The sequence below is a fragment of the Ranitomeya imitator genome, chromosome 4, assembly GCF_032444005.1.
Source record: "Ranitomeya imitator isolate aRanImi1 chromosome 4, aRanImi1.pri, whole genome shotgun sequence".
Taxonomy (NCBI): Eukaryota; Metazoa; Chordata; class Amphibia; order Anura; family Dendrobatidae; genus Ranitomeya; species Ranitomeya imitator.
Genome location: NC_091285.1, coordinates 570,560,290 through 570,682,185, shown reverse-complemented (window position 1 = coordinate 570,682,185; position 121,896 = coordinate 570,560,290). Strand labels below are relative to the sequence as shown.

The 121,896-nt window shown below is 44.0% G+C and overlaps 1 protein-coding gene across 1 annotated transcript; it reads right to left on the bottom strand.

The window, feature by feature from the left end:
* Nucleotides 1–8,068: 8,068 nt before the first annotated feature.
* On the bottom strand, nt 8,069–65,096 carry ALDH1A3 (aldehyde dehydrogenase 1 family member A3). The gene is made up of 13 exons (XM_069766320.1): nt 64,728–65,096; nt 59,413–59,517; nt 45,235–45,375; nt 44,426–44,555; nt 29,744–29,805; nt 29,514–29,642; nt 29,244–29,357; nt 26,808–26,910; nt 24,677–24,861; nt 19,885–20,049; nt 16,774–16,931; nt 13,731–13,805; nt 8,069–11,589 (listed from the first exon to the last, which is right to left on the bottom strand). Exons 1-13 carry the CDS (start codon nt 64,821–64,823, stop codon nt 11,517–11,519), a joined length of 1,536 nt encoding a protein of 511 aa, XP_069622421.1. The 5' UTR covers nt 64,824–65,096; the 3' UTR covers nt 8,069–11,516.
* Nucleotides 65,097–121,896: the final 56,800 nt, after the last annotated feature.

The window sequence follows — 121,896 nt, the reverse complement described above, 5'->3', positions numbered from 1 at the left end:
AAATGGTTTTGTAAATTTCGTTGTAAAAATGAGAAATCGCTGGTCAAATTTTAACCCTTATAACTTCCTAGCAAAAAAAAATTTTGTTTCCAAAATTGTGCTGATGTAAAGTATACATGTGGGAAATGTTATTTATTAACTATTTTGTGTCACATAACTCTCTGGTTTAACAGAATAAAAATTCAAATTGTGAAAATTTTCGCCAAATTTCCGTTTTTATCACAAATAAACGCATAATTTATTGACCTAAATTTACCACTAACATGAAGCCCAATATGTCACGAAAAAACAATCTCAGAATCAGCTGTGAGAGACAGAATCTAAATATAAATGCATTTCAAGGTCCTGGGGTGGCCCAGCCAGTCTCTAGACCTGAACCCAATAGAAAATCTTTGGAGGGAGCTGAAACTCAATGTTACCAAGCAACAACCCCAAAACTCTGAAAGATCTGGAGATCTGTATGGAGGAGTGGGTCAAAATCCCTGCTGCAGTGTGAGCAAACTTGGTCAAGATCTACGAGAAACATTTGATTAAGTTCTGCTTTTCTATTGTGTCAAATACTTATTTCATGCAATAAAATGTTATTTAATTATTTAAAAGTCATACAATGTGATTTTGTGGATTTTAATTTTAGATTCTGTCTTTCACAGCTGAAGTGTACCTACTATAAAATTTACAGGCCTCTCCATTCTTTATAGGTGGGAAAACTTGCAAAATCGGCAGTGTATCAAATACTTCTTTTCCCTCTGTGTATATCTATTCTATCTATTCAATTCTGACTTGTCACGCTATGATTTTACTGTACTCAGCTGATGAAATGTCGGGTTTTCTACAAGATGGTTATGATACGTGTGCTGTGAAATTTTTTTCTTGCACCCATTGACTTGCATTGGTGAGTCTTGTCCGATGTACGAGGACAATCATGGCATGCTGCGTTTTTTTTATCAGTCCGATCTGAGCTGAGCAAAAAAATTGCAGATGAGCAGGGAAACAGAATATTAGTCAGTGAAGTCCGATTTCTTTATCAGATTGTATTCATCCGTTTTTCTCGCAAATGAGTATGAGCCCTGTCAGTTTATTATTATTTATTATTATAGCGCCATTTATTCCATGGCGCTTTACATGTGAGGAGGGGTATACATAATAAAAAACAAGTACAATAATCTTAAACAATACAGGTCACAACTGGTACAGGTGGAGAGAGGACCCTGCCCGCGAGGGCTCACAATCTACAGGGGATGGGTGAGGATACAGTAGGCGAGGGTAGAGCTGGTCGTGCAGCGGTTTGGTCGATCGGTAGTTACTGCAGGTTGTAGGCTTGTCGAAAGAGGTGGGTCTTCAGGTTCTTTTTTGAAGGTTTCGATGGTAGGCGAGAGTCTGATGTGTTGTGGTAGAGAGTTCCAGAGTAGGGGTGATGCTCGAGAGAAATCTTGTATGCGATTGTGGGAAGAGGAGATAAGAGGGGAGTAGAGAAGGAGATCTTGTGAGGATCGGAGGTTGCGTGCAGGAAAGTACCGGGAGACGAGGTCACAGATGTATGTAGGAGACAGGTTGTGGATGGCTTTGTATGTCATGGTTAGGCTTTTGTACTGGAGTCTCTGGGTAATGGAGAGCCAATGAAGGGATTCACAGAATGAAGAGGCCGGGGAATAGCGGGGGGACAGGTGGATTAGTCGGGTAGCCGAGTTTAGAATAGATTGGAGGGGTGCGAGTGTGTTAGAGGGGAGGCCATAGAGCAGGAGGTTACAGTAGTCGAGGCGGGAGATGATGAGGGCATGGACTAGGGTTTTGGCAGATTCTTGGTTTAGGATTGTACGGATCCGTAAAATATTTTTGAGTTGAAGATGTTACCGCTGTGACCGCAGACGCGGCCGAGCCGACATAACGACATGGGGCGAGCGTCCCTAGTGGAAACGGAATATGGACCCCTGGACCACATAGAGTTACCTGGACCTACCCAGACTAGGGAAGGGCAGTAAGCAGGGTCTGTGGCAGCTGAGCATGCAGACAAGATGGCAATATGCAGAACTAGATTACACCGCACAACTTCAGGTATGAAGAAACAAAGTATACTCAAATGAAAACACTACATAACAAAACATAATGTTAGGATCCCAATTCCATACATCAGAGTAGGATACGTGTCTCAGGATAACAGACGAAGGCAGGAGGATATCAAGGGTTGATGAAGTCCAGGGTTATCTGGCACGGGAATGCTAGGATGGCCTCTCTCTCAGGCCTCAGGCGCAGAACAGGCTCAGCAAGAGAACATCAGACATCGACCTCAGACGGACTTCTGACAATGGCAAGGGTCATCACGGGTTGATGCAGTTCAGGGTCATCTGGCACGGGCTTACTAGGACGGCCTCTCTCTCAGGCCTCAGGTGCAGCATAGGCTCAGCAGGAGAACATCAGACACTGACCTTGTACAGACGTCAGACAATGGCAGGGGTCATCATGGGTTGATGCAGTCCAGGGTCATCTGGCAGCGGCCTCTCTCAGACATCAGTCATCTGCCCCCAGATTAGGCGGAAAAATAAAACACAAACGGATCTGGATATGCAGCCTCCAGGATAGGCGGATCTGGGTACTCTACCCCCAGAACAGGCGGAAGACAGGTATCAGCTCTCCCAGAACATACTGCAGACAGAACGGGAGTTGGATACCTAACTCACAAGGCAAGACACAGAAACACAATGCAATGCTCTGGCAACGCCCAACAGGAAAGAGGTAGTTTATATAGAGGCTGCCCCTCAGCGATAGACAGAGGAAAGCAACATAGGTGCACACTCAAACCCTGATAAAAGCAGGGTAGGTGTGGCCGCGCGCACCCTAAGCAAACAGAAACCATTACAGCACAGATAGCACAGTAACTGTGGCTTATAATAATAATAATAATTTTTATTTATATAGCGCCAACATATTCCGCAGCGCTTTACAAATTATAGAGGGGACTTGTACATACAATAGACATTACAGCATAACAGAAATACAGTTCAAAACAGATACCAAGAGGAGTGAGGGCCCTGCTCACAAGCTTACAAACTATGAGGAAAAGGGGAGACACAAGAGGTGGATGGTAACAATTGCTATAGTTATTCGGACCAGCCATAGTGTAAGGCTCGGGTGTTCATGTAAAGCTGCATGAACCAGTTAACTGCCTAAGTACGCAGCAGTACAGTCACAGAGGGATATTAACTGCATAAAGTGTATGAGAACATAGTGCGAGGAATCTGTTTTTTTTTTTGTTTTGTTTTTTGTTTTGTTTTTTAAATAGGCCACACAGGGATCGTTAGGTTAATGCATTGAGGCGGTAGGCCAGTCTGAACAAATGAGTTTTTAGGGCACGCTTAAAACTGTGGGGATTGGGGATTAATCGTATTAACCTAGGTAGTGCATTCCAAAGAATCGGCGCAGCACGTGTAAAGTCTTGGAGACGGGAGTGGGAGGTTCTGATTATTGAGGATGCTAACCTGAGGTCATCAGCGGAGCGGAGGGCACGGGTAGGGTGGTAGACTGAGACCAGAGAGGAGATGTAGGGTGGTGCTGAGCCATGGAGCGCTTTGTGGATGAGGGTAGTAGTTTTGTACTGGATTCTGGAGTGGATGGGTAACCAGTGTAATGACTGGCACAAGGTAGAGGCATTGGTGTAACGGTTGGTGAGGAATATGATCCTGGCAGCAGCATTCAGGACAGATTGGAGCGGGGAAAGTTTGGTAAGAGGGAGGCCGATTAGTAGAGAGTTACAATAGTCCAGACGAGAATGAATAAGTGAAATAGTAAGAGTTTTTGCAGAGTCGAAAGCAAGAAAAGGGCGAATTTTAGAAATGTTTTTGAGATGCAGGTAAGAAGAGCGAGCCAGTGATCGGATGTGTGGGGTGAATGAAAGGTCAGAATCAAGGATGACCCCAAGGCAGCGGGCATGTTGCTTTGGAGTAATGGTGGAACCGCACACGGAGATGGCAATGTCAGGCAAAGGTAGGTTAGTAGAGGGAGAGAACACGAGGAGTTCAGTTTTTGACAGGTTTAGTTTCAGATAGAGGGAGGACATGATGTTAGAGACAGCGGTAAGACAATCACTGGTGTTTTCTAATAAGGCAGGCGTGAGATCAGGAGAAGAAGTGTATAATTGGGTGTCGTCAGCATAGAGATGGTACTGGAAACCAAATCTACTGATTGTTTGTCCAATAGGGGCAGTGTACAAAGAGAAAAGGAGGGGGCCTAGGACTGATCCTTGAGGAACCCCAACAGTAAGGGGAAGGTGAGAGGAGGAGGAACCAGCAAAACATACAGTGAAGGATCGGTCAGAGAGATAGGAGGAGAACCAGGAGAGAACGGTGTCCTTGAGGCCGATGGAGCGGAGCATAGTGAGGAGGAGCTGATGATCCACAGTGTCGAATGCTGCAGAGAGATCCAAGAGAATTAGCATGGAGTAGTGACCATTAGATTTAGCTGTTAGTAGGTCATTAGAGACTTTAGTGAGGGCAGTTTCAGTAGAGTGTAAAGAGCGGAAGCCAGATTGAAGAGGGTCGAGAAGAGAGTTATCTGAGAGATAGCGGGTAAGACGGGAGTGGACCAGGCGTTCGAGGAGTTTAGAGATGAAGGGAAGATTAGAGACAGGTCTATAATTAGCGGCACAATTTTGATCGAGGGATGGTTTTTTAAGTAATGGATGTATGATGGCATGCTTAAATGAGGAGGGAAAAATACCGGAAGTGAGGGAAAGGTTGAATATTTTTGTTAGGTGAGAGGTGACAGCCGGGGAAAGGGACTGGAGGAGATGTGACGGAATGGGGTCACTGGTGCAAGTGGTCGGGCGAGAAGATGCAAGGAGCCTGCTTACTTCTTCTTCTATAACTGCTTCAAAGTCAGAGTGAACTAGATGCAGTGGGGGAGGGAGGACAGTGCATGGTATGAAGAGATTGGGAGATGATTTCCTGTCGAATGTGGTCAATTTTTTCTTTGAAATAATTGGCCAGATCGTCAGCACGGAGATCCGTGGTTGGGGCCTGCGCTCTTGGGTTGAGTAGGGACTGGAACGTGTCAAAGAGACGTTTAGGGTTATTGGACAGGGAGGTGATGAGGGTGTTGAAGTAGGTTTGTTTGGAGAGGTGAAGGGCAGAATTGTAGGTCTTTAGCATGAACTTATAATGGATGAAATCTTATGGCACCTGGCAGTGACTGCTAGCCTGAACACCCGTGGAAAGTCGTGCGCCAGCTGCAGAGGACATTGCAAGCTGCGGATAGCTTCCACAGCGGCAGCCAGGGACCGCACATGTGGGTGGTTATGCAGCAGGGCAAAGACATCACAGCACATGTACAGTTACGCAGCAGTACAAGGAACTGAGCCGCATCCATACAGGTAACAGACTACAGTATCCCTGCAAGTTAGGGGGAGAGGAGCAAAGGTTAAAGTAGAGACATGCAAAAGTAACGCTGAAGAAACAAGGTATAAACCCAGCGGCGTTACAGAACGCGGCAGGTAGTGGAAAGGGCTTGGATATGTAGTTTGAAAGAGAGATCACTGTCAAGGATTACCCCGAGGCATCGAGCTTGTGGGACTGGGGAGAGTGGGCAGCCGTTTACTGTAATGGATAGGTTTGTTGGGGGGGTCGCGTGAGATGGGGGAAAGACGATGAATTCTGTTTTGTCCATGTTAAGTTTTAGAAATCTAGCAGAGAAGAAGGATGAAATAGCAGACAGACATTGAGGGATTCTGGTTAGTAGGGTGGTGATATCTGGTCCAGAGATGTAGATCTGCGTGTCGTCAGCATAGAGATGATACTGAAAACCGTGAGATTCTATGAGCTGTCCCAGGCCAAAGGTGTAAATGGAGAAGAGCAGGGGCCCTAGAACTGAACCTTGCGGGACTCCGACAGATAGGGGGCAAGGTGAGGAGGTGGTGTGTGAGTGGGAGACGTTGAATGTCCGGTCTGTTAGGTATGACGAGATCCAGGATAGGGCCAAGTCCGTGATGCCAAGGGATGAGAGGGTCTGTAGTAATAGGGAATGGTCCACTGTGTCAAAGGCAGAGGACAGGTCCAGGAGGAGGAGGACAGAGTAGTGTCGCTTGTGCTTTGTGGCAGAGTCCACTCTTCCTCAATGTACTCCAGGTCTATCAAAATACCCCAGTGCTTTTTGAGGCTAATGTGCATGGGGCTTCAAATATTAATTCCTCAGTGCTGACACATCAGATTACCACAAAACGGAAATCAATATGATTTAAAAACATATTACAAAAAAGGTTTTCAGCCAAAAATTCATGCATTTAAATAAAACAAAAATGCTTAAGATGGACTCGAGCAATACAGATTTTTACACTGGAAAAATGCAACTCCTTTCACCGACAGAAAGCAAAGAGTTTAAAAATAGTATGAAATTGCAAAACAAAGCCTACTAGTAAAGGTACCGTCACACTAAGCGACGCTGCAGCAATACCGACAACGATCCGGATCACTGCAGCGTTGCTGTTTGGTCGCTGGAGAGCTATCACACAGACAGCTCTCCAGCGACCAACGATGCTGGAAACCAGGGTAAACATCGGGTTACTAAGCGCAGGGCCGCACTTAGTAACCCGATGTTTACCCTGGTTACCATCGTTAAAGTAAAAAAAACAACCACTACATACTTACCTACCGCTGTCTATCCCCGGCGCTCTGCTTTCCTCTGCACTGTCAGCGCCGGGCAGCCGGAAAGCAGAGCGGTGACGTCACCGCTCTGCTTTCCGGCCGCTGTGCTCACAGCCAGTGCAGGAGGAGTGCAGAGAAGCACAGCGCCGGAGGACAGACAGCAGTAGGTAAGTATGTAGTGGTTGTTTTTTTACTTTAACGATGGTAACCAGGGTAAACATCGGGTTACTAAGCGCGGCCCTGCGCTTAGTAACCCGATGTTTACCCTGGTTACCAGCGAAGACATCGCTGAATCGGCGTCACACACGCCGATTCAGCGATGTCAGCGGGAGATCCAGCGACGAAACAAAGTTCTGGACTTTCTTCCCCGACCAGCGATATCACAGCAGGGGCCTGATCGCTGCTGCCTGTCACACTGGACGATATCGCTAGCCAGGACGCTGCAACGTCACGGATCGCTAGCGATATCGTCTAGTGTGACGGTACCTTTAGACCCATAACATTACTTTATGATAATTATTTATTAGGCCTTTTTTTACATTATACTAACCACTCCTGCTGGGATTTCTTCTAATAAACGGATGGCATCTGAGCCTTGTCTGACTTTTCACGGACCCATATAATTGCATTGCCAAATTTGATCTGAGACTTGGATCAAAATCAGGTGTGGTTAAATGATTTTGTGCAGATCTCTCGATCTGCAGAAATGCTCGAACATGTTAACAGCTCCATAGACTATAATAGGTAGAAGTTCTATCCGTGAAAAACTATGAACAGAACTTGTATGAGAAAAACATTTTTTTATTTAGGCCTTATTCAAATATTATATTTGGTAGGTACATTTTATGAATGAACCAGATGTATGCAACTCTATGCTTACATAAGTTTGCATATCTGTGCCACTGAGTTGAGAAATATATTATTTATATCATATCTACTTACCTGTTGTGCCCGACGCCAACTTCTATCGGGGATTCAACGGCTTCATTGACATGACATCAACAGTGCAGCAGCTTCTTTTCCTCTCTGCTCTGTTAATGGAACTTGACTGGCAACGTCATGCTGATTGACAGCAGACTCCCCACTGCCAAACTGCGGGGAGCTGGCTGTAAATCAGCATGACATCAAGTCGCCAGTCACACCCCATCGACAGAGCAACCAAGAAGAAGAATAGCTGCTCTGCTGATTTGGAGCAGCTGATTTGCTGACTGGAGTGGTTGGTGACCGCTCTGCACCATCGCCCAGTTGAACATGCAGGCAGTTGCCTTTGTTAGCAATTATCTGCCTGTTAGTTTTTAGGCCCATAGGAAAAAAAAAGTCCTGGACAACCCCTTTAAGTACACCCACCAAACATAATTTAAACTACATAGTACCCAAATGCGTTATCTTTACTTTGATCCCTGATTCCGGCGATGCTATAGAGAAAACATGATGCTGAATTGTTGAAACATTATATAGTATTTATTTTGCACTATGAAAATACAAAAACATAGATGATTAATTGTATTCTATTCCATAAATATATCATCTTTATATTATACTGGTTCATTGAAAAAAATGCAGAATACAGACTATCTTATCACAATATAAAATATTCTGTACTCAGGATTAACATATTGACGACATTTGTGGATATTTTGTAATATTGCTGGTGGTGTTTATATGTCTGCTGGCGACATGGTCCAGGTGTCGGGTATATCTTCTCTGGTTATAATGAAAAACCAAAAACAAAACCTTTATTCTTACTTTCTCTTTTAGATCTGCTCTCAATAGTCTCTCAAAAAGCAGAACAGTGACCGTGATGTAGCCAGAACTCATGGATGATTCAGCATGCTGATAACAGCGTAATTTGTATGAAGAAATAGTCACACTTCCAGCACGCTGCGTTTTGGAATAACTAGCCGCAAAAATGTACCAAAAGAGAAGATGGCACTACTAAGAAAAACAGCAATGCTTATAGTGTGTTTGATAAGTTCCCATTGATATGCAACTAATATGCCCCATTTTCCTAAAAATGTTGTGTGTAGTCCATGTCCCAACTCCGCTTTTTTCTGCAATTGTCTGTCCCAAAATGCTCAACAGCAATTTGTTCTGATTATTGTGCATCTGCTCCAGTTTTTTCTCTCTATTTTTTTATGTTTTTTGTTACATATTTGATTGGTTCTTTATGCTTTTTTTAGTGCAGTAAAATACAATTGTGTTTTTTAAATGTTTTTTATCTAGCTCCTCATAAAAATCTATAGAGAAAAAAAGCACCAAAAAACACTCAATTCAGTCATGTTCCGACGTCGCATTCTTGCTTCATTTTCCAGCTTTTGTTTTTTTCAAAAAACTCTGCATTTTAGGGAACTAGATTCTTCAAGTTTCATGCAAAGTGGCTTATTTTTTCCTTGTAGATTTGAAACTGTTTCAATTCTGCAGCAGGTTATTTTTTTGCAGCATTTTTCACTCATTCAATAGAATTAAAAAAATGCATGCAAAATAGAAAAAAAGGCAGCATTTCCACAATGGGGGAACATGTACTACGTGTTTCTAAAAAATACATTGGATCCCAGATGATTGTAATGGGATATGTTTCCCCGAATGTACACCTCAAAGTTGCATACGGTACTTTTAGCGCTGAAGAAAAGGAATGCAATTTTTAAACATGAGAGAACATTTGTGTAAAATTTTGAGTGATCGAGCAATCACCCATTACAGTCACTGTACAGTAGTATGTAGGTTTTTTACTTTTCATGCCCCTACTATATATACATTATAAAATAGGATGGGTAAAACAGGAGCTCTAAGGTGGACACTCTGTAAAATCTCTCCCCTGTAACCTTACAGAATCTATATATGATTTGCTTTTTATATTCAGGTTACAATGTGTTCCTTCTGGTCAATTTTTTATTGAGTTAGTAATAAGGATTTATCATTCACAAAACTTGTATATTGACTTATCGGTCCCTTTAATTAGACATTGGATGGAGTCTTCTTTATAGATATTCTTACCTTTGTTGAAAGTTATCATTGAGATTAGAGTCAGATCGATATAAATTATAATATTCATTGTAAATAGTCAGATGAATAAACAAGCGCATAAAACAAAGGGAAGCCAGAATCCTAAAATGACCGTACCGCCTCTGGGTACCTACAGTACCTATACGCTCTTGGCTGGACCACTATCACCCAAAGTGGCACAGGTCCATACATGCAATGGGTACTGGCCATGAGTGGCTGCTTTGGAACCTGTTTGCTATTCATTTGTATGGCTAAGTCATCAATATTAGAGCAGTGGAAACCCCCGTTATGCCATACACAAGCTAATTATGAAACTAAACACATGACATTAAGCAATGCATGCACAGTATCTCTATTAAGACTCATATTCTCTTAAAAATCCTCCTTAAACTGGCCAATTCCGTGTGGTGGAAGAGAATGAAGTTACCTTAAAGAGGTCCTGTCACCAGGTCAAAAGTGATCAGTTTGTGCGCTAATATTATACCTACTGTTCTGAGTGATTCACTTTTTTAAAATCCTCCATACAATCCAACGTTATGAGCCTTTTTCAGTGATGAGCGAATATACTCGTTACTCGAGATTTCCCGAGCACGCTCGGGGGTCCTCTGAGTATTTTTTAGTTCTCGGAGTTTTAGTTTTTCTTGCCGCAGCTGAATAATTTACATCTGTTAGCCAGCATAAGTACATGTGGGGGTTGCCTGGTTCAGCTGCGGCGCTAAAAACGAAAACTCCGAGCCCTAAAAAATACTCGGGAATTTGAAAAAGAAGGGGCGCACCAATATCACACCACAAATAACCATAGAGGGGTGCAATACCTAGTCTATATATAGAGACATGTCAAACAAAAAATACTCGGAGGACACCCGAGCGTGCTTGAGAAATCTCGCGTAACGAGTATGATCGCTCATCACTAGCCTTTTTATTTAGTGCTATTTTTATGGTTTTTACTAAGGGGGCGTGGCTCCCATGATCTTATGGGGTGTGTCCTTGGGCTAATTTGCATAATTACCATATGAGCCACACCTCCTTGTAAAAACCTTAAAAAAGAGAAGCTGTCAGCAATTTCACTCTTAAGCTAATGCCATTACAGTACAGTCTGTAGAAATATTTATTTAAGTGTGCCCATGTTTAGATGAGCAGTCACCGCCACACTTGGCTATAATTAAATTATGAGCACTCTGATGATAGCATGATCTTGAAGAGCTTTGGGCGTTCTTTTTTATATTCTCAAGTAAAGTCCAAAACGGTAGTTTCAATAATTACTTTTATCTAAAAGGTCATAAAACTATGGTTAATGCTGGGCTGATGCATTTTGGGATTACCAATCAAGATCATCCCAAAAAAAGAGGTCATGACCATCAATGGAGAAGTGGTTATCCTTACGTGAACTAAATGAGAGTTTTGGAAACGTCTTAGTGGGGGACTATGTAAGAGAAATATCACATCCAAACTCCTTTTCTAGATAATCTTTGCAAAATAGAGCAAAATCTACATTTCCAATATTTTATCTATCGTAAATCAGTAGGAAGTCATGGCAGAGATCAGTAAGTAACAGGTAAGCTTCAGGATGAAGTTACGTGATCCCTACTCCCTGTTTTCCTCAGCTGCGCCCATTTATGATGACCCGCTCAGATGGCATATGCCATGACCACATATTTTCATCCATGTAATATAGGTGAAACACGGAATATAAGACACCGTTGTACCCTCTACTGAATCACAGGTATAAAATCCCTCCATTGTCCGGGGTGAAATTGGTGCAGAAGACATTTCTGGAATGTATCATGATAAGAAAGTGATTCTCTTATTAACAAGTTTTTATAGATTTGTGTCTTGCTTGAGCAAGATGATGTACTCCCTCCACGTCATTCTTCTCTGTTCTCTTCACAGTGTCTTCGGGGATAATTTGATGGTCACAGTCTTAACTTCTGTGTATTCTGCCAGGGCATATTCACCACTACAAGGAAAACCGTTGTTAGATAGAATATTGTGCAGCTTGACTATTAATGACTACTTGGGCATTCACAACTATGAACAAGTAAATCAATGAGCACCGACAACGTCTCTTTCCAAAATTTGCTGACCTTCAATTCAGTTATACTTGTCACTACACAACTGCATATATTATCTCATTGATGTATAGATCGCAGCTCCTTGGTCCTGACGCAAAATACGTACCAGGATCACCTCAGCCATCAGGGACCACGTATGTTACCACAGACTGTTTTATTTCAAAGCTGGTTATCAAGAAAAGAGGGGTCCCCACACTGTTTTCTTTTTAATTATTTAAATAAATAATTTTTTCAAAAATGACATAGGGTCACTTCATTTTTGACAACCAGCCAAGCTGAAACAGACAGCATGGGGCTGGTATTCTCAGACTGGTAAAGGGCCATGGATATTGGGCCCCACCAGCCAATTCTGGTGCTGTACCCAGCTCTTCCCACTTGCCCTGTAGCGATGGCATATTTGTTAGGTTGATGTCACCTTTGTATTGTCTGGTGACATCAAGCCCACGGCTTAGTAATAGAGAGGCGTCTACAATACACCTATTCATTACTAATCCTATAGTCAGCTCTCCCTGTTATTAGCGGAAGCAGGTTTAGGCTGATGGGAGCAGTAATCCCATCAGCCGACAACAGTGACTGTAGGTAAACTTTTTACCTCCGATCACACCTGCGGGCTCACAATGTCATTTGAAAGCATAGGAATCTCGGCTGTCTGACCGGCAATAATGATTTTACCGCCGATCAGAAGCAATGTTTGCTGCGCTGTCATGCACATGACAATGCGACAAACACCTGGTATTCATTGGGCCAAAACCGAACAGTAACACGGACTTCTGGTGAAGTCCGTGTTCGATGTCTAGCCCGAACAGTAGGTGTTCGGGTACAGACACTGAACTTTACTATTCCTGTTCGACCATCACTAATACAGACACATGCATATACATAAATACTGTACATACAGGGTCCTCTCTCCTCCTGTACCAGTTGTGACTTGTATTGTTCAAGATTATTGTACCTGTTTTTATTATGTATACCCCTCTTCACATGTAAAGCACCATGGAATAAATGGCGCTATAATAATAAATAATAATAATAATACTACATACAAGTAAATACATACAGACACAAGCATGCACATATATATATATATATATATATATATATGTGCATGCTTGTGTCTATGTATTTACTTGTATGTATTATTATTATATGTATATATATTATGCACACACAATAGAATACTTACCAGTCCCCTCTTCTTCAGTTCTTCTAAAAGCCCCCACATTACAAGACCTTTGGCAACATCATGGACACGTGACTGATCACATGATTATGATGTCACTATAGGTCCTAAAATCCCCCTGAGTACAAGACCTGTGGTGACATCGCAATCACATGACTGCTATATCATTGAAGGTCCTTAAGCTGTCTTAGCATGTCGGATTGACATTATCAATCTAATTTTTGCTGTAGATGCCCTGGGAAGTGGGGGCCCTAGGCAAATGTCTAGTTTGCCTACCCCTAATGCCGGCCCTGAATACACAGAACTGACTTACACTGTATGCTACTAATCTCAGTTTGTTTTCCATTTAGTGGACTTCTCTGCTTGAATCCCTTAAAAGCATAAAAGTTCAAAATGAACGTGGGATGTCATATAAGTGTTAAAATATTCTGGATGAAATGAAAGTATAAATATAGAAACTGTCCCTTTCCAAGATTTATCACTATGTTGGATATCTTTTAAAAGGAACCTGACATCTGATATATGCTGCCCAATCCTCAAGCAGCATGTGTCAATATTTAAATCTAATTTGCTGTGGCATTCCAGAGAAAAACATAGTTTAATAGCTACCAAGGTCCGAGCCGCACGGGAGACTAGTCGGACAGATGGGTCCCCGGCAGCTTCTCCACTCCCGCTGCCAAGGAGTGATTGGTATCTCCTTTTTTCTTGCAAGCAGGGGTAGACCTATCACTCCCAGAGAGTGAAGATGGGAGAAGCCGCCGTGGACCCTCCTATCAGACCAGTCTCCCGTGCGGCTTGGACCCTAGCAAATCATTATTCTCTCATAGACTCAACAGCTTAACTTACAGTTCTCTGCCATTGCCTGACATCTTAAAGCCTCCAAATGGAGTCTGTGCATGGAGGGCATTGTAACAATTAATCCTGCAACGCAAGATAAAAGTTAGGTTAGGAGGCATGTAGGAGCCTGGGAAAGGTCTTTATGTTTTCATAGCTGTAGTATATAACTTTGATACTTTTGTTGGCTAAAACGGATCATTTAAACCAAATCGACCACTATCCAGGTATAAAAAGATTAAACCCCAGTAGGTAATACAGAAAATAAAGTTTGACTTATGGCTGGTTTCACATTTGCGTTTTTTGCCGCTGCGTTTTAGCGCAAAAAAACGCATGCGGTTTTTTCCTATACTTAACATTAAAAACGCATGCGTTTTTTTGCATGCGTTTTGCCGCGTTTTGCCGCCACATGTGTCGTTTCTATGCATGCGTTGTGTTGCAGAAATGCAACATGTAGTAATTTCTAGCGGCGTTTTTGTCTATGTAAACGCATGCGTTTTTAAGCACATGCGTTTGCATGCGTTTTTAAACGCATGCGTTTTAATAGAAAAACACAAGAATACACACTGATAAGCCAACCCCCAACCCTAACCCTAAGGGATCCTAACCCTAACCCTTGGGGTTAGGGTTAGGATCCCTTAGGGTTAGGGTTAGGGTTAGGATCCCTTAGGGTTAGGGTCAGGGTTAGGATCCCTTATGGTTAGGGTTAGGGTTAGGATCCCTTAGGGTTAGGGTTAGGATCCCTTAGGGTTAGGGTTAGGATCCCTTAGGGTTAGGGTTAGGATCCCTAGGGTTACTAGGGATCCTAAGGGTTAGGGTTAGGATCCCTTAGGGTTAGAGTTAGGATCCCTAGGGTTACTAGGGATCCTAAGGGTTAGGGTTAGGATCCCTAGGGTTACTAGGGATCCTAACCCTAACCCTAGCTATTTCTGTTTATAGTGGGTTTTCTTGTTGATTTTGATGACTGCCGCGTTTGTATTAAAATATGCAAAAACGCATGCGTCTAAAAAATGCAGCGTTTTTTTCACCAAATGCGTTTGCGTTTAAAACGCTGCGTTTTTAAACGCAAATGTGAAACCAGCCTCACTTGTCTACAATCTACTAATTTACCCTTAAATGCTTTGTCTCATCAGGAATAAAGAAAACAGAGCAATCAATAACTAGAAACTGTGATATCAGTAAGAGTATGTTCCCACGGTCAGTAAATGCTGCGGGTTGGGCGTTGTGTACATCCGCAGCATCCAACCCGCAGCGGCCAGATGTTACAGCATAGTGGATTGGATTTGAAGAAATCCCATCTCCACTATGCGTGCAGCGGCACCCGCGGCTTCCCTGCGAAGACTGACATGCGGCGCGTCTTTCCAGACCGCAGCATGCCAATCTATCTTGCGGAGTTTCTCAGTCTCCGCAAGATAAATGTCCCCGTACAATGTATTGGGCACGGTGATTCCGCACAGTTCAATGAACACATGCGGAATCACCTGCGTTCAAAAGCCGGCAGCGCTTTGGATGGAGCAGACATGTACTGTGTCCAAAGCGCTGCTGGTTCCCCGACCATGGGAACATACCCTTACAGCAGCCAAAATGTAGTATTCATTACAAGTGACCAATTAAAAAAATAGGCTTTTATCTAATACATAAACTGGCCATGTTCATTAGGGTATGTTCACACAATGTTATTTTCCGGTAGAAAACTAAGCATTTTGATAATGTTTTTTGTTGGTGTTATCTGTAAAGGTTTTCTTTTTTAATCATTCCTAGGGTTTGCTCATACTACTGTATAAAAAAAAAAATCTCATCCAGGAGATCATCTGTATACAATCCATTTTGTTTTTACTCCGCAACTATTAATCTTTTACAGAACAATTTACAGTTTCCAATGCTACAAATTTGTAAAATCTCATAAAAATCGGATGTTATACTGATGGTCTGTATGGAATGCAATTTTTTTTTCCTCGCACTATTCCGGTTTTTCTGATGCCGAATACAGCTGAGAAAAACTGCAGATCTGCACTCACCTGTCTCATTGAATAACATTGGTCCGAGTGCAATCTGATTTATAATACTGATAATACTACAATATGATTTATACGCAAGTATAAGCGAACCCTTAGACCGGTATCACACATATGTGAAATACGGCCGAGTTTCACAGGTGAAAACCCAACTCTGGCGCCGGCACTCCAGAGTGGAGCACAGCAATGCATGGAGCTGCACGCTCTGCTCCGGAGTGCCGGCGCCAGAGCTTTGTTTTCACCTGCGAGACTCGGCCATATCTCGCGTATGTGTGATCCCAGCCTAACAGTGATTTTTGGGATGATTTTTGGCCATTTTTTATGTAAAAAGTAATGAAGAAAACACTGGCTCATTTTGCGGTGAAAATGCTTACAAAATGCTCAAAAAGACACCCAGGCATCTTCTGGGCATCTTTGTAGCCTTCCCATTGAATTCTGTTATAAAGTATGGAGCGGCTTCACAGTGGAAAATGCCTGAAGAATGGTTAAGACACTCCTTTTAACCACTTGGCATCTTTGGAAACCAGAAGAGGTTAAACAGTGCTGAAAAATGTGGACATATAAACAGAAAGTTGCGTTTACATGGAAATATTTAGAACGAGTATTTCATGCAGACGTTTTTTGAGCGATTTTTCTGGTGTTCTCCAAACCGGATCCTCTCCAAAAACATTGAAAAAAAAATGTTGTGTGGACTTTAGAATGAAAACCAATCTTTGATATTGTCTCTCCGCTATGACTATAGTAAGAGCAGAACTTAAAAGATCATTTTACATGGATCACAAGACAAAGGGCTCATGCAGACATCCGTGCAATACAGTCCAAGCACAGACTGCAATGCACAGATCGGCCGCGGGTCTCCTGACCGGAGCCTCATAGAATTATATGAAGGTGTCAGGAGTCCCGCGGCCAGTCCGTGCTCGGATCATGTTGAGCAAATGTCTGGATGAGCCCTAATTATGGGTTGACACATTATAGTAAAGATCATTAAACCAAAATAGGGAACATTATATATCTAATGTGTGAAATATCCCAAAACACACCATACTGTTCCAGACTGCAGCGCCGAGGCAACGCCGAGTGCTTTGTCCAGGCTTTCTGTGAACACAGCGGCCGTCAGTCCATATTCTGTATTATTTGCTCTTTTTATCACTTCCTCGATGTTTTTGAACTTCAGGATGGACTGAACAGGTCCAAAAATCTGCAGTAATCATAGACATCAATGATTAGATGAGTTTACCTCACACTGTACCAGGGAGCAGAATTGGATTAATACTGGTCTTGATCTGCTAATCATTTCATTTAATTGCGCAACTGCTTGATTTATTAGTATCTAGAGAAATTATCTATGTCGCTTACCCCATGTGCAGGGCATTGCAGTAGCTTAGGTATCCATGGTTACAGCCACTCACATGGTGACAGGTGTTAGTTGTTAGTAACCATGGATATCTAAGCTACTGCAATGCCCTGCACATGGAGTAAACGGCATAGTGAATCAGAAGAACTATACTACATGTCTAATTGGAGATATTTGCTAAATTTATCATTACACCTACTACATATTGGGGTATGATATTGGAGATTGGGATACCCTTTTAACATGATACTTGGGTTCTATGTCCACATGCGTCTAATATCTGTCCCCATATCTGGCATCTTTAAATGAAGGGCAGAACTCATTTCAGTCTACAAGTATTGCAATGTATTATGCATTGTGAAAACCCAAAGTTGGATAGAAAAAAATGTTAAATATTTTGTATTAAATTTTGAACAAAAAAATGAAAACTGTATATAGCTGCTTTTTTTCCTCATTAAAGGGAATCTGTAACCTACTTTTTCGTATATAAGCTTCGGCCACCGCCATCAGGGGTTTATCTACAGCATTCTGTAATGCTGTAGATAAGCCCCGATGTTACCTGAAAGATAAGAAAAACAAGTTAGATTTTACTCATCTGGGGGGGGGGCCGGTCCGGTCCGATGGGAGATGCGGTCCGAGTCCGGCGCTTCCCATCTTCATGCGATGACGTCCTCTTCCTTGCTTCCTGCCGCGGCTCCTGCGCAGGTGTACTGATTTGCCCTGTTGAGGGCAGCGTAAAGTACTGCAGTGCGCAGGTGCTGGGCCTCTCTGACCTTTCCCGGCGCCTGCGCACTGCAGTACTTTGCTCTGCCCTCAACAGGGCAGACAAAGTACACCTGCGCAGGAGCCGCGACAGGAAGACAAGAAGAGGACGTTATCCTATGAAGATAGGAGGCGCTGGACCCAGGCCGTGATGCCCATCAGACCGGACCGCACCGGGACCACCCCTGGGTGAGTATAATCTAACTTGTTTTTCTTATCTTTCAAGTTACATTGGGGGCTTATCTACAGCATTCCAGAATGCTTATATACAAAAAAGTAGGTGACAGATTCCCTTTAACAATCTTTCTTCATAGTTAACAATAAATAATTAAAAAGGCTACACACATTTGGTATCAACCACTGCAAAAAAGCAAGCCAATAAAACGAATTAAATTTGGAAATTTGGCATGGGGGTCTGCAAAATAAAGATAACATGTCACATATTTTGCACAGTTAGTGCATCCGCAACTGATTATATACTGAGGCTCATAAAAAGCTGATGCAGCGCCCCAGGGTCCTGGTCGTTGCAGTAATGCCATTTTCCTCTAGAGGGGAGTGGTGTTACGTTTGGAGGCAAAGAAGGACAACTGCATCCAGGTATCACAAACATGCAACACATTTCACACTCCAGGCCACCAGGGGGAGCCTTGCTCCTATTTATTAGGTCACGCCTCACACTTAGGTAAAACTGGTGACCTGTAGGGAAAGTGGGTCAGTTGCTGGCTGAGCTCCGCTCAGTTAGTTGGTCCCTGGCAGGGGTGGCATCCTGTCAGAGATCGAGGGAGAAGGATACAGAGCTGTGCATGCCCTCAGAGCTGCAGCTCTTAGGAAGAGACATTGAAGGCAGAATTGTATTGCAGCGAGCGTGCAAAGAAGTCATAGCAAAGGAGTGGATATCAGAAGGGGACCAGCCCTACACAGGCTGCCTCCTTCTGAGGCGCAGTATCCCGGTAGCCGGATCACCGAGGGTGTAACGTTCTTTATGCCTTGCTCCAGAGACCAGCAAGACAGCTAATTTCACGTTAACTGTCCGCCCTACACCCAGGAGGCACGGTCGCACCCCTTAGAGGCTGGGGCATGATAGAGTCCCTAAAAACCGCCTCAAGCCACCAGTCATACGGGCTTGTCCTATCCAATCCGGGGGACAGAGAGAGAGACATAACATCAACAACAGTTGTGAGGACCTTATGAGAAGCTTAGCAGTTAGGGACTACAACAATGCGGCGCAAAGGAAGGCTACTGATTTCCACCTGGACAAAGGGGACTCTGGACTTGCCTCCAAACCGGCTGGAGTCTGCCTGCCCTGTGATCTGGTGCTCTGGACTGTGGATGCTGAAGTCTTCAGTAAAGGTAAAGAGACTGCAACCTTGTGTCCTCGTTCTTCACTGCGCCTCTCACCATACCACCATCTACACACCGGGAAGCCCTGGGGATATACTTCACCTGTGGAAAGGTATACCATCTAGCTGCCATAACATCACCCTAGCGGACCCCTTAAAGCAGCGTCGGTCACCCTGATCGAATACCACAGGTGTCGTCACAAAAATTTCCCCTTTAAAGACCTTTCCCTTTAACACGGACGTCCCAGGGCCACGGACCAGGTCAGCCACCGTGACATCCCCCTGTGAACCGAAGGACCCGGTACCAAGTACCCCGCTGCCCATGGGGGCGATCCCCTTACATTTCTCTGTTCTGTAGAGATCACTTTTCAGCCTTTTCATCTCATTACTATGACAGGCAGGATTACAATGACAGGTATCAGCTATATATACAGTAGATAACATCAGATCCAGCATTTATAATAGCTGTCGTCACAGCTCACCTCCACCCTCTCCCTGCACAATAAATTTAGTAACTAAGAAGCCGACCCTGCAGATTGAGACTGTTGTTACAGTAGACGCTTTATAATCAGTAATAAAGGGGGCTGGCAAGGTCTTCTACTGGGATAATATGGGCATGCATGATCATTGGGCCGTTAATTGACACCAACTAAGGCTATTTTCATTATTGTCGGATAAACATTAGATGACATTACCTCTTCTTTTGCTATTCTCATGTCATCTGTTACTTCAGAGAATACAGTAGGTTTAATAAAAAATCCACGCTCCCCAACAGCCGAGCCGCCGCACTCTAATTTTGCGCCTTGATCCTTTCCGCTCTGTATAAATTCCAGCACTTTATTGAATTGTTCTTCATCAATCTGAGGAAGATAGAAACAGATGTGATCACGTCACAAGTTAGGAAGTAAGAATGTAATCTCTCTACCTATCTATCTTTGAAAAGAATTTGCGTTGTCTCGACTCAAATGTCAAATTTGAGCTAAATAAAGTTCTTTTTAGGCTACGTTCCCACCATGAGCTCTTGGTGCATATCTGACGCTGTGTATTTTTGCTGAGCCAAAAACGCAGCGTCTTAAGCCATGTTCACAATTGCAGTATTTGGTCAGTATTTTACATCAGTGTTTGTAAGCCAAAACCAGGAGTAGAACAAATAGAGGAAACGTATAATAGAAACATATGCACCACTTCTGTATTTATCACCCACTCCTGGTTTGGGCTTACAAATACTGATGTATAATACTGACCAAATACTGCTAGTGTGAATGTGGCCTTAGGCCGACGTCACACTGGAGAGGAATACGGACGAGGGAGAGGCGCAAAAACAACGCATTGCACACGAACCAATGTTTCTCTATGGGGCAGCTTCCATCAGCCGTATATTTCTAGGCTGTATTTTACGGGCTGAGAAAATCGCAGCATGCTGCGTTTGTCAGCGTATTGCGCAAAAAAAATCCGCCAATGAAAGTCTATGGGGGCAAGAAAAATACGGATTACACACGGACCATGCGTGTGACTTGCGAGAAATACGCACTGGTGTTCTATAGAAAAGCCGGTAATTCAATGCGGTGTACAGTAAAATCACACTGACAGAATAGAATAGAATAGAATAGAATGAATGTCTACACATAGTATAGGTGTATATATATATATATATAAATATATATATATATATATATATATATATATATACAGTGCATATATATATATATGTCATTGACATATATATATATATATATATATATATTTCATACAGAGCTAGGTAGCAGAAAAGCCGGTTGCCAGCTTTTTCCATCTCCTTACCAAACCCGACCGAGAAAAAACTAGCGTGGGCTCCTGTGCAATTTTCTCCACCAGAGTGGAAAAGCCAGTTACTGAGGTCAGATATTAATAGCTTAGAGAGGGACCATGGTTATTGGCCCCCCCCTGGCTAAAAAACATCTGCCCCCAGTCAACCCAGAAAATTTACATCTGTAAGATGCGCCTATTCTAGCACTTAGCCTCTCTCTTCCCACTCCTGAGTAGCGGTGGGATATGGGGTAATAAGGGTTTAATGTCACCTTGCTAATGTAAGGGGACATTAGGCCAGGTTAATAATGAAGAGATGTCAATAAGACACCTATCCTTTATTAATCCAATAGTAATAAAGAGTTAAAAAAACATACACATTATGAATAAAGTATTTTGATGAAATAAATACTCATGGGGATTTGATATCTTTATTGTACGCTCAATCCAATTGGCGACCCTTGTTTTCTGAAAAAAATGAAAATAAAAAAGCAACAATATCCCATACCTGTCCGCCATACAGTCATGTCCCACGATGTAAATCCATCTGAAGGGGTTAAATAAATTTACAACCAGGAGCCTGCTAATGCAGCCGCCCCTGACTGTAAAAACTGGGGAATGAATGGAATGCAGCTTCGTTGACTTGCGGTGCTGCGCCCCCTGGTGTCACAAACTCATATGAACTCTAGCGTGCAAATTTTTCTGAATATTTTCTCACACTAGAGTTCATATGAGTTTATGCCACCAGGGGGCGCAGCACTACAAGTCAACGAAGCTGCATTCCATTCATTCCCCAGTTTTTACAGCCAGGGGCAGCTGCATTAGCAGGCTCCTGGTTGTAAATTTATTTAACCCCTTCAGATGGATTTATATCGTGGGACATGACTGTACAGCAGACAGGTATGGGATATTGCTGCTTTTTATTTTCATTTTTTTTAGAAGACAAGGGTCGTCAGTTGGATTGAGCATACAATGAAGATATTAAAACCCATGTGTATTTATTTCATTAAAATACTTTATTCATAATGTGTGTGTTTTTTTAACCTTTTATTACTATTGGATTAATAATGGATAGGTGTCTTATTGACATCTCTCCATCATTAACCAGGCTTAATGTCACCTTACATTAGCAAGGAGAAATTAACCCCTTATTACCTCATATGCCAATGCCACAGGGCAGTGGGAAGAGAGAGGCTAATCTTACAGATGTGCCTTTTCTGGGGTGGCGGGGGGTAGATGTTTTTAGCCGGGGGGGCAATAACCATGGTCCCTCTCTAGGCTATTAATATCTGCCCTCAGTCACTGGCTTTCCCACTGTGGCGGAGAAAATTTCGAGGAGCCCACGCCAGTTTTTTCCACGATTTAACCCTTTATTTTAACACCTAGAGCTCCCATATTTTGCACACCCACACTACTAACATTATTAGAGAGGAATATGTAAAAATATAAAGGATATGAAATGGTTTACTGTATGTAAACCATGTCTCATATTCTGTCGGGTTTGATAAGGAGATAGGAAAAGCCGATAACTGAATTACCGGCTTTTATGCTATCTAGCTATGTATGACATTTAAATATATATATATATATATATATATATATATGTATGTGTCTCACTGACATATATATATATATATAGACTGTATATATGTTTTCACAAATATTTGAGCCCATGGATCCATTCTATGTCCATTTTTCAAGCTGACTAGAAAATGTCGAGGTACAGATGCCATACGGATGCCATACAGATGACACACGGATAATTTTTGGAGAAAAAAATCACATCCTTGCATTGAATACAGATCACTGTTCTGGAACTTTTCTGCGTATTTCGGCCATAAAAAACGGACCGTATTTTGATACGTTAGGTCTGACCCCGGCCTTAGAGTTCAAGCAAAATGGATGGGATTTCTAGAAATCTCCTGCCCAATGTGCGTCGTTTTTACTCAGCAAATCCGCAGCATGCCAATATGTCTTGTGGATACTCTGAGTTTTCTGAGCGGAATTATTAGATGCAGGGGAAAAAAATACACATGTGATTTTTGTGCATTTCTGTGATGGGAAAAGCATAAAAAATGCATGTAATCTGCACCTAAGTATATCAAAGCCGAATACGAGGAAGGATCAAAAACAAAGCAGCTTTATTTAAGGCCAGTCTCACACGTCCAGATAATTCCGGTACCGGAAAAATCGGTACCGGAATTATGTGTGTCCGTGTGCTCACGTGGCACATCAGTGTGGCACACGTGCGGCATCCGCGTGCCGCCCGTGTGCCGACTGGGTACCACACGCACCGTGCAGGAGACAGCGCTACAGTTAAGCGTTAAGTGCTGTCCCCTGCATCTGGTGCTGAAGCCTCCATTCATTTCTTCTCTCCAGTAGCGTTCGCTGGAGAGAAGATATGAAAAATCTTTTTTTTTGGTGTTTAAAAAAAAGATTCCTGTCCCCAACCCCCTCCCACCCCCTGTGCGCCCCCCCCCCCCCGCCCTCCCTGTTAATAAAATACTTACCCGGCTCCCTCGCTGCTTCTTCTCCTCGCCGCCGGGTAAGTATTTTATTAACAGCGAGGGGGGGGGGGGGGGGGCCGCACAGGCGGTGGGAGGGGGTTGGGCGCAGGGATCTTTTTTTTAAACACCAAAAAAAAAAGATTTTTCATATCTTCTCTCCAGCGAACAATGCTGGAGAGAAGAAATGAATGGCGGCTTCAGCACCACGCTGGGGGGACAGCGCTTACTGTAGCGCTGTCTCCTGCACGGCACACGAACTGCACACGGACAACATCCATGTGTGGTACGTGTTTTACACGGACCCATTGACTTTAATGGGTCCGTGTAATACGTGCGCTCCCACGAACACTGACATGTCTCCGTGTTTTCCAAACGGACACGCGGCCCGTGAAAACACGCTGACATGTACAGATACACATTGATTTTATTGTGTCTATGTGAGTCAGTGTCTCCGGTACGTGAGGAAACTGTCACCTCACGTACCGGAGCCACTGACAGAGACAAAAATGCAGCATAAAAACACAATAAAAAAATCACAATTAACGTAATTAAAAAAATAGGTGCAGAAATTCTCATGAAGCCTGACACTGATTTTTTTTTTTTTTTGCATTGCTGCTTTTTTAAACTACTTTACATTGTGGATTACTGACCAGGAACCTGAAGCCTGCACCCACACCTGCAAATTATTACAGTGCCGCATATTTCTTTGCTTTGTATCTCTTTCTTTTTCTTTCTTTTCTTTCTCTTTCTTTCTTTCTTTCTTAGTCTATCTATCTAGCAATCTATCTAACAATCTATGCATCTATCTATTCTTTGTACCACATAACTATCTAACTATTATTATTATTATTATTTATTGTTATAGCGCCATTTATTCCATGGCGCTTTACATGTGAGGAGGGGTATACATAATGAAAACAAGTACAATAATCTTAAACAATACAAGTCATAACTGGTACAGGAGGAATGAGGACCCTGCCCGCGAGGGCTCACAATCTATCACTATTCATCCAGCCATCCATCTACACTTTGGAGATAATTAATAATAATAATAATAATATAATTTTTTTTTTTCATTTTAAGTTGGCCATATATTTACATCTTGTTATTTTAATAACTACACAGCACATTACCAAAAGCCATTGTAACTTGTCACAGTAGAAAATACGGGCACATCATTGCTCTATGCCTGTACCTGGGGACCCTGTTCAGTTTTAGAGTCAAGGGGATCTCCAAGAAGCCGCCTCTTTGCATAATCCACACTCCGCCTGACGAATTCTGGATACACGGATTCTTCCACGTAGACCCGGGAGGCTGCTGTGCAGCACTGGCCTTGGTTAAAGAAGACGCCTTGATGAGCACATTCTACGGCCTGTTCCACTACAGACAACAAGATAGGATTTTTAGCACAGCCATAGTTAAATCACTTGTACAGCAATTCGAGAATGCTAAAATGCTCCATTTGATGAGTCTAAGGCTATGCGCACACGTTGCGGATTTTAATGCGTTTCTGCAGCGTTTTTGGATGCGCGGAATTGCATCAAATCCGCAGTGTAGTACAATAACAATGATAGTCAATGGGAATTTGAGAATTGCTGTGCACATGCTGCGGAAAAATCTGTGCGGATTCGCTGCGTTTTTTTTTTCCGCAGCATGTCAATTCTTTGTGCGGAAATGCAGCATTTCTGCACCCATTGACTATACACTGAGTAAGGCAAATCCACACATCAAAAAACGCATAACAATCTGCAGGAAATCCGCAAGTAATCTGCAAGAAATCCGCATCAATTCCGCATTAAATCTGCAAGCATTTTGGCCTGCGTTTTCTGCCAAGAGATTCCGATTCTGTGCGGAAAATTCCTCAGGCCAATCCGCAACGTGTGCACATACCCTAAAGCCTTTTTCACATACTGCGCATTTAAAGGTAAGAAAAGCAAGTGCCTTAGGGTTTAAAAGAATCAAATTCATAGCCAAACGGTAAGCGAGTGATCCTCATTACTGGACTTGGGAATTGTAGTCAATTTATGGAACCTCCAATACTGTTTAGTTCTAATTGTCCACATGTATCAAGATACATAGGTAGACTGACTCAGCTTTTATACTGATGCATCTAGTGAGCGTGCGCAAAGGTCATTGTGAAGAGAGATGAAGCTATGAGATTGCTTATATCAGGGGTCCCCAAATCCAAGCCTCGAGGGCCGCCAACAGTGCAGGTTTTCAGGATTTCTTTATTATTGCATCGGTGGTAATGTGATCATCTGCACAGGTGATGATCTCAACCCCTGTGCAATACTAAGGAAATCCTGAAAACCTGCACTGTTGGCGGCCCTCGAGGCCTGGAGTTGGGGACCACTGGCCTATAGTGACTGGTGGATCCTGTGTTATCAGCTCTGTATAGAGAGAGGTATTACCTCTAATCCTTCCTCTGATGCTAATGAGAATTCTGAAAAGTCTTCTATAAAGAATAGGAAATATGAATCTAAAACTGAAAGATTTCTAATTCTTTTTTATTACAGATTGTGATATAAGAAAAACCATCGGCAGATTAAAAAAAATACATTTAAAAGGAACCTGTCACTTTGAAAAACAATATTTAGCTGCAGATATAGACCCCAATTCATCAAAACATTTTCACCAAAATTCTGGAGTAAATTTATTGATGCGCTGCAGAGCTGGCTGTCAATCAAAGTGCTAGGGTGTGGTTACAGCCGCTCACAGTAGAGCGAGTGGCGACTGTAACCGAGCAATGCACTTTCCATTCCATTTAAAGAGAACCTGCCACAGAACTGACATCCTAAACTATGCAGAGCGTCACCAGGATCTCTATGGAGGGCGAAGACTGATCTGACCACTGTCTCCCTATCACTGTTCATAGGTAGAAAGTTCAAAATTGGTAATTACGCCTCTCCTGTGTAAGGTGCCCAAGTAGGATCTTATCCCACGTAAATGTTGTGGTAAACTCAGCACTCAGGTAAATGTTGTAAAATCCAAAACTGAAGAAGACGTTTCGGTCATACAATGACCTTCATCAGTCAGATTGCAGTATGCATAGGGTTACAGGCAATAAGGAATTCTCAGGATCAGCAGCTGTAGGGAAAGGGAGGTTGGCAGCAGGAAAAAGTAAGAACTCCGTGTTTGATTTCTAGCATGAAGAATAACTGTGTGCGGAGATATTTTAGAGTGAAAAACATTCCTGATGAAATAATTAAAATTCTGTAAACATCAATCAGTTGTCTTAGAATAGTATTGCTGATAACATAAGAATTTATATTCTTTTAATATGAAAAGTGAAAAATAAGAGAGCTTGTCAATCGATTAGTACTCACAATCAGCATCTGCAAAAACAATACAGGGATTTTTCCCCCCAAGTTCCAGAGTGACACGTTTCAGATTGCTTGCAGACGCTGCTTCTTTGACCAACTTTCCAACCTGGGTACAGAATAACACAAATAAGGTCACGGTCTATTTTTCAAAACGTCTTTTAATGTTCATTAGTGTGAATGATCGCTAGATGGCGCCGTAGCTTTACAGAAAGTCATCCATGATGTTTTATCAACTTGTAATTGTTTTTAACAAATATAAAAGGAAATTCCCCAAAATCCAGACATTTAACTGCAACTGTCTACCTCACAAATATGTGCGTGCCGTAAAATGTGAAAAAAAATAATTTGACTGTGTACGTCTAGTTTTTCACACCTGTTTTACTAGTCAAATTTGACAACCATACATGGTATATCAGTGCTGCCAAATTTTGTTTTCGGTACGTTTTCCTACCTACTCAGAATTTTATTATGTATTTTAAAAGGCAAATTGTCAATGACAATCAATGGTGTAGTGGAAAAGAAAAAAAAACAGTAGAAGCACCATCGACCCCATGTGTACTAGCTATCCAAGCAATTGTACTACCAAACGCATGCCACAATTGGCTTCCTTTGCCTCCAGTAAGTGTATTAGTGGTGAGGAAGGGGTGGCCATTATCAAATACACGGCACATCTCTTGTCTCAACCACAACAGCATGATGTTACCTCTGACAGCGACTCCGTAAGTTTGAGTCAGTATTCTGCATAAAATAGTCTGCCTATTCATAAATTTCTTAGAGATACTTTTTGAAATGTTTTTTTTTTTTTTATTTAAAAAAACAAGAAATGTCTGTCGGTACACTGTGCTATTAAATGGTTGGTTACTAACAAGTTGTCATAACTGACACGTTCCTAGATTCGATCCTTTGAGATTGTGTTCTGTGGTCGGCTTCTCTTTCTGCTGAGTCACAGGAGACTAACCTTTTCGTTTGTGTGCCTATCGCCTTTTGGGTGCAGCTTTATATTCCGTCCCCCTGCTGGAGTTTCCTGCTGGTGATAGATTCTTTTGGATGTTCTGACATTCTATTGATGTTTGGAGCCAGTCTGAGATTCCAGCTAAGGGTTTGAACTTTGCTGTTTCTTTCCTATACTTTTCATCTATTTTCCGTTTATCATCAGGAAGTAGGCAGTATATTTGTTAACAGTAATTGCACTATTCTTTGGTATTTTGTTATTTACATTACTCACTTTGGAATCTTTCCTTTGCTCAGTACACTTCTCTTGTAGGAACGTGAGGCAACTCGTCGGCCTTTGAGGCAGTTTAGGCCAAAGTTGCCATCTCCTAGCATGTGGTCAGATCTATCTCTGCACCCGCAGGCACCACTAGGGACTGCGGAGTCAGGATATCTAGTCTGTACAGCAATCATACATTTATTACCTAATCTGCAGATAGGTGATGTATATAATTCATAGAAAAAACCCTTCAATGACAGATTTTCTTTACCACATATGTATAAATATATGAATTATATGTTTTACTAATGATAATAGTAACAGTAAAATATAACACATATAATTTCTTAATCTCCCGTTCTTTTTTTAATCATACACAATCTGCATTTGCCCTGGAGGACATAAAAGCTGCCACCTACTTTGCTTTAAATCACAAGTAAATCTCTTAAAGGGGTTCCTTTTGTAGAGTTTTTTTGTAAATTCATGTCTGTGGCTAAAAATCATTTTTGCAATTGGGTTTCATTAAAAATATTGCATGGTTTGCCTTTACAGACCTTTTTTTGCTTTTCTGCATATTCAGTTTTGATGTGGTCTATGGTCATAATTCAGCTGAGAGGAGCTTAGGAATAAACAGATGTAGGAGCTCCAAACTCCCCGTTAGACTGTCATGATAGGCTGACTGATGGCTTCTCAGTTAACTCATTCTGCAGCCAGCAGTCAACAATGCAACACAGAGGCTGTAAAAGGCAAACGGTGCTAAATCTTTAAGGAGACCCAAATTTAAGCATTGATTTTTTTTCTTGCCTACAATACATGTATTTAATTACAAAAAAATTGCACCCAAAGATGTATAAACTTGTGGATGAAACCTATTTCTTCTGGTTGTCCCAATCTTAGCTCCAATTCACTGAAAAAAGGACTACAAATCAATAAAAACATCACTGAAAGAGAGTAAAAGCAGCCATACTTGCAATACCATGTCCAGACACAAATGTACAACAGGATGCAGCAGGCCCCCCCATAATAAAGTGCAAAATATTAATAAAAAAAAACACTGACTATTGCTACTTTTTCTCTCTTCCACCAATCTAAACTCCAGGAATACCAGAATTTATGGTAAAAACCCATTGGATTGAGGTGAGAAAAATATGTAACATTCCACATCAAACATGTCGACTCATAAAATCATAACACATCAGTTCAACTTTAGGCTTATAGTGGGCACTTACTTCTGTAGAGCCAGTGAATGCGACTTTGTCAATATCATGGTGATGAGATATGGCAGACCCAGTGGTGGGCCCATAACCTGGCACTATATTTACTACCCCTGGAGGGAACCCAGCCTGCAAAGGGAAAGATTAAAAATAAAAAAAAATCGACATTTTTTAAGTTTCAAAACGTTATTCTCATATGTATTATTTAATCTTCAGTTATGCTACAAATATCCAATGTGTAGCCTTATACAAAGCTTATATTGAGGATCAGACCTATCGACTTACCTCTTTAATTAACGATCCCATATAAAGAGATGTCAGTGGAGTCTGCTCAGCCGGCTTCACCACCAAAGTGTTTCCACAGCAAAGAGCTGGTGCCATTTTCCAAATCAGCATCAACAGAGGAAAGTTCCACTGTAAGGATTGAAACATTAGGATGCGAAGCCTGATATACTGTATATTACCATGATGAGCAATGATGCCAAAAGCTGTTCACATGTGCAATGGATACTCACAGGCGTGATGGCTCCACAAACACCAATAGGCTCGTGTACGGTAAAGCAGAGATAACTTTCATCTGAAAGAACATAATGATGTATTACCATACAAAGAAATCTCCTCTGAATGATAAAGGATCAGCTCTTATGATAAAAGTGTGCCAATATTTGGCAGGAGATGAAAGCTGCCATCAAGTATGTAGAAGCGTCTTTTTCACAAAGCCTGTAGTTCAGTTTCTTACTGCTAGAGGGAGTGTTCCTCCATTGAGGGAGCAGTGACAAGTAGGACCTTTGTTCTGATTGTATTACCCTCTAACAACTGGGATAATACTTAATCTCTTGGCAAAACATTAAAACAAAATGCAGCAATGTTATTATGGAGAGAAGAATGACAGTAAATCCATTGATGTCATTATACTGTCAATTCATTATTATTAGAAACAACTGATATACTATCAACTATAGCAAATTTATCAAGAGAGCAAAATGTCTGGAAATGTTTGTCAACTTGCTTGCTATGACATGTGGTGTCCATAAACTTAGCAATCCTATGGGGTCTATCAGATTGGCTACAGAAACCCATGGTGATCGGGCATTATTACCAGAAAGTCACGCCTGGCCCCACATTTTCCTTAGAAATCAATGTAAGAGAAATGTAGTATTTCATGGTGCTCTATGTGGAGGCAGCAGGTCTGTCATAACTAAAGTTATAGTTTGTGCGCAGTTCTGCCCTGCAGCTTATTTATTATCGAATCATTGAACGTTAGAGTTGGAGGGGGCCTCCAGGGTCATCGTGTCCAACCCCCTTCTCAATGCAGGATTCACCAAATCATCTCAGACAGATGTCTGTCCAGCCTCTGTTTGAAGACTTCCATTGAAGAACTCACCACCCCTCGTGGCAGCCTGTTCCACTCTTTGGTCACCCTCACTGTCAAAAAGTTTTTTCTAATATCTAATCTGTATCTTCTCCCTTTCAGTTTCATCCCATTGCTTCTCGTGTTTCCATGTGCAAATGAGAATAAGGATGATCCCTCTACACTGTGACAACCCCTCAGATATTTGTAGACAGCTATTATGTCTCCTATTAGCCTTCTTTTTTGTAAGCTAAACATTCCCAGATCCTTTAACCGTTCCTCGTAGGACATAGTTTGCAGTCCGCTCACCACACTGGTAGCTCTTCTCTGAACTTGCTCCATTTTTTCAATGTCTTTTTTAAAATGTGGTGCCCAGAACTGGACACAGTATTCCAGATGAAGCCTGACCAAGGAGGAGTAGATTGGGATAATTACTTCACATGATCTAGACTCCATGCTTCTCTTAATACATCCTATAACCGTGTTTACCTCTTTAGCTTCTGCATCACACTGTTGACTCATGTGCAGTGTGTGATCTATTAGTATACCCAAGTCTTTTTCACATGTGCTGTTCTTTAGTTCTGTTTCTCCTATTCTATAGCTGCAATTTTAGTTTTTCTTGCCCAGATGTAGAAATTTGCATTTCTCCATGTTAAATATCATTGTATTAGTTGCTGCCCATTTTTCAAGCTTACCTAGATCTTACTTAATCCTTTCTAGTGTTAGCTATCCCACCTAGCTTTGCATCGTGTGCAAAATTAATTAGTTTACCTTCAGTTCTCTTATCTAGATCATTTATAAAAATGTTGAACAACACTAGGTCCTGGGCAGAGCCTTGTGGTAACGCACTTGAAACACTTTTAGAGAGATCCTAAGCAGTGGACTCTATGTGACGTTCATATTCCTTAACCAGGGTACATGGAACTCACTTCTGGGCCTTTTGCTAAGATCCAGTATAGTATAGGGCAGCATGGTGGCTCAGTGGTTAGCACTGCATCTGTGCAACGGTGGGTTCTGGGTTCAAATCACACCAAGGACAATATCTACAAGGATCCAGTGAGTTCAACCGGGAGCAGTGCAGGACTAGAAAGGAGTTAGGGGGAGCCAGGTACAGAGTGACGGCGGTGTGTGTTGTGAATTCTGTGGCAGAGCTCCCTCCTGTGGTCACAAGTGGTACTTCGGCTGATTCTCTCTATGAGCTTCCGTTGGTGGAGGAGAGTGGTACTGCGGCTTCTGAGTTTCCTTCCTCAGGTGATGTGGTGAAGTCGTTAGGTGCTGCTCTATTTAACTCCACCTAGTGCTTTGATCCTGGCCTCCAGTCAATGTTCTAGTATAGGACTTGCTTCCTCCTGGATCGTTCCTGTGGCCTGCTGCTCTGCATAGCTAAGTTCCGCTTTTGTTATTTTTGTTTGCTGTTTTTTTTCTGTCCAGCTTGCTTGTTTGTTTTTTCTTGCTTGCTGGTAGCTCTGGGACGCAGAGGGTGTACCTCCGTGCCGTTAGTCGGTACGGAGGGTCTTTTTGCCCCCTTTGCGTGGTTATTTGTAGGGTTTTGTGTTGACCGCAAAGTTACCTTTCCTATCCTCGCTCTGTTCAGAAAGTCGGGCCTCACTTTGCTAAATCTATTTCATCTCTACGTTTGTCTTTTCATCTTATCTCACAGTCATTATATGTGGGGGCTGCCTTTTCCTTTGGGGTATTTCTCTGAGGCAAGGTAGGCTTATTTTCTATCTTCAGGCTAGCTAGTTTCTCAGGCTGTGCCGAGTTGCATAGGGAGCGTTAGGCGCAATCCACGGCTGCTTCTAGTGTGGTTGGAGAGGATTAGGGATTGCGGTCAGCAGAGTTCCCACGTCTCAGAGCTCGTTCTATGTTTTTGGGTTACTGTCAGGTCACTGTATGTGCTCTGACTTCTATGTCCATTGTGGTACTGAATTACCTGATCATAACAGTACTGGAGGCCCAAAGTACTAATGATTCTCAATAGAGGGAAAAAAGAAGTTCTGAGACCATTTTTTTTTCTCTGCACTGTGTTTTGCCTTTTTTTTCCCCTAGACATTTGGGTGGTTCAGGACACAGGTGTAGCGATGGACATTAAAGGTCTGTCTTCATGTGTGGATCAGCTCACGGCAAGAGTACAAAATATTCAAGACTTTGTGGTTCAGAATTCTATGTTAGAACCAAGAATTCCTATTCCTGATTTGTTTTTTGGAGATAGAACTAAATTTCTGAGTTTCAAAAATAATTGTAAACTATTTCTGGCTTTGAAACCTCGCTCCTCTGGTGACCCAGTTCAACAAGTTAGGATCGTTATTTCTTTTTTACGTGGCGACCCTCAGGACTGGGCATTTTCTCTTGCGCCAGGAGATCCTGCACTAAGTAATATTGATGCGTTTTTCCTGGCGCTCGGATTGCTGTACGATGAACCTAATTCAGTGGATCAGGCAGAGAGAAATTTGCTGGCTCTGTGTCAGGGTCAGGATGAGATAGAGGTATATTGTCAGAAATTTAGAAAGTGGTCCGTACTCACTCAATGGAATGAAGGTGCGCTCGCAGCTATTTTCAGAAAGGGTCTCTCTGAAGCCCTTAAGGATGTCATGGTGGGATTTCCTATGCCTGCTGGTCTGAATGAGTCTATGTCTTTGGCCATTCAGATCGGTCGACGCTTGCGTGAGCGTAAATCTGTGCACCATTTGGCGGTATTATCTGAGCATAAACCTGAGCCTATGCAGTGCAATAGGACTTTGACCAGAGTTAAACGGCAAGAACACAGACGTCAGAATGGGCTGTGTTTCTACTGTGGTGATTCCACTCATGCTATCTCTGATTGTCCTAAGCGCACTAAGCGGTTCGCTAGGTCTGCCACCATTGGTACGGTACAGTCAAAATTTCTTTTGTCCGTAACCTTGATCTGCTCTTTGTCATCTTATTCTGTCATGGCATTTGTGGATTCAGGCGCTGCCCTGAATTTGATGGACTTGGAGTATGCTAGGCGTTGTGGGTTTTTCTTGGAGCCCTTGCAGTGTCCTATTCCATTGAGAGGAATTGATGCTACGCCTTTGGCCAAGAATAAGCCTCAGTATTGAACCCAGCTGACCATGTGCATGGCTCCTGCACATCAGGAGGTTATTCGCTTTCTGGTGTTGCATAATCTGCATGATGTGGTCGTGTTGGGGTTGCCATGGCTACAAGTCCATAATCCAGTATTAGATTGGAAATCCATGTCTGTGTCCAGCTGGGGTTGTCAGGGGGTACATGGTGATGTCCCATTTCTGTCTATTTCGTCATCCACCCCTTCTGAGGTCCCAGAGTTCTTGTCTGATTACCGGGATGTATTTGATGAGCCCAAGTCCGATACCCTACCTCCGCATAGGAATTGTGATTGTGCTATCGATTTGATTCCTGGTAGTAAATTCCCAAAAGGTCGACTGTTTAATTTATCTGTGCCTGAGCACGCCGCTATGCGGAGTTACGTGAAGGAGTCCTTGGAGAAGGGGCATATTCGCCCGTCATCGTCGCCATTAGGAGCGGGGTTCTTTTTTGTGGCCAAGAAGGATGGTTCGCTGAGACCTTGTATAGATTACCGCCTTTTAAATAAGATCACGGTTAAATTTCAGTACCCCTTGCCGCTGTTATCTGATTTGTTTGCTCGGATTAAGGGGGCTAGTTGGTTCACCAAGATAGATCTTCGTGGTGCGTATAATCTAGTGCGTATTAAGCGAGGCGATGAATGGAAAACTGCATTTAATACGCCTGAGGGCCATTTTGAGTACCTAGTAATGCCATTCGGACTTGCCAATGCTCCATCAGTGTTTCAGTCCTTTATGCATGACATCTTTCGAGAGTACCTGGATAAATTCCTGATTGTATACTTGGATGATATTTTGGTCTTCTCGGATGATTGGGAGTCGCATTTGAAGCAGGTCACAACGGTGTTTCAGGTCCTGCGTGCTAATTCTTTGTTTGTGAAGGGATCAAAGTGTCTCTTTAGTGTTCAGAAGGTTTCATTTTTGGGGTTCATTTTTTCCCCTTCTACTATCGAGATGGACCCTGTTAAGGTCCAAGCCATCCATGATTGGACTCAGCCGACATCTCTGAAAAGTCTGCAAAAGTTCCTGGGCTTTGCTAATTTTTATCGTCGCTTCATCTGCAATTTTTCTAGTATTGCTATACCATTGACCGATTTGACCAAGAAGGGTGCTGATGTGGTCAATTGGTCTTCTGCTGCTGTGGAAGCTTTTCAAGAGTTGAAGCGTCATTTTACTTCTGCCCCTGTGTTGTGTCAACCAGATGTTTCGCTTCCATTCCAGGTCGAGGTTGATGCTTCTGAGATTGGAGCAGGGGCTGTTTTGTCGCAGAGAAGTTCTGGTTGCTCGGTGATGAAACCATGCGCCTTCTTTTCCAGGAAGTTTTCGCCTGCTGAGCGAAATTATGATGTTGGCAATCGAGAGTTGCTGGCCATGAAGTGGGCATTCGAGGAGTGGCGTCATTGGCTTGAAGGAGCTAAGCATCGCATGGTGGTCTTGACTGATCATAAGAACTTGACTTATCTCGAGTCTGCCAAGCGATTGAATCCTAGACAGGCTCGTTGGTCGCTGTTTTTTGCCCGTTTTGACTTTGTGGTTTCGTACCTTCCGGGCTCTAAAAATGTGAAGGCGGATGCCCTGTCTAGGAGTTTTGTGCCCGACTCTCCGGGTTTATCTGAGCCGGCGGGTATTCTCAAAGAGGGAGTAATTGTGTCTGCCATCTCCCCTGATTTGCGGCAGGTGCTGCAAAAATTTCAGGCTAATAAACCTGATCGTTGCCCAGCGGAGAAACTGTTTGTCCCTGATAGGTGGACAAATAAAGTTATCTCTGAGGTTCATTGTTCGGTGTTGGTTGGTCATCCTGGAATCTTTGGTACCAGAGAGTTAGTGGCTATATCCTTTTGGTGGCCATCTCTGTCGCGGGATGTGCGTTCTTTTGTGCAGTCCTGTGGGATTTGTGCTCGGGCTAAGCCCTGCTGTTCTCGTGCCAGTGGGTTGCTTTTGCCCTTGCCGGTCCCGAAGAGGCCTTGGACACATATCTCTATGGATTTTATTTCTGATCTTCCCGTCTCTCAAAAAATGTCAGTCATTTGGGTGGTTTGTGATCGCTTCTCTAAGATGGTCCATTTAGTACCCTTGTCTAAATTACCTTCCTCCACTGATTTGGTGCCATTGTTCTTCCAGCATGTGGTTCGTTTACATGGCATTCCAGAGAATATCGTTTCTGACAGAGGTTCCCAGTTTGTTTCGAGGTTTTGGCGAGCCTTTTGTGCAAGGATGGGCATTGACTTGTCTTTTTCCTCGGCTTTCCATCCTCAGACTAATGGCCAGACCGAATGAACCAATCAGACCTTGGAAACATATCTGAGATGCTTTGTTTCTGCTGATCAGGATGACTGGGTGTCCTTTTTGCCTTTGGCTGAGTTCGCCCTTAATAATCGGGCCAGCTCGGCTACCTTGGTTTCGCCGTTTTTCTGCAACTCTGGGTTCCATCCTCGTTTCTCTTCAGGGCAGGTTGAGTCTTCGGACTGTCCTGGTGTGGATACTGTGGTGGACAGGTTGCAGCAGATTTGGACTCATGTAGTGGACAATTTGACCTTGTCCCAGGAGAAGGCTCAACGTTTCGCTAATCACAGACGCTGTGTGGGTCCCCGACTTCGTGTTGGGGATTTGGTTTGGTTGTCTTCTCGTCATATTCCTATGAAGGTTTCCTCTCCTAAGTTTAAACCTCGTTTCATTGGTCCGTATAGGATTTCTGAGGTTCTTAATCCTGTGTCTTTTCATTTGACCCTTCCAGACTCTTTCTCCATCCATAACGTATTCCATAGGTCATTGTTGCGGAGATACGTGGCACCTATGGTTCCATCTGTTGATCCTCCTGCCCCGGTTTTGGTGGAGGGGGAGTTGGAGTATATTGTGGAGAAGATTTTGGATTCTCGTGTTTCAAGACGGAAACTCCAGTATCTGGTTAAGTGGAAGGGTTATGCTCAGGACGATAATTCCTGGGTCTTTGCCTCTGATGTCCATGCTCCCGATCTTGTTCGTGCCTTTCATATGGCTCATCCTGGTCGTCCTGGGGGCTCTGTTGAGGGTTCGGTGACCCCTCCTCAAGTGGGGGGGGGGGTACTGTTGTGAATTCTGTGGCAGAGCTCCCTCCTGTGGTCACAAGTGGTACTTCGGCTGATTCTCCCTATGAGCTTCCGTTGGTGGAGGAGAGTGGTACTGCGGCTTCTGAGTTTCCTTCCTCAGGTGATGTGGTGAAGTCGTTAGGTGCTGCTCTATTTAACTCCACCTAGTGCTTTGATCCTGGCCTCCAGTCAATGTTCTAGTATAGGACTTGCTTCCTCCTGGATCGTTCCTGTGGCCTGCTGCTCTGCATAGCTAAGTTCCGCTTTTGTTATTTTTGTTTGCTGTTTTTTTTCTGTCCAGCTTGCTTGTTTGTTTTTTCTTGCTTGCTGGTAGCTCTGGGACGCAGAGGGTGTACCTCCGTGCCGTTAGTCGGTACGGAGGGTCTTTTTGCCCCCTTTGCGTGGTTATTTGTAGGGTTTTGTGTTGACCGCAAAGTTACCTTTCCTATCCTCGCTCTGTTCAGAAAGTCGGGCCTCACTTTGCTAAATCTATTTCATCTCTACGTTTGTCTTTTCATCTTATCTCACAGTCATTATATGTGGGGGCTGCCTTTTCCTTTGGGGTATTTCTCTGAGGCAAGGTAGGCTTATTTTCTATCTTCAGGCTAGCTAGTTTCTCAGGCTGTGCCGAGTTGCATAGGGAGCGTTAGGCGCAATCCACGGCTGCTTCTAGTGTGGTTGGAGAGGATTAGGGATTGCGGTCAGCAGAGTTCCCACGTCTCAGAGCTCGTTCTATGTTTTTGGGTTACTGTCAGGTCACTGTATGTGCTCTGACTTCTATGTCCATTGTGGTACTGAATTACCTGATCATAACAGGTGTGCACATTTAAATAAAGGCACAGCACAGCCCAGGGGAGGACACTGACAGCTTGGGGCCCCTGTGCAAGAAATGTGTCTGGCACACACATACACGTATATATATTCCATAGTCTCCTTTATTATGTATATCGCTGTCCCTTATACAGTGCTCTCTCTTGCTCTGTACAGCACCGTCCCTTACATATTGGATTATATAGAGCCCTGTTTTTTATTACATACTGTCCTCTCTTGGTAGATATATAATGCAATGATGGCTGAAGTAGCATGGGAAAGCTTCTTTTCTAATGGAGGAGATGATTAGCTGGTAGTCTGGTCACCGGCTCCTCCATCAGTAGTCATTTTATATCTAACAAGAGACCAGACTATGTAATAAAAGAGGGCGCTGTGAATAACAAAAATAACAAGAATACTGTATGTAAGAGACAGCACTGTACATAACAGCAGAGGAAGCTATATAATAAGGGACTGAACCATATATAACTAGAGGATGGTATGTAATAAGGGATGGTGTTATACATGATAAAAGTGGAAACTATGTAACTAAGGATGGTGTTATACATAATAAATGAGTACACTATGTACTAAGGGACTATATTAGACATAAGTGAGTACACTATATACTAAGGGACTGTGCTATACATAAAAAGTGACTACACTATATATTGATGGATGACACTATACATAATAAGCGAGTACACTATATACTAAGGGACTGTGCTATACATAATAAGTGTTAGAATCTGTTTTGTTTTGACCATCCTCCATCTTGTGATTTTCTGGCTGCTGGTCTTTTTCCCTGGTGCTGGTTGTCTTCGTCAGGTGATTATATCACCCTTTATTACCCAGCACCTGCCTCCCATTCCTTGCTGGACAACAGTGTTAATCCTCTAGAGTTCTGGCTAGGTGCTTAGACAGCTTTCTGTGTTTGATATTTTGCAGTTCTGGGATCTCTGGTTCTGCTATCTTTTGTTTCTGTTTTCAGTTTGTTTCTGCAGCCTTCTCTGTGTTTCCTATTAGGAGGTGGCCTGTTTTTTGTACCCAGTCCTTAGATCTTTGAGATACCCCCTTCCCACTATATATTAAGGAACTGTGCTATACATAAGTGAGCACACTATATACTGAGGGACTGTGCTATACATACATGAGTACACTATATACTACGGGACTGTGCTGTACATAAAAAGTGACTACACTATATACTGAGGGATGGCGCTGTACGTAATAAGCAAGTACACTATATACTATGGGACTGTGCCATACATAATAAATGAGTACACTATATACTAAGGGACTGTGCTATACATAAGTGAGTAAACTATATACTAAGGGACTGTGCTGTACATAAAAAGTGAGTACACTATATACTAAGGGACTGTGTTAAACATAATAAGCAATAATAACGTCTTCCTCCACCTCCCCCGTTCCTAAATCCATTGTAAATCCCTCTTCCTACCTTCCCAATCCCCCACAGCCCTAATTGTCCTCCTCCACCCGCATCCCATTATTGTTCTCACCCCCATCATTGCTTTCTCCCCCAGCACCTCCATCATTGCCCTTTCCACTACCTCTATCATTGCTTTCTCCCCACAAACTCATCTTTGCCCTTTCCACAACCTCCATCATTTCCTCCTCCCCTATCATCCCCATTATTGCCCTTTCCACCATCATTGTCCTTTCCACTACCACTATCATTGCCTTTTCCCCTACCACCTCATCATTGCCCATTCCACCACCTCCATCATTTCCTCCTCCCCTAGCACCCCCATAATTGTCCTTACCACCACAACCATCATAGTCTTTTCCACCACAATTGCCTTTTCCCCACCACCCCCATCATTGCCCATTCCACCACTTCCATCATTGCTTTCTCCCCCACCACCCCATTATTGCCCTTTCCACCACCACCATCATTGCCTTTTCCCCCACCACCCCATCTTTGCCCATTCTATCGCCTCCATCATTTCCTCCACCCCACCACCCAATTTTTGCCTTTTTGACCACCATCATTGTCCTTTTCACCACCTCCATCATTGCCTTTTCCCCCACCACCACCATCATTGCCCATTCCACCACCTCCATCATTTCCTCCTCCCCACCCCACCATTATTGCCCTTTCCACCACCCCATCATTGATTTCTTCTCCACCAGCCCCATCATTGCCCTCTCCGTCACCCCATCATTGCCTTCTCCCCATCATCCCCATCATTGCCTTCTCCCCATCACCCCCATCATTGCCTTCTCCTCCACCTACACACACACAGCACCATTCACCTCTCTGCACGTTCCCCCGCAGCGCTACGCACACACACAGCACCACTCATCTCTACACACACACACACATGTACACACCCACACACACAGCAGACAGCACCTCTCCGCACGCTCTCCTGCATTGTCGCCGGCAGCTTCCTCTCACTGGTACAGCGGCTGCTGCACTGAATCATGATGTCATTCAGCCACGCTGCTGACTGCTGTGTGAGACAGGAAGAGCGGGCAGGAAGCAGGACAGATCACTGCCATTTCCTCTTTTAGGCAGCGGAGCTGCAGGGATCTCTCCCTGCCCACCACACATGAGGGCAATCTGGCCAGGGACCCCCAGAGCCTCTGGGCTGGATAAACAGGCCAGATTGCCCTTATTAGCCGCCGTGCAGGGGCCCCCCGGAACACATGCGGTATCTGCCCCTGGCACAGCAGTTGCTGTCAAACTCCGGCGGGCTCACTCATCCCTCGGGGCAACATAACAGTCACGTGGCCTGTCGCCATTGGCGGTACGCTCCTGCTATGTCCATATCAACTCTCCCTCCAACTTTCGGTCAGCAGCTTCGAAACTCTTCTTGCTTACTTCATCTTTTGGACTTACTCAGTAGTCCTCCTCAGCCACCCAAACAGAAAGACATACATTAGACCATCTTCACCCATCTCTGCTCTCTATCTAACCTCGCAACCTCCCCTCTCCCCCTATCTGACCACAATCTACTATGTTTCTTATCCTTTTCTGCCTCACCTGTCACCCATGACCAGTAACTAGCACATCCCTGCAGAAACCTTGCACAACTAGACACTCACACACTCTCTAACTCTATTCAACCACTGGCATCAATATCTTAACTCCATGACACAGACAGTTCCACTGCTTTATACAATGCGACTCTCACATCATTTATTGACACGTTCACCCCTCTTGTGCATGGCAGAGTGTGAAGAATGAATAGACAACCCTTGCACAATAACGTTACTAAAAAGCTTTGGCAAGTGTCCAGGTTTGCAGAGCGGCTTTGGATCAAAATACATTCGCAAAATGACTTTTCAAACAAGTAACACTCGTATTCAAATCAGCCTTCCCCTCTGCTAAACAGACCTACTTCACAACCCTTGTGTCTTCCTTATCCTACAGCCCCAAACAGTTATTCAACACTTTTACCTCCCTCCTCCGCCCAGCGCTGCCCCCTCTGACCTCCCTTATTTCTACTGAGGATTTTGCCACAAACTTCAAAAATAAAATGCACCAAACAAGGCAAGTCTTTATTATTCCATCAACACAACCGCTTTGTACACCAGACCAATGCCTTTCCCAATAGCCTCCCCCTCCAACATCACTGAAGGAGAGCTTACTAATCTCCTCTCCAAATCACCCATCCCACCTACTCCCCAACCTCATCACCACACTTATCCCATCCCTAACCCATCTCTTCAACCCATCACTAACTTCTGGTACCTTCCCTTCAGCTTTCAAACATGCTACAATCTTGCATATCCTCAAAAATCCATCGATCCAACTGCTATGTCCAGTTACTGCCCCATATCGCTAATTCCATTCGCTGCAAAACTCTGAGCAGCACGTCAACACCAAACTTTCCTCCCACCTCTCATCTGACTTGCTCATTGACAATCTACAATATAGCTTCTGTACCCATCATTCCACTGAAACTGCCCTGACCAAAATTACTAATGATTTACTTACAACCTCTTTTCATTTGGCATCAAAGATCTTGCCCTATCCTGGATGCCCTCATGCCTTTCTAATCGCACATTTAGTGTCTCCCACTCTCACACTACCTGCCCACCCTGCCCTCTCTCTATTTGGAGTTCCTCAAGGCTCTGTCCTATGACACCTACTCTTCTCCATCTATACCCTTGGCCTGGGACAACTCATAAAGTCCCATGGCTTCCAGTACCATCTACACGCTAATGACCCTCAGATCTACCTCTCTGGCCCAGACTTCACATTTCTGCTGTACAGAATTCAAGAGTGTCCATCAGCCATATACTCCTTCTTGTTCTCTCGCTGGACAAATCTGAACTCATCATCTTTCCTCCATCTCACATATCTTCCCTACCTGATCTATCAAAATAAATGACATAACGCTTTCCCCTGTACCAAAATTTGCTGCCTTGGAGTAACCCTTGACTCTGCCCTGTCCTTCAAATAGTGCAACATCCTTCTCTATGGCCTACCTGCTAACACTCTCGCACCTTTCCAGTCCATCCTTAACTCTGCTGCCGGACTAATTCATATCTCTCCTCGATATTCCTCCACTTCTCCCCACTGCACATCCCTTCATTGGCTCAAAATTTCCCAGTGTATCCAGTTCAAGCTACTACCACTGACCTACAAAGCCATCCAAAACCTGTCTCCTTTGTATATTTCCAAACTAATTTCCCAATATCTTCCGTCACATAATCACCGGTCCTCCTAAGATCTCCTTCTCTCCTCGACACTTATTAGTTCCTCCAGCAGTCGCCTCCAAGACTTCCCCCGAATATCTCCCATCCCCTGAATTTCTGTATCCCAACACATCCAATTATCCCCCACATTCGGATCCTTCAGACGGAACTTGAAAACCCATTTCTTCAAGAAAGCTTACAATCTGCAATGACCACGCTGCCACCTCAACACCATTGGAGCTACTGCAACCCCCAACCTACTGTACAAGGAAAAATAGTGAAAAACCAGCTCACCTTTTAGGTATTTGTTGTGGGGAAGCCCGGATACCGTGCAGTCATCACGTGGAACGATAAGGCAAACAGGAAAAGAAATCTAGCTTCCAAAAATATCAAAATTTATTGAGGATAAAATCCAAAGTCCAATGACATGGTTCACAGGAGAATGAGTAGCAGCAGGCTACGCGTTTCGAACAATGAGTTCTTTTTCAAAGCACCTCAATAAATTTTGATATTTTTGGAAGCTGGATTTCTTTTCCTGTTTGCCCAACCTACTGTCACCTTCCCCATCATTCTGTAGAATGTTAGCCTTCAAGGACAGGGACCTCTTCCCTCTGTACCAGTCTGTCATTGTTAGTATGTCTACTGTAAGTTTTATCTGTATTTTGTATGTAACCCCTTCTCATGTACAGCACCATGGAATCATTGGCGCTATATAAATAAACAAATAATAATAATACAGGGCTTCTTTACCATAAAAACTATTAATCTGTGGAATAGTCTACTTAAGGGGCTGATCACAGTGGGTATCGTTGATGGTTTCAAAAAAGGTTTAGATGGTTTTTCAGAAGAAAATAACATAAATAATTATGTGTAAAGTTCTTTTCTGAATGTTTGGTCCAAAGGATCAACAATTGCGTTCAGGAGGGAAAGATTAGCTCTTTTGGGTGAACTGGATTATGCATTGTGTTTGTGCATGTATCCAGTCTCTTTGTCCTTTCCCATCATTCAGATGAACCTGCTGGGCTACTCTTTTTTCAATCACATCAACTATGTAACTTAGGTCTTTACTGTTGATGTTTAAACTGTAAAGTGCTGCAGAATATGTTGGTGCTATATAAGATTATTATTATTATTGATGTAAGATGAAAATACTGTAGTCACACTGGTTGGAAGCTTCTGGTATATGCTGATACCCGTCGGTGACCAGACCTCCAGGATGAAAGCCATTGTGCGGGGTTGTTTGGAAGCATAAGATGCAAAAATGCCCAATGAGAGGTGCCATACTCACTGGGTGTGGGAACTCTGAGTTTGGCACATTTGCACGTACTTCTCTTTCACTCAGTTTGAGCACATCTACCTTTATTTCAGGCTTTCTGTTTAGGTAATATGAGGATTTTCTTAAAATTTGTTGGCTGTCCAGACCATATTCACTGTGCATATTCTTATTTATTCATGTGTCTAATTGTTTGTTCACTTGATGTGCCTCTTGAGATCTATGAGGATTATTTGTGGTCATCAAGATCTTCCAACCCTTTTCCTCCTTTGGGAGATGCACATATGTTAAAAAAAGAAGAGAAAGTGCTTCAAAGTGCAACACCTCTTATATATAAGTGATCAAAATATCACGTGTAATTGCAGTCTCAATTTTGTATGTTATTCTAAGAGCTTAACAAAATCAGGGTTTGTCAGAACATGTACAATGACTGGCAGCCTAACCTGCCTCCTTCGATATCCCGTCAGGGTTCGGTGATTCACAAAACAATGCATAGTTCAACGAAACAAAGGGATGAAGGATTCCATGGAAAACAATATCAGTATGTTGTCTTTCGTGAATTTGGCGCTGCCCATGGAATCCCTCATTTTTACCCTGAATTGTCCATTGTGTCCTTTAAGAGATGGATAGACATGGGTTGTGGCTCTCAGTTGACACAGGAGCGGAAGCGTAGGTGGAAGATGAGTTGTTGTGGCTTTTTGCACTGTAGTAATAGGGAAAAGATACTTGGCTTTCCTACTCCTTTTGTAGAGGACCACATCCTTGTTGACTTCTTTGTGTGGCAAGCTAGCTAATTTGCAAATTTTAATGGGATTGGACTGGAGTCAACATATATTGTAATACATTGCTAATCTTAGTGAAAAAGATCTGAAGATCTCTAGATCATTACGCATCTCATTATGCATGGTGAACACAAAAGTGATGCATAATCAACAACTTACCCACCGGGATTGTTCTTCCCTGTATTTTGTCAGCCCATCCAGCAAAGTAGCGTAGGGTCCGGATACAGCCCTCAAGGTCGATGAGGAAGGCGTGTAGGAATGGTTTTCCAGTGTCCATTGTTTCTAAAGTCTGTAAAATAATTGATATTGAACATGCAGGGGTTTATAAATAAAGGCATGTACTCAATGTCAAAAATTTTCATAGATATCATAGAAATAAATTGAGGGAGCTGGACATGTTCGCCTGAGAGCAGTGTGCAATGTGGTCCATTCTCAAGATAGATGCATTTATCATACATTTATGGCATAGCCTTATAACATTCTATAAACAATATTCAAGAAGTATCGTTTCTCTTTGTGGAGAGTGACATGTTAAGCATGCCGAGATGAGGAGACTTAAAGCCCCAATGCTCCTCTGGGAAATATGCAGATTGTCTCTTCAGAGAGGAAGAGGACTAGAACTCTAGTGCCACCTATTGGAAGTAGCTATCCTAATAGTCAATGTCGACACATGACTTAGGATAAAAGCCAAACCAGAATCTCAATCTGCAGACACTGTGTTTCGGGGTACTGCCCCTCATCAGTGAAAAGTGTCTGCAAATTGAGATTCTGGTTTTGGCTTTTATCCTAAGTCATGTGGCAAGGTTCGTTAAAGGGTCGACATTGACTTTTTAGGATTGCTACTTCCAATAGGTGGCACTAGAGTTGTCGTCCTCTTCCTCTCTGAAGAGACAATTTGCATATAAATAATAATGTAAAATTCTATAATCAGAACTCAAAATAAAATAGTATATAATGAATGGTCTTACAGCCAGAATAACTCTGTCTCGCTCCAAAAGGTCTGCCAGCTTGTGAAGAAGTTTGCCTCTGCCACTAGCATCCAGTCTTCTCCATGGGGTTCCCTTACTGAATGCCGCTCTTGCGGCTTCCACCGCTTTGTCCACATCTGCCTATTGAAGATACCACAGAAAATTGGAAAAGTTACAGTAAGAGTTGTTCGTATGACACATTGCAAAAGGGGTCTAAGCCACCAACATGGCTTCATGTTGATACTTGAATGTACCACATAAGGAAGCTAGGCACATGATTAAAATTAGATATTCCTATTTTAATATTTCTCTAATGAAAAGTTTGTAATGGGCTTTTAGTACCAATCCCAGACAATTTTCACAAATTCTGCTAACAGTCAATCATAGAGAACTTCCAGAGGATACACACTTGTGCTGGATTATATAGGCATGGGATAGCGTAGGAGACTTCATTATTCCATAGGACAGTGTCCAGTAAAAACTATAAGTAGAAGTTTGAAGTTGAATAACATTTTCATTGTTAAGAGATTAATTGCATGGTCAGTAGATATAGTGGTTGTATGTAGTAACAAAAGACAAATAGTGGTGGAAGGCTACTGCATATTTCCTCCTAGAATCCAGAAATGCTAATAGGTCCACTGACCTCCATAAAAATTGGCTCTCCAACATATGTTTTTTTTTTTTTAAAGTAAATTAGAATGTAAACCAATAGAATGTAATCCAAATACCAATGAGAGTGAATTAATGTAATCTCTGCAAACGCAAACGTCTTACATTTAAACGCAATTCTTTGAGGTCCTAAAAGAATAAGCTGGATTAAGAATGGTGTAAGAACTTGGGCAAAAAATATGGTGGGAGCCAACCAGACCCCACACAGCAGCAGATGAGAGGCTGGTCTGAAGAAGATGTGGCCCTCTTCATACTGTAAATCTAATCGAGTTATTGCCTGGCCACCTCCACCTTTTTATTGCAGGATAGGATTGCTGAGTGGACATTAGAAGATCCATATTTTCCAGTGAGGAGAAGGTTTCTAGCTAGATAATACTGAATTGGTTCATTTTGTTTTTCCTTCTCAGTGTAGATCCTTAGGTCATAAATGCCTAAATGTATTAAAGTTTTACTAATTTGGATGAATAATGTAGAAATAAACATAAGAGACAGACAAACTTAAAAACAAATGATAGTTTTTCCTAAACAATCACAGACTGGCATCATTTGGGATGAAGATGGCCATGAGTAAACATTTTTGCGCAACAGTCACTAATCTAAAGAAATACTACTCCATTCCCATGGCGTTCTACAACATTCCCAGAAAGAATGTTACAGGTAGCGGTCGGTAGCTGTGGGTGAGGTACTTGTCTCTTATTCCCCGACATGCTACATGAAGATGGAGAGCCTGGCTGGATGTGTGGGCTTCATCAATGGGGGGGCTTCACCCGTGAAGACCGCATAATGCCGGTGACTTCGGCTGGCCAAGGCCATATATTAAACAGTTCAATGAGGGAGACCACCACTTGAAAATAAATAGTCTTTTACTGAACATCAACTTGGTGATAACTATGTACAATAGATAGCCGGTGCATAACTTCACAAACATTTCCTTTACAATACGGAGCATCTTCACAAACGTTCAATTTTTTCCAAGCTTAGTTGTTTTTGCCACAAATTTCTCTGTCTTCACTACAACCCAACACAGTACTACAGTCCGGTATGTGAAAGTCCTGTAATGCAACCAGCAGTTCTGCGTCCTCTTTTTTCCTTAGGGGAGCTAGTTTGCTAATTTGCCACTATAGCCACTACTTAACTTATTTGCATTCTGACGTCTTGAAACCACTGCCCGGGGCACGCTCTTCATCTCACCTTTCCCTGTTCCGTCCTGGCCTGTTTCTTCTATGAGTTGTAAACTTGAGGCCATACTGTTAGGCGTCGTGTCCCAGAACCCGTCTCTGGTGCATTATTCTGCCCTTTTGTCACTATTCAAAGCATAGGTCTTCTTCTGGTGCACACTGGGCCTTATCTAACCTCCTGGCAGGAAACTGTCTCTGTCCCTGCACTTTAGCCCCTCCCATTGTGGGCTAGTCCCAATTAACAACCCTAACTCTCAATACGGTCAGTCAAACTACGACGCTGTCACTAATAACGCTGTTTATCATGTCTGATAGGTGGTGGCCATATCTATTATTGGTCAAACTAGGTGACAGTTCCCTTTGAGCCCCAGAACTGAGATGCTTTTGACCCTGCCCCTTGTATCCACCCTAAGTCAGTGCAATTCGGTTATGCAGCACATGTAGGATAGGCTACTGTAACTCTTGCTCTCAGAGGTATTCCAGCACGGTTCTTCAAGAGTGTTTTGGCAATGAGCATCCATGAACAAAGCTAAACTGTTCTATGTTAGCAGACGTCTGTATTCCTCTCTAAGCTGATTCTCCATCCAAGTGCTGATTTGTATCGTGAATAAAAGGAGAGAACTGAATACAGTTGACATGTGCAATTGAAAACTGAGAGCTGATCTGTCCCTGGAGAGCATGGCTGTTTCTCCAAGAGGTAAAAGTACCTTCGTGTTATTAAAAAACATACAAGTACATTAAACAAAGATGATAGAATCACCATATTATGACCAGGCTCCACCTCACTGTATTTCGGCTTGCAAGTTTTTAAGGGATGACCACGTTCAAAGTCAGCAGATGCTTTTTGTACCTCTCTTTAATGTGCTGTATTCCTTCTTTTCTTTGTTAACAAACTATGTGTGAGACAAACATAAGGTCCACATGTGTCCAGACTACATAAATAGCAAAGAATGAGTTGGAAGTAGAGCTTTGGTCAAAGTTGGAAATTACATTATTACCGGGAGATAGGATGATCTTTTACTCTAAACCTTTACTCATCTGAGGTTCCCAAAGACAGAAATCTTAAATGGAACCTGTCACCCCCAAAATTGAAGGTGAGCTAAGCCCACTGGCATCAGTGGCTTATCTACAGCATTCTGTAAAGCTGTAGATAAGCCCCCGATGTATCCTGAAAGATGAGAAAAAGAGGTTAGATTATACTCACCTGGGGGGGCGGTCCGATCCGATGGGCATCGCAGTCTGCTCCGGGGCCTCCCATCTTCATATGATGACGTCCTCTTCTTGTCTTCAAGCTGCGGCCACCGGCGCATGCGTACTTTGTCTGCCCTGTTGAGGGCAGAGCAAAGTACTGCAGTACGCAGGCGCTGGGCCTCTCTGACCTTTCTCGGCGCCTGCGCACTGCAGTACTTTGCTCTGCCCTCAACAGGGCAAAGTATGCCTGCGCCGGAGACGCAGCTTGAAGAAGAGGACGTCATCGTAAGAAGATGGGAGGCCCCGGACAGGACCGCAACACCCATCGGAACGGACCGCAGCGGGACCGCATCTGGGTGAGTATAATCTAACCTCTTTTTCTCATCTTTCAGGATACATCTGGGGCTTATCTACAGCATTCCAGAATGCTGTAGATAAGCCCCTGATGCCGGTGGGCTTAGCTCACCTTTGATTTTGGGCGTGACAGGTTCCCTTTAAACTTTCTTCCCACAAGCTTCTCCATGCCACAATTGTGGCATAGAGTGGTCTCTACTGCTACATAATTTGTAAAAGTTAACACTTCCTCTGCTATATACAGTATATCTAGATCAACAAGGGAGTATATATTCATACAGATAGCACCATACAGTGCAGGTGTAAGAATCATCAGGATCATAAGAATGCTGCATCACAGGACCTCAAATAAGGAATATTTTGATGGTAAATTAATAGTAAATAAGAGCAGAGAAAAAAAACTATGCCACTTATCCAGTGGCTTCAAATCATTCCTTTATTACATACCGGGCAGAGGTATGTTTCCTCCACCCGGGATTGAATAAAGGAATAATTTTTAGTCATGTGGTGAGTGCCACAGTTTTTTTTCTGTTCCTATTTGATATTGCCTTTTTCCTGTTGAGCACCACATGCGGCTATGATATAACTGACTCGGGACTTAAACAATGATATTCATCTCCATATGTTATGCCAATAATTTAATTGATTGCAAACATTGCTATTGAAGGAATAAAAGAATCTCCATTATCTATAAACAGAGTGATGGTGAGAGAACACATAGCTCATTTAAATAAATTTAAATCTCCTGGTCCAGATGATTTATACCCTAGGGTACCGAAAGGGATAACAAAGAAAATTGCAGAACCACTAGACATAATCTTTGGAAATTCCTGGAAAACTAGAGAAGTCGCACAAGATTGGAGAAGGGCAAATGTTGTCCCCATCTTAAAAAAGGAAAGAAGATGAAGCCAGGAAACTACAGGCCAGTGAGCCCTACTTCTATACCAGGAAAGATCTTTGAACAAATGAGTAAACAGAATGTAAGTACTTGGACAAGAAAACAGTAATTAACCAGAGTCTGCATGGATTTGTAGCAAACAAGTCATGCCAGGCTAATCTAATTTCCTTCTGTGATGGAATCACTGACTGGATGGATCAGGGAAATGCCGAAGATATAGTATATCTCGAGTTCAGCAAAGCATTTGATAAAGTATCTCATAATATCCTTATTAACAAAATGACCAAGTATGGGATTGACAAGGCTATGGCTAGGTGGATTCATAACTGGCTCAGTGATCATACTCAAAGAGTGGTAATAAGTGGTTTCACAACCAAATAGAACAGTGTTTCAAGTGGAGCACCACAAGACTCTGAGCTGGCCCAGTGTTCTTCAACATTTTTGTAAATGATCTAAATAAGAGAACTGAATTTAAATGAATCAAAATTGTAGACGATGCAACGCTATGAGTAATAGCTAACACTAGAGAAGACAGTGAAAGGATTCAGAAGAATCTAGATACGCTTGAACAATGGGCAGCGACTAATAGCATTGTATTTAATGGGGAAATGCAAGATTCTACATCTGGGCAAGAAAAATGAAAATTACATCTACAGAATGGAAGGAATAGAACTAAGTAACAGCACATGTGAGAAAGATTTGGGTATACTAATAGATCACACACTGCACATGAGTCAACAGTGTGACGCAGCAGCAAAAAAAGGCAAACACAGTTCTAGGATGTATTAATAGAAGCATAGAGTCTAGATCACGGGAAGTAATTATCCCCTTCTACTCCTCTTTGGTCAGACCTCATTTGGAATACTGTGTCTAGTTCTAGGCACCACATTTTAAAAAAGACATTGAAAAACTGGAGCAAGTTCAGAGAATAGCTACCAGGATGTGACCGGACTGCAAAGTATGTCCTAGGAGGAATGGTTAAAGGATCTGGGAATGTTTAGCTTGCAAAAAGAAAACAAAGAAGAGACTTAATAGCTGTCTACAAATATCTGAAGGGATGTCACAGTGCAGAGGGATCATCCATATTCTCATTTGCACATGGAAATACGAGAAGCAATGAAATGAAACTGAAAGGGAGAAGATACAGATTAGATATTAGAAAAAACTTTTCGACAGTGAGGATAATGAATGAGTGGAACAAACTGCAATGAGAGGTAGTGAGTTCTCCTTCAATGGAAGTCTTGAAACAGAGGCTGAACAGACATCTGTCTGAGATGGTTTAGTGACTCCTGCATTGAGCAGGGGGTTGGACACGATGACCCAGGAGATCCCTTCCAACTCTAACATTTTATGATTCTATGATCAATAATGCCAACTTTTCCACTTTCTATTGAAATTATTGAAATTAATAGTAATACAGGGATATACTGTTGAGGCTTGATTGTTTAAGTGTTAAACCATGTAAAACTAAAGATATTTCAAAGTATAACAGAGGTCATAAAGTTCACTTATTTAACGTAATGAAGAAGAAAAATGATATTTTTTGGTACCGCTCCACCTTTTTTAATAAACTGCTGTGGCCTCTGTACATGACCTTCCAGGATTTCATGCAGTGAACATCATGAATGCTTGTACCACATATTAAAAAGAATCTGCCACCTAAATGCAGCATTATGTAAGGGGAGGGACCCTGATTCCAACGATGTGTCACTTATAGGGCTGCTTTCTACAGTTTTTATAACATCCCTGTTTTCTCTCTGAAGAACTACCAGTTCTCTGAATGCTGAGCTATTTATAACCCCGCTCACACCACTGATTGGCAGCTTTCTGTGTGCACTGTGTATAGGCAGAAAGATGCCAATCAGTAGTGTGGGTGGTGTTAAACAGAGCTCATGAATATGGAAGATTAAATGCAGGTTTACTAGTCCTTCAGTGATATTCTCCTGTTGATAAAACAGTGATTTTAATAAAAACTACAGAACACAGCCGAGTAAGTGACAAATCGCTACAATCAGGGTCTCTGCCCCTACATTATGTTTCTCTAGGATAAAGTGGCAAAAACCTGGTGACAGCTTCCCTTTAAGTGGTATATCACAGCTACGTATAGCCCTATTGAGCTGCTAGAAGAGCATGCTCAGTGGTTTTCCATAATCTGTATATCACATCTCCTCTATGGTAACATCTGGTCTCCATATACATTGCCTCTTCTCTAGAGGCATCTGCTCTACATATACGTTAGGTCTGGTCTATGGTGAAACTTAAAAAGAAGTATGTGATCCCCTGGAGGGCAGTGTTACAACATAGTGCCAACGTGTAGATAAAGTACGTTTTACACACATCTGAATAGAGAAATCAATGTGATGGACAATGCAATGTGTTCTCTTCTATATTGTGTCATACATATAGATTTCTGAACAGGCATAGAAAGGTTTTGCTTGAGATGGATGCCTAAATTCTAGGCATTGTAATGTCATTAATATAATTTGTCTCATTTTAAAGCAAACATTTGCCTATTTATTACCAAAATGTTTTAAGTCTCCTCATCTCGGCATGCTTAACATGTCATTCTCCGCAAGGAGAAACGATACTTCTTGGATCCATATTTATTGCCAAATTACAAACTTCTGATTGAGTAGAGACGGGTCCAGTCCTCTTTTCAGGATCCGAATGCAAAGAGTATGTCTCGCTCCACAGGTCTTGTCCTATCCTTCATTACACAGGTAACTATCGACATTGAGCATTGTACATGTGTAATGTACAGTTTCTTCTGTGGTGCCCTTGCAGGAAAATTGACATATTAATTTTCAGTCAAATCAACACAGCAAACCATACCGATACACATCTATGATGGAGGGTAAACAGCAAAAGAACACTGAAATATTATAAATCTAAATCCCTGAGGAAGTGGATTCGAATCGCGCGTCGGGGTTGGGGAACGCATGACAAGCCGTGACCATTGCGCTGCACATTTCTAGGTAATGTGATTTTACTTTTATCTTCTTTACCCTTCTATTTGTTTCCTTTAGTATTGTCACCTTATCCGGAGAAACTCCTTTGGCTGCCACTATGCACATGCACTTTACATCCTAGCCATTCCCTTCATTGAGCCCAGAGTTTACTTCTGGTAGTTATATACATGCTCTGTTAGGACTTAGCTTATATACTTACCTCCTGGATCTCACATGCTGTGGGACAACTCAGGGCCTTTTCTCATCTTACCTATGTACACTGTTACAGTGGGGGGGCTGTAATGGGCGCAGCTGGGTGGAAGCCCCCCTATGACTGCGTTGCCAAGGGGAGGGGTTTTCAGTCAAAGGAAAGCAAGGAGTGTACTGGGATTGGTTAGGTAAAGGGGGGGCATATTAGTAGGATGAAGGGGCGGGGGCTAAGGCAGAAAAGTGCAGGAAAGAATCAGTACCTCATTGTCAGTTGATGTGAGAAGACCTATCATCATTACCTGACTCACCATGGCCACAGTGGACAGCCTGGGTGACGAGCTGAAGAGGGCGGCGCGTTCCAGGAGAGGTGGCTGGTTAGAGGAGCAGTTAACTTCGCTGCTGGGTGACAGTGGGAGCCAGGGCAGCATGACAAGGAGGACAAGGCCTCCTGAAAGGTTATCCCTGACATTGGGACGCGCGGCAGACGCAAGCCGTGGAGCCCCTCCAGGGACCCTGCGGAGGCTGTGGGACGTGGTGCGGCAACCCTGCCCGGTCCCCCCTCTGGCAGGAATCCAACAGGTGCACAGCGGGGACGGTTAAGGCGCGACCGGAAGTGAGGGCTGCACTGGAAGTGCGGCCTAGTCCCGAACACAGTGGAGCAGCGGCAGTCGGGAGAGGCTGTAGGACCCGCCAGGGAGCAGCGCGTGCAGCGTCGGTGACATCGGTGAGGGGGAGGAGCCAAGCAGGGACAGCGGCCACGCGGATTCCGGAGGCAGATTGAGCAGCAGTGGGTACCTCGGGATCGTTGGCGTCGGGGGTACGTGGCAGAGTGATAGGAGCAGGTCGATGGGCAGGCTGAATTCAGTGGTTCAGCTGGGCCCGGGACGCGGGGGTCGTGCTAAGGGTGCAGCTGGCAGCGGGGCCATACCGGCGGACGGGTCCAGAGGAATACAGGCAGTGGACAGGTCTCGATCCATTAGGAGGTCAAGGGACCAGGATGATTCACCAGCTTCGGTCTCCCCTGGTGACGAGGAGGCAAGGGGCGCGGGCCAGGGGCAGCAGAGCAGCAACGAAGAATCTGGATCTGGGAGCAATCACCAGGACGATGGAGAGCAGCAGGATTCTGGAGGACCGGCTGGTGGGGACACAGCACCCGCGCAGCCTCGTGAGTATATGTCTATGCCTTTCTTGGCGCCGGGTGGTGTCGGGTCAGGGGAGATTGGAGGGAGTCTGAGTTTGGGGGTAGGTTACGGGGGGCAAGTTGGGGATGATAGCTCGGGGTTACCTGGCGATAGAGAGATTTTGGCTGGAATGTCACATATTTTGAGGAGACTCGATGGGGGGGTGGCAGATAGTGTGGGGGCATCACCTGTGGGGGCTTGGTTGCCAGGGTCTGGCTACAGAGTAGGGGTGGTTGGCGAGACAGGGAGGTCAGGAGGTTTGGCACCGGCGCCATCGGCTGGGGTGCCTGTGTCGATTCAAACCGAAAAAGAAAAAGGGGATTCGGTGAAATTAGATGATAGGGTGAAGGGAGGTTTACGTGTGCTTTAAGGGTCCTCTCGGGGCCCATTTAAAGAAAGAGTTGAAGGAAAAAATTTGGAAAGATGAATATGTAGAGATTTTCTCCCTCCTTCCTTTGGAAAAATTTAACTTAGACAAAGGAAAAAAAGATGATAGTAAAAAGGAGGAGGAAGAAAAGAGACATTGGCGTCTGATACCTCAGACGTTTGTAAACTGGCAGCAGGCTTTTGCTATTCTGGTGAGTGTTATAGGTGAACAATTTCCAGAGAATTGCTCAGGCCTTTTTTGTTACTTGGATGCTATAGGGGAAGCATATAGGGGGCCAGGCATGGCTGCGTTATGATGAGCAGTTTAGGCAGCGGAAGGCGGTTAGGCCTGAGATTAAATGGGATCAAAAGGACATTGGGCTGTGGTTAAAGGTGATGGCCCCGGTGCGGTATGGGCAGTCCTTTCATGGGGGTGGGGGGCGGGGTTGTAACATTGAGCAGTCAGGACATGGGGGTGGACGACAGGGGACACAGGGTACAAAAGAAAAAACGTGAACGTGTTGGCAATTTAATGACGGCCAGTGCAAATATGGAAACACCTGCAAATTTAAACATGTATGTTCCCATTGCAATGGGGCCTCACATTGGGCACCCAAATGTTTTAAAAAAGCAAGGGACAAACCATCAGTGGGTAGCGGTCAAGGGGGTGACGCCAGTGAGGCTTCAAAAGATGGCCCCCTATCTAAGTAGGTACCCGGATCAATTAAAGGCAGAGGCTATTCGGGACGGGTTTTCTGAAGGTTTTAAGATTCCTCACCTTAATCATGTGGTCCTCTTTTCTACAAAGAAATTGAGGTCGGCAAGTTTGCATGTGGACGTTGTTACGGCTAAGTTGATGAAAGAGGTGGAATTTGGAAGAATGGCGGGGCCGTTTAGCTGTTTGCCCATGGAAGGGGTGATTGTTTCCCCATTGGGATTAGTACCTAAGAAGGAACCGAATAAGTTTCGTTTGATTCAGCATCTGTCATATCCCAAGGGGTGCTCAGTGAATGATGGCAAAGCAGAAGAGTTATGCTCCGTAGTGTACACATCATTTAACACGGCAGTGCAATGGGTTCGGCGGTACGGGGTGGGGGCTTTGCTGGCAATGACGGATATTGAATCAGCTTTTAGGTTGCTTCCGGTGCACCCAGATAGTATTCCTTTATTGGGTTGCTGTTGGGAAGGAGGTTTTTATTTGGACAGATGTTTGCCTATGAGCTGTTCGATGTCTTGTTCGTTGTTCGAGACTTTCAGTACTTTTCTTGAATGGGTCGTTAGAGACATTTCGGATGTTCCCTCCGTCATTCATTACTTGGATGATTTTTTGTTTGTAGGCCCACCTGACTCTGCCTTATGGGGGAATTTACTGGCTACCATGGAATGGGTGGCTGGGCAGTTTGGTGTGCCATTGGCGCAAGAAAAGACAGAGGGCCCCTGCAAGGTTTTAAGTTTTCTCGGGATTCTTATTGATTCAGAAAAGATGGAGTGTAGGTTCCCTGAGGATAAAGGTACCTTTACACTGAGAGACTTAACAACAATATCGCCAGCGATCCGTGACGTTGCAGCGTCCTGGATAGCGATATCGTTGTGTTTGACAGGCAGCAGCGATCTGGAGCCTGCTGTGAGATCGTTGGTCGGAGCAGAAAGGCCAGAACTTTATTTCGTCGCTGGATCTCCCGCAGACATCGCTGAATCGGCGTGTGTGACGCCGATTCAGTGATGTCTTCACTGGTAACCAGGGTAAACATCAGGTTACTAAGCGCAGGGCCGCGCTTTAAGTGTGGTGTTGGTGATTAACAGCCTATCTTCTTCCTCCCCACGGTGATCAGGTTGGTCACGGAGTTAGTGTTGCGGTGCCTGGAATTGAATGCATGGATTTCAGCTGTACATGTGCCAGGTGTTCAAAACTCAATAGCGGATGCTTTGTCTCGTTTGCAGTGGGAGCGGTTCTGGGAGTTGGCTCCAGACTCGAAGGCTGCAGGAACAGGATGTCCTTCGCATTTGTGGCAGATTGTTGCAGACGAGGAGGTTGGTTGATCCAGGCATCGGTGTTGAGCCGAACATGGTCAGATTATGAATCGGCATTGCATATGTGGGAAAGTTGGTTGGGCCAGTGCGGCCTGGTTGAGTCTGACAGTGATAGGACACTGGCGTTATTGTTGTTGGTAGGCAAAGCGGCTGAATGGGGTTGGTCTGTGTCAAAGTTAAACAAATATATTGCTGGTTTGGCCTTCGGTTTTAAGCTTCAAGGGTCTGTGGATGTTGCAAAGGATTTTTTGATAAGGCAGGCATTGAAGGGTTTTCGGAAAGACAACGTGATTTTTGATAAGCGCAGGCCCATTTCTTTAAGGGGAATTGGAGCGGTTCGGTGAGGCCTTGGAGAAAATATATTGTTCTCATTTTGAGGCTGTACTTTTTAGGTTGGCTTTTTCTTCAGCATTTTTTGGGGCTTTGCGCTTAGGAGGGTTGGCGTCCCCTAATAAAGACAAGGCTGGGGGTCTGTTAGCAGAATATGTCGATTTTTGGGCGGGAGGCATTGTTTTTTGGATCAGGTGTTCAAAGACTGATTAGCTGGGGAGGGATAAACGGGTTGTACTAGGAAGAGTTGCTGGTGGTTTGATGTGCTCACAGCGTTGTTTAGAGGCGTATTGGAGTTTGTGGCCAGTGAGGTCAGGCCCCTTGTTACGGCACCAAAGGGGGGATTTTTTGTCGCGTTTTCAATTTACGGCGATATTTAAAAAAGGGTTGGGGTTTTTGGGTTTTAACCCAGGTAGTTACAGGTCGCATTCGTTCAGAATTGGTGCTGTGTCAGAAGCTGATGGTTTAGGCTTGGGAGCGGAGGTGGTTAAGAGGATTGGCAGATGGAGTTCGAACTGTTATTTGTCTTATGTTCGGTGTTAAGTCAGGGGGGCTGGGGCAATTTTTAGCCTGGTGTTAATTGTTGTTATGTTTTCCAGGTCGGACCCCCCTATTGGCTTGGATTTTTGGACAGTCATTCGTTTATTGGGGTGCACTCGGGGCTGATGCTAGACCGAATGGTAGGCAATTAGGTTTTAGTAGGGATGAAGTGGTCATTAGATGGCTGGGGTTTCGGGGTATGATGTGGCGTAGGGTTTTGTCAGAATTTTCTCGTGCCGCTCGTTTAGATAGATCCCGGGACATTGTCGTTGTTCACCTGGAGGAAATGATCTGGGAACAAAACCAGTGAGGGAATTGATTCGGGATATCCGTTTCGATTTTTTGAGATTATGGGTATCTTTTCCCGGTGTTCTGACAGTTTGGTCAGACATTGTCCCACAGCGGAGGTGGCGGGATGCATTTTCTCAAAAAGGTATTAATAGGGCCAGGGTGAAGCTGAATAGGGCGGTGTATTTTGGAATGGGGTTACTGCTGTGAGGCATTTTGAATTGGAGTCTGGGATTGGTAAGTTTTGGAGGGATGATGGTGTTCATCTAAATGACATACCGTAGGTATGGATTTGTGGGCGCTCGCATTACAGGAAGGAGTCAAAAGAGCTGTGGCGGTGGTGGGGCACTCACGAGCCTGAGGTGGTCAGGGCTGTTCGTGTGGGGCGAGGGTGGGGTTCTTGGAGTTGATGCTGTTTTATGGGGTTGATCTGGCTTTTGTTTACGGGCTCTGGATGGGGAGTTTACCTCAGGAGCTTTGGGGTTTGTTTGCCCGAAACGGGTTACATGGTGCCCTCGAGCTGGTGGTTACGGCTGAGGGTAAAAAAGTGTTTGGTTTAAATTTTTGTGGTGACTTTTGCCTATTGTGAGACAGATTTTTTAGCTCCAATAACCCTCCCCTCAAGTTTTTTACATATGTAATTGCATACATGTTGTTATTTATGTCATTGTTTGTTAATAAAATGGCCGCTGTGGCCAATTTATCCAAAGAACTTAATGTGTTTCGTTTTAATTTTAATAAGTTTTAAGCGGAGGTTTTAATTTAGTTTATGGTAGTGGGGTAGAAGATTTGTTACAGGTCATGCATTGGTGGGCTGGTTTACATGGACTATAATGTCAGTCCTTCCCCTATATATTTTTGTGAGGCATCATTGCTATTGTGATTTTATAATTGAACTATTATGTTGGCTTAAATAAAAATTTGGTTTTATAATATTTCGATGTTCTTTTGCTGCCCAGTCACAGATGTGAATCGATATGGTTTGCGGAGTAGATTTGACTGTCTGTTTAGTAACACTTTTATTGTGTTCTGTATCCTACCTTATTATTTAATCCTAATTTTCAGGTCTGATTGCCAGGGTCCCAATTTGATTGTCCTAAGTGAACAACCCCGTTAAGATGAACTGAGAAAGAACTGCACCTCATGAACAGTAATGAGTAATCATAATATTACACTGGGACAACAATATAGAATATATATTTATTTATTTCATAATATCACAATTACAAAATACCATAAATGGTTAGAATAAATACTATGAGAGAGACCAGACTAATTGGACATACATAGGGGGAAGGTATAGTATAATGGTCCACGTAAGCAAAATCCCCTAATACAGAGACAAGATCAGGCATCCATTAACAATACTGGTCATAATATGTATAGTTTCCATATAGTACCAACCAGAGCACCTGCCTGCACAGTGGTATAGATTAACAACTGGAATTTGTGTCTCAAGAAATAATGATATACATTATGAATAAAGATGCAGCATATACCGTATTAGATGGTAAAATATAGGAACGGTATAAAAAAATATTTAGAATCGAGAGTCCTCAGTGGTTGATACTTTTTAATGGCTAACTGAAAAGATGGTAACAAATTGCAAGGAACGGTATAATAAGTCCAAGTGGTAGAAGAAATAGAAAAAAATGTATATAGATGGTACTTAGTATGTCAAATGATAAAGCAATTGTACAGAAATGTAAAGCAGATAGCCCTATAGGCCATCTATATTTTATGACATGATGTAAGTATGGTGAAGCTGATGAAAAAAAGGAATAACAGGCGCATAAGAACATCAACATGGGTTTCACCAACACTGGGCTTTGTCAGGAGATGTAAGGTTTCTGTGTCCTTTTGGGCAACTCTAGCATTTACTTAACTTTGCCTTAGTTTAGGTTGTATTTGCTTGGGGATGTTTTATATCATATTTTGGAGATTCTCTGCAGGTTTTATATGATAACACTCTGGTCTTGAGTCCCCCCGCTCACCTTGTCTGCCTCCTGCACATCACAGATCTTCTTGCCAGTGGCTGGGTTATACACTGGGAATGTCATTCCGCTCATTGATTGGTGCCAGTCATTATTGAGGAATATCTAAATGAAGGAACAGATATACCAGCTGTATATGACTATATGTCACACAGAGACGTAATAATCACATCATATGTCAGATATACATAATTATGCTACAGACATCTATGAAGCAGCACTGCACACAGCACTGAATGCTAATACTCTACCCCTATTACACAGGCAGTATCGTGCCAATGGCATGTCACATATCGCCCACAGCACAATGCCAAATAATGGTTATATCTATATATCGCAATCATTCTAAATCAAACGATCTAGTCGACAGCAGAAAACACCTGTAAATTACCTGCACTGACAAACTTGTCTATACTGATCAGTCGTTACATTGACGGGTGAAGCACATAACATTTGGTTATCTCATTGCAATGGCACCTGTCGAGGTGTCAGGAAGTTTTCCTGAGGTAAAATTTAATGTGCTCATAGGCCACCATTCACCAGACGGAGGCCAAAAGCGGGTCCTTTCAGGAAATCGTAGCACGCGCAAGTTCCATGCGACTCAGTTGTCATAGACTTCAATGCAATTCACATGCGACTGTGTATCGGCTGTTCTTTTTTATAGCAAAACTGCAGCTTTAAAATAGTTGCACATCAGCAAGTTGCACAGATGAACTGGTAGCGCGACTTGTCTGAGCATTGCTGTCGCGTGACACGTCTGAGCCTAAATGTTTGGCTACCTGAAGCGAAAAATGTTCAATACCATTATGTGATAGCACCGCCACCAACATAATGCAGACTGTTTGCAGCAGTCAGCATTCTGTATAGGAAGCAGCAGACACAGCCTGGATAGAGAGCTGAGCATGTAATAAGCGGCCAGATATGGAGACCATTGCCTCTTAGTATTCAATGTAATCGTTTACTTACTAATCCTGTGTTATGTGACTTGTCTGCTCCATCAACCGTGCTGTATCCCATTATTTTCCATTATGTGTATATATACAGTGGGGCAAAAAAGTATTTAGTCAGTCAGCAATAGTGCAAGTTCCACCACTTAAAAAGATGAGAGGCGTCTGTAATTTACATCATAGGTAGACCTCAACTATGGGAGACAAACTGAGAAAAAAAAATCCAGAAAATCACATTGTCTGTTTTTTTAACAATTTATTTGCATATTATGGTAGAAAATAAGTATTTGGTCAGAAACAAACAATCAAGATTTCTGGCTCTCACAGACCTGTAACTTCTTCTTTAAGAGTCTCCTCTTTCCTCCACTGATTACCTGTAGTAATGGCACCTGTTTAAACTTGTTATCAGTATAAAAAGACACCTGTGCACACCCTCAAACAGTCTGACTCCAAACTCCACTATGGTGAAGACCAAAGAGCTGTCAAAGGACACCAGGAAACAAAATTGTAGCCCTGCATCAGGCTGGGAAGACTGAATCTGCAATAGCCAACAAGCTTGGAGTGAAGAAATCAACAGTGGGAGCAATAATTAGAAAATGGAAGACATACAAGACCACTGATAATCTCCCTCGATCTGGGGCTCCACGCAAAATCCCACCCCGTGGGGTCAGAATGATCACAAGAACGGTGAGCAAAAATCCCAGAACCACGCGGGGGGACCTAGTGAATGAACTGCAGAGAGCTGGGACCAATGTAACAAGGCCTACCATAAGTAACACACTACGCCACCATGGACTCAGATCCTGCAGTGCCAGACGTGTCCCACTGCTTAAGCCAGGACATGTCCGGGCCCGTCTGAAGTTTGCTAGAGAGCATTTGGATGATCCAGAGGAGTTTTGGGAGAATGTCCTATGGTCTGATGAAACCAAACTGGAACTGTTTGGTAGAAACACAACTTGTCGTGTTTGGAGGAAAAAGAATACTGAGTTGCATCCATCAAACACCATACCTACTGTAAAGCATGCTGGTGGAAACATCATGCTTTGGGGCTGTTTCTCTGCAAAGGGGCCAGGACGACTGATCCGGGTACATGAAAGAATGAATGGGGCCATGTATCGTGAGATTTTGAGTGCAAACCTCCTTCCATCAGCAAGGGCATTGAAGATGAAACATGGCTGGGTCTTTGAACATGACAATGATCCAAAGCACACCGCCAGGGCAACGAAGGAGTGGCTTCGTAAGAAGCATTTCAAGGTCCTGGAGTGGACTAGCCAGTCTCCAGATCTCAACCCTATAGAAAACCTTTGGAGGGAGTTGAAAGTCCGTGTTGCCAAGCGAAAAGCCAAAAACATCACTGCTCTAGAGGAGATCTGCATGGAGGAATGGGCCAACATACCAACAACAGTGTGTGGCAACCTTGTGAAGACTTACAGAAAACGTTTGACCTCTGTCAGTGCCAACAAAGGATATATTACAAAGTATTGAGATGAAATTTTGTTTCTGACCAAATACTTATTTTCCACCATAATATGCAAATAAATTGTTAAAAAAACAGACAATGTGATTTTCTGGATTTTTTTTTCTCAGTTTGTCTCCCATAGTTGAGGTCTACCTATGATGTAAATTACAGACGCCTCTCATCTTTTTAAGTGGTGGAACTTGCACTATTGCTGACTGACTAAATACTTTTTTGCCCCACTGTATATATATATATATATATATATATATATATGCATCTAGAAACAGGCACATCAGCACACACACAATTTTTTAAGTCATAAAGAGAAACAAGTATGCAAAAAATGGGATCACCACCAGTACAATATTAGCGAACAGAATATACAATTTTATTTATTGGGAACAACACAAAAAACACATTTTAAAAACACTTAAAAAGCCTCCACCACATGTGTAGAGGTGGCGGGTCCACAATACGAATTTATACAAACATATTATTACACAAAGATACACTGACAGGCCACACAAGGCAAATATTGTACATAGACCATAATGACAATAGTTTCTACAAAAAATTATTTTCAAAACATACACAGTCAGAGTACAATAGAAATATATGCCACATATGTGTAGGCAAACCCCACTGGTGAAAGGTCTAGTTGTATAACCCTAAGAAGCACCCCAATACAAAGCACATAGGGCCATACACAATATAAAGAGGGCGCCAGGACTCTGGTCCAGGACTCTGACAGGGCCAATATTTTATGCCATGCCCAGCAGACTAGGGTTCTAGGACATTGGGGGCCGCGGTTGTTGTAGGTTGGGTAAGGATGGTGGTATTACTTTGATACGTCCTGCTTTATTTTCAGCTGGGGCTGTGTTGGCGTTTAGCCCGATTATACATGTGTGGGTATTTTTGGTGCTGTAGCAGTATTACACCTTCGCTATTGGGGCAGTAGCTTATCACTAGCCTGCCATTTGTACACCTTCTTGGTACCCTCTTTATATTGTGTATGGCCCTATGTGCTTTGTATTGGGGTGCTTCTTAGGGTTATACAACTAGACCTCTCACCAGTGGGGTTTGCCTACACATATGTGGCATATATTTCTATTGTACTCTGACTGTGTATGTTTTGAAAATAATTTTTTGTAGAAACTATTGTCATTATGATCTATGTACAATATTTACCTTGTGTGGCCTGTCAGTGTATTTTTGTGTAATAATATGTTTGTATAAAGTCGTATTGTGGACCCGCCACCTCTACACATGTGGTGGAGGCTTTTTAAGTGTTTTTAAAATGTGTTTTTTGTGTTGTTCCCAATAAATAAAATTGTACATTCTGTTCGTTAATATTGTACTGTGATCCCATTTTTTGCATACTTGTTTCTCTTTATGACGTTCTATGGTAATATGCAAAAGGTGATCCCGTACAGTTATAATTGATGGTGCCCACTCTAATATATAATTGTTTGACACACAATTTTTAAGAGTATTGGTATAATTGTGAACTTAGTGTATGTGCTGGTCTGCCTGTATCTATATCTATATATTTTTCGATATAATATAATATATATATATTTACATACACACACAGAAAACTCTTATTCATATAGAGACAGGCAGACCAGCACATACAGTAAGTTCATAAATATATATATATATATATATATATATATATATATACGGTAATCCACACGGCTCTAGAGATACATATTGAAAAACAGGTTGGGTTCTTTCCATCATCGCCGGATGTATCTTGCACACAAGCTATAGTCACTTAGACATCATAGTTTATAGTATATCAGCAATACAGAGTCCTGATAGCAATTCTCATTACATCGAAGCCTAATGATCAGTTATTTGCTATTGTATAATGAGCCATTCACATCTTATTTATGTTATTGAGATTAAGCTGATTTGTGCAGATTTAGAAACATTTTACAAAACATTTACATTAATTCAATGACACTTTTAAGTGACAAATAGGGGACAGACAATCGTGTGCTGGTAAATACATTTTAGGATGATTACCATGGGTTATCATATCTGAAGAAAGTTATCCTGGAAAGCAATTTCGATTTCTTGCGTATACATGTCACAATTATCATTGAAAATATAGACCCTTCTATCTATCATCTGTCTCATTCCATCTATCTATTATCTATCTATCTATCTATCTATCTATCTATCTATCTATCTATCTATCTATCTTTCTGTCTCATTCCATCTATCTCATTCCATCTATCTATCTATCTATCTATCTATCTATCTATCATCTATCTGTCTCATTCCATCTATCTATCTATCTATCTATCTATCTATCTATCTATCTATCTATCTATCTATCTATCTATCATCTATCTGTCTCATTCCATCTATCTATCTATCTATCTATCTATCTATCTATCTATCTATCATCTATCTATGTCTCTATCTATCCATTTGCTGTCTGGCTATATATTATTATGTATATAATTATATAATTTTTATTCATTTGGTAAAGTGTGTGTATATATATATATATGGATAGATCGATAGACAGATCTACATACCACACGCACTCATACTATATACTGTGAGGAGCATCTAGCAGCACATCAGGTCACATCTCAGTACTCATACAGTAATAAAGCACATAGGTAACAGAATGTATGATATATATTTATATTTATATACTCACACACTATGTTTGTGATTGAGTTTCTTCATAAATGACATCCAATGGTGAACGTCCTAACATTTAGTTTACCAGCAGGAGATTGCCGTCCCCTATTTGTCACTAGTTTCACTGAACTAATATAAATACACATGTATATATGATAGGAACTAACATAAATGTTTAGTGAAATGTTTCTGAATCCCTTGTCTGTTCCTTCCCCAGGTGCTGATGCAGCAGAGCCGGGTGTTACCTGGGTGTGCAGGATCTCCAGGTTGGGGATGGGTCGGGGCAGCGCTGGGATCTTCTTGTCGGACAGTCCATTCTCTATGGTGCCATTGCTGGTCATGATGCGGAGAGGGCAGGAGGTGTCTGCGTCCTTACTACCCTGGTGCTGCTGCTGCTGCTGCCGGTCTCCTGGTCTGCGGACTGTGGCAGAGCTCCTCTCCCTTTAATAACACAAGTTCAGAGGCATCCTGACATAGGAGAGGACAGGGATGTGATTGGATGGAGGAGCTGCACCTCCACACCCTCACCAGCCCCTCACAGCTTCCTATCACAGTGATAAGACTCCTACAGTAGAGACTTGTCTGTGCGCTGCTCCGTGCGCTGTGTGTGCTGCTGTGTGCGATCTGTGTGCTATCTGTATGCTGCTTCGTGCGCTGTGTGTGCTTCTGTGTGCTGCTGTGTGCTATCTGTATGCTGCTCCGTGCGCTGTGTGCGATCTGTGTGCTGCTCCGTGCGCTGTGTGCGATCTGTGTGCTGCTCCGTGCGCTGTGTGTGCTGCTGTGTGCGATCTGTGTGCTGCTGTGTGCGATCTGTATGCTGCTTCGTGCGCTGTGTGTGCTTCTGTGTGCTGCTGTGTGCACTCTGTGTGCGCTGCTCCGTGCGCTCTGTGTGCTGCTCTGTGCGCTGCTCCGTGCGCTCTGTGTGCTGCTCTGTGCGCTGCTCAGTCCGCTCTGTGCACTGCTCCGTGCGCTCTGTGTGCTGCTCCGTTCGCTGCTCTGTGCGATCTGTGCACTGCTCTGTGCGATCTGTGCGCTGCTCTGTGCGCTGCTCCGTGCGCTCTGTGTGCTGCTGTGTGTGCAGCGCCCCAGAGTCCTGGTCGTTGCAGTAATGTCGCTAAGGGGAGTGGTTATGTCTGATTGCACTAAAGGAGTTCACCTGACCAGGTATCACAGGCACACATTACACTTCACACTCCGGCCACCAGGGGGAGCAAAAGGCACTATGTATTAGGCCACTCCTCACACTTTGGTAAAACTGGGGGTTGGATAGGAAGTTAGTCAGGACGCAGCCTGGGAGAGCTCCAGGGAGGACCTGTCAGGGGTGGGTTCCTGGCAGGTACCTAGCAGAAAGGACAGAACGTGACGGAGCCGCGCCTGCACTACCTTGCGGCGGCATCCTAAGAAAGGACACAAAGCGAAGGATATTGTGGAGAAGTGAGAAACAAGATCACAGCACAAAGGAGAACCAGTAGGAGTCGTGCCCCGAGAACGGCAACATCCTACTGAGGCGCGTAGCCGGTGGCCGGACCACCGAGGAAGTAACTGACTCCAAGCATTACTTCAAACAGCGGCAGGACAGTTGATTATAGGTTGGCTGTCTACCTTAAATCACCTAAGAAGACATAGGGGGCAAACGTAGAGAGGGGCGTCTCTAGGGTCCCAGAATAGCTCCGAGCCTTCCCGTCAAATGGGTGCGTCCTATCCAGATAAATTTGGGGGACGGAGAGAGAGAAAGAACGAATACGAAAGTTGTGAGGACTATCCCGAATGCTCAGCAGGGAAGAACAGCAACACACAGGCGCTAGTTGGTAGGCACTGATTTCCACCTGCAAAGGGAACTCTGGATGTGCCTTCGGACTGGCCGGTCTCAGCCAGCCCTGTTAGCAGTGCTCTGGATTGCGGATCCCGAAGTCTTCAGTAAAAGGTAAAGAGACTGCAACCCTGTGTCCTCATTATTAACCGCGCCTCAAATCATCACCACCTACACTACTGGGAAGCCCTGGGGATATACTTCACCTGTGGGAAGGTATATCATCTAGCTGCCATTACACCACCCCAGTGGACCCCAAGCAGCGTCGGTCACCCTGACCGAGTACCACAGGTGGCGTCACGAAACCTTGACCGACTTTCAGCACCCTTTCATTGGATGTCCCTTAGCAGGGTCACGGACCGGGTCCAGCTACTGTGACAACCCTAGAACCGAGACAGAGAGGACCGGTACCGAGTACCCCACGGCCCTGCGTCTGGGTCGCTCCATGTGAGCTGCTCCGTGCGCTCTGTGTGCTGCTCTGTGCGCTGCCCTGTGCGATCTGTGCGCTGCTCTGTGCAATCTGTGCGCTGCTCCGTGCGTTGCTCTGTGAGCTGCTCCGTGTGATCTGTGTGCTGCTCCGTGCAATCTGTGCGCTGCTCTGTGCGATCTGTGCGCTACTCCGAGCGCTCTGTGTGCTGCTCTGTGCGCTCTGTGTGCTGCTCTGTGCGCTGCTCTGTGCGTTCTGTGCACTCTGTGTGCTGCTCTGTGCACTGCTCCATGCTGCTTTGTGCGCTGCTTCGTGCGCTCTGTGCGCTGATCTGTGTGCTGCTCAGTGCGCTCTGTGTGCTGCTCCGTGCGCTGCTGCGATCACTGGACGAGTCTGAGCCACCAGATAAGGACCAGCATCTGCCACCTATCCAGGGAGACTTATTGGGTTTGTCCAGATCTGTCTACATACTGTATAAAGCTGTATGTGTGTACTTATGTGTTTGTATGTAATTGTGTATGTATGTATGTGGTAAAGTATGTATTTATGTGTATGCATATATTTGTGTGTACACATGCATTTATTTGTGTACGTATTTATGTGTGTATTTGTGTATAAATTTCTGAATGTTTTTATGTGTATACGTATGTATTTATGTGTGTATCTATGTACTGTATGTATGTGTGTGTATGTATGTATTTGTATGTGTGTATATATTTACTTTAGCTAGTTAATTAGTCATTATAATAGCAACATTTTCACACAACCAATCTAAAGTTTTTCCTCATTCACATCTGGGAAAAAAATTATTTTACGTGCCATATCTCAGCTCAGAAATTGACTTTTGGAAACTATTAGATAGTGTATAACACATATGGACAAGATGCTGTGCCTAGATAACAAAAAACTAAGCAGGACTATTGGCTGGTATATGTGCAAAGTGTAAGGCTATGTGCCCACGTTGCAGATTCGTGTGCGGATTTTTCCTCACCGATTTTGAAGTGCGTTTTTCCTACAGATTTACTGCGGATTCCACCTGCGGTTTTACACCTGCGGATTCCTATTGAGGAGCAGGTGTAAAACTCTGCGGAATCCACACAAAGAATTGACATGCTGAGGAAAATACAACGCAGCGTTTCCGTGTGGTATTTTCCGCCCCATGGGCACAGCGGATTTGGTTTTCCATAGGTTTACATGGTACTGTACAGCGCATGGAAAACTGCTGCAGATCCACAGCGGCCAATCTGCTGCGGATCCGCAGGCAAATCCGCAACGCAGGCACATACCCGAGCACATTCATATTGTGGCCGTTTCATACACAAAACTCAATGGAAAAAAAAAAAAACACATACTCTACAGCAAGTAAATAGTAACATTACATGTAAATTATACAGGGTATTTATTTAACACTATTTTGATTGAAAAAAGCATAAAAGCCGTCCCACCACGTTAAGGTGTACCCATTGGGACAGTCCTATCACATCATAAACGGAGCCTTTCATCAGATTCATATTATCCAAATCAGAGGCAGTGAATCAAAGACTAGATGCATTTTTGGAGCCATGTATGTTTTACTTGGAAACGCTGTGTTTCATTCAAAATATACGGTACTTTGAAAATCCAGACGCAGATTATATCTCGACTGACTTGTCCAAAGCAAGTCTCAGCGGCATCGCCACCCCTCGTTCACGAAAAGCTCATGCAGATGCCCGTACAAAGTGGTCCAATCGCAGACCGCAATGCACGGCAAAGCTGTGGCTCCCTTGTCCTGAACATGACTGCCACACAGAAATACATAAAGCTGTCATGCTCTGGTTGGGAGACATGGGCAGTCCATGCATTGTGGCCAGTCCGTGCATTGCGGCAAGCCCGTGCATTGTTATTATTTATTCCATTCTCAGATATATATATATACGGTGCATGTAAAAAATCGTAGCACGCTGGGATTTGACTCTGAAATTGGATGGGTGCGAGAAAAAAATTCACATGACATACGGACCATCAGTATAACAAAAGATTTTTACAGATACATCGCAATTCTGTATGATGATGGGAAACTGTAAATGGTCCTGTAGAAGATTAATTGCTGCCGAGTAAAAAAACGGATTGTATACGAACAGCACACGGATCACAGGTGAGAAAAAATCATCCCACTCTCCAGGATGAAAATGGAACTGGTTTTTATATGCTTGTGTGACCCCAGCCTTAGGCTACTTTCACACTAGCGTTGTGTGACCTACGTTGCAATGCCTTGTTTTGGAGAAAAAACGCATCCTGCAAAGTTGCCCGCAGGATGCGCTTTTTCTCCATAGACTTGCATTAGCCGACGCATTGCGACGTATGGCCACACGTCGCATCCGTCGTGGGACGGATGCGTCGTGTTTTGGCGGACCGTCGGCACAAAAAAACGTTGCATGTAACTTATTTTGTGCATCGTGTCTGCCATTTCCGACCACGCATGCGCGGCTGGAACTCCGCCCCCTCCTCCCCGGACATTACAATGGGGCAGCGGATGCGTTGAAAAACTGCATCCGCTGCTCACGTTGCTCATTTCTTTCACAATGTGCGTCGGTACGTCGGGCCGACGCTAGTGTGAAAGTAGCCTCAGACTGACAGCTCTCTCCATATGGAGCATGCGGACAGAACTGTCAGTCAAAGGAATCGGTACCTGGAGAAGCTGCCTTGGACTAATCAGGCGCAACACACATTACCTGGCTGACTTTCCAAAGTGTGTTTTGTCTGAAACGCCACAGTGCCTGATTCATTCTTTCTTCCTGTGGTTCAGGCAATAACATGACAGGTTTTAAAAAATTAAGTATTTTAAATGAAGATATTCATACTGATATAAGTCCATTATCAGCATTTACTGTGAAATGTAGAATTAAACAGTCACAATAAGGCTCGGTTCACACTACAGCGTAATACGGACGAGTGCAATGCGATAAAAAAAAAATCGCATAGCACTCGAACCAATGTTAAGCTATGGGGCAGCTCTCAACATCCGTTTTTTTCTCGTCCGTATTATACTTGCGAGTGAAATCGCAGCATGCTGCAATTGACCGCGTATCTCAGCTGAGAAACACCAATGCAAGTCTATGGGTGCGAGGAAAAAAATCGCACAGCACATGGACCATGCGTGTGACTTGCGAGAAATTCTCAGGCATTGGGCAGGTGACAGGAAATTGGCTCAGCCATTATTTGCTCATTTTACAAGTCTGTGAGAAAATCTCACCATACGGATGAGATACGGATGGCACACGAATACTTTTTTGAGAAAAAAAACGCATCCTGGCATTGCACACGGATGACATACTGATCACCATACGGAGAACATGTGTGCGATTCTCGGCAGACAAAATCTGACAGATTATACATTGTGTGTGACTCCAGCCTAATACAGAGCTCACCGCTCAGCCTTATTTGTGGGTTTCTGTTGGAATCCCCAAAAACCAGGATTCCGGTAAATCCCCCATAACAAAGGAATCCCACCTGAGCCATTCACTTCAATGAAGCCAATGGAATCACTGGGTCACTGTTAGCCCTCCTTCCTGGCAGCATTCATCTTTTTCAGATGTGCACAAAAAATTGGCAAACTGTGAGAAAAAGACAGATGGAGATCTGGAGGTCCACAGTGACTCCATCGACTTTAGTGAAGTGAACGGCTCCGTCAAGTTTTCCTGTATAATTTTTTCAGGGATTGAGACAGAAACTGTGACATGGTGCTCAGCCGAGAGCATTGTGCTAGTCTGAATCTAGTCTTTTGTACAGGTTCCTGTCTCTTAAAGAGCCACTACAAGTTTTTTTTCAGCACTGGAGTGGTGCTGCTAATCTAAGGACTTTGCCCATAGTTTTATACTTACCAGTCACCATCTTCACCTTCTATCAGTGCCACTACGGTCCCTCGTCACCATCTTTGTGACGGGCGGCACTGTGGCGCAGTGGTTAGCATTGCAGCCTTGCAGCGCTGGAGTCCTGGGTTCAAATCCCACCCAGAACAACATCTGCAAAGGCCGGCTTCACACTTGCGAGTTTTACGGACGTAAGAGCGCAGAAACTACGTCCGTAAAACTTGCAAAAAATACGGCACAATTATTCTCTATGCCCCTGCTCCTATCTGCCGTATTTTACTGATCAGTATTATACGGCTTTCTACGGCCGTACAAAATCGCAGCATGCTGCGTTTGTCACCGTACTGCGCAAGAAATACGCCAATGGAAGTCTATGGAAGCGTGAAAAATACGGATTTCACACGGACAAGCAGTGTGACTTGCGAGAAATACGCAGCGCTGTTAGAGAGAAAAGCCGGTAATTCAGTGCGGTGTACAGTAAAATCACACTGACAGCTTACAGTAGAATAGGTAGAATAAATGTGTACACATAGAATAGGTATATATATATATATATGTCAGTGAGACACATATATGTATATATATTAATATTTATTCCAGCGCTATACAGCTTGAAAGCCGGTAATTCAATTACCGGCTTTTTCTTTCTCCTTCCTAAAACCCGACATGATTTGAGACATGGTTTACATACAGTAAACCATGTCTTCTCTCCATTTTTTTTGCAGATTCCACACTACTAATGTCAGTAGTGTGTATCTGCAAAATTTGGCCGTTCTAGCTCTTAAAATAAAGGGTTAAATGGCGGAAAAAATTGGCGTGGGCTCCCGCGCAATTTTCTCCGCCAGAGTAGTAAAGCCAGTGACTGAGGGCAGATATTAATAGCCTGGAGAGGGTCCACGGTTATTGGCCCCCCCCGGCTAAAAATATCTGCCCCCAGCCACCCCAGAACAGGCACATCTGGAAGATGCGCCTATTCTGGCACTTGGCCACTCTCTTCCCATTCCCGTGTAGCGGTGGGATATGGGGTAATGAAGGGTTAATGCCACCTTGCTATTGTAAGGTGACATTAAGCATAATTAATAATGGAGAGGCGTCAATTATGACACCTATCCATTATTAATCCAATTGAATGAAAGGGTTAAATAAAACACAAACACATTATTTAAAATTATTTTAATGAAATAAAAACAATGATTGTTGGAGTATTTTATTCTACGCCCAATCCAGTCACTGAAGACCCTCGTTCTGTGAAAGAAAAAACATAATAAACCAACAATATACTTACCCTCCGCAGATCTGTAACGTCCAACGATGTAAATCCTTCTGAAGGGGTTAAAACATTTTGCAGCAAGGAGCTTTGCTAATGCAGGCTGCTCCTGGCTGCAAAACCCCAGGGAATGAGTCTAAATATAGATCAATGAGCTATATTTAGCTTCATTTGCGGTGAGGCGCCCTCTGCTGGATGTTCATAGATCGTGGGAAATTTCCTAGAAAGCTCCCAGGCTGACATTAGTAGTGTGGAATCTGCAAAAAAATGGAGAGAAGACATGGTTTACTGTATGTAAACCATGTCTCAAATCATGTCGGGTTTTAGGAAGGAGAAAGAAAAAGCCGGTAATTGAATTACCGGCTTTCAAGCTGTATAGCGCTGGAAAAAATATTAATATATATACATATATGTGTCTAATGACATATATATATATATATATATAGACAGTATATATATATTTTTTTTTCTTTTTGGGACACATGGATCATTTCTATAGCGGTATGTTGGTTTTGCAAGCCTGCGAGAAAACCACGCAGTACGGATGCCATACGGATTACATACTGAGGATGCCATGCGCAAAAAACGCTGACACACCCTGCCTACGGAGGAGCTACGGACCACTATTTTCGGGACATTTCAGCGTATTGGCCGTAATATACGGACCGTATTTTCATACGCTGAGTGTGAAGCCGGCCAAAGAGTTTGCATGGGTTTCCTCCGGGTTCTCCGGTTTCCCCCCACATTCCAAAGACATACTGATAGGGAATTTAGATTGTGAGCCCCATCGGGGACAGTGATGATAATGTGTGAAAAATGTAAAGCGCTGTGGAATATGTTAGCGCTATATAAAAATAAAGATTATTATTATCTTGTGACTGCAACTTGAGGTTCTTATAGAGTTACATTGAAAAATGACCTCCGTTTGTCTCCATGAAACACTTGAGCGATCCAGCATGTAACAAACTGCTGAAGACTGATTGAAGCAGCACCAATAGCAGGTGAAGATGGTGGCTGGTAAGTATAAGGCCGGGGTCACACTAGAGAGTTTTACGGACGTATGAGAGGCGCAAAAACGCATTGCACACGGACCAATGATTCTCTATGAGGCAGCTCCTATCTGCCGTATATTTCACAGCCGTATTTTATGGGCTGAAAAAATCGCAGCATGCTGCGTTTGTCAGCGTATTGCGCAAAAAATCCGCCAATGAAAGTCTATCGGGGTGAGAAAAATACGGATTACACACGGATCATCAGTGTGACTTGCGAGAAATACGCAGCGGCGGTGTTCTATAGAAAAGGCGGCAATTCAGTGCGGTGTACAGTATAGCAGCGGAAACGTTACCCGCGGCATAATGCGGTCCGTTACCGCCGGCATTAACCCTGTGTGAGCGGTGACCGGAGGGGAGTATGCGGGCGCCGGGCACTGACTGTGGGGAGTAAGGAGCGGCCATTTTCTTCCGGACTGTGCCCGTCGCTGATTGGTCATGGCTGTTTTGCCGCGACTAATCAGCAACAAGGATTTCCATGACAGACAGAGGCCGCGACCAATGCATATCCGTGACAGAAAGACAGACGGAAGTACCCCTTAGACAATTATATAGTAGACTAGCTGAAGAGCCCGGCGTTGCCTGGGCATAGTAAATATCTGTGGTTAGTTATAGCACGTCACTTCTCTTATTTTCCCATCACGCCTCTCATTTACCCCCTCACATCTCTCATTTTCTCCCTCACACCTCTCATTTTCTCCCTCACTCCTCTCATTCCCCCCTAACACTTGTCATTTCGACCTCACATCTGTCATTTTCCGATCACTACACTATTTTCCCTCACTCCTCTCATTTTGCACTCACACCTTTTCATTTTCACCTCATACCTCTCATTTTCACCTCAGTATATACATGTTTGTCATCTCCCTTATATATAGTATACACGTGTATGTCATCTCCTGTATATAGTATATACCTGTATGTCATCTCCCCTGTATATAGTATATACCTGCTGTGTGTCATCTCCCCTGTATATAGTATATACCTGTATGTCATCTCCTCCTATATATAGTATATACCTGTATGTCATCTCCTCCTATATATAGTATATACCTGTATGTCATCTCCTCCTGTATATAGTATATACCTGTGTGTCATCTCACCTGTATATAGTATATATCTATGTGTCATCTCCTCCTGTATATAGTATATACCTGTATGTCATCTTCTATATATATAGCATATACCTGTATGTCATCTCCTCCTGTATATAGTATATACCTGTAGGTAATCTGCTCCTGTATATAGTATATACCTGTGTGTCATCTCCTCCTGTATTTAGTATATACCTGTATGTCATCTCCTCCTGTATATAGTATGTACCTGTATGTCATCTCCTCCTCTATATAGCATATACCTGTGTGTTATCTCTCCTGTATATAGTATATATCTGTGTGTCATCTCCCCTGTATATAGTATATACCTGTGTGATCTCCTGTATTAGACCTCGTTAACACGTTATTTGCTCAGTATTTTTACCTCAGTATTTGTAAGATAAATTGGCAGCCTGATAAATCCCCAGCCAACAGGAAGCCCTCCCCCTGGCAGTATATATTAGCTCACACATACACATAATAGACAGGTCATGTGACTGACAGCTGCTGTATTTCCTATATGGTACATTTGTTGCTCTTGTAGTTTGTCTGCTTATTAATCAGATTTTTATTTTTGAAGGCTAATACCAGACTTGTGTGTGTTTTAGGGTGAGTTTCGTTTGTCAAGTTGTGTGTGTTGAGTTGCGTGTGGCGACATGCATGTAGCGACTTTTGTGAGATGAGTTTTGTGTGGCAACATGCGTGTAGCAACTTTTTGTGTGTCGAGTTGCATGTAACAGGTTAGTGTAGCAAGTTGTGTGCAGCAAGTTTTGCGCATGGCGAGTTTTGCACGTGGTGAGTTTTATGTGTGGTGCCTTTTGAGTATGTGCAAGTTTTGTGTGAGGCAACTTTTGCATGTGTTGCAAATTTTGTGCATGTGGCAATTTTTCCGCGTGTGCAAGTTTTGCGTGTGGCGAGTTTTCCATGAGGTGAGTTTTGCACTTGTGGCGAGTTTTGCGTGAGCCTAGTTTTTGCATGTGGCGAGTTTTGCGCGTGGCGAATTTTGAGCGGCGACTTTTGTGTTTCGACTTTTATGTGGCGAGGTTGGTGTATGTGTGGTGAAATGTGTGCTGAGGGTGGTATATGTGTTCAAGCACGTGGTAGTGTGTGGCGCATTTTGTGTGTGTGTTCATATCCCCATGTGTGGTGAGTATCCCATGTCGGGGCTCCACCTTAGCAACTGTACGGTATATACTCTTTTGCGCCATCGCTCTCATTCTTTAAGTCCCCCTTGTTCACATCTGGCAGCTGTCAATTTGCCTCCAACACTTTTCCTTTCACTTTTCCCCATTATGTAGATAGGGGAAAAATAGTTTGGTGAATTGGAAAGTGCGGAGTTAAAATTTCACCTCACAACATAGCCTATGACGCTCTCAGGGTCCAGACGTGTGACTGTGCAAAATTTTGTGGCTGTAGCTGCGACGCCTCCAACACTTTTCATTTCACTTTTTCCCCATTATGTAGATAGGGGCAAAATTGTTTGGTGAATTGGAAAGCGCGGGGTTAAAATTTCACCTCACAACGTAGCCTATGACGCTCTCAGGGTCCAGACGTGTGACTGTGCAAAATTTTGTGGCTGTAGCTGCGACGGTGCAGATGCCAATCCCGGACATACACACACACACACACACACACACATACACACACACACACATACACACATTCAGCTTTATATAGTAGATGTCTCACTGATATATATATTATGTATATATATATATATATATATATATATATATATTATATATATATATATACAGACTGCATATGTTTTTACGAATATTTGAGCCCATGGATCCATTCTATGTCCATTTTGCAAGCCCACGAGAAAATCTCGCTATACAGATGCCATACGTATTAAATACGGAGGTTTACATGCGCAAAATACGCAGCCACACCTTGTCTACGGATGACATACGGATCACTGTTCAGGGAACATTTCTGCATATTTGGTCTGTAAAAAACGGACCGTATTTTCTTACGCTTAGTGTGATGCCGGCCTAAGACTAGGTGCAGGCAGTGGCGTAGGAAGGGGGGTGCGGGGGGGGGCGGTCCGCCCCGGGCGGCACAATGCTGGGGGCGGCCGGCGCTGCAGGAGAAGAAGATAAAAAAAAAAAAAAAGACGCCCCTTTAACCCCTTCCCGACCTTTGACGCCACGTAGGCGTCATGAAAGTCGGTGCCATTCCGACCCATGACGCCTATGCGGCGTCATGGAAAGATCGCGTCCCTGCAGATCGGGTGAAAGGGTTAACTCCCATTTCACCCGATCTGCAGGGACAGGGGGAGTGGTAGTTTAGCCCAGGGGGGGTGGCTTCACCCCCTCGTGGCTACGATCGCTCTGATTGGCTGTTGAAAGTGAAACTGCCAATCAGAGCGATTTGTAATATTTCACCCATTATAACGGGTGAAATATTACAATCCAGCCATGGCCGATGCTGAAATATCATCGGCCATGGCTGGAAATACTAGTGTGCCCCCACCCCACCCCTCCGATCGCCCCCCCAGCCCTCCGATCTGGCCGGTACACTGCTCCGGCTCCCCTCCGTCCAGTGCTCCGCTCCCCCCCGTGCTCTTGTCCGCTCCCCCCGTGCTCCAATCACCCCCCCCGTGCTCCAATCACCCCCCCTGCACTCCGATCCACCCCCCCCGGTGCTCCGTTCCACCCCCCCGTGCTCCATTCCAGCCCCCCCGTGCTCCGTTCCACGCCCCCAGTGCTCCGTTCCACCCCTCCCGCACTCCGATTCCCCCCCCCGTGCTCCGATCCCCCCCCCGTGGTCCCCCCCACCCCATCATACTTACCGATCCAGCCGGGGTCCCGTCCGTCTTCTCCCTGGGCGCCGCCATCTTCCAAAATGGCGGGCGCATGCGCAGTGCGCCCGCCGAATCTGCCGGCCGGCAGATTCGTTCCAAAGTGCATTTTGATCACTGAGATATAATCTATCTCAGTGATCAAAATAAAAAAAATAATAAATGACCCCCCCCCTTTGTCACCCCCATAGGTAGGGACAATAAAAAAATAAAGAATTTTTTTTTTTTCCACTAATGTTAGAATAGGGTTAGGGTTAGGGGTAGGGTTAGGGGTAGGGTTAGGGGTAGGGTTAGGGTTAGGGGTAGGGGTAGGGTTAGGGTTAGGGCTAGGGGTAGGGGTAGGGTTAGGGTTAGGGTTAGGGGTAGGGGTAGGGTTAGGGCTAGGGTTAGGGTTTCGGTATGTGCACACGTATTCTGGTCCTCTGCGGATTTTTCCGCTGCGGATTTAATAAATCCGCAGTGCTAAACCGCTGCGGATTTATGGCGGATTTACCGCGGTTTTTCTGCGCATTTCACTGCGGTTTTACAACTGCGATTTTCTATTTGAGCAGTTGTAAAACCGCTGCGGAATCCGCACAAAGAAGTGACATGCTGCGGAATGTAAACCGCTGCGTTTCCGTGCAGTTTTTCCGCAGCATGGGCACAGCGATTTTTGTTTCCCGTAGGTTTACATTGAACTGTAAACTCATGGGAAACTGCTGCGGATCCGCAGCGTTTTCCGCAGCGTGTGCACATACCTTTAGAATTAGGCTATGTGCACACGGTGCGGATTTGGCTGCGGATTCGCAGCAGTGTTCCATCAGGTTTACAGTACCATGTAAACATATGGAAACCAAATCCGCTGTGCCTATGGTGCAGAAAATACCACGCGGAAACTCTGCGTTGTATTTTCCGCAGCATGTCAATTCTTTGTGCGGATTCCGCAGCGTTTTACACCTGTTCCTCAATAGGAATCCGCAGGTGAAATCCGCACAAAAAACACTGGAAATCCGCGGAAAATCCGCAGGTAAAACGCAGTGTCTTTTACCCGCGGATTTTTCAAAAATGGTGCGAAAATATCTCACACGAATCCGCAACGTGGGCACATAGCCTTAGGGTTAGGGTTGGAATTAGGGTTGTGGTTATGGTTAGCGGTGTGTTGGGGTTAGGGTTGTGGTTAGGGGTGTGTTGCGGTTAGGGTTGTGTTTAGGGTTATGGCTACAGTTGGGATTAGGGTTAGGGGTGTGTTGGGGTTAGTGTTGGAGGTAGAATTGAGGGGTTACCACTGTTTAGGCACATCAGGGGTCTCCAAACGCAACATGGCGCCACCATTGATTCCAGCCAATCTCGTATTCAAAAAGTCAAATGGTGCTCCCTCACTTCCGAGCCCTGACGTGTGCCCAAACAGTGGTTTACCCCCACATATGGGGTACCAGCATACTCAGGACAAACTGCGCAACAATTACTGGGGTCCAATTTCTCCTGTTACCCTTGTGAATCAAAAAAAATGCTTGCTAAAACATAATTTTTGAGGAAAGAAAAATGATTTTTTATTTTCACGGCTCTGCGTTGTAAACGTCTGTGAAGCACTTGGGGGTTCAAAGTGCTCACCACATATCTAGACAAGTTCCTTGGGGGGTCTAATTTCTAAAATGGGGTCACTTGTGGGGGTTTCTACTGTTTAGGCACACCAGGGGCTCTGCAAACGCAACGTGACACCCGCAGACCATTCCATCAAAGTCTGCATTTCAAAAGTCACTACTTCCCTTCTGAGCCCCGACGTGTGCCCAAACAGTGGTTTACCCCCACTCATGGGGTATCAGCGTACTCAGGAGAAACTGGACAACAACTTTTGGGGTCCAATTTCTCCTGTAACCCTTGGGAAAATAAAAAATTCTGGGCTAAATAATTATTTTTGAGGAAAGAAAACGTATTTATTATTTTCACGGCTCTGCATTATAAACTTCTATGAAGCACTTGGGGGTTCAAAGTGCTCACCACACATCTAGATAAGTTCCTTTCGGGGTCTAGTTTCCAAAATGGGGTCACTTGTGGGGGGTTTCTACTGTTTAGGCACATCAGGGGCTCTGCAAACGCAACGTGACGCCCGCAGAGCATTCCATCAAAGTCTGCATTTCAAAACGTCACTACTTCAATTCCAAGCCCCGGCATGTGCCCAAACAGTAGTTTACCCCCACATATGGGGTATCAGCGTACTCAGGAGAAACTGGACAACAACTTTTGGGGTCCAGTTTCTTTTGTAACCCTTGGGAAAATAAAAAATTCTGGGCTAAATAATTATTTTTGAGGAAAGAAAACGTATTTATTATTTTCACGGCTCTGCATTATAAACTTCTATGAAGCACTTGGGGGTTCAAAGTGCTCACCACACATCTAGATAAGTTCCTTTGGGGGTCTAGTTTCCAAAATGGGGTCACTTGTGGGGGGTTTCTACTGTTAAGCCACATCAGGGGCTCTGCAAACGCAACGTGACGCCCACAGAGCATTCCATCAAAGTCTGCATTTCAAAACGTCACTACTTCACTTCCGAGCCCCGGCATGTGCCCAAACAGTGATTTACCCCCACATATGGGGTATCAGCGTACTCAGGAGAAACTGGACAACAACTTTTGGGGTCAAATTTCTCCTGTTACCCTTGGGAAAATAAAAAATTGCAGGCTAAAAGATCATTTTTGAGAAAATAATTTTTTTTTTTTTTCATGGCTCTGCGTTATAAACTTCTGTGAAGCACTTGGGGGTTCAAAGTCCTCACCACACATCTAGATTAGTTCCTTTGGGGGTCTAGTTTCCAAAATGGTGTCATTTCTGGGGGATCTCCAATGTTTAGGCACACAGGGGCTCTCCAAACGTGACATGGTGTCCGCTAATGATTGGAGCTAATTTTCCATTTAAAAAGCCAAATGGCGTGCCATCCCTTCCGAGCCCTGCCGTGCGCCCAAACAGTGGTTTACCCCCACATATTGGGTATCTGCGTACTCAGGACAAACAGGACAACAATATTTGGGGTCCAATTTCTCCTATTATCCTTGGCAAAATAGGAAAATCCAGGCTAAAAAATCATTTTTGAGGAAAGAAAAATTATTTTTTATTTTCATGGCTCTGCGTTATAAACTTCTGTGAAGCACCTGGGGGTTTAAAGTGCTCAATATGCATCTAGATAAGTTCCTTGGGGGGTCTAGTTTCCAAAATGGGGTCACTTGTGGGGGAGCTCCAATGTTTAGGCACACAGGGGCTCTCCAAACGCGACATGGTGTCCGCTAACAATTGGAGCTAATTTTCCATTCAAAAAGTCAAATGGCGCGCCTTCCCTTCCGAGCCCTGCCGAGTGCCCAAACAGTGGTTTACCCCCACATATGAGGTATCGACGTACTCGGGAGAAATTGCCCAACAAATTTTATGATCCATTTTACCCTACTGCCCATGTGAAAATGAAAAAATTGAGGCGAAAAGAATTTTTTTGTGAAAAAAAAGTACTTTTTCATTTTTACAGATCAATTTGTGAAGCACCTGAGGGTTTAAAGTGCTCACTAGGCATCTAAATAAGTTCCTTGGGGGGTCTAGTTTCCAAAATGGGGTCACTTGTGGGGGAGCGCCAATGTTTAGGCACACAGGAGCTCTCCAAACGCGACATGGTGTCCGCTAACGATGGAAATAATTTTTCATTCAAAAAGTCAAATGGCGCTCCTTCCCTTCCGAGCCTTACCATGTGCCCAAACAGTGGTTTACCCCCACATGTGAGGTATTGGTGTACTCAGGAGAAATTGCCCAACACATTTTAGGATCCATTTTATCCTGTTGCCCATGTGAAAATGAAAAAATTGAGGCTAAAAGAATTTTTTTGTGAAAAAAAAGTACTTTTTCATTTTTACGGATTAATTTGTGAAGCACCTGGGGGTTCAAAGTGCTCACTATGCATCTAGATAAGTTCCTTGGGGCGTCTAGTTTCCAAAATGGGGTCACTTGTGGGGGAGCTCCAAGTTTTAGGCACACGGGGGCTCTCCAAACGTGACATGGTGTCCGCTAAAGAGTGGAGCCAATTTTTGATTCAAAAAGTCAAATGGCGCTCCTTCCCTTCCAAGCCCTGCCGTGCGCCCAAACAGTGGTTTACCCCCACATATGAGGTATCAGCGTACTCAGGACAAATTGGACAACAACTTTCGTGGTTCAGTTTCTCCTTTTACCATTGGGAAAATAAAAAAATTGTTGCTAAAAGATAATTTTTGTGACTAAAAAGTTAAATGTTCATTTTTTCCTTCCATGTTGCTTCTGCTGCTGTGAAGCACCTGAAGGGTTAATAAACTTCTTGAATGTGGTTTTGAGTACCTTCAGGGGTGCAGTTTTTAGAATGGTGTCACTTTTGGGTATTTTCAGCCATATAGACCCCTCAAACTGACTTCAAATGTGAGGTGGTCCCTAAAAAAAATGGTTTTGTAAATTTCGTTGTAAAAATGACAAATCGCTGGTCAAATTTTAACCCTTATAACTTCCTAACAAAAAAAAATTTTGTTTCCAAAATTGTGCTGATGTAAAGTAAACATGTGGGAAATGTTATTTATTAACTATTTTGTGTCACATATCTCTCTGGTTTAACAGAATAAAAATTCAAAATGTGAAAATTGCGAAATTTTCAAAATTTTCGCCAAATTTCCGTTTTTATCACAAATAAACGCAGAATTTATTGACCTAAATTTACCACTATCATGAAGCCCAATATGTCACGAAAAAACAATCTCAGAACCGCTAGGATCCGTTGAAGCGTTCCTGAGTTATTACCTCATAAAGGGACACTGGTCAGAATTGCAAAAAACGGCAAGGTCTTTAAGGTCAAAATAGGCTGGGTCATGAAGGGGTTAAATCTTCGGGCGGCGCCGTCCGCCGCCACGACCAGGGCCAGCTCCCCCCACCCCCGGGTCCCGCCCCCGCCCCCGCCCCCCGCTCTAATACTCACCTCTCCTGGTTCCTGCGGCTTCAGCGTCCTCTGACTCTGCGACGTCTCAGAGCAGAGGGCGCGATGACGTCACTACTGTGCGCGCCGCTCTGCGTCTCTGTCCTGAGCGTCGCAGAGCCGGAGAGACGCTGACTGCACCGGACCTGCGCTGGGAACGGGAGAGGTGAGGATTTTACTTTTTTTTTTTTTTTCTTTATGTCTGACTGTCTGGGGCTGGGGCAATGCTGGAGACCATGGGGCAGATTGCTGGACACACTGGGGCAGTACTGGAGACCATGGGGCAGAATGCTGGACACACTGGGGCAATACAGGAGACTATGGGGCAGATTGCTGGACACACTGGGGCAATACAGGAGACCATGGGGCAGATTGCTGGACACACTGGGGCAATACAGGAGACCATGGGGCAGATTGCTGGACACACTGGGGCAATACAGGAGACTATGGGGCAGATTGCTGGACACACTGGGGCAATACTGGAGACCATGGGGCAGAATGCTGGACACACTGGGGCAATACTGGAGACCATGGGGCAGAATGCTGGACACACTGGGGCAATACTGGAGACCATGGGGCAGAATGCTGGACACACTGGGGCAATACTGGAGACCATGGGGCAGAATGCTGGACATACTGGGGCAATACTGGAGACCATGGGGCAGATTGCTGGACACACCGGGGCAATACTGGAGACCATGGGGCAGAATGTTGGACACACTGGGGCAATACAGGAGACCATGGGGCAGATTGCTGGACACACTGGGGCAATACTGGAGACCATGGGGCAGAATGCTGGACACACTGGGGCAGTACAGGAGACTATGGGGCAGAATGCTGGACACACTGAATACTGGAGACCATGGGGCAGATTTCAGGACACATTGAGGCAATGCTGGAGACCCTGGGGCAGACTTCTGGACATACTGGGGCAATACTGGAGACCATGGGGCAGATTGCTGGACACACCGGGGCAATACTGGAGACCATGGGGCAGAATGCTGGACACACTGGGGCAATACAGGAGACCATGGGGCAGATTGCTGGACACACTGGGGCAATACTGGAGACCCTGGGGCAGATTGCTGGACACACTGGGGCAATACTGGAGACCCTGGGGCAGATTTCTGGACACATTGAGGCAATGCTGGAGACCCTGGGGCAGACTTCTGGACACACTGGGGCAATGCTGGACACTGGGGCAGATTGCTGGACACACTGGGGGTAATATACTGGACACACTGGGGCAATGCTGGACACTGGGGGTAATATGCTGGACACACTGGGGCAGACTGCTGGACACACTGGGGAAAGGCTGGACACTGGGGCAGATTGCTGGACACACTGAGGGCAGATTGCTGGACACACTGGGGGTAATATGCTGGACATACTGGGGCAGATTGCTGGACACACTGGGGGTAATATGCTGGACACACTGGGGCAGATTGCTGGACAACATGGGGGTAATATGCTGGACACACTGGGGGCAGGACTTGAGGCATGGGCAGAATGTAGATACGGGGCATGATTGGAGACACGGGGCAGGATTGGATCATGGGGCAGGACGGATACGATGGAGGCTGGTGGGGCAGGATGGGGAGATCATATGGGGTAGAATGGATACTCATGAGGGCAGGATACGACAACATATGGCTGGAGCCAGGAATGAGATAAACGGGGCCAGGGTGGGGAATATTATTACCATAGGGGATAATTAAGGGATATTGTTACTGCAGTGATGTATTTATTTTATTTTTTGAGTATACTGTTTTAAATGGGGGGGCGGTCCTGTTACTGTGCAGAGTGACACAATCACCTTTTTTTCTTCATGTGGTGTAATGTAGAAGTTGTGAAAAATTAAGTAATGTGTTCTGCAAGCGGAGCTCGAGATAACTGTGTTATTTCCTGCATAAACGAGTCCTGGCTGGAAGGAATGATGGCGGTCTGTGCTGGATGAAAGATGAAGGACTTCACCTAGAGACGTCACTGGTGAGTCAGTGTTACCTATACACTGACACTATACACTGTATACTATATAGAGGTCCTGTGTATAATGTCACCAGTGATCTCTGTATTACCTCTACACAGACACTGCATACTAAGTACAGATCTCCTGTGAATACTGGCACTTATGGTGATAGTATTGTGGGTTTTTTTTTATTACTGATCAGTATTGTAGTATTCAGTCACTATGTGGTGGTAATATGTGGTCTGGAAATGGTGCGGTGGTATTTGTCCCTTGTATGTAGTATTATTCGGTCACTATGTGGCCTGGTCATGGTGTGGTGGTATTAAGTCACAGGTGTGGCATGTGGGGGTGACACCATTAGGCCCAGTTTAAGTTCTACAAAACAGGAAAACCATTTTTGGTAACCTTTGTGTGTATTGAGCTGGGGGGGGGGGGAAAGGGGGGGGGGGCCGCAAAACTCGGGATCAGCCCCGGGCGGCAAAAGCTCTAGCTACGCCTCTGGGTGCAGGGACCTTAGATTAGAAACACCTCTCCAGGACTGCAAGAAAAAAAGTGCTAGAGTGTTTTAAGGAAAAAAAAATCAGGGTTACATCAATGACTGAGATCAGAAAAAGTTTCCAATTTTAGTGGACTGCTCAAGAATTTACAAATGGATGGTAACCCTGCTGGGCACTCAGTCATGGATAGACTGAAGAACTTACATATAGACTTACTGTGTTGCAATAAATGTTCTCTAAAAAGAAAGACATACATTTACATTTTTTAATGTGCTAAAAATGTAACAAAAAATAATAATTCAAATAGTGCTACTCATAGGATTAACAATTTTTTCCTAAATCATTTTTATTATAGAAATGCCACAAGAAAGCTAAGGAAGTGCATATACTGAATTTTGTATTGCTAACAATGTGGTATGTGGCTTTATATATTTAAAAGGTAACTTATAGAGGTGTTCACATCTCCAAGATTGTATACCATAATGTAGTATGTGTAGTAATAATAATAATAATAATAATAATAAATGCCTAAAATTAGAAATGTAGTATAGTTCATCTGATTCGCTATGTCGCTTACCCCATGTGCAGGGCATTGCAGTAGCTTAGGTATCCATGGTTATGACCACTAACAACTACCTAATTGTCACTATATGAGTGGTCATAACATTTCTAATTGGATGTAATTTCTAACATTATTATTATTATTATTACACTTAATACATATTGGAATAGGATCTTGGAGATTGGAATATCTCTTTAATAGGCCCTGGGCAGTGGATTAATTACAGAAACATATTCACCTACAAGACTGGCTCCGCTGCCAGCATTCCCTTGCCAGGTTCCTGGCTACCTATTACAGTGGGGTTAGGGTGTGCGGGGTGCTGTAAGTGGCTCAATGGGCCTATGATCATGTAAAATAAAAAACGATATGCTCATCTACTGTAAGAGGGTGTGACATAAAGCATAAGAATCCCCAGCGCTGTGGGGCATTTGTGCTTCAGGACTGCCATCTACTGTCCAAACGGGGCCATGTGGAACTGACTGGAAGAGGGAGAGTTTCAAAAGGGACAAGTTTGTATGGAGCACCGGGTTAGATGACCTTGATGATGCAGTTCCCGGCAATAAAAGGTAAGCGTGCCAAAATGGAAGTGGATTTGGCACCAAGAGAAGAGGTGGTCAGGATGTGTGTCGAGGAAAATACTGAGGCTAGGGTGTCTGGCCATGACAGGAAGTGTGAACCAACGGACTGTGGCGCGCCTAGAAGCACAACCCAGGTGGCGCCAGGCAAGCTCCGGAACTCAGATGATGCCAGTCAAGTCCCAGATACCAGACCTGTGATGGTCAAGACCAGGAGCCTAGACAACGCTAGTCAAGAGCTGAAGCCCACCCCTCATCCCACTGGGTATGGGAGGCATCCGCCATCAGTCAAGCACCAAAAATCCATGAGAGAACTCCACTTGGGGGTGGACACCTGAGATGGTGAACAGTACAGTAGGTGAGTATGTTTCTTTTGTTTGGTTGTTAATACCAATCTAGGCCAATTAAGTAAATGACTAAGATAAACAAAAGCCAGGCCCACCACTATAAATGCCAATATGCGAAACTGGGGGTGCAATGTCAGTAGCAAATGTGACGCCCAAGAGACCGGGGTACCCAGCACCGGACCAATGGGGTCTGTCTCTTGAGGGGGGTGTCACGGGTGGCTTGACCCGGTGCTGTGGCCTCAGGCAATGCACAGTGTAAAGGGTATCGTGAGGGAACAGGCACTTACTTGATCAGCAGCAGGTTCTCCCAGCGGTGATGATCCCAATCCTGGATAGATGGCTATTGTCCAAATGAAAGACTGAGGCACTGAAACTTTTAACCAGTTTACTTTAACAAAAAAGGATTTACAACCAGTCCTGTCACCGGAGTCTGTATGGGAACTCTGAGTTACTTTGACCCTGCCGGGGTCTTCACCTCTTATTGTACGCAATATCTGTGTGGCCCTGCTGCTGTATGTGAACTGGCTGCCGGCCCAATCTGTCCCCTCCGGGTCCTGGTTCGACGGGCAACCCGAGTCCTTTTATCGGCTTACCCCCTCCAGGAGTACCGCTGAACTCTGTGTCTGTTGCTGCGTCCGACCCTAGTGAAGCTGATATCACCTCACGTTTTTCCGGTTGCTGTATTATATGTAATGAATACAGCCACGGATCCGGTATCCGTCTTTGCGCCTGTTCTGGGTAGTGATTAATGCTACCCGATTCTCACAATGTCCTTTTTCTCTATCCCTCTTCTCCTCAGGCCGGTGATTTAGGCCTGGTAACAGTCACAGGGCTGTTAGAGATTCAACTGTATGACCTCTCACTTTCAGCTCCTTAGCCCAACTGCCATTTCTTCTCTCAGACCAGAATGGATCAAGGGGAGTCTCTGGAGCTCCCCCTTCTGGCCAGAGGTGGTAGTGCAGTCTTGCTATTTTAGTATTTGTACTTACTGTCAGTAACTATTTTTGTGGCAAATACCCCTAGGGGTGCCACATTCCCCCTTAGTTAAGAACAGTACTCCGGGACTGTGGGACAATAACATTTTGAAATAACAATTAATATGTACAGAGTCTTAAAAATGAAAAGTTACAAAAACCACTCAAGGAAACAAAAATAGAGTTCTGTAAAAAGTCACTTCAAATAGCGTCCATTAATACAGTTCTATCCTTGAAGGTATTAGGAAAGGCACTGTACTTAGTGTCCAGGAATTTAGTTCCATTTTTCCAACGGAGTTATCAATATAAAGTCTAAAGAAAGTTCAAAAAGAGCAAAAAGCAAAGTTCAAAAAGCAGTCTTTCCGGAGCTTTGATTTAGTGCCTCCGGGCTGATAAAAAGTTCAAAAATATGCAATAAGTTCATACAGACAAGTCTCTGTAGGCACTGGGCTTAACCGTTGCAGACTGATAACAATGACTATACTACATTTTCTGTTTAACTATATACGGCATAACATATATACAATTCACATTATGAGCTTTATAGTTGGTAATCTGCATACCTGGCCGGTAATTGGCCCTGGGTACTACGCTGTGATCTACGTAATAGCGGTATCTCTTCATGTGGTGTACTACTGTCTACTGCGGATGTAGTATCTGCCCGCTCTGCTAAAGATAATTCCACGACTATGGAGTTGGCAAGTCCACCGTGAATGGGATTACTCTGACCAGGAATCTGTTCTTCCTGGCCTGGAACCTCCTGTAGTACGGGGTCAGCCTCTTCCTGTCTTGGGACTTCTGGTATTGGGTTCGGTGTTGGGTAAAAGGCCACCATGGGAACCACTACTGCACCATGGTATGTTAGTAGGGTTTTGGGAAAGTCTCCTATACAGGTGTGATACACTTCCTCTTCTTTTTCCTTTACTGGTTGAACCTGTATGGGTTGAATAACTTCTGGTTCTGGCTGGACAACGTCTGGCTCTTTCAATGCTTCCGGACATAATTTAAGATTGTCTCTTGACACTAGTACAGATGTTAAGCCTCCGTTTTTGCTAATGAGACACATTTTAGGATTATCCACTCTTGTTGGTAAAACTGTGTAGGGTACGGCTTCCCACTGATTGTCCAGTTTATTGGTTTGACGATTTCTCTTGAGCACTTGGTCACCTGGTCTTAATGGGGTCGCTAGAGCATTCTGGTTGAAAGTTCGCTCTTGTCTTTCTCTAGTTTGCTGAAGGCTTCTTTCCACACTCTCTTGCACTTGGCGATACTGCTTTTGCCGTATGATATCCCAATTGGAGTCTTGGACTTCTGCGTCTGGTTTCAGAATTCCCATTTCTAGATCGATTGGTAATTGGCCGGGTCTTGCACGCATAAGGTAAGCTGGGGTGCAATTGGTGGAACTCACCGGCACATGATTATACAGATCCACCAAGTCAGGCAATTTCTCTGGCCATTGATTCCTTTCTGCCTCAGGTAAAGTCTTTAGTAGTTCTATTACAATATGGTTCATCTTCTCGCATAAGCCGTTTGTTTGTGGATGATAGGCCGTCGTCCGGATCTTTTTGCAACCATACATATTACAGAATTCTCTGAAGATCTCCGATTCAAAGGCTGTACCTTGGTCGGTGAGAACCTGTTCCGGATATCCATGGGGTCTACAAAAGTACGTTTGGAACGCTTTGGCTGCTGTTTTTGCTGTCAGATCTTTTACGGGTACTACTACCAAGAAGCGTGAATAATGGTCCACGATGGTCAAGGCATAGACATAGCCAGACCGGCTTGGTGTCAACTTCACGTGGTCCATGGCTACAAGTTCAAGTGGTTGTTTGGTGATTATGGGCTGCAGTGGTGCTCTTTGGTTCTTTTGATCGTTTCTTCTGAGGTTGCACGGGCCACAATTTCTGCACCACTGTTCGATTGATTTTCTCATCCCGACCCAATAAAATCTTTCTCTTAGAAGTACTTCTAACTTTTTCCAACCGAAGTGACCAGCACCATTATGGTAAGCTTCGAGGACCATCTTGACATCTTGTTTAGGCACGATAATCTGCCAAACCAATTCATGTGTTTTCGGATTGGTGTACCTTCTACAGAGCTTCCCTTGATACAGGAACATTTTGCCTCTCTCTTTCCAGAGTTGATGCGTCTCTTCTGGGGCATCCTCATCGGGATATGCACTTTGCTCAGTTAACAGTTCCTTCACCAACTTCACAGCCGGATTGCTGTCTTGGGTGTCAGCCCATCTATGGTGTGCTAACGGATTTAAATTCACCTCTTGTTGTTTCTGATAGGTACTTGACTGATGATGTTTTGCCTTGGGATGATGGAAGGCTGGTAGTTCAATTTCTTCAAGCTCCCCCATTTCTTCTTCTACATCTCTCAAGTGTGGCATCTGGGATAGGGCATCGGCATTTCCATTCTTGCGACCTGCTCGATACTTGATCTTGAAGTTGTAATTAGATAACCGGGCTATCCATCGCTGTTCTAACGCACCTAATTTGGCTGTGTCCAGGTGGGTCAACGGATTGTTGTCAGTATAGACAATAAATTCTGCAGCGGCCAGATAGTGTTTGAAACGTTCAGTCACAGCCCAAACAACTGCCAGTAGTTCCAATTTGAAGGAGCTGTAATTTTCTGAATTTCTTTCAGTAGGCCGGAGCTTTCTACTTGCAAAAGCGATGACTTTCTCCCGACCTTCTTGCTTTTGTGACAGCACCGCTCCTAGTCCCACATTACTGGCATCGGTGTAGAGGATGAAAGGTTGATGGTAATCTGGGTATGCCAGAACCTCTTCTCCGGTTAGTGCCTTCTTTAGTTGTTCAAAGGAGTCTTCCCTTTCGTCGTTCCACTGAAAAGGAGGGTTTCGGTTTGAAGGTTTCTTCGTCTGCCCTACCAAGGTGTCTTGCAAGGGTGCTGCCAACTTGGTAAATTCTTTTATAAATCTGCGATAGTAACCCACCAATCCCAGGAATTGTCTCACTTCTTTTGCGCTGGTAGGTCTTGGCCAATCCCTTATGGCGCTTATTTTCTCGGGATCTGGTGCTACTCCCTCCGAACTCACGATGTGTCCCAGGTACTGTACCTTTGGCTTGAGAAGGTGACATTTGGATGGCTTGACTTTCATGCCATACCTGGATAAGGCTTCGAACACTTCTGCCAGGTCTATTAAGTGTTGTTCGTAAGTCTTTGAGTAGACGATCACATCATCTAGGTACAGGAGGACGGTCTCGAAGTTCTTGTGTCCGAGGCAGCATTCCATCAGCCGCTGGAAGGTACCGGATGCGTTGCAGAGTCCGAACGGCATGCGATTAAATTCACATAGACCCATTGGTGTGGTGAATGCCGTCTTTTCCTTATCTCGCTCAGCCACAGGGACTTGCCAATACCCGCTTGTTAAGTCTAAGGTGGAAAAATAATTAGCAGATTTCAAAGCAGTTAAGGACTCTTCTATCCTAGGCAAGGGGTAGGCGTCTTTATGGGTGATGTTATTAATCTTCCGGTAGTCTACGCACATTCTCATGGTTCCGTCCTTTTTTTTGACAATCACTAGAGGGGCCGCCCAGGGGCTACAGCTGTCTCTTATTACCCCGGCCTGTTTCATCTCCCTCAGCATATCTTTTGCACATTGATAGTGAGCGGGCGGTATGGGTCTATATCTTTCTTTTATTGGGGGATGGTCACTGGTGGGGATTGTGTGTTCTACCCCTTCTATCCGTCCGAAGTCCAATGGGTGTTTACTGAAGACTTGTTCATATTCCGTCACTAGCCTATACACCCCTTGTTTTTGATGGGTAGGTGTTGAATTTATGCCCACGTGTAGCTGTTGGCACCAATCCTCCATTTCTCCATCTGAGCCATTGCCTTCCACCTGACAGGTTGGTTCTAAGGGCTCAATGGTTGTGATGGCATTGTTGTCAACAGTATATAGCTTTGCCATTGTAGCATACCTTGGCAAAGTGACCTCTTCCTCTCCACAGTTCAAAAGTCGTACCGGCACTCGTCCCCGGTGTACCTCGACTATCCCTCGTGCTGTGAGTATAGTGGGCCTGCTGTCGGTGTACACTGGTTCTATTAAGGCTTGATAATCTCGTCCCTTAGTACCAATGGCTGCTCTACACCATACCAGCATTTCTGTTTTTGGTGGGATTACAATAGATGTTGGATCACTTACCCTCACACTGCCGATTTCTCCACCTGCAACTTCTACCTGTTGCCTTAACATCAATACTTTTATTTCCCTTTGGAGAACTCTCTGCTGGCAGGATTGGGCAGTTTCAGCAATTTGCTGTAAGACAGAAATGACTTCGGAAAAGCAGTTCTCTAACACATTCATTCCTATCAATACAGTTGGCTCACAGTTCCGCCGGTCAACATCAACAACAATTATACCCTGTTTCTTCAATTCTACTTTACCAATCTTTATGGTCATCTCCCTGAATCCTAGTTTCGGTACCAACTTACCATTACTGGCCCATATATCTAGTTCAACATCAGAGGGCCCTTTATCAATATCTGCATCAGCCCAGTACCTCTTATAAAGGATATACGGTATAGATGAAATCTGGGAACCTGTGTCCAGCAAAGCGTTGAGGGGCATTCCGTCCAGCACGATAGGGATAATGAGTCGTCCTCCGATGTACCTGTCGTGCCAGGGTGTTGGGCCTTGAAAGTTCATTCCTGCGAAGCGGCCCGCATTCCCAGGGGATTCCCGTTTAAATCACAATCTCGTGCAAAGTGGCCTGGCTGCTGGCAACGGCGGCAAATGGGCTGTCCATCCGGTTGGTAGCGGTCGCGGGGTCGTCCTCTCCATGTCGGGTATCTCCGGGGTCTCATCCATGGAACACCTTCTCTACGGTTTGACAACTCCATCTTGGGTCCTCTCATCTCCTGCATGGTTTTAGCCATTGAAGCAACAAAATCAGTTAAAGAGTCAAGCTTTTGTTGAAGAGCCTCATTAGTACTGGGCCCCAGGGGCTTAGCAATGGCCCCGGACATAGCTGATGTCACTGGTACTCCATGTTGTTGAGGAGCCTCTGCCATGAGTTGCGCAGGATCCTGATCCCGAGGTGCCTCTGCCAGCTGGAGACGTATAACGCTCTCCTTTAATTGGGCAAATGTCAATTCAGGGTTCTTAAAAACAAGCATGCTCACATGCCCCCGGTGAGAAGGGGTGTAGAGTCCCTCAATAAATTGATCTCTTAGCAGTTTATCCGCTCCGGTGTTAAAAATGGGTTCAGCCAGTGTAAGTGATTTAAGGGCTTCCTGCAGGTTTAAGGCAAAGTCTCTCACGCCCTCATTAACTTTTTGTTTGCAATTAAAGAATCGTACTTTAGCTTTGCTGCTGGCAGTGGTTTCAAATGTAGCTTTTAATCCAGCAAATATGCGTTCAACAGTGCCTTTTAGATCAGCTGCCCATGCTGTGACTTCTCGCTTAGCATGGCCACTTAACTGCATCATCAGGAGACTAACACGCTGAACTTCACCCACAGGGAACATGTCAAAATGGGCCAGCATCTTTTCTCTGAAATCGTCAAGGGTATTAGGCTCACCTTCATACATTGGAAGCCATGGGCCACCCGGGGTATATGGCATCAGCACCGGCATGATGGGCGCCACTCCTTGCACCGCTGCGCTACCGGACTCTCTATCGACACTCTGTCTTTCAGCTGCATTAGCGTCGCCGGGTGCTGCGGCGTCTCCGTGCTGCGACATACTGTGCCCCCTTAGTTAATCCGGACCCTTCCGGTCCTCCGCTTCCGTCGGGATAGTGTAGATTCGTTCCGCTGTGCAGCAGGATCGATTTTCCCCTTGCTCTGATGTCAGAGCGCTCAGCTTGGTGCCGCCCACAATGACACGCCCCCTGCTGCTCCCACCCACCGCGCTCTGTAATGGTGGATTCTGAAGTTTTTCAGTTAGACTGGGGCTCAGGTGATGGCGTAGCTCAATTAACAGTCTCGTGCCTAACGGTTATGAAGTGATTACCTCAGGGGATGGCGGCCATCTTCACTCCATTATAACCAATGGGGAAAAGTCACTTTCAATAGTTTTCAATGGAGAATGGATTTTTCTTTAATAAAGTCAATTTTCAAGATTTTTCATCCAAGTTTTCACAGTTTTGGGCTCCAATCACGGCACACAATACCCGGTATACGGGCTGGCTAGATCCTGTTCGTGACGCCAATTGTGACGCCCAAGAGACCGGGGTACCCAGCACCGGACCAATGGGGTCTGTCTCTTGAGGGGGGTGTCACGGGTGGCTTGACCCGGTGCTGTGGCCTCAGGCAATGCACAGTGTAAAGGGTATCGTGAGGGAACAGGCACTTACTTGATCAGCAGCAGGTTCTCCCAGCGGTGATGATCCCAATCCTGGATAGATGGCTATTGTCCAAATGAAAGACTGAGGCACTGAAACTTTTAACCAGTTTACTTTAACAAAAAAGGATTTACAACCAGTCCTGTCACCGGAGTCTGTATGGGAACTCTGAGTTACTTTGACCCTGCCGGGGTCTTCGCCTCTTATTGTACGCAATATCTGTGTGGCCCTGCTGCTGTATGTGAACTGGCTGCCGGCCCAATCTGTCCCCTCCGGGTCCTGGTTCGACGGGCAACCCGAGTCCTTTTATCGGCTTACCCCCTCCAGGAGTACCGCTGAACTCTGTGTCTGTTGCTGCGTCCGACCCTAGTGAAGCTGATATCACCTCACGTTTTTCCGGTTGCTGTATTATATGTAATGAATACAGCCACGGATCCGGTATCCGTCTTTGCGCCTGTTCTGGGTAGTGATTAATGCTACCCGATTCTCACAATGTCCTTTTTCTCTATCCCTCTTCTCCTCAGGCCGGTGATTTAGGCCTGGTAACAGTCACAGGGCTCTTAGAGATTCAACTGTATGACCTCTCACTTTCAGCTCCTTAGCCCAACTGCCATTTCTTCTCTCAGACCAGAATGGATCAAGGGGAGTCTCTGGAGCTCCCCCTTCTGGCCAGAGGTGGTAGTGCAGTCTTGCTATTTTAGTATTTGTACTTACTGTCAGTAACTATTTTTGTGGCAAATACCCCTAGGGGTGCCACACAAAGAATCATGACTGAACCAGAAGAAAGCACTACCGCAAATATGCACACCATCCCAAAATAATAATGCTGATAGAAATAATAGAAAAAAGTTTTATTGACACACCTAAAACACCTAAACAGATTAAAACACAATTAAAAATCAAAAAACATGTATCACTCAGGAAACTTTTACATAATTTGGTGTACAGAAATATATCACCGAATGCCTAAACTAAACCTATTGGCTCACGAGGTAATGTTAATAATGCAATCAAGAGCAAAACCCCATATGAGGAAAAGAAGGGTAAAATACCCTGCTCGAAGCAACCACCATAGAAAAAAGGAGGGACGATCTTCCCTGACGAAGCGCTGCTTGCTGTGGCGATACGTGTGGGACACAGTCCTTCTCACCAGGATCCATATTCTGGAGGTTTACCTCCATTTACATGTGCCATATTGGGTAATTTAACCATTTCCTGAGTGATACATGTTTTTTGATTTTTAATGGTGTTTTAATCTGTTTAGGTGTTTTAGGTGTGCCAATAAAACTTTTTTCTATTACTTCTATCAGTATTATTATTATTTTGGGATGGTGTGCATATTTGCGGTAGTGCTTTTTTCTGGTTCAGTCAGTTAAGGAAATGACAACCCCTTATGAAAAAGCTTCTGATATGTAAAGGTGGCACGATTTTGATTGCTGGAGTCTGGATCCTAAAATCCCAAATGATTGCTAAAAGCAAAGAAGCATGAGCACTGTAGCAATCACCACCTTCAATAGTATGCTACAAAAAACTGAGCAGAACCTTATAGCAAAATAAAGTAAGAGTGAACAGCTATAAGCTGCTATGACTGCATAATATATAAACAAAAGAATACTGCAGCACTCTGCATGCAAGATGTATGCAAACATTGAATAAATATAATGCAGTCATAGAAGCTTACACCTGTTCACCCTTGATTTATTCAGTTAAGAGGTGCTGGCCAGTTTTTTTGTGCTTATGCTCCTTTGCTTTTAGCAGAGCACTCTTCCCATCAGCTTAGTGCCTCATTCACACATCCTTGTTTAAGGAACCTGTCAGCAGAATTGTGCTCAGTAACATACAGACAGTGTGAGGTTGGCACCGTTATACTGATTACAATGATACCATGGTTGATGAAATCCGTCTTGTGGTTGTTTTTTAATCTTTATTTTCAGTTTTGAGTTAATCATATGCTCGTGCTCCGGGGCGGCTTGTGGGGGGAGGGGGGTTTCATGTGGTGCTCTGATTAGATATTCACCAGTATGGCTTCTGACAGGTCACTGATCCCTCAGTGACCTTCCCCCTAATTTACATAATGAATATTATAGATATGTAACATCCCAGGTTCCTGGATGTTACAGTGGCATTGCTTTCCTCACGAGGAGAGTGATGTCATGCTTGGAAGTGATGAAGAATCTCTTTATCAGGTATTCACAAACATGCAACATGTTCTTACTCCAGGCCAGAAGGAGGAGCTCTGATCCAGCTTATGGGTGGCTCCCCATATATATTCTGGCTGGAGGGAAAGTAGTCTGTCACAGAAGAGTGAGGTGAGAGACATAGGAAAGGGGCCGTGCAGACGAGAAGATCTGCAGCTCCTGTGAGGAAAGTGTGGGGCCGTGCAGACCAAGTTCTGCAGCTCCTGGAAAGGAAGGAAAGGAACAGTTTGTAGAGCGCGTGAAGGAGGAAAGAAGCGCAGGAGAGTGAAGAGCTGGGGGTTAGCTGCGACTGAGCTATCTCCCTACTGAGCGCAGATACCGGTAGCCGGAAGACTGGGGTTGTGAAGTACTCTACGTCTCACAGCAGAAACCAGCAGGACAGCTGGATTGCATGCACCTGTCCACCATTGAAACCTAAGGACAAAGTCGCGCATAGAGCCCGGGTTGTGATAGAGATCCTGTAAAAAGGCTCGAGCTACCTGTTGTACGGGTAGTGTCCTACCAACCTGGGGGACAGAGAGAAAATGTGAGGACCTTGTGAGAGGCCTAAGGTAGCAAGGGACTACACCACAGCACTAGATGTAAGGCTTCTAACCTCACCTGGTAAGGGGGACTCCCAACTTGCTTCCAAGCCGGCTGGACCACATCTGCATCCGTGCTCTGGTACCCTGGACTGTGGCTGCCTGAATTCATCAGTAAACCAGGTAAAGAGACTGCAAACCTGTGTCCTCTGTTTATTTCTACACCACCTTCCACCTGTCTGTTCTACACAGGGAGTCCTGGGGACTCAGCTTCACCTGTGGGAAGCCATGCCATCCCTGCTGCCACAACATCACCCCAGAGGACCCCTTTAAGCAGCATCGGCCACCCCTGACCGAGTACAACAGGTGGCATCACGAACAAACGTTACTCAAACCCCTTTAAAGACATTCCCTTTTACTTGGACACCCAGGGCCACGGACCGGGTCGCTACCACCGTGACTTCCCCTTTAATGACCACCGGACCCGGTACCGAGTAACCCCTAGGCCCTGGCTGGGCTCTCCAGATACATTTAAAAAAAAAAACCCTTCTGCAGGTAGGCGCCGGCAGCGGCACCTGCCCTGCAGCATAATCGCATGTGTACTGGTTATATAATTATTATGTTTGAGGTTATCCTGATGTCCCCCCCAAAAAAATCAATTTGAAAATGGCACCCGCCTCGCAGGCGCCGGTGTGACCATCTTGGAAGAGAAAAATGTTTTTCCTCATCCGTCACCTGTGCCTGCACAGTAGCAGCTATGGAATCACCTCTATCTACACCGATAGCTGCTACACTCAGTGTTTGGTCTTTGGGTCTGTTTTTATCATCAGTGTTTGGTCCGTGTGTCCATTTTTACCATCAGTGTTTGGTCCGTGTATCCATTTTTACCATCAGTGTTTGGTCTGTGTGTCCATTTTTACCATCAGTGTTTGGTCCGTGTGTCCATTTTTACCATCAGTGTTTGGTCCGTGTGTCCATTCTTACCATCAGTGTTTGGTCCGTGTGTCCATTTTTACCATCAGTGTTTGGTCTGTGTGTCCATTTTTACCATCAGTGTTTGGTCCGTGTGTCCTGCTCGAGTCCCCGCCCCACATGTTTCGGAGCCTGTTAAATAACCTATAAACATGCAGGGATTTCCTGCCATAGATGGTAATGCCATAGCAATGTTGATTGGCCAGCCGCTTCGCATCATCTGGTCCTGTATAAGACCCAGATACGTGATGCTCGGCACACTCTCCTATGGAAACAGTTCAGGGGGAGTTGATCTAGGAAGGAAAGCTTAGATTAAAGCAGGCGTATATCATTATTTAATAGCTTTTGCAGTACTTGTATACCGCTGCTGCAGTATTAAAACAAAAACCCTTTTCAGGGCTACACACTGTCCTGTGGCTAGTAAAACTGTTACCTGCATTCAGTGTAGGGATAGCTGGTAGAGGAGGGATAGTTTTGTATTAGAGGTGTATAGGCACGGTTCATTGCCTCACACTCCTTCCACACTGTGTTCCAAATTATTATGCAAATTGGATTTAAGTGTCATAAAGATTTAATTGTTTTGTTTTTTAAATAAACTCATGGATGGTATTGTGTCTCAGGGCTCAATGGATCACTGAAATCAATCTTAAACATATGTGATAATTAGTTTTACAGGTGATTCTAATTAAAGGAAAACTACTTAAAAATGATGTTCCACATTATTAAGCAGGCCACAGTTTTCAAGTAACATGGGATAGAAAAAGGATCTCTCTGCTGCCAAAAAGCATCAAATATTGCAATGCCTGTGAAGGGATGAAAGCATTAGATATTTCACGAAAACTTAAGAGTGATCATCATACTGTGAAGAGATTTGTGACTGAAACAGAGCACAGACAGAGTTCATGCAGATAAAGGCATAATGAGGAAGGTTTCTACCAGACAAATTCATTGGATTAAGAGAGCAGCTGCCAAAATACCATTACAAAGCAGCAACAGATATTTGAAGCTGCTGGTGCCTCTGGAGTTTCTCGAACCTCAAGGTGTATGATCCTTCAAAGGCTTGCTGTGGTGCATAAACATACTATTCGGCCACCCCTAAACAGTGTTCACAAGCAGAAACAGTTTCAGTGGGATCAGACATACATGAAGACTAATTTTCAAACAGTCTTGTTTACTAATGAGTGTCGAGCAACCCTGGATGGTCCAGATGGATGGAGTAGTGGATGGTTGGTGGATGGCCACCATGTTCCAACAAGGCTGCAACGTCAGCAAGGAGGTGGAGGAGTCATGTTTTGGGCTGGAATCATGGGGAAACAGCTGGTAGGGCCCTTGAAGGTTCCTGAAGGTGTGAAAATAACCTCTGCAAAGTATATAGAGTTTTTGACTGACAACTTTCTTCCATGGTATAAAAAGTAGAAATGTGCCCTCAGGAGCTAAATCATCTTCATGCATGACAATGCACCATCTAATGCTGCAAAGAATACCTCTGAGTCATTAGCTGTTATGGGCATAAAAGGAGATAAACTCATGGTGTGGCCACCATCTTCCTGAGCTCAACCCTATAGAGAACCTTTGGAGTATCATCAAGCAAAAGATCTATGAGGGTGGGAGGCAGTTCACATCAAAACAGCAGCTGTGGGAGGCTATTCTGACTTCATGCCAAGAAATACAAGCAGAAACTCTCCAAAAACTCACAAGTTCAATGGATGCAAGAATAGTGAAGGTGATATCAAAGAAGGGTTACTATGTTAACATGTAACTTGGCCTGTTAGGATATTTTGGAGTTAAATAGCTTTTTTGTTCAGTGACTGTGACCTCCTAATGCTGCAAATTCCACAAATGAGCATTTTCAGTTCTTTAAAACATATCAAATGTTTAGAAATTCTACTGATCATAGAAACCATTACCCCGATTGCCACCGCACAAGGGCAATTGGGAAGAGCAGGATTGAAGTGGCAAAATTGGCTCATCTAATGTGATGCACCAATTCTCGGGCAGCTGCAGGCCTGTATTTTTTGGCCTGGGCCCAATAACTAGGTACCTCCACTGCCTGATAATATAAGTCCACAGCTGTCTGCTTTACCTTGGTTGGTTATTAAAAATAGGGGAACTCCCTAGTAATTTTCTTAAAATTATTTAGTTATTTAAAAGGTTAATAATAGTGATGAGCAAGCATGCTCAGATAAGGTGTTATTTGAGCATGCTCTTGTGCTGGAAAAATAAGTTTGAGTCCCCGCAATTGCATATCTCGTGGCTGTCAAACAGCCACAAAACATGCAGTGATTGCCTGCTTGTTAGGCAATGCCTCCATGTGTTGCGGCTGTCAAACAGTCGTGAGAAACGTAGGTGCGTGGACTTGAACTTAATTTCCGAGCACGACAAAGACACTTGGTTAGCACACGAGCATGCTCAGATAAAATCTTATCCGAGCATGTTCGTTCATCGCTAGTTAATAAGTCTAAACAGTAACAACCTTTAACCCCTTCCCGACCTTTGACGCCACGTAGGCGTCATGAAAGTCGGTGCCATTCCGACCCATGACGCCTATGCGGCGTCATGGAAAGATCGCGTCCCTGCAGGCCGGGTGAAAGGGTTAACTCCCATTTCACCCGATCTGCAGGGACAGGGGGAGTGGTAGTTTAGCCCAGGGGGGGTGGCTTCACCCCCTCGTGGCTACGATCGCTCTGATTGGCTGTTGAAAGTGAAACTGCCAATCAGAGCGATTTGTAATATTTCACCCATTATAACGGGTGAAATATTACAATCCAGCCATGGCCGATGCTGAAATATCATCGGCCATGGCTGGAAATACTAGTGTGCCCCCACCCCACCCCTCCGATCGCCCCCCCAGCCCTCCGATCTGGCCGGTACACTGCTCCGGCTCCCCTCCGTCCAGTGCTCCGCTCCCCCCGTGCTCTTGTCCGCTCCCCCCGTGCTCCAATCACCCCCCCGTGCTCCAATCACCCCCCCTGCACTCCGATCCACCCCCCCCGGTGCTCCGTTCCACCCCCCCGTGCTCCATTCCAGCCCCCCCGTGCTCCGTTCCACGCCCCCCGTGCTCCGTTCCACCCCTCCCGCACTCCGATTCCCCCCCCCGTGCTCCGATCCCCCCCCCGTGGCCCCCCCCACCCCATCATACTTACCGATCCAGCCGGGGTCCCGTCCGTCTTCTCCCTGGGCGCCGCCATCTTCCAAAATGGCGGGCGCATGCGCAGTGCGCCCGCCGAATCTGCCGGCCGGCAGATTCGTTCCAAAGTGCATTTTGATCACTGAGATATAATCTATCTCAGTGATCAAAATAAAAAAAATAATAAATGACCCCCCCCTTTGTCACCCCCATAGGTAGGGACAATAAAAAAATAAAGAAATTTTTTTTTTCCACTAATGTTAGAATAGGGTTAGGGTTAGGGTTAGGGGTAGGGTTAGGGGTAGGGTTAGGGGTAGGGTTAGGGCTAGGGTTAGGGGTAGGGCTAGGGGTAGGGTTAGGGTTAGGGCTAGGGGTAGGGGTAGGTGTAGGGTTAGGGTTAGGGTTAGGGTTAGGGCTAGGGGTAGGGTTAGGGTTAGGGCTAGGGTTAGGGTTTCGGTATGTGCACACGTATTCTGGTCCTCTGCGGATTTTTCCGCTGCGGATTTGATAAATCCGCAGTGCTAAACCGCTGCGGATTTATGGCGGATTTACCGTGGTTTTTCTGCGCATTTCACTGCGGTTTTACAACTGCGATTTTCTATTTGAGCAGTTGTAAAACCGCTGCGGAATCCGCACAAAGAAGTGACATGCTGCGGAATGTAAACCGCTGCGTTTCCGTGCAGTTTTTCCGCAGCATGGGCACAGCGATTTTTGTTTCCCGTAGGTTTACATTGAACTGTAAACTCATGGGAAACTGCTGCGGATCCGCAGCGTTTTCCGCAGCGTGTGCACATACCTTTAGAATTAGGCTATGTGCACACGGTGCGGATTTGGCTGCGGATTCGCAGCAGTGTTCCATGAGGTTTACAGTACCATGTAAACATATGGAAACCAAATCCGCTGTGCCCATGGTGCAGAAAATACCACGCGGAAACGCTGCGTTGTATTTTCCGCAGCATGTCAATTCTTTGTGCGGATTCCGCAGCGTTTTACACCTGTTCCTCAATAGGAATCCGCAGGTGAAATCCGCACAAAAAACACTGGAAATCCGCGGAAAATCCGCAGGTAAAACGCAGTGCCTTTTACCCGCGGATTTTTCAAAAATGGTGCGAAAATATCTCACACGAATCCGCAACGTGGGCACATAGCCTTAGGGTTAGGGTTGGAATTAGGGTTGTGGTTATGGTTAGGGGTGTGTTGGGGTTAGGGTTGTGGTTAGGGGTGTGTTGCGGTTAGGGTTGTGTTTAGGGTTATGGCTACAGTTGGGATTAGGGTTAGGGGTGTGTTGGGGTTAGTGTTGGAGGTAGAATTGAGGGGTTACCACTGTTTAGGCACATCAGGGGTCTCCAAACGCAACATGGCGCCACCATTGATTCCAGCCAATCTCGTATTCAAAAAGTCAAATGGTGCTCCCTCACTTCCGAGCCCTGACGTGTGCCCAAACAGTGGTTTACCACCACATATGGGGTACCAGCATACTCAGGACAAACTGCGCAACAATTACTGGGGTCCAATTTCTCCTGTTACCCTTGTGAATCAAAAAAAATGCTTGCTAAAACATAATTTTTGAGGAAAGAAAAATGATTTTTTATTTTCACGGCTCTGCGTTGTAAACGTCTGTGAAGCACTTGGGGGTTCAAAGTGCTCACCACATATCTAGATAAGTTCCTTGGGGGTCTAATTTCTAAAATGGGGTCACTTGTGGGGGTTTCTACTGTTTAGGCACACCAGGGGCTCTGCAAACGCAATGTGACACCCGCAGACCATTCCATCAAAGTCTGCATTTCAAAAGTCACTACTTCCCTTCTGAGCCCCGACGTGTGCCCAAACAGTGGTTTACCCCCACTCATGGGGTATCAGCGTACTCAGGAGAAACTGGACAACAACTTTTGGGGTCCAATTTCTCCTGTAACCCTTGGGAAAATAAAAAATTCTGGGCTAAATAATTATTTTTGAGGAAAGAAAACGTATTTATTATTTTCACGGCTCTGCATTATAAACTTCTATGAAGCACTTGGGGGTTCAAAGTGCTCACCACACATCTAGATAAGTTCCTTTCGGGGTCTAGTTTCCAAAATGGGGTCACTTGTGGGGGGTTTCTACTGTTTAGGCACATCAGGGGCTCTGCAAACGCAACGTGACGCCCACAGAGCATTCCATCAAAGTCTGCATTTCAAAACGTCACTACTTCAATTCCAAGCCCCGGCATGTGCCCAAACAGTAGTTTACCCCCACATATGGGGTATCACCATACTCAGGAGAAACTGGACAACAAATATTGGGGTCAAATTTCTCCTGTTACCTTTGGGAAAATTAAAAAATTCTGGGCTAAATAATTATTTTTGAGGAAAGAAAACGTATTTATTATTTTCACGGCTCTGCATTATAAACTTCTATGAAGCGCTTGGGGGTTCAAAGTGCTCACCACACATCTAGATAAGTTCCTTTCGGGGTCTAGTTTCCAAAATGCGGTCACTTATGGGGGGTTTCTACTGGTAAGCCACATCAGGGGCTCTGCAAACGCAACGTGACGCCCACAGAGCATTCCATCAAAGTCTGCATTTCAAAACGTCACTACTTCACTTCCGAGCCTCGGCATGTGCCCAAACAGTGGTTTACCCCCACATATGGGGTATCAGCGTACTCAGGAGAAACTGGACAACAACTTTTGGGGTCCAGTTTCTTCTGTAACCCTTGGGAAAATAAAAAATTCTGGGCTAAATAATTATTTTTGAGGAAAGAAAACGTATTTATTATTTTCACGGCTCTGCATTATAAACTTCTATGAAGCACTTGGGGGTTCAAAGTGCTCACCACACATCTAGATAAGTTCCTTTGGGGGTCTAGTTTCCAAAATGGGGTCACTTGTGGGGGGTTTCTACTGTTAAGCCACATCAGGGGCTCTGCAAACGCAACGTGACGCCCACAGAGCATTCCATCAAAGTCTGCATTTCAAAACGTCACTACTTCACTTCCGAGCCCCGGCATGTGCCCAAACAGTGATTTACCCCCACATATGGGGTATCAGCGTACTCAGGAGAAACTGGACAACAACTTTTGGGGTCAAATTTCTCCTGTTACCCTTGGGAAAATAAAAAATTGCAGGCTAAAAGATCATTTTTGAGAAAATATATATTTTTTTTTTTTCATGGCTCTGCGTTATAAACTTCTGTGAAGCACTTGGGGGTTCAAAGTCCTCACCACACATCTAGATTAGTTCCTTTGGGGGTCTAGTTTCCAAAATGGTGTCATTTCTGGGGGATCTCCAATGTTTAGGCACACAGGGGCTCTCCAAACGTGACATGGTGTCCGCTAATGATTGGAGCTAATTTTCCATTTAAAAAGCCAAATGGCATGCCATCCCTTCCGAGCCCTGCCGTGCGCCCAAACAGTGGTTTACCCCCACATATTGGGTATCTCCGTACTCAGGACAAACAGGACAACAATATTTGGGGTCCAATTTCTCCTATTATCCTTGGCAAAATAGGAAATTCCAGGCTAAAAAATCATTTTTGAGGAAAGAAAAATTATTTTTTATTTTCATGGCTCTGCGTTATAAACTTCTGTGAAGCACCTGGGGGTTTAAAGTGCTCAATATGCATCTAGATAAGTTCCTTGGGGGGTCTAGTTTCCAAAATGGGGTCACTTGTGGGGGAGCTCCAATGTTTAGGCACACAGGGGCTCTCCAAACGCGACATGGTGTCCGCTAACAATTGGAGCTAATTTTCCATTCAAAAAGTCAAATGGCGCGCCTTCCCTTCCGAGCCCTGCCGAGTGCCCAAACAGTGGTTTACCCCCACATATGAGGTATCGACGTACTCGGGAGAAATTGCCCAACAAATTTTATGATCCATTTTACCCTACTGCCCATGTGAAAATGAAAAAATTGAGGCGAAAAGAATTTTTTTGTGAAAAAAAAGTACTTTTTCATTTTTACAGATCAATTTGTGAAGCACCTGAGGGTTTAAAGTGCTCACTAGGCATCTAAATAAGTTCCTTGGGGGGTCTAGTTTCCAAAATGGGGTCACTTGTGGGGGAGCGCCAATGTTTAGGCACACAGGAGCTCTCCAAACGCGACATGGTGTCCGCTAACGATGGAAATAATTTTTCATTCAAAAAGTCAAATGGCGCTCCTTCCCTTCCGAGCCTTACCATGTGCCCAAACAGTGGTTTACCCCCACATGTGAGGTATTGGTGTACTCAGGAGAAATTGCCCAACACATTTTAGGATCCATTTTATCCTGTTGCCCATGTGAAAATGAAAAAATTGAGGCTAAAAGAACTTTTTTTTGTGAAAAAAAAGTACTTTTTCATTTTTACGGATTAATTTGTGAAGCACCTGGGGGTTCAAAGTGCTCACTATGCATCTAGATAAGTTCCTTGGGGCGTCTAGTTTCCAAAATGGGGTCACTTGTGGGGGAGCTCCAATTTTTAGGCACACGGGGGCTTTCCAAACGTGACATGGTGTCCGCTAAAGAGTGGAGCCAATTTTTGATTCAAAAAGTCAAATGGCGCTCCTTCCCTTCCAAGCCCTGCCGTGCGCCCAAACAGTGGTTTACCCCCACATATGAGGTATCAGCGTACTCAGGACAAATTGGACAACAACTTTCGTGGTTCAGTTTCTCCTTTTACCATTGGGAAAATAAAAAAATTGTTGCTAAAAGATAATTTTTGTGACTAAAAAGTTAAATGTTCATTTTTTCCTTCCATGTTGCTTCTGCTGCTGTGAAGCACCTGAAGGGTTAATAAACTTCTTGAATGTGGTACCTTGAGGGGTGCAGTTTTTAGAATGGTGTCATGTCACTTTTGGGTATTTTCAGGCATATAGACCCCTCAAACTGACTTCAAATGTGAGGTGGTCCCTAAAAAAAATGGTTTTGTAAATTTCGTTGTAAAAATGACAAATCGTTGTTCAAATTTTAACCCTTATAACTTCCTAACAAAAAAAAATTTTGTTTCCAAAATTGTGCTGATGTAAAGTAAACATGTGGGAAATGTTATTTATTAACTATTTTGTGTCACATATCTCTCTGGTTTAACAGAATAAAAATTCAAAATGTGAAAATTGCGAAATTTTCAAAATTTTCGCCAAATTTCCGTTTTTATCACAAATAAACGCAGAATTTATTGACCTAAATTTACCACTAACATGAAGCCCAATATGTCACGAAAAAACAATCTCAGAACCGCTAGGATCCGTTGAAGCGTTCCTGAGTTATTACCTCATAAAGGGACACTGGTCAGAATTGCAAAAAACGGCAAGGTCTTTAAGGTCAAAATAGGCTGGGTCATGAAGGGGTTAATGCTACATGAAAAGCACTAAAGGGTGCTAGTTTATTATATATAGGGGGGCTTGTGAAATTATATGTCTATGGGATATCTATCTATCTATCTATCTATCTGTCTGTCTGTCTATCTATCTTTATCTTTATATTAGATTGCAATATTAGTTTAAAAACTATCTTTAAAATGCATAGAGAATTACAGTATGTAAAAGATTATTTTAAAAACAAATTGCATACGCATGTCATAAAGATGGTCATATGGATCTTAGGTGAGGAAAAATATTGCACACTCGCATGACAAAAGTTTAACCATATGGATTCCATTCGTCCAACTTTTTCGGGGGCAACATCGGACCTATTTTTTATACGCTGATATGAGCGAGCCCTAAAGCTGAGAGTCTTCACTATAAGCCCATATTGATTATATAACTGTTATTGAATATATTTCAGTAAACAGCTGAAATGCCAAAACTGGTGTCTAAATATTTCTAGACCTATCTATATTTTTCAATCTTGTCTTGTAGTTGCCTGTATGTACGGTAAATCATATCAGGTTGTTGGCAGAAGACCTGTAAATGGGGCTGCCAAGCATTCATACCAACCAGTGTACATATATTTGGAAATGGATAACATTTTTGGTGTCATAATAAAAATGCTATATAAGGATATATATATATATATATATATATATATATATATATATATTATAATAAAAGTAAATATTTGGCAATGTAAGCATCAATTTTAAACAGTCCTGATGGCATCTCTAGCGTCTCTTGTTCTATGAGAGAGCAATATTTGTGAATTATAATGATGATCACTATAATGGTCCCTGGGAGATTTTATTTACAGTAGTTAAAAAATATGATAAATGTGTCCAGATGGATACATTAGAACAAACAAATGATGCCCACATTTTTGTAGATATATGCCAATGTCAGTACATAATGAAAAGAAGGGCATGATTAAGGGAATTCAGGCAATTAGTATATTGCAACTCAGCAATAATCGTGTCAAATTGCATTTTTTAACTCTGGTTAAACAATTAGCCCGCTAATGTTTTACAAGTCTCACTAGGGACTACCATTTCCATATTGTGGTGCAGTTTCTGACTAAACTTCAAGTAGGAATGGTGAAAAGGGAGAAAAGGAAAAGTGATGGGCCGGCTAGAAGAGCCCGGGCATCGCAAGTTCGACTCCCCTCTTGCAGGATTGCATTTGTTTCCTCTGGATAAAAAAATAGGCCGTTAACAGTTTAAAAGTTCCACTAGGGAAGACCACATATGCTATCTGTGCAATTGGCACACAAGCTAAATGCACTCTACCTCTCTGTGTCTTCTGCAATTGGAGCTTTGGATTTTAGTTTCCTTATTTTAGTGCATTTTACCACCAAACTTCAAGTTGGAAGGTCAATCAAGTCAACACAACTTCGACTCACCACCAGAGAAACTTAACTCAGCTCAGTAGGCTGTGCAAGTGACAGATGCACTTTCTGACAGGGAAAAAGGAGCAGCATCCATACCAGGTGAATCGTGTCCAAAACGGTCTTTATTCAGCCATATAAAAGATGCAACGTTTCGGCCAAACTGGCCTTTGTCAAGCATACAAAACATCAACAATGGCCATCTTAAATAGTGTGGAACCTATACAGGGACCAATCACTATCAAGGGGCGGCCTTTAATAAATCCCATTAAAATCACAAAATACATAATCGAATAGTGCGCCACATGTAAAGGATAAACAATCCACACCTAATCCCCATCATATTGCATAAATATGAACAGAACTGACTAAGAAAAACATAAGGAACATAACATCCGATCCGTGGCCCAATCCTGGCTCTAGATGTTAGATTGTCATAGTAATGTTTCCACCAATCCAAGATGTTGTCCATGTCCACACGCCGGTTGTCCAATCGCTATCTGTTTCACAAAGGGAAAAGCAGCTGATCCTAATGCATCGCCTCTTACCCATATGAATATATCCGTCCACCTACGAACGCCGGCGCCTGCGCACCAAAGTAGCGGTTAGCTGACCATCACCTGATGCAGCACAAGGTGCCCGCGCCCGGCGTCGCAGGCCGAACGTCATCGCTATTCGCCACAAGCAGCAGATGCAATCACATGATCGGCAAGGCGGCGCGATGACGCATAAGCCCCCAGCACGACCATACGTCACATCGTGCCTGCGCAAATAGGGATGTTACGGACTTAGCCAAATCCATGGCACCCGCCCTCCATTCACATCAGATCATTTATAGGGCGATTAACCGGGCGAATCATCGTCAAAAGGCGATTTGGCAGACAAGGACCAAAGGGAGGAAGAAAAAACATTATTATGTATTTTGTGATTTTAATGGGATTTATTAAAGGCCGCCCCTTGATAGTGATTGGACTCCTGAGCGTGCATCCCCCATCCGAGTGCTGGTGGTTGACTTCTTCTATGTGGCTGTGATTTGGATCCTAACCAACGTGCACCGGATTAAGGCTATGGAGCCAACAAGTAATCCAGAGGTGGGTGAACTGGACAATGCCATAACTTTTTCGTACACAGAGGAGGATGCTATACGGATCCTGTCTGGCTCCTCTAGTGATAATGCTTTTTTAAGCAAACCTACTGCGGACATGGTATGCAAGAGACATGAGAGCGAACAAAGGAGATTGATTTCTCTAGAACTTCATGTGACTACACTCACTGAGTATTATAAAGCCCGGAGGATACCTCATGGCTTACGCCCGCATTTACGTCCCACTTTGCTAGTGGATAATGTCCAATTTTGCAACAAATTTGAATCCATCACAAATAAATTTTCTTTTGATTTGATGCTCTTGAACATTGAATTCCTCCGGAAGGAGATGGAGCAGGTAAAAGCATCTGTGGTTGATTTGGAGCAACAATTGACTACTTTTATGTCAGCACAGGAGCTTGGAGCCTATAAAACTAAAGTGAATGAGAACCTTTCCAAATTTCGTGCTGATATTGAAAAAACTAAGAGATCCAAGTGGTTCCGTGATATGGAGGATTATAGATCAGGCCGTGTTTTTTCATGGCACCCTGGTGCACAAACGGCATTCCAGAAAAAGAGATTTAGGACCTCCCAACAGAAACAACGAAGGAGGCCACAAGAGAGGGATCTGCATAAATTTGGTTTTACTACGGCAGAGTCAGATTCCACCGATGATTCGAATCTTGGAACTTCCTATTCCTCCTTGAGTTTTTTAGGAACCAGGCAATTGGATGCAACAGCAACAAAAGGAGGAACCGCAGAGGTGGCAGGAAACACAAGAGGAGGCGGCATGAACAGAGAGAGGAGGAAGAACCAAAGGTCCCCCATGAGAACACGGAATATGGACGAACGACGGAAAGGGAATTGAACCGCAAAGAATTGGTGGTAAATATTTCATCTGTACAATTATCAGACATTGAATGTGATATTTTGTCTAAAGGACTTTCCTTTTGCCCCAAAAACTCCGCTGTCTGGTTTCAAATCGAATGTGATCTATTCGCCTTCTATAGAAGACTTCGGTTAACCTCTTATTTTTCAGAGACAAGTGTGAAAATTGATGAATCCATTGATGATAAGACGGGGGGATTTACACTTAAAGGAGCTGGTTTGTTCAATAAGAGCTCCTTTCAACCCCAGGTGAAAAATCACTTTGTTGAGTCTTATATTGCATTGGTGGAGAGGGATGTAAAAAGATACAAGGAGGGGTTTCGGAATGTTGGATATAATAATCTGTCCAGCATAGAGAGGCAGGCCTTGGATCGTCTGTCAAATAATACCGAACTTACAATCAAACCGGCTGATAAAGGCGGAGCAGTTGTGATCATGGATACAGCGAAATACAAAGCGGCAATTATGGAACAATTGTCAGTGCGGTGTATAAGAAACTTAAGTGTGATCCTACTGCTGTTTTCCAGAGGGAGCTACAACTTCTGATCGATGACTCCTTATACAATGGACTCATTGATCAGAAGTTGGCCGAATTTCTGTTTGTTATTGCGCCAATTACTCCAGTCCTGTACACATTGCCGAAAATACATAAGGACTTGCTAAACCCCCCCGGGCGTCCTATCGTATCGGGGAGGGGATCTATGTGTAATAAAGTGGCTATTTTTCTAGACAAAATTTTGCGTGGTTTCTCTACCTCTGCTCGTTCTTACATCAGAGACACAAGTGATTTTTTGGAGAAATTAAGTACCATCTCTGTGAGTACCTCTACGATTTTGGTGTCTTTCGATGTAGTGTCTTTGTACACATCTATCGAACATGAAAGGGGTCTATATGCTGTCGGTGTGGCGCTGTCGGGCTCGGACGTGGCCCCGGATTGTGCACAGTTGGTCCTCACACTGCTGGAGTTCATCCTCGGGAGGAATTTTTTCCTCTTTGGGGATGATTACTACCAGCAGTTACGGGGTACTCGAGGACCAACGTGTGTACAGATCCATCTTCTGGCGTCACGTCCGGGCCTGGTGGCGCTACATCGATGACATTTTCTGTGTATGGGAGGGGACCCAGGAGGATCTTTTTGGTTTTCTAGCTGAGCTGAACAATATGCACCCTGAGTTGAAGTTCACTATGACACACTCAGTGGACAGGGTGCAATTTTTAGATAGCATGGTGTATAAGCAAGGTGATAAGCTGTGGACTGATCTATTTACAAAGACGACGGATAGAAACAGCCTTCTGTGCTATGATAGCTATCACCCTAAAAGAATGATGGATTCACTACCTTGGAGCCAGTTGGTTCGGGTTCGGAGGATAGTTAAAGACAATGAGGTCTGTGATAAAAGATTGACAGAAATGTGTGAGAAGTTTATGCGAAGAGGGTATCCTAAGGAGAAAGTGTTGGGGCACAAGGATAGAGTAACCAGATTAGTTGATGGTGAGCTTCAAACCCATGGAATTAAGGTCAAGCAGAAACGGATACCATTTGTTTCCACCTATTGCCCAGCCAGTAATGGCATTTCTAATATCCTAAATAGACACTGCGGGTTACTACAAAAAGGTTTACCTCACGTTGAGGATTTCGGCTCGCGTCCTATTCTTTCCTATAGACGGGGGCGTAATCTTAAGGATCAATTGGTAAGGTCAGACGTTGGGACAGGCAAGGTTGCCATCCAGAGGACATTATATCCCCCACGGATGGGCAACTTTCCCTGCCTGAACTGTGCCTGTTGTAGCAACATGCATAAGGGAGATAGTTTTCACCATCCCCGAACTGGCAAAAAATTCATGATTAAAGAGCGATATACATGTACATCGAAATTTGTTATCTACTTGATAGTATGTCCATGTGGACTCATGTACGTTGGTGAAACAACAATGGAAGTTAAAACACGAATAAGTAAGCATAAGAGCACCATAAGCACCAACTTACATGAACTGCCAATACCCAAACACTTCAGTGAGTGTAGACACTTTATTAATCAACTGCGCTTTAGGGTCATTGATGGGGTCCCAGCATGGAGGAGAGGTGGGGACAGGACACTTAAACTTAAACAAAAGGAGTTGAGGTGGATCTCGGTTCTAGAGACTCTACAACCTAGAGGGTTGAATGTAGATTATAATCTACAAATATGTATGTCTTAACATAGATATTATATGGGCTAAGATTTCCTTGTTTATATTCATATGTCATACATATGTGTCTTGATCCCCTGCCTTCCCCCATGTATGCTTTCTCTTCTGTGTACTTTTTAATGTGTGTTGCTGCAGGTTTTTAATTGTTTTTCTTTTTATATATTTTTTTCTATTTGTGTTTACAGTGCACTTGGGATTTGACATCTAAGGAACATACGGAGGATGTTTGGGATAATCTCCCCTGTCTTGTCTGGTATTTTGCTTTTCTATACTTTGATATGCTTTTTCTTCCTCCCTTTGGTCCTTGTCTGCCAAATCACCTTGTGACGATGATTCGCCCGGTTAATCGCCCTGTAAATGATCTGATGTGAATGGAGGGCGGGTGCCATGGATTTGGCTAAGTCCGTAACATCCCTATTTGCGCAGGCGCGATGTGACGTATGGTCGTGCTGGGGGTGCGGGCGCTTATGCCGATCATGTGATTGCATCTGCTGCTTGTGGCGAATAGCGATGACGTTCGGCCTGCGACGCCGGGCGCGGGCGCCTTGTGCTGCATCAGGTGATGGTCAGCTGACCGCTACTTTGGTGTGCGCTCTGCGCAGGCGCCGGCGTTCGTAGGTGGACGGATATATTCATATGGGTAAGGGGCGATGCATTAGGATCAGCTGCTTTTCCCTTTGTGAAACAGATAGCGATTGGACAACCGGCGTGTGGACATGGACAACATCTTGGATTGGTGGAAACATTACTATGACAATCTAACATCTAGAGCCAGGATTGGGCCACGGATCGGATGTTATGTTCCTTATGTTTTTCTTAGTCAGTTCTGTTCATATTTATGTAATATGATGGGGATTAGGTGTGGATTGTTTATCCTTTACATGTGGCGCACTATTCGATTATGTATTTTGTGATTTTAATGGGATTTATTAAAGGCCGCCCCTTGATAGTGATTGGTCCCTGTATAGGTTCCACACTATTTAAGATGGCCATTGTTGATGTTTTGTATGCTTGACAAAGGCCAGTTTGGCCGAAACGTTGTATCTTTTATATGGCTGAATAAAGACCGTTTTGGACACGATTCACCTGGTATGGATGCTGCTCCTTTTTCCCTGTTTGTGATTTTGGGTCCGACTGGATCCTTGGACTCCTGAGCGTGCATCCCCCATCCGAGTGCTGGTGATTGACTTCTTCTAGATGGCCTTTCTGTGTCTGCAGTCTTGGATTTTACCATTTCCTTATTTTGGTTCAGTTTACAGCAAAGCTTCAAGTAGGAAGCTCAGCTAGAAGGAAAAGGGAACGTAAGACGCCTGTAGCAGAAAAGGCATGTCAGTAAAGGTACCTTCACACTGAACAACTTTCCAACGAGAACGACAACGATCCGTGACATTGCAGCGTCCTGGATAGCGATCTCGTTGTGTTTGACACGCAGCAGCGATCAGGATCCTGCTGTGACATCGCTGGTCGTCGCTGAAAGTCCAGAACTTTATTTGGTCGTCAGGTCGGCGTGATTCCTCCTGTTTGACAGCAAAAGCAACGATGCCTGCATTGTTTCTTCATGGAGCTAACAACCAGCAAGAACGATAAGTACGTCACTGGATCGCTCCTGCATCGTTCTGCGTTGCCGGTGTTTGACGTCTCCTAGCGACCTAAACAGCGACGCTGCAGCGATCGGCATCATTGTCTATATCACTGCAGCGTCGCTAAATGTGACGGTACCTTAAGCGTGACTCAAGTTCAACTCTCTTTGTGTCAACTTTCCCTTTTTGTCTCTGGTTAATAAAACCTAGACTATTAACATTTTAAAAGTTCCACTAGGGAAGGCTACATCTGCAGTCTGTGCAAGTAGCGTATGCACTAAATGGGCTCTGCCTTTCTAAGCCATCAGTCCCAGATCCGACAGTTTTTTTTTATTTTTGTGCAGTTTACAGCAAAACTTCCAGTAAAAAATTTGGCTAAAGAGAAAAGGTGAACTGTTGTGCCAAGTAGGAGCGCTGGAACATCAGCAAGCTCGTTGCACGTTCAACTTTTCTTGTGTCGGCTTGCCTTTTATCCCTCTCGTTGAAAAATAAGTCTCAGTAAGGAATCCTTAAACTGCAGGAAGTTTGAGTGGCGTACAAGCTAAATGCCTTCTCCCTTTCTGAGTTTTGAGCTTTGGGCTTTACCAGTAGAAAGACTGGCTCAAGAGAAAAAGAAAAATGGCATGCTAGTTTGGTGCATCGGCAAGTCAGAGAGCGCATAGCACGATCAACTCATCTTGTGTCGCGTAAACCCTTTTTATCAGGTTAAAAAACAAAACAATGAAGCGCATTTGCAAAGCCCAGTGAAGGAAGAAGGTCTGATCTGAGCTTGAGAGTACCGACTTGTGGGTTTTGAACCAGAAGTTGTGATTTTGAGATTTTAACTTTTTTTGCTGCTGTTTACATTTACAGTTCCAGTAGGATGATGCCGTGCTCGCGACGCATGCCAATGTGACAGTGACACGTGGTTGTGGTGCAAATGTAACAATAGCTACTAGCAGTGCTATCCGCTGTCAGCCGGTGATTCCTAAGTTCAAATCTCTATTTATCAGTTATTTGCTTAAACGAAGAACATTTTCAAGTTCTAAATATTGGACACAATCCCTGCGGAATGTGCCATTGGTGCCAAATAGGAGCATTGATCCTTTTTTGTTTAGACCAATTAGGGATATTAATTAGTTTGTTGATTTAAAAAAAATTAAAATCAAGTACTAGAATTCATAAACCACTGCAAACAAACACAGCCACAGAACAAGGTGCACCACCACCACCACATATCGGCTGAGTGTCTCCAGCATTGCTTGTTTGAACAATTAAAAATACAGGTCATAGCCTCCATGAAACTGTCAAATATAGTGGCTCAACAGTTAAGATTTCTGCTTTGCACAACAAGGTCGTGATTTCAAATCCTGCCTGAGATTGACTCATAATTAAAGGGAACCTGTCACCCCAAAAATCGCGGGTGAGGTAAGCCCACCGGCATCAGGGGCTTATCTGCAGCATTCTGTAATGCTGTAGATAAGCCCCCGATGTTACCTGAAAAAAGAGAAAAAGACGTTATATTATACTCACCAAGGGGCGGTTCCGCTGCTGGTCAGGTCGGATGGGCGTCTCTGGTCCGCTGCGGCACCTCCCATCTTCATTACAAGACGTCCTCTTCTGATCTTCAGCCACGGCTCCGACGCAGGCGTACTTTGCTCTGCCCTGTTGAGGGCAGACAAAGTACTGCAGTGCGCAGGCGCCGGGCCTCTGACCTTTCCGGCGCCTGCGCACTGCAGTACTATCCTCTGCCCTCAAGAGGGCAGAGCAAAGTACGCCTGCGCCGGAGCCGTGGCTGAAGATCAGAAGAGGACGTTTTGTAATGAAGATGGGAGGCGCCGCAGCGGAACAGAGACGCCCATCTGACCTGACCAGCAGCGGGACCGCCCCTGGGTGAGTATAATATAACGTCTTTTTCTCCTTTTTCAGGTAACATCGGGGGCTTATCTGCAGCATTACAGAATGCTGCAGATAAGCCCCTGATGCCGGTGGGCTTACCTTACCCGCGATTTTCGGGGTGACAGGTTCCCTTTAATTTGAAATTACCATACAATCAAAGATCCTGAATTACATGAAATAAAGAAGGCGGAAACATTAACCTTAGATGAGTATATAAGGAAGAGTTAAAGGAGAGAGAGGATTGCTGTAGAATTGGTCATGGGTGAGGGTGCTAGTTGCAAAAGAGTTGGGAGGGGGATAGAAGGTGGACTATAAATAGAGATAAAGGGGTGAGGTGTAAAAGGGGTCAAAGCGATAGTGGAAGTATATGGGAAAAGGTGATTAGCTAGGTGGATAAATAGGGATAGAGGGACATGAAAAAAATATTGGATGTAGATGGAAAAAGAGGTGGTTCAATTCTTCTGGGTGAAAAAGTTGGGGAGAGAGGGACTGGGGAACTGGATGGTAGTGGAAGTGGTGAAGGGAAATTAGGGTGAAAGTTGAAAGATGGGAAGGAGTATTTATAAAAATATATATATACAGTTAGGGCCAGAAATATTTGGACAGTGACACAAGTTTTGTTATTTTAGCTGTTTACAAAAACATGTTCAGCAATACAATTATATATATAATATGTGCTGAAAGTGCACACTCCCAGCTGCTATATGATAGTTTCCACATCCAAATCGGAGAAAGGGTTTAGGAATCATAGCTCTGTAATGCATAGCGTCCTCTTTTTCAAGGGACCAAAAGTAATTGGACAATGGACTCTAAGGGCTGCAATTAACTCTGAAGGCGTCTCCCTTGTTAACCTGTAATCAATGAAGTAGTTAAAAGGTCAGGGGTGGATTCCAGTTGTGTGGTTTTGCATTTGGAAGCTGTTGCTGTGAGCAGACAACATGCGGTCAAAGGAACTCTCAATTGAGGTGAAGCAGAACATCCTGAGGCTGAAAAAAAAGAAAAAATCCATCAGAGAGATAGCAGACATGCTTGGAGTAGCAAAATCAACAGTTGGGTACATTCTGAGAAAAAAGGAATTGACTGGTGAGCTTGGGAACTCAAAAAGGCCTGGGCGTCCACGGATGACAACAGTGGTGGATGATCGCCGCATACTTAATTTGGTGAAGAAGAACCCGTTCACAACATCAACTGAAGTCCAGAACACTCTCAGTGAAGTAGGTGTATCTGTCTCTAAGTCAACAGTAAAGAGAAGACTCCATGACAGTAAATACAAAGGGTTCACATCTAGATGCAAACCATTCATCAATACCAAAAATAGACAGGCCAGAGTTAAATTTGCAGAAAAACACCTCAAGAAGCCAGCTCAGTTCTGGAAAAGTATTCTATGGACAGATGAGACAAAGATCAACCTGTACCAGAATGATAGGAAGAAAAAAGTTTGGAGAAGAAAGGGAACGGCACATGATCCAAGGCACACCACATCCTCTGTAAAACATGGTGGAGGCAACGTGATGGCATGGGCATGCATGGCTTTCAATGGCACCGGGTCACTTGTGTTTATTGATGACATAAGAGCAGACAAGAGTAGCCGGATGAATTCTGAAGTGTACCGGGATATACTTTCAGCCCAGATTCAGCCAAATGCTGCAAAGTTTATTGGACGGCTCTTCATAGTACAGATGGACAATGACCCCAAGCATACAGCCAAAGCTACCCAGGAGTTCATGAGTGCCAAAAAGTGGAACATTCTGCAATGGCCAAGTCAATCTCCAGATCTAAACCCAATTGAGCATGCATTTCACTTGCTCAAATCCAGACTTAAGACGGAAAGACCCACAAACAAGCAAGACCTGAAGGCTGCGGCTGTAAAGGCCTGGCAAAGCATTAAGAAGGAGGAAACCCAGCGTTTGGTGATGTCCATGGGTTCCAGACTTAAGGCAGTGATTGCCTCCAAAGGATTTGCAACAAAATATTGAAAATAAAAATATTTTGTTTGGGTTATGTTTATTTGTCCAATTACTTTTGACCTCCTAAAATGTGGAGTGTTTGTAAATAAATGTGTACAATTCCTACATTTTCTATCAGATATTTTTGTTCAACCCTTCAAATTAAACGTTACAATCTGCACTTGAATTCTGTTGTAGAGGTTTCTTTTCAAATCCAATGTGGTGGCATGCAGAGCCCAACTCGCGAAAATTGTGTCACTGTCCAAATATTTCTGGCCCTAACTGTATATATATATATATATATATATATGGGAATGGACCCCACCACTCAGTGTGTAAGAGAATAAATTGGGGATAGATGGGAGAAGTGGGTGAGAGCAGGGGATGATGATGGGAATAAGGTAGAAGGTACTGTGAAGATAATTAGGACACGGTGTGTGGGATAAATAAGGGGAGTGAATGAGCGATAGTGCAAGTAGGGGGAAAATGAAGATAGAGAAAGGTGGCATGTTGGTGGGGTAAAGAGAGTAGAGTGAATGAGTAATACTGAGGGTACTGTTTAGTGAATGGGGTAAGCTAGGGGAGTGGATGGTGAGGATTAGCACATAATAAATGAGTGACAGGGGGTGGATGGAGTTAAGAGAAAACTGGAGAACATATGTAAAAGGGGAAAAAAGATGTGATGGTGAAAAAAGGAGTCATGGGAGACTTAGAGAGTGGTGGAAAGGGGTCCTTTCTCTTTTCTTTCTTTTATTACTCCTCGGCCATGTTGGAGATCCCTGTACTCGGTTAACCACTCCTTTTCCCTTTATAATTTGGGCTCTGTTACTAATCCTTGTCAGAGCTAGCATTTTCTGCATGGCTAACGGAGAGAAAGGAGTTGGTATGAGAAGGAGAGTTGGAGGATTTATTAGTGACTGTTGCTTGGTTTGGTAATTCCTTATCCTTCTCTATTTTGTTTTTTTCCCTTCCTGCACACCCCAGTGGATTCCTCTGTTATATGTGAGTGAATGTTTTGTATGTCTGGAGGTTTCTGTTAACCCTTGTCTGTGTTGCCCTGTTTGTTGGGTTGGTGTACTGTGGTGCACAGTAGCACCCCCCTTCACTGGGTGGGGGAAGAGAACAGACAGAGGACTAACTTAGGAGATAAGGCAAGGGCAGAGGCCCCGGCATATTTGCCATCTGAAGTATCCCGAGAGAAGGGCGAGTTAGGGCGTCCCCTAGTGTTAGGGACAGGAGAGGAGCCCCTGGTCCCGAATCACACGACAGCTGTATCGTGACACAATGTTCACTGTAATTTCCCTTCACCACTTCCACTGTTGTCCAATTCTACACTCTTTATCCCTATTTATAGTCCCCAGTCCTCTCCCCAATTTTTTCAACCATAACCACCCCATCCCCTCTTTTTCTATCTCCATCCAATATCCTTTCTACCTTTTCCCCTCTCTTTCTATCCCTCTTTATCCACGTATCAATCCCTGTCTATTCACCTTTTCCACTCCCCCTTCTATCCTAATTTATAGTCCACCTCCTCCAATTCCAACCTCTTTATCCCTATTTAGTCCCCAGTCCATCTCTCCCCACCCTTTTCACCCCAAAACACCCCCCTCCACTTTTTCCATCTATGTCCAATATGCTTTCCACCTTTTCCACCCCATCTCTATCCCTATTTAACCACCTGTCAATCCCCTCCAGCCCCCTCTTTCCACCTCCTCTATCCCTATTTATCTTCCTATCAATCCCCTCTATCCCCTTCTTTCCACATCCATCTATCCCTTTTATCCACCTATCTTTCCCTATTTATTCACCTTTTTCAACTCTCCCCTTCTACTCCTAACTCAGCTTTACAGATGGCTAATCACAGCAATATACGTTTAAATAGGCCTTTTAATAGAACAACAGGCCGATTTAGAGTTGACATGTATTAGAATTGGGTTTGACAGGCTGAGGATTAAAAACCCTCACACATTTGTGATAATCGCACTGATGAAAATGCTCTGGGGATGAACGGAATGAGATTTTGTGCATCTCCCTGTGATGTTGCAGAGCGCCCTGCATTGGCAGTAGAATAGCTTCTTGTCTCCAAGTTTTTTTGGACATAAGTGAGAAAACAGATCACATGAGTATAAATCAACAAGATAAAAATTAGCTAGGAAGGAAGTCATCCTTCTCCTTTATTTTCATTCCAAAATACACCTGCTTCCTAATTCCAGCTGTTTTCCTGAATTCAGTAGCATCTGGTGTTGTCAGATCTATGTGACCTCCTGGCACAGCAGATTTAGTAACTGGATTGCTCATCTTTATCTAATACTTCATATGATACTTTTACATGGTTAACAGGAAAGTTAACAAGGTTCTCATGAATCATGTATAAATAAAGCTGAAATAATAGGGCTCTATAATTTCTTAATATACTCTGATAAAAAAAAAATTTCTATCATTAATTTTGGGTGTGTCTTTGTGCGGGGGGACATTTGTTTATATACTACATTCTCCAATCTCCACCATCAAAATAAGCCCTGAAACTCCCCTGAGTTCTATAATTCTGCATGGCTAACTTACTGTAAATAGAATATTTTGTAAGAGTGGATAGTGGTGGTGAAACACAGTTGTGCAGTTTTTATGTTTTGTTTTTTTACATAGAATCTTTGCAAATGCAAAAATTGATGGCAGCAGTGTTGAAACAGCACAAAGCTTCAATGCTGTCTTATGGTACGACAAAAGAAGATTTCAGAGGGCCTCAGAAGATGAGTTTTTGATGCTCATCAGACTGAAAAAGCTTACAAAACCATCTCTAGAGAGTCTGGATTCCATCAATCCACAGACAGATTTTGTGCAAATTAAGGAAATTTTTAATGGGCTTGGTAGTGGAACCACTGTGCTGGAGCTCAAGAAAGACCTGGAGAGGCGTGACTAGGAGACCCACCCAATCTGACCACAGATATGCAGCAGCATACAATACCAAGATCCCAGGAGAGACAAAGGAGGTGTCCAGGTTCTACTCCAGGACTGACCTTGGGTAGATAGCAGCTGACCCCCTAGGAACGGGTAGTTGGGGTGGCCCGAGGAAATGTCCAATAGATGCAGGCAGGCGGAGTAAGACAATAGGTACCACAGATGCAGATGGGACCTGCTGGTGGAGAGATGAGCTCAAGCAAGTGCAAAAGGACCAGGTAATGTACAGGTGAGCTCTGGCTGGTGTAGCGGGACCGTATGACATAGAGATGAGCACTAGCAGGTGCAATGAGATCAGCTGACATAGAGATGAGCACTGGCAGGTGCAACCGGACCGATTGATGTAGAGTTGAGCACTGGCAGGTGCAGCAAGACCGGATGACGTAGAAATGAGCAACTACAAGTGCAATGGGACCAAATGACTTAGCGATGAGCACTGGCAGGTTCAGCGTACAGGGATACGAGCACTGGGACCTGAGAACTCACGCGAGTGTTAGGAAACAAACTCACAACATTGCACAGGCACTTCCATGTTGGATGAGGTGCCTTAAATAGTAAGTGTTCTCCAGCTATTGGCTGAGGACACTTTTGGGGATCGCATGCAGCCCCTTTAATAAAGGGGAAGTCTGTGTGCGTGCGCCCTAAGCACAGTGCCCGGGGACCTGCATGCCTTACATGCATTCCGGTCAGCTGCAGACCTGGAAGTAGGAGACGGAGCAGGATGGTGGTTGCAGCAGTGAGTATGGTAGCATCTCTGTAGGGGGGAGGCCCGCATGCAGCGGGGGGAAGCAACAGCGAAACGTGCGTAGGGGTCCGGAGGCACGGCTAGTCACTCGGCAGAGGAATTGTTGGTGGGACTTTATGAAAGGTAATATGAGCAGGATTTGACTTTATGCACTTTACACTTTTTTAGTGGTTGAAGGAAGTACATAGCATCAGACTGATGAGGGGTGTCTGTGTGATATAGGTTAATTGTGACCTCAGCACCTGCCACTAATTTTGGGGGTTGATTCCTTGGTTTGTGTGCTTTCCTTCTCTACAAGATTGCAATATGTTAGGTATTAGACTCAGAATGTATACGGTATGTCCCTATAATTTATGTAAATTGCTGAGGGAGTTTAATAATATTCCAATTTTTGCCTGCCTAGCCTCTGGTTTTTGTTTGGTTTGAGGCACCAATTTTAATGTTTGTGTTATTTATTTATATTGAAATAAAGAAATTGTTATATTTTATAAATTGTGTTTGGTAGCACTTCTTGATCCTGTGATAGGGATCGTTATGTTGAATTACATTTCAAGCATAGGTATCAAAAATATGGTCTTACCCATATCAATGTCCATTGATGCAGACACGCGCCCTTACGCGCAATTTGCTTTCGTCTTCCTTGGTGGGCCCAATATGATCATTTAATGAGCATATAATGGGAACACTGGTTTTCCCATTACATAGGTCTTTTATTTGGTCATTGACCATTTTTAAATTTGGGATATATGTTTCCTTATACCTATGTGGTAGTAGGGGATTATAACCTCCTTCATATTGATTAATGCACTGTCACTTTATTATCTTGTAATAGATGGTTATATTGACTCTTTGGTACCTCTTTGCCCATATCTAGTGCCTATGGTGTGACACTTTTTATTGGTTCACCTGTACCTTATATTCAAATAGCTTTGTTTTTGATACCTATGCTTGAAATGTAATTGACTGTTTTTTATCATATATTTATTTTTCTGTCCACTTATCTTTTCATCCGCTCGAGGATTTTACTAAGGACGCCGTGATGTACTCTCAGATTTCTGAAAAGTTCCTGAGGAGGGAATTGGCAGCAGAAATATCGGAGGTGATAGCCACAGGAAACGGGACTTTGGGGCGTTGACTGTAGACCACGAAAAATGCAGATTTGGCAGAAGACTCACACACGTGGTTATTGTATGAGAATTCGGCCCAAGGTAGCAGTACAGTCCAGTCACTGTGGTGAGCATTGACAAAGTGCCGGAGGAAATTAGTTAAGATCTGATTGACTCGTTCCACTTGGCCATTGGACTGAGGATGATAGGATGATGAGAAATCCAAAGTAACATCTAGTAGTTTACTGGTGGCCCTCCAGAAACGAGAGGTAAACTGAACACCTCTATAATTATTATTATTATTAGTATTTATTTATATAGCACCATTAATTCCATGGTGCTGTACATGAGAAGGGGTTACATCAAAATACAAATATCACTTACAGTAAAGAAAACTAACAATGACAGACTGGTACAGAGGGAAGAGGACCCTGCCCTTATGGGCTTACATTCTACAGGATTATGGGGAAGGAGACAGTAGGTCGAGGGTTGCAGTAGCTCCAATGGTGTTGAGGTGGCCGTGTGGTCTTTACAGGCTGTAAGCTTCCTTGAAGAGGTGGGTTTTCAGGTTTCTTTTGAAGGATCCAAAAGTAGTGGATAACCGGATGTGTTGGGGCACTGAATTCCAGAGGATGGGTGATATTCGGGAGAAGTCTTGGAGGCGATTGAGTGAGGAGCGAATAAGCGTGGAGGAAAGGAGGAGGTCTTGGGGGGACCAGAGATTACATGAGGGAAGATATTGAGAGATTACTGTGGAAATATACGGAGGAGAAAGGTTATGGATGGCTTTATAGGTCAGTGTTAGTAATTTAAACTGGATACGCTGGGAAATTGGCAGCCAGTGAAGGGATTTGCAAAGAGGTGAAGCAGGAGTGTAGCGAGGAGAGAGATTAATTAGTCAGGCAGCAGAGTTAAGGATGGACTGGAGGGGTGCGAGAGTGTTAGAAGGTAGGCCACAGAGGAGTATGTTGCAGTAGTTGAGGCGGGAGATGATTAGGGCATGCACGAGCATTTTGGTAGAGTGTGGGTTG

Coding starts and splice junctions, on each gene's coding strand:
- ALDH1A3 (XM_069766320.1), bottom strand. CDS start 64,823: ATGACCAGCAATGGCACCATAGAGAATGGACTGTCCGACAAGAAGATC. Junction 59,518..64,727: donor TGGAGATCCTGCACACCCAG/GTAACACCCGGC, acceptor TCCTTCATTTAG/ATATTCCTCAATAATGACTG. Junction 24,862..26,807: donor TGTTTTTGCAGATGCTGATT/GTGAGTACTAAT, acceptor TGTTGTCTGTAG/TGGAACAGGCCGTAGAATGT.